General features: G+C 50.5%; 2 protein-coding genes, 1 long non-coding RNA gene and 1 pseudogene across 8 annotated transcripts; 3 read left to right on the plus strand and 1 right to left on the minus strand.

Annotated features, from left to right (window-relative positions):
• The first annotated feature begins 2789 nt into the window (after nucleotides 1-2789).
• Nucleotides 2790-30026, plus strand: ADGRG5 (adhesion G protein-coupled receptor G5). Of its 3 annotated transcripts, none has more exons than XM_061138601.1 (13): nucleotides 2790-2935; nucleotides 4874-4963; nucleotides 17432-17533; nucleotides 17764-17842; nucleotides 18479-18635; nucleotides 19672-19788; nucleotides 20476-20592; nucleotides 22229-22381; nucleotides 23072-23193; nucleotides 23474-23742; nucleotides 24507-24624; nucleotides 27530-27807; nucleotides 28182-30026. In XM_061138601.1, the coding sequence occupies exons 3-13, from the start codon at nucleotides 17470-17472 to the stop codon at nucleotides 28280-28282; spliced, it is 1575 nt and encodes a 524-aa protein (XP_060994584.1). In that variant the 5' UTR covers nucleotides 2790-2935; nucleotides 4874-4963; nucleotides 17432-17469; the 3' UTR covers nucleotides 28283-30026. The 3 variants fall into 3 exon arrangements, with proteins under 3 accessions (XP_060994584.1, XP_060994585.1, XP_060994582.1); XM_061138602.1 differs by lacking the exon at nucleotides 4874-4963 and having other exon boundaries at nucleotides 28182-28252; nucleotides 29356-30026; XM_061138599.1 differs by lacking the exon at nucleotides 4874-4963.
• A 4830-nt stretch (nucleotides 30027-34856) lies between these two features.
• Nucleotides 34857-35764, minus strand: LOC133050453 (nucleic acid dioxygenase ALKBH1-like; annotated as a pseudogene).
• A 19452-nt stretch (nucleotides 35765-55216) lies between these two features.
• LOC133050459 (uncharacterized) lies at nucleotides 55217-73176 on the plus strand. Its single transcript, XR_009691623.1, has 3 exons — nucleotides 55217-55701; nucleotides 72566-72733; nucleotides 73139-73176. It is a non-coding gene; the product is annotated as an uncharacterized LOC133050459 (long non-coding RNA).
• A 3264-nt stretch (nucleotides 73177-76440) lies between these two features.
• Nucleotides 76441-121442, plus strand: ADGRG1 (adhesion G protein-coupled receptor G1). 4 transcript variants are annotated; one of them, XM_061138603.1, is made up of 14 exons: nucleotides 76441-76888; nucleotides 107479-107572; nucleotides 108116-108538; nucleotides 110136-110268; nucleotides 110796-110943; nucleotides 111570-111701; nucleotides 112027-112143; nucleotides 112367-112412; nucleotides 112672-112775; nucleotides 113524-113642; nucleotides 115740-116008; nucleotides 117321-117429; nucleotides 118480-118748; nucleotides 120053-121442. In XM_061138603.1, the coding sequence occupies exons 1-14, from the start codon at nucleotides 76709-76711 to the stop codon at nucleotides 120181-120183; spliced, it is 2274 nt and encodes a 757-aa protein (XP_060994586.1). In that variant the 5' UTR covers nucleotides 76441-76708; the 3' UTR covers nucleotides 120184-121442. The 4 variants fall into 4 exon arrangements, with proteins under 4 accessions (XP_060994586.1, XP_060994588.1, XP_060994587.1 ...); XM_061138605.1 differs by having other exon boundaries at nucleotides 76442-76888; nucleotides 107479-107538; nucleotides 108451-108538; XM_061138604.1 differs by lacking the exon at nucleotides 76441-76888 and adding an exon at nucleotides 85514-85709.
• Nucleotides 121443-121896: the final 454 nt, after the last annotated feature.

Here is a 121896-nt window from a genome sequence, read left to right on the forward strand (position 1 = left end):
TACAACTTGTACACCCACGTTCGTAGCAGCATATTCACAATACCCAAAAGATAGAAGCAACCCAAGTGTCTGTTGGTGGATGAGTGGATAAACAATGTGGTGTATACATTCAAAAGAATATTATTCAGCCTTGAGAGGAGGCTAAAGGAAATTCTGACATGTTTAACAGCATAGATTGACCATAAAGACATCATGTTAGGTAAACAAGCTACATACAAAATGGGAAATATTGCTTGATTCCACTGATAGGCGGTTCCTAGAGCAGTCAAACAGAGACTGAAAGTAGACTGGTGGTTATTCCCGGCTGTAGGGGGTGGGGAATGGGGAATTAGTGTTTAATGGGTACAAAGTTACAGTTTCCAGAGACCTAAAAGCTTTGAGGGTGGTGATAGTAACAATATGAATGTACTTAATGCCACTGAACTGTACACTTAGAAATGTCTAATATGGTAAACTTCATGTATATATTTGCCACAATAAAAGAATCACTAAAAATCAGATATCCTGTTTTCTATGTCCAATAAAAGTTTGAAGAATGAAAATCAAAAGGACAGAAGGCGGTGGTAGAAAGGGGTTAGAGATAATTTAGTTCTAAACAGACACTTCCGGATGTCACTGGGGTTGAGAAAGACTGAAAAGTAAATTACTTTTTCCTGGTGTGACTCAGTTTATCTAATGTCCTGTCAGGGGTGCCACTTACTGCCCTCTTGCAGATCACCAGGGGGAGTAGCACCCATGGTGAGAGACACATTGCAAGGGCTGGGGATGGCTCTCTCAGGGTGGGGAGAGGGAGGTGGCTTGCCTTCCTCCCTGCCTGGGAGACTGAACAAGGGCCAGGCATGCCTCCCAAAGTAGAAGCATTTGGAATGTTCCATAGGGGAACTGGAAGCAGGGAAGGCTTCCTAGAGTAGGCAGGACTTGAGATGGGCCCTAATGGATGGAGAGGAGCTGGTATGCCCAGGTATGTGTGTGTCATAGCAGGATAAGAGCAGGGAGACGGGGATGAATGAGCTGAAGCTCCAATACTTTGGCCACCTGATGCGAAGAGCCAACTCATTGGAAAAGACCCTGATGCTGGGAAAGATTGAGAGCAGGAGAAGAAGCGGGCAGCAGAGGATGAGATGGTTGGATACCATCACTGACTCAATGGACATGAGTTCGAGCCAACTCCGGGAGATGGCAAGGATGGGGAAACCTGGTGTGCTGCAGTCCATGGGGTTGCAAAGAGTCGGACACGACTGAGCGACTAAATAACAACAACAATGGCAATCACATCCCGAACTGGGTGGAAGTAGTGACTGGACGGGGCTAGACCGTGAAGGCAATGGGAGCCACTGCTGGTTCCTTGAGCTGGGGGTGAGTCTTGGCAGTGAGTTCCAGAATCTGGAGTGCAGGGCTATGTAACCAGCACCCCCAAAAGGCAGGGATTAGTGAGGCAGGCCCAGATCCAGGATGAAAAATAGAGGGGCTTTTGGGGTGAACAGGGCTTCCTCCTGGGCCCTGAGAGCAGATGCTGGTGATGCAACCCTAGAGGTGGCCAGGAGACCTCAGAAAGGAAGGAAGAGCCTAGAGGTCAAGGGCTGGGTCATGGCCACAGAAAACCAAAGTGCGGAGGAGGGCAAGAATTTGTCCGAGTCACCCAGCAGGAATGTGGCCAAGGTGTCAAGCATATAGGTGTCCCTGCAAAGTCTCTGTACTGCAGCTGGGGTGGGAGCCTGCACATGTGGGCCTGCACCTCCCTGAAGCCTCCCTGTCTTGCAAGGAGCATCTCCCTTCCGTCCTGCAAGGAGCAGCTCCCTTCCTTCCTCCCACCAAGGCCACATGAAGTACCTGTGTGCTGTGCTTGGCGGAGGCCGCAGGGGCCCCCGCGTGGGGGCAGGGAGAAGGGAGACCATGTTGGGACCTGCCTGTTTCTCTCTGTTGCTGCATCCCTATCTTACCCCGAGGGTAGAAAAGCTCATTCCTGAGTCAGAATTTTCCCAGGGAGTCGGGCTGGACCCCTGGCAAGAGAGAGCACCCTGTCTTCCCTCTGACACACACCGACGCTTCCTCCTGTTGCTCAGGGTTCTGAGGAGGAAGCAGCAGATGTTGGACTGGCTTGTCCAGACCCCTAGCTTGAGGAGTAGCTGGCCACCTTTCCAGCCCCCCAGTTCTGGCCACGTCTTCTGAGCTGTACTCTCAGTGAGGCCTTTCTCCAGAGGGCTCTGGACTGGGAAACTCTGGGTCAGGCCTTTGTCTTCCCCCTGCACCCCCAGGCCCCAGGCATCCCTCCTATGTGAAACCAAAGGGCTTCACGAACACTTCCAGGGACTCTGCAGCACTACCCTTGATAAGCCCCACATGACCCCACAAAGCGGTACTATCACTGTCTCCATTGTGCAGAGGGGAAACTGAGGCGCAGAGAGTTTCCATCACTTGCGCCAAGTTACCCAGACAGGAAATGGTGGGCCTGGGGTTGGAACCCAGGCATCGTGACCCCATGCCTGCCTGAGGTCTTTACCATCATCCGCCTCATCGATCCTTGGCTCAGGCAGGGATCATTCTCCTTTTCCTACTCCTGGGGAAACAGGCCGAGAGAGCCCTCATCATCAAGGGTTCAGAGCCGAGTGGGTCTTAAACCCTGATGGGTGCCCCCAACATTGGCCTCCTCCCTCTCTCTCCACTGATGCCCAGCACCTCTGCAAATGTGAAACTGCCTCCAGGAAGTGCTGCAGGCTCTGGGGGGTTTGCTATCAAGGAGTGAGCTGGGCGTGGCTATCAGCTCGGATGAAACAAACAGCCCTCTTCTAGTGAAAGAAGAAGTGCAGGGAGCGTGTGCTGTGCCGGTGTGAGGTGAATGAGCAGAGGCCGCCTGCCCGCAGCACAGAGGTTCCCAACTTCCCCTTCTTCCTGCAGAAGGCAGCGGGCGGGCAGCGAGACAGCAGCAGCCGCACAGGTCAGCTCCTCTGTCTGTGTCTCTCCATGCCCCACTCCCCCTAGACTCTGTCCTGACCCTTGGGTCCCCAGTGGGCACTGGGCGCACCCCTGCCTGGGTGGTTGTTGGGCTGGTGACATCCCCGGAGCAGCAAGGTGGGGCTCAGCTGCCTTCCCTTCACCAGTTCCTGGGCCTCTGATGGCAACTCCTAATCTCAGGACTGTAGTGATCTATGTTTTTGGTTTTCTTTTGTCTTCCGGTGGTGGGGGGACATATTTCTGTTTTTTTTTTTTAACTTGAAGGATAGTTGGTTTACAATGTCGTGTTAACTTCTGTGGTACAGCAAAGTGATTCCGTTACAGGTATATATGCATTCTTTTTCAAATATTCTTTTCCATTATGGTTTTTAAAAGTTAATGAATGAATTAATTAGTTTTTGGCTGCGCGTGGGCTTGCTCTAGTTGAAGTGAGCAGGGGCTCCTCTTTAGTTGTGGTACGCGGGTTTCTCATCACCGTGGCTTCCCTTGTCCGAGAGCATGGGCTCTAGGACGCACAGGTTTCAGTAGTTGCGATACGCCAGCTTAGTTGACCCCGAGGCATGTGGGATCTTGCTGGGCCAGGAATCAAATCTGTGTCCCCTGCATTGGCAGGCAGATTCTTAACCAGCGGACCATCAGGGAAGTCCCCAAGATGGTTTGTCATAGGATTTTGAATATAGTTTCCTGTGTTATACATCTTGTTGTGTTATATATCTTGTTGTTGAGATCTATGTTTTTGAAAAAAAGAGGTTTCAGTGAAGGAGTAGTTAGGCTCTGGGTTCAAACCTTTACTCCTCTTACTCACTTTGTGGCCTGGGGCAAGTTATTGAACTTTGCTTTTCTCGACCTCAGTTTCCTCATCTGTAAAATGGGGCTAGTCCAGTAGCCTGCACCTCAGGTGATGGGGTGAGGGGCTGGCACAGAGTTGATGTTGGGCAGATCAGAGCAGGTGCAGTTCCTCTGAGTGCCCTGGACTGGAGCCTGGGGACAGAGTGTCCCAGGCAAAGGCTCTGGATCTGATTGGGTCGTAGACACCCCTGTTGGGCCCTTGTGGGACCTCCTGTTGGGAAATAATAGCACCTGTCAGGACTTCCCTGCAGAGATCACAGGTTCACTTTTACCCAGGCCACAGGGAGGCGGAGGTTGGAACTCCAGCCTGTGGTTGGCAGGAGCAGCTGTTGGGAGGAGCACGTGGGGCCTACCCAGGAGCAAGCTGGCTCAGTGGGCTCTGGCGCTCTTGGGGAGAGGGTGGGCTTTGGGGTACACAGCCAGCTCTGGAGAGGGAGAGGAAGGCAGGGGTTCTCTGGCTCAGTGTATTCCTGGCTGGGAATCTGGGTCAGAGTCTTAGATTCCCAGGAGTGTGGATCATGGATATGGTTGTTTGAGTCTCTCTTCCTGGGAAATGTGCTTCTCAGGATGTGCCAGAAGTAAAGAACATGCCTGCCAATGCAGGAGACGTAAGCGACGTGGGTTCAATCCCTGGGTCGGGAAGATCCCCTGGAGGAAGGCATAGGCAATCCACTCCGATATTCTTGCCTGGAGAATCCCGTGGACAGAGGAACCTGGCAGGCTACAGTCCACAGGGTCTCAAAGAGTCAGACAGGACTGAAGCAACTTAGCACACACACACGCCCTAGGAAATAGATGACCTTGGCCTCATTTTACAGTTGAGAAAACGCAGCAGCGAAAGGTGAAGTTTCCTTGCCTGACTTCACAGCTCAGGCGCTGAATACTGGAACTAGTTATAGAATTTACATCTCCCAGAGGCTCTGCTCTGCGTGCCACCTGTCCCCTCATGTTCTGTCGAGCTGATTAGGGTTTTGTTCTTCCCTGTAGCAACTCAGCCCCCCGGCCACCTTTCGGAAGCTGTAGCATATCTCGGGGGAGAGCACTTGACTTGGAGTCTGGGTTTGTGTTTCAGCTTGCCCACCGGCCTGCTGAAGAACGCCAGGCAAATTCTTGTGCGGTATTCAGTTTCGCCACGGTTAAGTGGAACCTCCTTGGGAGTCAGGTAAGGGATTCCTGTTTCCTGGGCTGTGTGCTAAGTCACTTCAGTCATGTTAAACTCTGTGCGACCTTATAGACTGTAGCCCAGCAGGCTCCTCTGTCCACGGGATTCTCCAGGCAGGGATACTGGAGTGGGTTGCCATGCCTTCCTCTAGGGTATCTTCCGCTCCCAGGGATCGAACCTGAGTCTTCTGCATTGGAGGTGTGTTCTTTACCACTAGCACCACCTGGGAAGCCCTCTCCTATTTCCTATAAGGCCTCAAATAGTGAATTGCACTATTTGAGATGGCTGAATGAGAAGGAGATGGCTGAGGGTGTGGGGTAATGGTGAGTGGTGGTCTCTCTGAAAGGATGGGGAGGGGGATGTTGAAGGTTGCAAGCAGAAGTGAAGATTGTGGTTTGCTCCTGGGAAAGGGGATGGAAACCACAGCTTCTATTTGGGTGCTTGGGGGGGGGATCACTTCTGCTTTGGCCTTAATTTCCCCAGCTGGGTGGGGGTATTAAGCTCTTCTTTGCCCTGTATCTGTCTGGCAGCAGCATGGCCAAGGGCCTGGGGACCCAGTCTTAGGGTCCAAACCCTGGAGATCAAGTCCACACCACTGGCTGAGCCTCAGTCTTCCCGTCTGTACCCCAAGGGAGTCTTTTCTGCATTCTTGGGTTCTCAGTTTTCTCAACAGAAATATTCCAGATGGCCTTATTCAGTGGTTTCCTTTGTCCCCCTAAATGATTTCTTTCAATCTCTGAGGCTCTGAGAGGGTAAGTGAATTGCCCAAATGAAAATAAAAAAAATGAAACATTAAAAATATTAGTATCAGAAGGAACTTAGGAGAATTCCTTTATAATGTTGGAATGGGGAAGGTCTTTCTACCTAAAACTCAAATATTAACCTAATAGCCAAACATACAAGAACCCAACACTCTGACTCCATAGTCTTTATTCTCTTTTAAAATAAAAATAAACATACATATTAATATATAGCATTATGGGAATTCCCCAGGGGTCCAGTGGTTAGGACTCTGTGCTTCCACTGCAGGGGCATAGGTTGGGAAATTAAGATCATGCAAGTCAAGTTGTGTGGTACAGCCAAAAAAATAATGCTAAGACAAATGGGTAACCACCAGGAAAACGTTTGAATCCCTATTGCATACTCTAGGATCAACACAAATGGACTGGAGATTCCAATATAAAAAAATGAAACCTTAAAAGTATTAGAAGAATCTTAGGAGCATTCCTTTATAATGTTGGATTGGGGAAGGTCTTTCTACCTAAAACTCAAAATCCAGAAGCCCAAAGAGAAAATATTGGTAATTTTTATTATAGAAAATTTTTATGTTAAATAAAGAAGGCTACCTGGCAAAAAAAAGACCATATATAATGTCAAAAGGCAAATGATGAATGAGGAAAGATATTTGCAACTCATATAATAGACAAAGAGCTAATTTTCCTATTATGTAAAGAGTTTCTAGAAGTTGATAAGGAAAAGTCTAACCCAATACAAAAATGGGCAGATAATGAAGTTGCACTTGCAGCAAACAAGGCAGGTGTTGATAACAAACACAGCCACGCTGTTTGTAAGAGCCAAAGACTGGGACCAACACAAATAGCTCTTAACAGGGGGCTGGTGGTCCAGTGGTTAAGAATCCGCCTTCCTATGCAGGGGACATGGGTTCCATCCCTGGTCTGGGAACCAAGATCCCATGTGCTGCAGGGCAACAAAGCCCGCCCATCCTGTAATGAAGACCCAGCGCAACCAAAAACAAACTCACAAAACAGGGCTGGTTAAGTAAATTATGGTTTGTCCCTAACATGAGACTGTGCAGATGTGAAAGAGAAAGTGGAGGCTGTAGGTACTGTTAGGGAAAGCTCTCCAAGATGTATTCTCACATGAAAAAAAAAGGGCAAAACCATATAGAGAGTATGCCACTCTTTTCTTTTAATGAGGGAACTCATATTTACTTATATTTGTATGAAGAAACTGGGAAAGACCCAGAAAACAGTAATAGCAGTGGTGAACTGAGGTGACTGGGAACTGAATGGTTAAGTGACCCAAGAATCAAGAATTCTTTGCCTTTTACATCACTTTGTATTGATTTATTGTTTATATTTGAAAGATATGTTTCTAAACCATTGAAAGAGTGAATAAAAATTCAGAAATGAATAGCTAGAATAAATAGGGTAACTTTATGAAACACAGATGAACAAAACAAATAGGCCAGCATCTTACCTCCCAGAAGTGACCTTGATGTGCTTCTTCCAGACTTTGTGTATATAAAAAGCATAATTTTTACAAGAATTGGATTACATTGTTTTACAACATTCTTTTGTTTCTCATAAACTATATGTCACTGTTATTTTTTCTATAATGGTAAATAGTCATTTGGAGTATTTGAAAAATCATAAGCATTGAAATATTTGCTTTTCTGTAATACATATTTGTTGTAGAAAATTCAAATAATACTGAAAACATGAAAAAAGAAAAAAAAAAAAACCCTCCCAGAACTTTATTAACATTTTGGTGACCATTCTTCTAGATACCCTCATAGATTTAAACATGCACATAAAGATAATTTTCCATAAATGTGATTATGTTCAGTTCAGGTCAGTTCAGTTGCTCAGCCGTGTCTGACTTTCTGAGACCCCATGGACCGCAGCACACCGGGCTTCCCTGTCCATCACCAACTCCCAGAGTTGACTCAGATTCACATCCATTGAGTTGGTGATGCCATCCAACCATCTCATCCTCTGTCGTCCCCTTCTCCTCCCACCTTCAAGCTTTCCCAGCATCAGGGTCTTTTCAAATGAGTCAGTTCTTCACATCAGGTGGCCAAAGTATTGGAGTTTCAGCATCAGCATCAGTCCTTCCAATGAATACTCAGGACTGATTTCCCTTAGGATGGACTGGTTGGATCTCCCTTTGGACAGGGAGATCCAAGGGACTCTCAAGAGTCTTCTCCAACACCACAGTTCAAACACCACAGTGGAGAAGTTCAAATACCACAGTGATTATGTTACACGAGTTATTTTTAACCTGCTCTTTCCATTCAATGGGCTTCCCAGGTGGCGCAGTGGTAAAGAATCTGCCTGCCAATGCAGGAGACACAGGAGTTGGGTATTCGATCCTTGGGTTGGGAAGATCCCCAGGAGAAGGAAATGGTAACCCTCTCCAGTATTCTTGCCTGGGGAATTCCATGGACAGAGGAGCCTGGTGGGCTACGGTTCATGGGATTGCAAATGAGTCAAATAAAATTGAGCAGCAGGCATGGCATTCCTCTCAATGATATTCCATGCTTCTCTTCTATGTGGCTGTTTACATCATAATTCTTCGTAATGAAATGGCAATCCGTAGTACTATATTTAACTTTTAATTTTGAAAAAGTGATAAATTAGCAAGAAGTTGCAAAAAATGTACACAAAAATTTTTGTGTACATTTCACCCAGTCGTATTCAATGGTAACATCATTCATACCTAAGGTACAACATCAGAGCCAGGAAATTGTTTTTGGTACAATTCACAACCTTTATTCAGATTTCATCAGTTTTTATACACTGACATGGGTGTGTATATGTACATGTGTGTTTAATTCTATGCAATTTTATAAAGTGTAGATTCTTGTACAACAATGAAGATACAAAACTTCCCATCACCACAAGGCTTCTTGCGCTCACTCTTTACAGAAACATCACCAGTCCCTAAACCACTGGCAACTACTAATCTGTCCTCCATCTCTGTAATTTTTTTATTTCAAGGATGTCAAATAAATCAAATCATAGACTATGCAGCATTTTTAGACTGGCTTCCCCGCCCCAGCATGATTCCCTAGAGACCCATCCAAGTTGTGTGTCAACATATTTTTCTAATTGCTGAGTTGTGGTTCATGGTACAGATGTACCTGAGCTTGTTTAACCATTCACTCATTGAAGGCACATTGGGATTGCTTTCAGTTTGAGGCTATGGAGAATAAGGCCTCCTATGCAGGGTTTGGTGCGAACATGAGTTTTAATTTCTCTGGGTTAAATGCCCAAAAGTGCGATCGCTGGGTCATATGGTACATGTTTAGTTTTATAAGATATTACCAAACTTTTCCAGAGTGGCATTGGACTGTAATTTTTATAACTATTCCTCTATTGAGGAATAACATTTACATAGTTTTTGCTTTTTTATGATTAGCAGTGGTATTATAAATACTTTTCTATGTATTTTACCTGGCTTGCCCTCTTATTTCCATAGGATAAATTCACAAAAATGAGTTTCCTGGATCAGAGGCTATTCAGAATGAAAAGTGTGTGTTGTCAAATGATTCTCTTGAAAAGGCTGAACTCTTGACACTCTCATGGGGAGTGGGGTGTGTTTGTCTTTCACTGGATGATACCATATTTGCAAATCCAATGGTAGAAAATTGAAAGGTCATGGGGACATCCCTGGCAGTCCAGTGGTTAAGACTGTACTTCCACCAGGGTGCACAGGTTTGATCCCTGGGGAACTGGGATCCCACAGGCCAAGTGGTACGGCCAAAAGATTTAAAAAAAAGAAAGAAAACAAAATTAAAGGTCATGCTCTTCACTACTTCTCTCTGCCATTGCCATCAAACAGGTGTTTGAGTTCTGTGGTTCTCCCTTCCTGGAACTCTTGTGGGGCTTTTCTGGTGACTTTCTCCCCCCGTGAAGGAGGAAGGTTAGCTTTCTTATCCTCTCCACGCCTTTCCACTTCCTCTTCCCTATTTTCTCACTATATTTTTGGCTTGACTCTCCAAAATTTGGTTTATAGACGGATGCTTCACCTACTACAGTTTTCTATTTATTTAGCTGATTTATTTTATTTATTAAACTCATACTTTTGGAGAGTAGTTTGATGAGTTTTGACAAATACATAGAGTCCCACATACATGTCTATCCCAATCCAGATATAGAGTATTTCCATCCCCACTTTTTAGGTAGCTCAGTGGTAAAGAATCTGCTTACCAAGGCAGGAGACGCAGGAGACTTGGGTTCAATCCCTGGGTCGGGAAGATCCTTTGGAGAAGAGAATGGCTGCCCACTCTAGTATTCTTGCCTAGAGAATTCCAGAGACAGAAGAGCCTGGTGGGTTATAGTCCACGGGGTCGCAAAGAGTTGGACACGACTGAGCCATTGAGTAGAGCACATCCCCCTGAAAAGGTGCTTTGGCTCCTTTTATAGTCAGTTACCTTTTCCCCACCCCATGGAAACTATGGAGGTGTTCTCTAACACCAAGCTTTTACTTTTCTGGAAGATCATATAAGTGGAATCATAAAATACATAATCCTTTTTGTCTGGCTTATTTCACTTATCATAATTACTTTGAGACTCAGCCAGTTGTTGCCTATGTCAGCAGCCCATTCTTTTTTTTTTGCTGAGTAATAGTCCACAGCATGGATATATCACAGTGCTTATCTTTCACCACTGGATGTAATTTTTTGGCCGTGCTGTGCAGCTTGTAGGATCTTAGTTTCCCAACCAGGACTGAACCCATGCCCTTGACTGTGAAAGCACTGAGTCCTAACCACTGGACCACCAGGGAATTCTCCTGATGGAAGTTGGTGTTGTTTTCAGATTTTTCAAAGTGCCTGCCTACCTGCCTGCTAAGTTGCTTCAGTCATGTCCAACCCTTTGTGACCCCATGGACTGTAGCCCGCCAAGCTCCTCTATCCATGGGATTTTCTAGCAAGAATACTGGAGTGGGTTGCCATGCCCTCCTCCAGGGGATCTTCCCAACCCAGGGACTGAACCCGTGTCTTCTGAGACTCCTACATTGCAGGCCTTCTTTACTGCTGAGCCACCAGGGAAGCCGTTTTTCAAAGTGGTGGTCCCATTCTACATTCCTTCCATCAATGCATGAGAATTCAGCTGTTGTATATTCTCAGTAACACAAGATATTACCAGTCGTTTTGATTTTAGCTACATCAGAAGGTATGTAGTGACTTCTCTTTGTGGTTTTATTTGCCTTTCCCTAATTACTAGTGATAACTGAATATCTTTTCATGTGCTTGTTTGCCATCTATGTATCTTCTTTGGCTGAGTGACTGTTTAAATCTTTTGCCATTTTTTATTGGGTTATTTGTCTTCTTGTTTAGTTTTATGAATTCTCAATATAGTCCAGATGCACTTTTTTTTTCCACATTTGTGTTTTCAAATATTTTCTCTCAGTCAATAATTTGTATTCTCACTCTCTTAGCAATGATCTTCAAAGATTAGGAGTTTTAATTTTTTATGAAATTCAAGCTATCCACTTTTTCCTTATATAGGTGATATTTTGGAGTTGTTTCTGCCCATAGTGCTATTTTTTTGGGCTAATTTCTGCATGTATTATGAGGCCTCACAGTATAGTGTCGCCATTTTTACATTAGACAGATGTTAAAATTGAGAAAATTCATTCTGTATTTGACATATTTTTTTTATCAGTTTCAACACTCTGCATTTCTTTGTGTAGGTCCGTGTTTTCATTTGGTATAAATTTTCTTCTGCCAAAAGAATTTCCTTTAATATTTCTTTTAGTGCAGGTCTGCTGGAAATGGGGCTTTTTGGTAGTTCATCTGGTTAAGAATTCGCCTGCAATGCAGGAGACCCCGGTTCAATTCCTGGGTTGGGAAGATCCCCTGGAAAAGGGAGAGGCTACCAACGCCAGTTTCTTGAGCTTCCCTAGTGGCTCAGATGGTAAAGAATCCACCCGCCGTGCAGGAGACCTGAATTTGACCCCTGGGTTGGGCATCCCCTGGAGGAGGGCGTGGCATTCCAGTCCAGTACTCTTGCCTGGAGAATTCCCATGGACAGAGGAGGCTGCTGGGCTACAGTCCATGGGGTTGCAAAGAGTCGGACACAACTGAGCGACTAAGCATAGCACGGCCGCTGGAAATAAATTTTTTAAGCCATTGCTCATCTGAAATGGTCTTTATTTGGTTTTCATTTTTGAAAGGTATCTCCACTGGACATCAAATTCTAGGTTGACACATTTTTCTTGAAATATCTAGTTGTGTTATCTTCTGGCTTGTATAGTTTCTTGAGAAGTCTCTTGTAGTTCTTATTTCTTATCTCCCGTATCTATTGTTTCTTTTTCTCTCTGCCTTCAAGATTTTTTTTAATCTTGGGTTTTGCGTCAGTTTGGCTATGATGTGTCTAGGTGTGGTTTCTTTATATTTATTCTGCTCAGTTTTGTAGAGCTTTTTAAATCTGTAGTGTGTTGTCTTTCACTAATTTTGGAAAAAATTTCAGCAATTATCTCTTCAAATATTTCTTCTATGTTCTTTCTCTTCCTTTTGGGACTCAAATCACATGTTTATTAGACCATCTGCTTTGTCCTACCATTTTGAGTTTTATTTTGACTCTTCTTACTGTTTGTGTTTCAATTCCGATTATTTATATTGTTCTATCTTCAAATTCACTGATTACTTTGCTGTGTCTGGTTTGCTGATAAATAGGCCTTTAATGGCTCGGATGGCAAAGAATCTTCCTGTAATGCAGGAGACCTGGGTTCCATCCCTGGGTCAGGAAGACCCCCTGCAAAAGGGAATGGCAGTCCACTCCAGAATTCTTGCCTGGAGAATTCCATGGACAGAGGACCCTGGCAGGTTATAGTCCATGAGGTCACAAAGAGTTGGACACAACTGAGCAACTAACACTTTCACTTTTTTTCACTCCACAATTGAAGAAATTCTTTATCAATGATATTGAGTATTTCATTTCTACCTGACTCTCCTTAATAGTTTCCATTGCCCTCCTGAAATATCCTGTCTGTCCTTAGGAGCATACCTTTCCACCACCTGCTTTCCCATACTCATGTATCTTTAAGTCCCTATCTGATAGTTTTAACATTTTGGTCATCTCTGGCTCTTCTTCTCTTGTCTCTTTTATCTTTTGACAAAAAGTATTTTCTTTTTTCTTGATTTTATGTGTGTGTTGTAAGCTTTGACTGAATACCAAGGCATTGTGTGAAAGCACAGTAGTGAGGTAAATGATAATTATGCCTAGAAGTGGGCGTCTTTCTTATGTCATGGCTTAAGTAGAGGGCATTCATTGAATCAGTCTAGTCTGTGGTCGATTTGGGTTACAGTTTTGTTGTTGTAGGTACCTTCTCTGCAGCATAAGCATCACATTTCTCCAGTGATGGATGGACAATACTCTGTGCTTAGTGTGAGCCCTTGAGTCCCACGTGGATTTTCTCAGTAATCCTACTCTCATCCTTGCATGCATGCAACACAGAGGGAATCTTTCTTTGTGTTCTGGCCCCTTTGCCAGTGGTAGACAGCTGTTGCTGATTACTTAGTAATCAAAATTTTGATGGTAATCAAAATTTTTGATGGGAGCAGTAGATTTCTTGTTCTCTTGCTCTGAGTTTCAGTCTTAGATAGCCTTGTGCCTGAGCCCCATGACTGGGGCTTTCTTAGCTTTCCTGTTTCTTGTTCAGTGACTGGCAACTTCTGCCTCTTACTGACTTCTTCTCCTTCACCCTCATGGAGCCCAAACCCTGCCATGCATTGGTGGAGGGGTCTTAGGTGTGAATGAAGTTCCTGCCTTTCTCGCAGCAGCAGCAGCCCCTTGTTTTATAACAGTGCAAAATCCTGGGCTCTAGTGGGTTTGGCCACTCCATGCCAGCGGCAGGTAGCTTTCGCCTAGCATCAGTGCAGGATCTGGGGTAGGTGGGCTTTATTTGGCTACACTGTGCTGCATGTGGAATCTTAGTTTCCTGACCAGGGGTCAAACTTGTGCCCCCTGCATTGAAAGTGTGGAGTCTTAACCAATGGACCACCAGAAAAGTCTCTTGTTGGGTTTTTTTTTTCACTTCTCCATTAGAGGCAGCAGATCTTTTCCTTATAACAAGTCAGGGACCTATGAATGAGGGTCTCATCACGGCAAGGCCAGGGCGCAGATGTTGGTCTCTCGCAGCAGCCAGTCACCATCATGTACTCACACATGGCCTGGAGCTCATCCAGGCTTCACCCTCAGACCTCAGCATGCCTGTGTCACCACAGGGGTTCTCTCAGATCCCTGCCCCACCCCTGGCCATTCTCATGAGCACCAGCAGAGGACTGGGGGAGAAATGGTCAAGTGGATACAGACTCCCCTTGTGTCTGGGGCTCTCAGGGGTTTTAAACGCTCATTCTCATTCATTCTCAGCCTTTAACAATCCACTAAGATCACATGATATCCCTTATATTCAGAATCTAGAAAGAAATTATACAAATGAACTTACTTACAAACCAGAAACAGACTCACAGGTTAGGGAACAAACTTGTGGTTACCAGCGGGGAAGGAAGGGGCGAAGGACTAGTTAGGGAGTTGGAGATGGACATGTACACACTGCTATATTTGAAATGGATACAGTGTGTTAACTGCTCAATTGTGTCCATCTTTTTGTGACCCCATGGACTGTAGCCTGCCAGACTCCTCTGTCCGTGGAATTCTCTAGGCAAGAATACTGGAGTGGGTTGCCATTCCCTTTTCCAGGGGATCTTCCTGACCCAAAGATCGAGCCTAGGTTTCCTGCATTGCAGGCAGATTCTTTACTGCCTGAGCCACCAGGAAACCCAAGTGACAATTCACCAAGATGCATGGTTTGTGAACTTTTCTGTAAGTTTTACTTTGATAAGACTATTATTAAACAATGTTTCTGAGTGATTAAAAAAATAAAATGGACAGCCAATAAGGACCTACTGTATAGCACATAACACTATACAGTGTTATGTGGCAGCCTGGATGGGAAGGAAGTTTAGGGGAGAATGGATACATGTATGTGTATAGCTGAGTCCCTTTGCTGTCCACCTGAATCTATCACAACACTGTTAACTTTTGGCGATACTCCAATGTAAAATAAAAAGTTAAAAAAAGAACCCATTACGGTATCAGTTGTTCTCATCTGCTTTTTTGGCAACCACACCTCATCCTTGAAGGGCTTATCAACCATTGGAAACCAGTTTATCTGATTGTTTTGTGACTTCAGTTCTCTAACAGGCTCAAAAAACCAGTTTTGTACATCATTTGGCTTTTTCCACTGTCAAGATGGGAGTGATGTTCTCTTGTGGCTCTCTACATCATAAATGGATGTCAAAATCATTTTTATATGGTTTTTATACAATTTTAAAAATATAGGGAATTCCCTGGCAGTTCCGTGGTTAAGACTTGGCACTTTCCCTGCCAGGGCCTGGGGTTCAATCCCTGGTCAGGGAACTAAGATCCGGCATGCAGAGTGACACAGCCAAAAAAAAAAGTTTTTATAATGCTTTAAACATCTTATACTTTATGTCAATTTGTGTAGCAAGATTACGTTTCCTTTCCTGTACAACTTAGTTTTCCTGAAGTTAATTCCTTCTTTTTATTTTTCATTTGCAAGCTTTCTGTAAGACATTTCTCAAAATAATTTTTCTATGTATTCAGACCTGTCAGACAATCTGTATATTCGCCTCTTTCTTTTACACATTGAGACCTCCCTCCTGGAAACTTACTGTCTTCTGCTTCCTTCTGGACAGGATGTGCCCTAGGCCAGCTGTCCAGCCATCAGCCTGGGCCTTCTTTTCATGCATTTTCTGGGGAGTAGCTTCACGTCTCTTCTGGTGGTTTTCCTTTACCCTATATGTTCTTTCATGATTTAGGCTCTCATTTTGTTGGAGCACATCCTCCAGCAGCTTCCTGAGAAAGGTGTATATTTAAAAATACCTAGGGATCCTTGGTTGAGCATGAAAAACTTAATTGCCTGGTAGGGCTTGGTGACTGGTGAAGCTTCACCTTAAGTTTGGTCTTGGCCGCTTTAGTAAGGAGCACCAAAATGTCAGTAACTAGAGGATAATTTTCTTGGCATGATTGGGTCTTCAGAGAAAAGTTTTCTCCTGCCTTGGAGCACCATTGCCTGGCTGCTGCAGTCTTCCGGAAGCTGACTGGAGGAGGCGGTGGAGAGGGGACATGGCTTCACTTTGCTGTACCAGAATGGCACCCACAGAACGGGACCTTTCCGCTTCTCTCTGGTGCACTGTCTCCCCGGAATGTACTTTGAGCTGTGACAGGGTTGGGGAGGGGAGGGTGGTGAGGAAGGCTCCTGGATGTTTCTGGTGACAGAGGAGGTATGGAGACACAGCCGGTCATTTTAAAGATTCACAACAACGAACCCCACCGCCCCCCATTTTTAGCCTCACCCTCCATCCTGCCTTCAGAGGTTCCAAAGCCTCTAGTTCCTAAGTGCCCCCATGGTTGTAAGGCTTGACCTCTCTGCCTTCTCCCTGCCCCTCACTGATCCCACACCCCCTGTACTGACTTCTCCCTGACGCAAGCACTCGGGTTCAACATGTCATGGTCTGCTTTTATTTTTTTAAAACCAGGTGGCCACCTGCTTTGAAACCGCCTAAGTTTTACTGATATTTCTCATCTGCTGTTGTCTTCTTTCCCACTGTTCTGTCTTTTGTGGCTTTGTGTCTGTTTTATTCATTCATTCTCATTTTATTTTTTTAGTTTTTAGAAATTTCTTTTCTTTTCTTAATTAAAAAAAATGTTTGGCCTCACTATACAACATGTGGGATCTTACTTCCCAACCAGGGATTGAACTCTTGTCCCCTGCATTGGAAGCACAGAGTCTCAACCACTGGACCACCAGGGATGTCCCATTCAGTCTCATTTTAGTGGAGTTTCAGGGGCAGACATAAATTTGCTATGTTTAAGCAGAAATTGGTCCATTCATTTTAAAACCAAGGGAGCTTATGGCAGAAAGGGGCAGGATCCTTTAAAAAAAAAACAACCAAAATCAAATCATTGGATTTATTTTCACAAATTTGAGCCTGACATCTTAATTCATAACTAGCAGCTGCTGTGGTTTCTGGCAGTCACAAAAATAGGTGAAAAGGAAGACGAGGTTTCAAAGCAAATGTTGAATACAATACTTAACAATATGTTTGAATCACATTCTACTTTAAAATGGGCATTGGGGGAATTCTTTGTGGACAAAGGCAGTGGTTTTCCTGTTGTCCTCCAGCTGTCACAGTTCTTGGTGGCCTCTGACCATCCATGATTATCATAAAAACTATCCTTCTCCCAAAACTCTTCATTCTTGTTTTTTCCCTTCTAACTTTCCAATTCCCCGCAGCAGCTGCTGCTGGCAGTTTCATCAGAGAGGGACAGATTCTTGCTCAAAGTCACATGGTGGGTGAATGACAGGGCTGAACGGGGTTAATGACAAGCAACTCCCAACTTTCCCATTGGTGAGGTCAGAGTTCTGGGGAGGCCCCCAGAGAGACCATTTTTTTGGGAGGAGGGAGTGACTCAGACAGAGCTGCAAATGGCAGGGTTTGGTAAAAATGGTCCAGGATTCGGGTTTCAGGGAGATCTGGCTTCAGGCAGCCTCACTCGAAGCAAGCCCCTTGCTCTGTGAGCTGTGGTTTCCGCGTCTGTGGAATGCAGGAGTGTGAGGATCAGGTAAGATGCTGCCCTATTAATCTAGGGACAGGCCAGATGCCTTCCCAGAGACATGCACATTTTCCAGGGTGGGAGCCAGTTCCTGGAGGAGATTTGATACACGACATGGATTACTGCTGGGCCCCTTTCCTCTGCCTGTGTCTCTTGGCGTCTCAGAGCAGGACAGAAGGTAAGAGGGCTTCCCTGAGCTGCAAGAGCCATCCTAGCCCGGACCCCTGACTTTGATGTGAAGCGGGGGTGGCCTCAAACCAAGGGAGATTGAAAAGAGGGCACTTCCGTCCTGGGGCAGCAGCCTGGGGCAGAAGAGCCAGAGGCCATGGGATGGCCAGGGGGTTGGGGAAGGTGCAGGGGACAGCTGCGGACAGAGACTGAGGCGGTTGTTGGATTCGCTCCTCGCAGAGGCGTCCCAGAAGATCCTGAAATGGATGCAGAAAATGGAGGCGATAACCAGGGGCAGGAGCAGCCCACCTCATGCTGAGTGAGTCAGGCGTCCCTCCTCGCCTGCCCAGAGTCCGCTGTGCCTCCACCCCCGGCCTGCATTTTGACTCGGTGGCCCAGGGTCTCTCCAGTGTAGACTGCTCATTCATTTATTCAACACTCATTTACTGAGTATCTACCGTGTGCCCGGCACCACACTCTGGAGATGTGGGATGGACGCACCCCTGTTCTCATTGAGTTTGCTGTCTGGTTGGGGGCCCTTAGCCGTGGGTGCCATGAAACCAGTGCAGAATCATGGGTCTCTGTGCATTTTTCTGGGAAGGGACTCCAAGAATGGTCTGGGCTCTCCCAGGTCCCAGGCTAAAAACCCTAGGTGCTCAGAGTGACAGGCCAATGCTGGTGACTTAACAGGGAAGTGTAGGGACTGCAGGGCACTTCAGCCAGTGGGGAGCAGCCAGGCAAGCCTTCCTGGAGGAGGTGCCAATAAACTGGGACCCAAGCAAGAGTTAATGGGAGAAGGAGATGGGTGGGGTGGGGAGGTAAGGGTGTGCCAGGAACACTGTGTGTGCAGATGTTTGGAGGTGGGAGTGACAGGGGTCTGGGATGGGGGAGGCTGTGGAGGGTTCCTCTTGCCCCCATCCTTATCCCGGGCTCCAGCTGTCTCTCTCACCTTCAGCCTTGTTCACGGCCTAGAGTCGGAGCTGCTCAATGCCAGCTTCAGCGGCTACAACCTCACCTTGCAGACGCACTCCATCCAGGCACTGGCCTTCAAGCTGAACTGCAACTTCGCTGGCCTCTCTCTGAGCAGTGCCGCTCTGGAGAAGGTCCCCCAGGTCAGAGATGCCCAGGGATTGAGGGTACCCAGAACCTCTACCCCAGAAATGCTCCAGGGGTTGAAGGTCTGGACTTTCCCCAGGGTCCATCACCCACCTTCCCACCAGTCTGGGCTCTGGACTCTGCCTTAATAGCTGTGAGTTGTTGTTCAGTCGCCCAGTCGTGTCCAACTCTTTGTGACCCCGTGGACTGCAGGACGCCAGGCTTCCCTGTCCTTCACTGTCTCCCGGAGTTTGCTCAAACTCATGTCCCTTGAGTCAGTGATGCCATCCAACCATCTCGTCCTCTGTTGTCCCCTTCTCTTCCTGCCTTCAATCTTTCCCAGCATTAGGGTCTTTTCCAATGAATCAGGTCTTCACACCAGGTGGCCAGAGTACTGGAACTTCAGCTTCAGCATCAGTCCTTCCAATGAATATTCAGGGTTGATTTCCTGCTTTTGCAGGTTCCTGGGGTGAGGTACTCGGAGAAGGCAATGGCACCCCACTCCAGTACTCTTGCCTGGAAAATCCCATGGATGGAGGAGCCTGGTAGGCTGCAGTCCATGGGGTCGTTAAGAGTCGGACACAACTGAGCGACTTCACTTTCACTTCTCACTTTCATGCATTGGAGAAGGAAATGGCAACCCACTCCAGTATTCTCGCCTGGAGAATCCCAGGGACGGGGGAGCCTGGTGGGCTGCCGTCTATGGGGTCGCACAGAGTCGGACACGACTGAAGCGACTTAGCAGCAGCAGCAGCAGCAGCAGGGTGAGGTAGCCCCGGGAGAGGCCAGGGGCACTGGACCCCTTTGAGGGCCCCGGTGTGATTCCTGCTGAATGCCTGGGTGTTGGGTGCTGACGTTGAAGGCCTAGGATCTCGGGACGTTTGGGTGGAGGTGCAGCCTGGCAGGAGAGGGTTCTGTGGGTGGAGGCTCCAAGATAGGAAGTGCTTGGGAGCAAGGCTGGGAGGGCTCCAAGGGAGTGGGGAGCGGTGAAGTGTTGTGGTGGGTCTGGAGGACTGTGGACACAGGGCCCAGCCTGTCTCTGGCCCTCTGCAGGCCCAGCCCCAACACGCCATGCAGTTCCCGGCCGAGCTGACCCGGAATGCCTGCAGGACCCGCTCTGGGGAGCTTCGTCTCATTTGTATCTACTTCTCCAGCAGCCGCTTTTTCCAGGTCAGCCCCTGCTGGTGGGCCATGCAGAGTGGGCACTGGCCCCTTCCTGGGGGCATTGCAGGCATCCATGTCTCCTCCTGGCCTTCTGTGCAACCTCAGCCAGTCAGCGCCCCTCTCTGGACCTCCGTTTGAACAGAATAGTAGGCAGCCACCATTATAATATGCAAACGAGACTTAAGAAATCTGCTGCGTGTGTGCCTGTCCCTAAACGGGAGGCAGACAAGGTCACAAGATCTTTGTCCTCAGAGAACTCACCATCTCAACAATTAGACCAGGACCTTAGAGACTTAATTTTAGCTCAAGGTTAAGTATAATCATAGAGATTCAAAGGGATGAATGAGTCAGGGTTGGGTCAGGATGGTTCCCAAAGAGCAATCCAAGAGGGCTTCCAGAGGAGGTGCCCTTTAAGCTTGACTTTGAAAGTGAGTTGGGATAGGGTGAGGTGGAGGGTACTAGGCTGGAATCCATTTAACAAATGGGAGGTGAGGGTGGAGGTGATGAGGAGACAGGGCTCCAGCTGGAAGGGGCAGCATGTGCAAAGCCTAGGAGGTTGGCACAGCTGTGCCCATGAAAGCCATGCTGCTTGTTCTCGTCCAGGGAGGAAAGGATGGAGAAGGGGGCTCTTGGACCTCATCCAGGGTCTCCTTGTGTTCCCGCCAGTCAGCCCTTCTTCTCTTGCCCTTCCAGAAAGACATCAACTCATCTCTGCTCAATAACTATGTTCTGGGGGCCCAGCTGAGCCATGGACACGTGAGCAACCTCAGTGAACCAGTGAACATCAGCTTCTGGCACAACCAAAGCCTGGTATTGTTGGGGGGGCACCCCCATTTCCACCCCATCCCTACCCTCTTGTAGCTATCCTGTTGAATATTGGTTTGAGCAAACCCAGCCTTGTGGAACTATCTTAGAAACAAACTGCTTTAAATTTTGAAGTGTTTTGAAAATTCCTGACAAAGAAACGAGAAAGAAGCTTTTAGTCACTGCATTGGTCAGGATTCTTTGAATCACAAAAGATAGAAAACCAGCTCAAGCCAGCTTGAACAGAAAAGGGAATTTATTGCCTCCTGTACATGAAATGTCCATGACTGCTTCAGGCACAGCTGGATCCAGGGGCTGATACGATGCCATAATGCCTCAGTCTCTGTTTCTCAACAGTGGTTTCCTGCCTTGGTTTTCCATCCTGTGGCAAGATGGTAGCTGAAGTGATGGACCTCCTTCCCTTCTTCTCATTGGGCTCTTTCTTGCCAGTGCAAATCAGGATCCCATAACAGATCCTAAAGGTCCAGTTGGATCATGTGTCCATCCCTGAACCATCACTGTTCCCAGGGGGATGGAACATGTGGACTGGCCAGGCTGTGGTCACATGGCCCAGGGACTGGGCTGGATTTATATGACCTGTCATTGGGAGAGGGTTGGGTCCTCAAGGAAAGTACAGATGTTGATGCCAAAAGAAGGAAGACAGGCTGCTGGGTGGGCGCAAGCTCTGATGGCATTCTTGAAAAGCCCAGAGCTTCTACACTCTGGCCCTATCTTTACTCAGTCTCATCAGAACTGCTCTGCACTCTCAATTTCTCCATCATCATTTCATTTCATTCTCTGAGCTTTAGCCCCTGCAGTTCCCTCCACCTGGTATGTCCTTGCTCCACTTAGAGAAAATCTGATGTGTGCTTGAAGGCCTCAGTCCCCCAGTTGTCTCTTCCCTTCTCAGGATTCCTCCACCCCTCTCTCTGCGGCTTTCCATGGCATGCCTGTTTCATTTCCCTCACCTCTCCAACCACACAGCTTGGCATCAGGGTTGTCTGTAGATGACTCTCTCCCTCACTGGGATGGGTCTGGACCATCATTGTTCCCCATGGGGAGGAGGGGAAATGGGACAGTTGATCATAGAGCACCTGCTGTATTGGCCAGAGCTGGGTACTCAGGATTCCTCATTGTCTTTGATGACTCCACCATCCATGTAACTTGAGTATGCATGCTAAGCTGCTTCAGTCACGTCCGACTCTTTGTGACTCTATGCACTGTAGCCTGCCAGGTTCCTCTGTCCATGGGATTTTCCAGGCAAGAATACTGGAGTGGGTTGCCATGCTCACTTCTAGGGGATCTTCCTGACCCAGAGTTTGAACCTGCAGCTTTTATGTCTCCTTTATTAGCCACTAATACCACCTGGGAAGCCCATATCTTGAGTATAAATGGTCCCATTTTGCAGATGAATAAACTGAGGCTCAGAGAACCTCTGTGATTTTCCCAGGTCTCTCTCAGGGTCCATGGTGGAAGTGGGGCTGGAATCTGGGTCTGTCTGATGCCAAAGCACAGCTGGTGCCTGGTAAAATGTTGACAAGGGTGCAGCTGAGTCATGTTTGGCTCCCACAATTTCCAGACCCTGATCCATGGCCTTCCCCTCCACCCCTTGGATGCACCCAACTCCAGCATTTCCCCTTAGGAAGGCTACACAGTGACCTGTGTCTTCTGGAAGGAGAGCGCCAAGGAGAGCTACTGGGGGGCCTGGAGCCCCGAGGGCTGTCACACACAGCAGCCCTCACCTTCCCAGGTGCTCTGTCACTGCAACCACCTCACCTACTTTGCTGTTCTTATGGTATGTATGCGTCCAGTCTGGGTGAGGGTGGTCAGAGCTGCAGAGGGCCCCATACCTAGGACAGAGCAGAAAGGTAAAAGTTGGTGCAAGGGACAGAAATCCAACTCAAAGGGACTTAAGGGGGGGTAAGAAAAAAGAAACTTATGAGTTCATGTTCCTAAAAGGTTGGATTAAGCTTCAGGCATGGCTTGATCCAGGGACTCAATATTACCGAGACATGTCTCTATCTCAGTCTCTCCACTGTGCTTGCTTTGTGCTAGCTTAGTTCTCAGATAGGCTCTCCCCACGGAATAATAATATGGCTGCTAGTGTTTCCTGTGGTAGGTCCTACTAGGCTTCAGGTTTCTTACCAATTCTGCCGGCCAAAATCTTGGGACTGAGTCCCAGAGGCCTAGAGTGTGTCACATGTCCAACCCTTAACCAATCACTGTGGGCAGAAGGAGGGAGGGCTCTGATAGGCCAGGCCTCCTGCGCCTGACTGCACACAGCAGGAGCAGGGGAGGGTCCACCCCAGTGCCTAGGAGAGTGAAGGTGGGGAGGAAGGAGAGATGGGAGTTGAGAGACAGAAAAGCCATGCTGATGCTGATGGCATTGTAGAGGACGGGGGCTTGGAGCTGAGATCTTGGCAGGTCTTTGATTCAGGCAGGGGAGGGTATTTCCATGCTTCTGCCCCTGCCTTTTCCCCCACAGCAACTCTCCCAGGCCCCTATCCCTGCAGAGTTGCTGGCGCCTCTCACCTACATCTCCCTGGTGGGTTGCAGCATCTCCATCGTGGCCTCGCTGCTCACTGTCTTGCTGCACCTCCAGGCCAGGTATTCCCCTGCCCTCATGCTGGGCCTGCCCACCCACTGCTGCCCAGAATGCCTCCTTCTTTTCTACTTGGCCCCGCGAGAGTCAGGTGGGCTTTCCCGGAAGGCAGAAGGCGGGGTGGGGGAGGAGTGGAGGCAGGAGACCAGCCTCATTGTGTGTGGCCGCTGTTGTGCAGGAACCGCCCCTCTTGACCTGTGTCCCGGTCACTCTGTGTCTATGAGCCCAGGGGGCGGCGCTGCCTGGTGACATCCAGGTCGCGGAAAGCCATGCTCCCACCTGCAGGAAGCAGAGTGACTCCGTAACACGCATCCACATGAACCTGCACGCCTCCGTGCTGCTCCTCAACATCGCCTTCCTGCTGAGCCCTGTGCTGGCCACGCCCCCAGTGCCCGGGGCAGCGTGCGTGATGCTGGCCGCCACCCTGCACTTCGCGCTGCTCAGCTGCCTCACCTGGATGGCCATTGAAGGCTTCAACCTCTACCTCCTACTCGGGCGCGTCTACAACATCTACATCCGCCGATACGTGCTCAAGCTCTGTGCCGTGGGCTGGGGTAAGCACGGTCTCCCTGCCCTTTTGCTTCCTGAGGCTTCCCGCGGGTCTTGGGTGTCTGTCCCCTCTGTCCTTTTCTTTTTCCTCCATTGCCATGACCACCATCACCATGGTCACCATCCCTGCCAACACCCACCACCACTTCCTACATGACTATTCTTATCACCACTTCCACCTCCAGAACGATTCTCATTACCATCTCCCGCACCATCATCAATCACCTCCACCTCCATCACCACCACCATCCTCATCCTTGTGGTCACCACCATCTCTGGTACCACCGTCATCAGCATCCCTAGCCTCTCTATTATGTTTCCTCACCAGTTCCCAAATCCTCTCTCCGATTACCTCCCAGCCACAGCCTCCCAGCAGGACCACTACCGCTACAGCTATAATCCCACCCTAGAGCCCTCACTCATATCAGCCTTCTCTAAGCGTGTGTGCGAGCATGGGAGCTCAGTTGTGTCTGACTCTTTTGTGACTCCGTGTACTATAGCCCACCAGGCTCCTCTGTCCATGGGATTTCCCAGGCAAGGATACTGGAGTGGGTTGCCATTTGCTTCTCCAGGGGATCTTCCCGACCCGGGGATCGAACCCACGTCGCCTGCATTGGCAGACAGATTCTTAACCACTGGACCACACTGACAGCGGCTGGGGGGTCAGAGCAGTCTCTTTCCTTCCCCACTACTTGCCCAGTAGAACTGTTGTAGCAGCTCATCTCTGGGATCTCCTGACAAGACTCTGAGCCTCTGTCCCACTCCTCAGGGGTCCCGGCCTTCCTAGTGCTGCTCCTTCTTGCCGTCAAGAGCTCTGTTTACGGACCCTTCAAGATCCAACTCTCCGACAGCCGGGGAAACAGCACGGTCTTCAAGACCACGTCCATGTGAGTGCGCCCAAGGCTGCGGCAGGCTCCCCGGCTCTGGCAGCAGGGTCACTAGGTCCTGGGGCTCTAGATGGGGCGTCCTGTGGGCGGGGCGCTGGCGGCGGGGCCGGGAGGGGCTTCCAGAGGGCGTGGTTTCCAGGCGGCTTTGCCACGCCCCTTCCGCTGGATCCACAAGGTCTCCCGCTGGGTGAGTTGTTACATCGCCGCACAGCCGGCTACCTTGAGGAAGCACCTGCCTCCTGGCAGCTGTCGGCCAGACCCGCTCCGGCTCTCAGGCTCTGCGGTGGAGCTCAGCTTGTGCCGACTCTCCTTTCTCCTCATCACCTTGCTTCGCTCACTCTCTTGGCTCGGCCCCCACCCCCGAGCTGTGCGTAGGATGGCACCGCCAGCCCTCAAACCTTCCTGGCCCGAGAAGAGAGTGTTGTGGGGGTTGGAACACCCCAGGGGCCGGGCACAGTGTGTGTGTGGGGGTGGTCTCTGGGGGGCTCTGAGGGACAGACTCTGCCCCTCCTTCCTGTGCCCTAGGACATTAATCTTTCCCTTGTGATGGAATGTTTCTAACAGGTGACACAGAAGGAACAGCTTAATAACCCCCTATAGACCCATCACCAGCAGATGGCCGTGTGGCCTTTTCCCCTCTCCTGACTGAGATCAGCTCAGGCCTGCTGAGGGCTGACTAATCCTCACAGCGGGAGCGGGTCCTAATGTCAGCCCTTGTTTACTGTCAGGGAAACCGAGGCACAGGCAGCTGAGGAGCCCTGCCCAAGGAGACCCAGTGGGGGCAGGCAGAGGTGGGACTTGGTCACAGGCAGGCTGACTCCCTGGTCCCCAACCTCTGCCCACCCTAGCCACTGGGAAGTGAGGGTTCTGGGCACCATGTGGGGCTGTTCAATTCAGTTCAGTCACTCAGTCGTGTCCGACTCTTTGTGGTCCCAGGGACTGCAGCACGCCAGGCCTCCCTGTCCATCACCAACTCCTGGAGTTGACTCAGACTCATGTCCATCATGTCGGTGATGCCATCCAACCATCTCATCCTCTGTTGTCCCTTCTCCTGCCTTCATTTGTTCCCAGCATCGGGTCTTTTCCAATGAGGCAGTTCTTCACATCAGGTGGCCAAAGTATTGGAGCTTCAGCATCAGTCCTTCCAATGAATATTCAGGACTGATTTCCTTTAGGATAGACTGGTTGGATCTCCTTGCAGTCCAAGGGACTCTCAAGAGTCTTCTCCAACACCACAGTTCAAAAAAAAAGAAAGCTGAGCGCCGAAGAATTGATGCTTTTGAACTGTGGTGTTGGAAATGACTTTTGAGAGTGGGGCTGAGTTAAGGTTAATTCTTCTCACTGTGAGGGTCGGGTGGTTTCTCTGAGGAAGTGTGACTTAGGACTCTTTGAATGTGTGTTTTTATCATATAATTTGCTGACACGGGCAAAATAACTGAAGTGACATTTCCATAGGACAGGAAGTGGGTCAATGCAGAGGTGTTAGTGAGCAGCCCACCTCCCCGCCCACTAAAAACTGGCTTCTCCTGAGTCTTCCTCACCTCTCCCTATCTCCTCTCACCCTGGATTTTGTGACTTTCATTCACTTGCCTTTAAAAAACCCTTACTACATATGTATGTATTCTTTACAAAATCTTTTTACATGTTTTATTTTTTTTCTTCTTTTTTCTCTTCTTTTTTTATTCAATGTTTTATTTTTTAAGTTGAAGTATGATTGACATATAGTGAAAGTGAAAGTCACTCAGTCGTGTCCAACTCTGCTACAACCATGGATTATAAAGTCCATGTAATTCTCCAGGCCAGAATACTGGAGTGGTTAGTCTTTCCCTTCTCCAGGGGATCTTCCCAACCCAGGGATTAAACCCAGGTCTCCTGCATTGCAGGTGGATTCTTTACCAGCTGAACTACAAGGGAAGCCCAAGAATACTGGAATAGGTAGCCTATCCCTTCTCCAGTGGATCTTCCTGACCCAGGAATTGAACCGAGGTCTCCTGAATTGCAGGCAGATTCTTTACCAACTGAGCTATCAGGGAAGCCCATATAACACTTGACATATAACACTATATTAATTATAGGTACACAGCATAATGATTTGATATTTATATATATATTGCAAAATGACCATTGCAATACATGTAGTTAACATCCGTCACCATATGTAGTTATAGAATTTATTTTTCTTGTGGTGAGAACTCTACTCTCTTAGCAACTTTCAAATATGCAAGGCAGTATTATTATTTATTTTTATTTTATTTTATTTTTAACTTTTTGGCCGCACTTCACAGCATGTGGGATCTTAGTTCACGGACCAGGGATTGAACCTGTGCTCCCTGCAGTGGAAGTGTGGCGTCTTATTGTGGTTATTGTTGTTCAGTTGCTCAGTCATGTCCGACTCTGCGACCCCATGGACTGTGGACGCCAGGCTTCCCTGTCCTTCACTATCTCTGGGAGTTTGCTCAGACTCATGTCCATTGAGTCAGTGATGCCACTCAACCATCTCATCCTTTGTCACACCCTTCTCCTTCTGCCCTCAATCTTTCCTAGCATCAGGGTCTTTTCCAAGAAAGACCATTAATGGCTGGACCGCCAGGGAATTCCCCTGCAATGAAGTATTATTAACGGTAGTCATCATACTGTACATTAGATCCCCAAGACTTACTTATTTTATAAATGGAAGTTTGTACCTTTGACCCACTTCACCCATTTTTACCCACTCCCCCACCCCCACCCCCACCCCCTGTGGCCTGGCTGGGAAGCCAGGTTCAGGATTTTGCCATATGTGTGGTCAGGCAAGAAATGATGGGGACAGGATTCAGGAGACAGTCCAGAGGCCTAGGAGACCGTGGCTTCCCCACCTCGGGCCTTGGGAGCCATACCCATCCCGGCACTTACCCCTCCTCTGCAGATGCTGGGTGCAGAACTCCTGGGTGCACCGTGTCCTGGTCATGGGCTATGGTGGCCTCACGTCCCTCTTCAACCTGGTGGTGCTGGCCTGGGCGCTGAGGGTCCTCAACAAACTGCGGGCACAGGAGAAGGTGCCGGGCTCCCGGGCCTGCCGGGACACCGTCACCGTGCTGGGCCTCACGGTGCTGCTGGGCACCACCTGGGCCTTGGCCTTCTTCTCCTTCAGCGTCTTCCTGCTGCCCCAGCTCTTTCTCTTCACCATCTTCAACTCGCTCTACGGTAGGGCCTGTGGATGGCATGGGGGAAACCCTTGGCGGGGTGGTGGATCGTGGACAGCAGGTACTGTCTACTGCTGAAGGGCTCCAGGTCGAGGGGGCTGAAATTTGGCCCCTGACAGTCTGGTTTGGGGCTACACCAGCCCACAGGAAGGGGGCGCCACCTTGTAATTTGCACAAAGGCAACCTATGGGCTTGTGCAGGCTGGTCCTCCAGCTCCTACGCTCCATCCCTTTTGACTTCCTACAGTGAGGGTTCTGAGAATTACTCCTGGGTGTCAGGGAGGCCCAACTAGCCCCGACCCAGAAGGTGCCTGGATTTGGAGGGAGGCCCCACGCTGCTCTGTGACGCTCCCACTGACCAGTCTTTTGCTTGCAGGTTTCTTCCTCTTCCTGTGGTTCTGTTCTCAGAGGTGCCGCTCAGAGGCAGAGGCCGAGGCAGAGATGGAGGTATTCACCTCCTCCCAGATGGTGCAGTAGTCTGGACTACCTGGACTTTCTGGCCCGGAGCTCCGAGACTCTCTGGGTGCCTGCAGAAGAGAAGATGGCAGGCCAGCTGCTGGAGGCCAGAGGTCACTGTCACCTCCTGGGGGCCTTTTCCACCTCCATGGCTTCCCCAGGCCCAGAGGGCAGGATGTTGCTCTACCTCCTCTGGCATTATGCTCCAAATGCCAGGTCAACCCCACCTGGGGGCAGCCAACTCGCCCCTGGTGCCTGGGCCCAGCTGGCCAAGCCTGTGACCAGAGCACTGGTCATGGAGTCAAAAGGTCATGTTTCAGCTTCTGGCTCTGAGTCTCCCTGTCTGACCTTGGACCTGTCATTTCTCACTGACCCTCACTGACCATCTGTGACATTGGGACAGATGGCTCTGGTCTTGCCCTGTCCCAGAGCTCTATGCAGATTGAATGAGACCAGGGAGGAAGAGGTCATAGTGGGGTGGGGCAGCTGGCTGAGGGCAGCTGGGGACAGGGTCTTGACCAGCCTGTCCTGGAAAGGCCTGCTGGGCCCTGCTTCCTTCCTTGGGGAGAGGGTCATCCCAGGCCAGGGGTCCCCAACCCAGTGCTTAGAGACCCACCTAGTGTCTGAGACCTCATCAGCCTGTGTCCAAAGTTTCTTTTCCTTTTGCTCCCAGATTATGAGGACTAACTCCAAGCCCACCTTTCCCAAAGATCAGAAAATCCTGTCCTTCCCAGAAGCTCCTCCTCCAGGGCTCCCCAGACCGCTATAGGCCATTTAGACTAGTGACTGAGGTCATAGGACTTCCTGGAGGTGGGAGGGGAGTGCCTCATTCCCCTCCATCTGAGCTCCAGTGGCCAGGCATTTTGATGACTGGGCGGGTTTGAATTTCCCCTGGTAAGGTGTGAGGATGTGTGTTCTAAATCTCAGATATTTTGGTCTGTTCTCTTGGAGCTGGGAGGCACCTACAGTATTTATAAATTGGTATAAATTATGCAAGTCTTTTGTCATGCTGCACATTCTTGTTTTCTTCTCATTTGCTATGTTAGCCGTCACTGTTGTAGAGAATCACCATTGCCCTTGACCTGTCCTAACAGATCGAGTAGACCACGCCTGAAGCCAGCGCATTTCCCAGACTTCCCACCAGGGGGCGATGTTGGCCCACAGCGGAAGCCATTGGGTCCAAAACCACGTCTGGAGATGCTGTGGTCGCCTGTCTGTGGACACAACACACCAGATGGAGAGGCCCTGCCTCCAGGACTGTGCGTGCTGAGTGACCAGCAGGGGGAATGCCACCTTGCCTAGATGGCCATTTCTCTTTCCCAACACAGCCGCCCGCTCTGGCTCTCAGTGTCTTGCGCTCTGGGCATCTTGCACTAGAGCAGTGGGCTGGGATAGTTCTCAGGGACTGGCTCCAGGCCATCAGACAGATTTTGATGACTTTGAACATCACAGGGCGGGAATTGGAGCCAGATCCCTTTTCTCCCGGGGGGACCCTCTGCCCTCTGTTCATTTCTTAAATGAATAGCCTTTCATGAGGTGGCGAGTGGTTTAATTCCAGGGCTAGACAGCCTGGGCTCAAGTGCCAGGCCTGTCACTTGTTGGCTGTGTGACCATGGACGGACCATTCCATCTGTCTGTGCCTGAGTTTTCCCTTCTGTAAGATAGGGGTAATAGTAATACCTACTTAGAAGGTTAAATAAAATGACCCATATAAAGAGGCTTAGCAGAGGGTAAGTAAGTGCTCAGTAAATGGTTACTGCCATCATTCATATTTTGTTATTATTGTTAACAGTGCCTCCTGAGTTTCAGAGGCCGATCCACCTAAGGTCCAGGTCTGCTCGTCCTCACAGATCCAGCTCCTCTCTGGGCACATCCTGTGTCCCTTGGCTTTGCCACTTTCCCCAGAGCTGCCTTTGCCCCAGCCTTGCTGGCCTTTGGTCATTTTAGGAGCATTCTCCATGTGGTACAGCCTCCAGGCCATTGCCACCGATCACCCTACCCCTCCGTTCCCCAATTCTCTGATCTAGTGAATTCTCAGCGGCTCAGTTATCGTGTCTCCCATGAAATCTCTCCAGTTTTCCCACAGAGAAGGTCTCTTTCCCACTCTGACTCCAGGCAGAGTGTCCCCCTGCCTCTCTTAGGGTGATGTGAGCCCCCATCCAAGCTCCCCTGGTTTGGCCAGCCCTGGCTTGTACCAGGCTCCCCAGGCCTTGGGATGGGCCCCCATTCCAATGAGGGTGCCGAGGATCATGGGAATCTCCGGCCCCTCTCTTGGGCAGCTCCAGGGAGCAGTGTCCCAGGCTGACTCCGCAGACCAGTAAAGCAGGGCCTTGCCTGGGAGCTCCCTCCCCCATCCCCACCCCAGCCCGGACCTGGCCTGTTAGATCCTACCAAGCCTGGGCTGCCCAACGGAGGATGTGGCCACAGTGACACAGAATGGGGCTAGTAATTCTAGGAAACAGCCCCAGGCATGTGGCCCTGAGCCTGGTTGGGGTTCAGGCTCTGGGTAGGGACCACTTCCCGGAAATGCCCCAGCTGGGTGTGGGGGCAGGGATGAGGGAGCCTCTGTGTCCGCCTCTCACTCCCAGCAGGGTCCTGGCCCTGCCTGTACTCCATACCGGGCCCAACTCTCAGGGGCTTCCAGACTTAGCAGGAAGATGGAGTGGGTGGTGTCTGGGCAGGGCTGCTGCTCAGGGCCAGAGACTCTGAGGAGGCACCTGGTGAGGGATGACAAGTCGATGCCAGGAAGGCCACAGACTAGCAGTTTCTGTGTTGCTTTGCTGCTGTTTTTTCAGAAAGGCATAGTGTGTACAAGGGGAGGAGTGTTGAATGAGGGTTGCCCAATAAAACCCAAGATGCTCGATTTGGGGGACAGATACAAAAAAAGTTCACTGTTTATCTGAAATTCAAATTTCATCCTATTGATCTCCATCTGCTTATTTTTTCTTTAGTTCTTTTGCTAAGCCTGGCAACATGCTTTTTTTTTTTAAATATAATTTTTGGCTGCTCTGGATCTTCGTTACTGTGCACACTATTTGCAATGCACTAGTACTAGTTGTGGTGCGTGGGCTTCTCACTGTGGTGACCTTTGCTGCGGAGCATGGGCTCTAGAGCTCTTGGGCTTCAGTAGTTAGTTGTTGCATGGGGGCTCAGCAGTGGGGCACACAGGCTTAGTTTATGTTGTTAGGAAGGAGCATTGGCGCGGGGGTCTGGGGCGTGCAGTCTTTACCCTTCACACCTATCCACTGTGTGCCAACTGGGGAACCCTCTGCCGCCTGGGTGAGTCCTGACCTCCACTCAGGGCTTCTCTTCCCGGGCTCCCCTTGTCAGTCAAGGTTGCCACCAGGATGCTCGAGGGCTCTGCCTTCTGGCGCCCCTCCCATCAACCATGGTCCAGACCTGGGCTCCATCCTCTTCTCCACAGCCCTCCCTGGCTTCCCACTCCCAGTCTGAGCTTTACTCCAAAGCAGAGGGAATTTTTTCATCCTGTAAGCTGCCCATGTTCTCTGCTGACACCCTTCCATACCCTTCCCCTCCTCATAGTCAAACTTCCCACTGGAGCTCGAAAGGCCCTGGGTGTCTGACTTGTGCTCACGTCTCCCACCCTTCTTCCACCATTTCCTCCTTGTCCTCCTTCTTCCTGCCATACTCAACCACTTCACGTTCTCTGACAGGTCCTTTCTCACCTCCAGGCCTTGTACAAGCTTCCAGGAACACTGTCCCTCAGGTCTTTCATTTGCAGAAAGATGACAACACACCCTAATGACCTCAGTCTGGCAGCCTCTCCTGATTTCTCTGTCTGGACCAGGAAGCTGCTCTTGACTGGTAAAGCTGATTTTGGAGAGAGAGCAGTGAGCGGTCCTGAAGAGAGATCTTAGTTCCCTGTCCAGGAATCAAACCTGGGTAACCCTGGATGAAAACCAGGAATCCTAGTCCCCAGGGGTGGAGCTAAGAAGCAAAGTGACCTGGCTCTTTCCTCCCATTTGAAAGCAAGAATGTTTCAAGGAGACAAAAACCGTAAAAACAGGTACAAAGTTTATTATTCAAGACACAGCATAAGGTGTGGGAATGCACACAGAAGCAGTTTGTTTATTTAAGACAGAAGCCAGGCAGAGATACATACCTGGAGAGGAGTGCTGGCGTCCTGAATGGGGCGTGGTAAAGAGGCAATTCAGATCACTTCTATAGGACAGTCCCTCCAGGTCTTTGCTTACATTTGGCCAGTTATCTCATTTTTTCTTTATACCTCACTGGTCCTAGCACCTCCCCAAGATGCATGTGCAACTATTTGCTAAGGTGGATCCTACAGCAGAGGCCTGTGGGTGCATTCCATGTTTATTATGGAGGGTGCCCCTTCCCTTTTTGACCCCCAAGGAGCCTTCCTGCTCCTTCCTGCTCCGCAGTGTCCTTCCTGGACATTACATACATGCACGTGTGCAGATAGGAAACTTTTCCTGACCTCAGGAGCAGGCGGCTTATCTCTTTACTTTAGCAGAGCTCAGCTTTTGCAACTAGCTTTGTCCTTGGAGTGTCTGGGCGAGAACAAAGCTTCAGTTTTACTCCACTTGACAAACACCAGCTGTCCAGCCCAGGGGCCCCATCTATCGCCTACCTCAAAAGCTAGGATGGGGCCTTCTCTTGGCTCCACAGCCTTTGCCCTTCCCTCATGACAGTAGCTGTGGATATCCATATCATGTAAAAAGTGAATTTTATCATCTGCAAGTTTACTTCAACCAATCTGACTTTTAAAAATTGATAAACTAGGGAGAAGCTGACAAATCCTCCAGCAACATGGGATGTTTCAAATGCCTCTGTCTCCCTTTTATTAAAAAAAATTATTATTTTATTTGGCTGTGTTGGGTCTTAGTTGGAGCATGTGGGATCTAATTCCCTAACCAGGGATCGAACTGGGATCTCCAGCATTGGGAACATGGAGTCTTAGCCACTGGACCATCAGGGAAGTCCCTCAGATGCTTCTCTTAATTACAGATGGCAAAGCTGAACAAACTAGCCAAGAAACAGAAGATTTGAATGATATAAGAAACAGATTTGATGTAATGGACATTAATTGAATTTTCTCTCCCATAATCAGAGTCTCCTTAAGCACTTAAGGGCTATTTTTAAAAACTGACAGTAGACTAGATTAGAAAGCAAGCTTCAAAATAAAATTTGCAAAGAATTGCTATTAGACCCTATTCTTTGAACTTGATGAAGTGGAGCTAGTAATAACAAAAAATGTAATTTAAAAATCCCCACGTGTTTGGAAATTTGTCACTGGGATAAACAAATTGACCAAAGGAATGGAAAAGAGAGCCTGGAAACAGGAGAAGGCATATGTGAGACTCTGGTACGTGACAGTGGAAGCTGGCAGACCAGGGAAGGGGAGGGACCGTGTGGAGCAGGTGACACACGTGAGAAGGAGTCCACTTGAATCTCTGCCTTACAGTGGACTCGAGAATCAGCTCTAGGGACTTCCCTGGTGGTCCAGTGGTTAAAACTCGGGGTTCCACTGCAGGGGACGCAGGTTCAATCTCCGATTGGGGAACTAAGATCCCACATGCCTTGCGGAGTGGCCAAAAATCTAAAAAACAAACAAACAAACAAACAAAAACCCAAAAAACAAGAATCAGCTCTAGATGAATTAAGTGTTTACACGTCAAAAGCACAACTTCAATACTGTTAGAAGAAAATATAGATTAACATCTTTCTGACTTCAAGGTGGGGAAAAGAACCTTTAAAGAAAACATCAAAAAAGTGTTAACCATGATGAAAAGATGGATGCAACTGACCAACATGCTCATTTGTGTTTGAGACGGAGTCACAGATGTAGAAAACAAACATGGTTACCAGGGGGGAGGCAGCAGAGGGATAAATTGGGAGACTGGGTTGACATACACATACTACTGTTTAGATTAAATATAACTAATAAGGATCTCCTGTAAAGCACAGGGAACTCTTCTCAATATTCTGTAATGACCTATATGGGGAAAGAATCTAAAAAAGGAGTGGGTGTATGTATATGTGGGCTTCCCAGGTCGTGCTAGTGGTAAAGAATCCACCTGCCAATGCAGGAGACACAAGAAACCTGGGTTTGATCCCTGGGTCGGGAAGATCCCCTGGAAGAGGACATGGCAGCATTCTTGCCTGGAGAGTCCCCATGGACAGAGGAGCCTGGCGGGCTACAGTCCATTGGGTCTCAAAGAGTCCGGCATGACTGAAGTGACTGAGCACGCACATGGATGTATATGTACAACTGATCACTTTGGTGTACCGCAGAAATTAGCACAACATTTTAAATCAACTATACTCCAATTAAAAAAAAATTCTATTTCCCAAAATATACCTGAAAGGAAGTGAAAAGACAAGCCATATTTGGGAAAAGATGTAAGCACAGAGTTAGTATCAAGATCCCCTATGGATCAGTAAGAAAAGATAAACAACTTAGGAGAAAAATGAGCAAAAACCATGAACTGGCATTTCCAAAAAATTGAAAGAGCTCTGGCCAGATAACATGCCATGGCTTCATCTCAAAAACCCTGCGAGACATATGCAGCGGCCACTTACTCTGAAAGGAAAGTCAGGTCATTAAAGTAATTTAGCCTAGGGTCACTTAATGCATTTCCTCTAATAGACTTTGAGATCTCCATTTACTCACTTCTTTATACCTTAGAAACTCTTTGCTATGTTCCCACATATCTTGGGTCTCTTCCTTAGTCATATGTTTGTCCAGGTTACATACATTAGGCTTCAGGGAATATAACTTAAGTAGGGGTCCCCAACCTCTGGGATCTAACATCTGATGATCTCAGGGCGGGGGGGCTGCTGATGTAATAATAATTGAAATATTGTGCACAATAAATGTATACCCTGGTGGCTCAGCGGTAAAGAATCCGCCTGCAATGCAGGAGACCGGGGTTCGATCCCTGGTTGGGATGATCCCCTGGAGAAGGGAATACTCCACTATTCTGGCCTGGAGAAGTCCATGGACAGAGGAGCCTGGTGGGCTATAGCCCATGGGGTCACAAAGAGTTGAACACGACTGAGTGACTAACACTTTCACTTTTTCACTCTTGAATCATCTCCAAACCATACCTCCCCACCCCGGTCTGTGGAAAATTTGTCCTCCATGAAAGCAGTCCCTGGTGCCAAATAGGCTGGGGACCGCTGACTTAAAGGCTGTGCTTTATGCAGTGCCACTGGTAACCTGAGAAGAAGGGGTGTGGGATAAAAAGAAATCCAAGATAGCCTTGCAGTCCAAAGGCTCGCCACTCGCTGACTGGCTGAGGTCTTGCACTGTGGTCTCTGACTGGGGACACATCTAGCTGAGATTTGACCACCTTGTGGGCACGAGGCCCTGCGCCGTGGGTGTGAGCCGGCGGGAAGTCGATGTCCCCTCCCAGGTCTGCGGTCCCCGGGGCTCTGTAGGCAGAAGCAGAAAGGCTTCTGGAAGATGTCCTCCACCGCTACCATCACCACAGAACCCACAGCCACCACCTTCCCCATTTTGCTGCCCAGCCTCGTCTCCATTTGTTTCTGAAAAACAATGAAAGTGAGCGTGGCATGGTTACACCTGGGAGTTTTCAGGCTTTTCTTCCTCTGAGCCCCTTTCTCTCGCTCATAATGGTGAGAGGGAACCCTTACTATGTACCCGATACTTCCTACATATATTAGCTCATTTAATTTTCCCCACAACCCTGTAACGTAAGTTTGATTGTCATCAGACTCATTCCACCCATGAGGAGACTGGTGCACAGAAAGTTTAAGTGACTTGCCCGAGGTCACACAGCTACTCAGAGCTGGAGCTGAGGTTCACATCAGCTTCTGACTCCTTATCAGAACCGTGAGGGGCTGGGCACAAGCCCACCAGAAGGCGAGTTCCGTGGAGCCAGGGGCCATGTGTATTTGCACTGTGGACCCACTGGGGATGCTCAGAAAGTCAGCCACAATTGTCATCCCAGCAGGATCTGTCAGGGAGGCAGGGAGCTAGCCTAGGAGAGAATTTGAGACAGTCTGAGTTCAAATCCTGGCTCTGCAACTCACTCACCATAGACCTTGGCAAGCCTCTCGAGGCCCCTCTGAGACTTAGGTTTCTCACCTGTAAAATGGAGGCCGTCCTAGTTGCTATTTCCAAGACTGCTCTGAGGGGTCAGGGAGAGATAAGTGTTGCTTGGTCAGGAGTAGGCCCTTCAGACTGTGAGTGAATGCCTGGTCCACCGCCTCACACACCATTGGTGCTGTGAACTGTCCAAGGACATTTAGATGGGAACCTCAGACTATGGGTCAGAAGGTCAGCGCCTGGAATTAGGGTGAAGTAGGCTCCTTAGCTGGCCAGGATGGCCAGAGCTGCCAAGCCAGATCCTGGGGCAGTCATTCCTTTCGTGACCACCAGGGGTCGCGGTTGACCACGCCTGCCTTTCTCCCTGGTCCCAGAGCCCAGAGGCAGCCTGCAGAGGACCTGGGGGACCCCGACATTCCTGCCAACTGCAAGGTGGGAACATTTCCAGCAAGAGTGCATCTGAGGTCCTGACCTGGCTTTCCCACCTCTGTTAAAGAAGTAGATTTTCCCATCCTCCTGTGGGAATGTCTGCTGTTCTTTTATCCACCCATCTGTCTCTGTTCTTTCACTCATCTGTCCATCCGTTCATCCTTCTGTCTGTCCATCTGCTCATTATTCCTTTATTTTCCATTTCATTTGCTCATGAATACACTTATCTGTCCTTTTATCCAGCCATCCACCTGACCATCCATCCATTCATCCTTCCATCCACCCAATACCCAACCTCTGTCTATCTGCCCTCTATCAATCCCACATGCACAGAGATTATGTTGAGGCAGACTTGCTCAGCCTGGGGTTCCCCATGAAGGGAGGAGGCCCAGGTGCTGCTCCCACCACCCCTCTCCCCCAGGCTCACCATATGCTGGGACCAGGGATATACCAGGCAATGATAACATATCATGATGTGTGTGGACAAAATTGGGGTAGCAAAAATGTCACATTTCATTATTAATTTTTTTTCCATTTATTTTTATTAGTTGGAAGCTATTACTTCACAACATTGCAGTGGGTTTTGTCATACATTGACATGAATCAGCCATGGAGTTACATGTATTCCCCATCCCGATCCCCCCTCCCACCTCCCTCTCCACCCAATTCCTCTGGGTCTTCCCAGTGCACCAGGCCGGAGCACTTGTCTCATGCATCCCACATGGGCTGGTGATCTGTTTCACTATAGATAATATACATGCTGTTCTCTAGAAACATCCCACCCTCGCCTTCTCCCATGGAGTCCAAAAGTCTGTTCTGTACATCTGTATCTCTTTTTCTGTTTTCCATATAGGGTTATCATTACCATCTTTCTAAATTCCATATATATGTGTTAGTATGCTGTAATGTTCTTTATCTTTCTGGCTTACTTCACTCTGTATAATGGGCTCCAGCTTCATCCATCTCATTAGGACTGGTTCAAATGAATTCTTTTTAATGGCTGAGTAATATTCCATGGTGTATATGTACCACAGCTTCCTTATCCATTCATCTACGGATGGGCATCTAGGTTGCTTCCATGTCCTGGCTATTATAAACAGTGCTGCGATGAACATTGGGGTGCACGTGTCTCTTTCAGATCTGGTTTCCTCAGTGTGTATGCCCAGAAGTGGGATTGCTGGGTCATATGGCAGTTCTATTTCCAGTTTTTTAAGGAATCTCCACACTGTTCTCCATAGTGGCTGTACTAGTTTGCATTCCCACCAACAGTGTAAGAGGGTTCCCTTTTCTCCACACCCTCTCCAGCATTTATTGCTTGTAGACTTTTGGATAGCAGCCATCCTGACTGGTGTGTAATGGTACCTCATTGTGGTTTTGATTTGCATTCTCTGATAATGAGTGATGTTGAGCATCTTTTCATGTGTTTGTTAGCCATCTGTATGTCTTCTTTGGAGAAATGTCTGTTTAGTTCTTTGGCCCATTTTTTGATTGGGTCATTTATTTTTCTGGAATTGAGTTGCAGGAGTTGCTTGTATATTTTTGAGATTAATCCTTTGTCTGTTGCTTCATTTGCTATTATTTTCTCCCAATCTGAGGGCTGTCTTTTCACCTTGCTTATAGTTTCCTTTGTTGTGCAAAAGCTTTTAAGTTTCATTAGGTCCCATTTGTTTATTTTTGCTTTTATTTCCAATATTCTGGGAGGTGGGTCATAGAGGATCCTGCTGTGATTCATGTCAGAGAGTGTTTTGCCTATGTTCTCCTCTAGGAGTTTTATAGTTTCTGGTCTTACATTTAGATCTTTAATCCATTTTGAGTTTGTTTTTGTGTATGGTGTTAGAAAGTGTTCTAGTTCCATTCTTTTACAAGTGGTTGACCAGTTTTCCCAGCACCACTTGTTAAAGAGGTTGTCTTTTTTCCATTGTATATCCTTGCCTCCTTTGTCGAAGATAAGGTGTCCATAGGTTTGTGGATTTATCTCTGGGCTTTCCATTCTGTTCCATTGATCTGTATTTCTGTCTTTGTGCCAGTACCATACTGTCTTGATGACTGTGGCTTTGTAGTAGAGTCTGAAGTCAGGCAGGTTGATTCCTCCAGTTCCATTCTTCTTTCTCAAGATTACTTTGGCTATTTGAGGTTTTTTGTATTTCCATACAAATTGTGAAATTATTTGTTCTAGTTCTGTGAAAAATACCGTTGGTAGCTTGATAGGGATTGCATTGAATCTATAGATTGCTTTGGGTAGAATAGCCATTTTGACAATATTGATTCTTCCAATCCATGAACACGGTATGTTTCTCCATCTGTTTGTGTCCTCTTTGATTTCTTTCATCAGTGTTTTATAGTTTTCTATGTATAGGTCTTTTGTTTCTTTAGGTAGATATACTCCTAAGTATTTTATTCTTTTTGTTGCAATGGTGAATGGTATTGTTTCCTTAATTTCTCTTTCTGTTTTCTCATTGTTAGTGTATAGGAATGCAAGGGATTTCTATGTGTTAATTTTATATCCTGCAACTTTACTATATTCATTGATTAGCTCTAGTAATTTTCTGGTAGAGTCTTTAGGGTTTTCTATGTAGAGGATCATGTCATCTGCAAACAGCAAGAGTTTCACTTCTTCTTTTCTTATCTGGATTCTTTTACTTCTTTTTCTGCTCTGATTGCTGTGGCCAAAACTTCCAACACTATGTTGAATAGTAGTGGTGAGAGTGGGCACCCTTGTCTTGTTCCTGATTTCAGGGGAAATGCTTTCAATTTTTCACCATTGAGGGTAATGCTTGCTGTGGCTTTGTCATATATAGCTTTTATTATGTTGAGGTATGTTCCTTCTATTCCTGCTTTTTGGAGAGTTTTAATCATAAATGGGTGTTGAATTTTGTCAAAGGCTTTCTCTGCATCTATTGAGATAATCATATGGTTTTTATCTTTCAATTTGTTAATGTGGTGTATTACATTGATTGATTTGCGAATATTAAAGAATCCTTGCATTCCTGGGATAAAGCCCACTTGGTCATGGTGTAGGATTTTTTTAATATGTTGTTGGATTCTGTTTGCTAGAATTTTGTTAAGGATTTTTGCATCTATGTTCATCAGTGATATTGGCCTGTAGTTTTCTTTTTTTGTGGCATCTTTGTCTGGTTTTGGAATTAGGGTGATGGTGGCCTCATAGAATGAGTTTGGAAGTTTACCTTCTACCGCAATTTTCTGGAAGAGTTTGAGTAAGATAGGTGTTAGCTCTTCTCTAAATTTTTGGTAGAATTCAGCTGTGAAGCCATCTGGTCCTGGGCTTTTGTTTGCTGGAAGATTTCTGATTACAGTTTCGATTTCCTTGCTTGTGATGGGTCTGTTAAGATCTTCTATTTCTTCCTGGTTCAGTTTTGGAAAGTTGTACTTTTCTAAGAATTTGTCCATTTCTTCCAAGTTGTCCATTTTATTGGCATAGAGCTGCTGGTAGTAGTCTCTTATGATCCTTTGTATGTCAGTGTTGTCTGTTGTGATCTGTCCATTTTCATTTCTAATTTTGTTAATTTGGTTCTTCTCTCTTTGTTTCTTAATGAGTCTTGCTAATGGTTTGTCAATTTTGTTTATTTTTTCAAAAAACCAGCTTTTAGCTTTGTTGATTTTTGCTATAGTCTCTTTAGTTTCTTTTGCATTTATTTCTGCCCTAATTTTTAAGATTTCTTTCCTTCTACTAACCCTGGGGTTCTTCATTTCTTCCTTCTCCAATTGCTTTCTTGTTTCTTGAGGTAAGCCTGTAATGCTATGAACCTTCCCCTTAGCACTGCTTTTACAGTGTCCCATAGGTTTTGGGTTGTTGTGTTTTCATTTTCATTCATTTCTATGCATATTTTGATTTCTTCTATGATTTGTTGGTTATTCAGAAGCATGTTATTTAGCCTCCATATGTTTGAATTTTTAACAATTTTTTTCCTGTAATTGAGATCTAATCTTACTGCACTGTGGTCAGAAAAGATGACTGGAATGATTTCAATTCTTTTTAATTTTCCAAGACCAGATTTATGGCCCAGGATGTGATCTATTCTGGAGAAGGTTCCGTGTGCACTTGAGAAAAAGGTGAAGTTGATTGTTTTGGGGTGAAATGTCCTATAGATATCAATTAGGTCTAGCTGGTCCATTGTGTCATTTAAGGTTTGTGTTTCCTTGTTAATTTTCTGTTTAGTTGATCTATCCATAGTTGTGAGTGGGGTATTAAAGTCTCCCACTATTATTGTGTTACTATTAATTTCCTCTTTCATACTCATTAGTGTTTGCCATACATATTGCGGTGCTCCTATGTTGGGTGCATATATATTTATAATTGTTATATCTTCTTCTTGGATTGATCCTTTGATCATTATGTAGTGTCCTTCTTTGTCTCTTTTCACATCCTTTATTTGAAAGTCTATTTTATCTGATATGAGTATCGTGACTCCTGCTTTCTTTTGGTCTCCGTTTGCGTGAAATATTTTTTTCCAGCCCTTCACTTTTAGTCTGTATGTGTCTCTTGTTTTGAGATGGGTCTCTTGTAGACAGCATATATAGGGGTCTTGTTTTTGTATCCATTCAGCCAATCTTTGTCTTTTGGTTGGGGCATTCAACCCATTTACATTTAAGGTAATTATTGATAGGTGTGGTCCCGTTGCCATTTACTTTGTTGTTTTGGGTTCACGTTTATACAACCTTTCTGCATTTCCTGTCTAGAGAAGATCCTTTAGCATTTGTTGAAGAGCTGGTTTGGTGGTGCTGAATTCTCTCAGCTTTTGCTTGTCTGTAAAGCTTTTGAATTCTCCTTCATGTCTGAATGAGATCCTTGCTGGGTACAGTAATCTAGGTTGTAGGTTATTCTCTTTCATTACTTTAAGTATGTCCTGCCATTGCCTTCTGGCCTGGAGGGTTTCTATTGATAGATCAGCTGTTATCCTTATGGGAATCCCTTTGTGTGTTATTTGTTGTTTCTCCCTTGCTGCTTTTAATATTTGTTCTTTGTGTTTGATCTTTGTTAATTTGATTAATATGTGTCTTGGGGTGTTTCGCCTTGGGTTTATCCTGTTTGGGACTCTCTGGGTTTCTTGGACTTGGGTGGCTATTTCCTTCCCCATTTTAGGGAAGTTTTCAGCTATTATCTCCTCGAGTATTTTCTCATGGCCTTTCTTTTTGTCTTCTTCTGGGATTTCTATGATTCGAATGTTGGGGCGTTTCACATTGTCCCAGAGGTCCCTGAGGTTGTCCTCATTTCTTTTGATTCTTTTTTCTTTTTTCCTCTCTGCTTCATTTATTTCCACCATTTTATCTTCTACCTCACTTATCCTATCTTCTGTCTCCATTATTCTACTCTTGGTTCCCTCCAGAGTGTTTTTGATGTCATTTATTGCATTATTCATTTTTAATTGACTCTTTTTTATTTCTTCTAGGTCTTTATTAAACATTTCGTGCATCTTCTCAATCTTTGTCTCCAGGCTATTTATCTGTAACTCCATTTTATTTTCAAGATTTTGGATCATTTTTATTATCATTATTCTAAATTCTTTTTAAGGTAGATTCCCTATCTCCTCCTCTTTTGTTTGACTTGGTGGGCATTTTTCATTTTCCTTTACCTGTTGGGTATTTCTCTCCCTTTTCATCTTGTTTAGATTGCTGTGTCTGGAATGGGCTTTCTGTATTCTGGAGGTCTGTGGTTCCTTTTTATTGTGGAGGTTTTACCCAGTGGGTGGGGTTGGACGATTGGCTTGTCAAGGTTTCCTGGTTAGGGAAGCTTGCGTCGGTGTTCTGGTGCGTGGAACTAGATTTCTTCTCTCTGGAGTGCAATGGAGTGCCCAGTAATGAGTTTTGAGATGGGTCTATGTGTTAGGTTTGACCTTGGGCAGCCTGTATGTTGACGTTCAGGGCTATGTTCCTGCGTTGCTGGAGAATTTGCGTGGTATGTCTTGCTCTAAATCTTATTGGCTCTTGGGTGGTGGTTGGTTTCAGTGTAGGTATGGAGACTTTTGGACGGTCTCTTATTACTTAAAGTTCCATGTAGTCAGGAGTTTTCTGGTGTTCTCAGGTTTTGGGCTTAAGTCTCCTGCCTCTGGATTTCAGTTTTATTCTTCCAGTAGTCTCAAGACTTCTCCAACTATACAGCACTGATAATAAAACTTCTAGGTTAATGGTGAAAAGATTCTCTCCCGTGAGGGACACCCAGAGAGGTTCACAGAGTTACAAGAAGAAGAGGAGAGGGAGGAGGGAGATAGAGATGAGCAGGAGGAGAAAAAGGGGGACTCAAGAGGAGAGAGACAGATCTACGCAGCTGTCTGTTCCCAGAGTGTTCTCTGTAGCCCAGACACCCACAAAGAGTCACAGAATTGGATTGGGAAGAGAAGGGGAAGGGAGGAAATAGAGGTGTTCTGAGGTAGAAAACAGAGAGTCAAGATTGGGAGAGAATAATAAACACACTCCTGAATAAAAATGGGAACTGAATATTGGATTCTTAAATGTCCACAATTTATATCATATACTGAAAAACAAAGATTAAAAATCTAGAGTAGAGGTTAGACTCTTAAAAATACAATATTAAAAACAAAAACCAAAACAAAAAAAATTTTAGAAATATATATGAAGTTCGGTTTAAAAATAGGGCTTCTCTCTTTTTTTTTTTGTAAGGTTATAGTGTAATGAAAATGAAAATTAAGGAATAGTAGAGGAGTAATAGAGGACTTTAAAAGGAAATAAGAGAAAAAGAAAAATAGAAAAAAGAAGAGAAAAAGGAAGAAAAATAACAAGAAAGAAAAAAAAAATTTCCTAATTAAAAAAATTATAAAAATCTATGAAAATGAAAGTTAAGGAGTAATGGGGGAGTTATAGGGAATTTTAAGAGAAAATAAAAGAAAAAAAAATAAAAAAGAAAAAAAATTTTTTTAACTTAAAAAAAAAAGTAAAAATATATCTAGGAATTTCTCTGGAGCTGTTGCTGTCAGTGTGGGTTCGGCTCAGTTTCAGATAGCTTCTCGTTCCAGCTTACACTTCTCGATGTCTACAGGCCCCTTCCGGTGTAGTCGGTGTTACCTACAGGGATTTTAATCTGTTGCACCGGTCCCTTCTGAAGCGGTTCCCTTTGTTTATTTGGCTTCAGTTTGCCCGTCTCTTCAGAGCCTCATTTCCGCCCTGACACAGGCAGGCGGAGGTGGACTCATTCAGGTAGCTAGTTCTGTCGCGCCGCGGGGACGGGCTGGCGCTGCCGGGAAGGGCTGATGCTGCTTTCTCCATCTGCGCTGCTCAGGCTCCTGGCTGTTCTATATGGAGCGCGCCCCGCGCTGCGCGCAGTTCCAGCCCTCAGGTGTTCCACAAAAGCGCGGAACAAAAAGCTGCGCCTGCTTTTTGTGCCTTCCCCGTCCAAGCGGCTCAGGCAGCCAGGAGCTTAACAGGCGCACTCTCCCCGGCTGCGGCGCGTCTTCTCCCCTCCGTGATCCCAGTCTCAGTTTCCGCCAGCGCCAGTCGGGTGCGTGCACCTTCTGTCCTCTGCGTCCCCAGCCCTAGTCCCCGACCGCGCCGGTCGGATGCCTGTGCCCTGTGTCTCGCCGCGACCTTCCCGGCGGATGCCGACCATCCAGAATCTCAGGAGGTCTTTGATTAGAAACTGGAGGCCTGTTTGCAGTGTGGTAGGGGATGCGGTCCTTGGGGCCGAGCCTGCCCCTTTCCCCTCCCTGCTGCCTCCTGCCTCCAACGGGGCTGGGCCGGTCCGCAGCTTGCGAGCTCTTCTCTGGACTTGCTCGGTCCCTTTGTTCTGCAAACGGCCAGCAGTGTGTTCGGCCCGGTTAATTATCTCTCTCTCTCTCTCTTGCTAGCCCGCAGTTTAAGTTGGTAACTCACAAAAGCTCCCTCCGATTGTCCTCAGGGCACTCAGGCCCGGTCCTTACCCTAAGCAATGCCGCCCGCTCCTTTCCATTCCGCCCCCACTTGCTGGTGGCAGATGCGGGCGTCTGGGGTACTTTTCTGCTGGGAGTTGCTTTTAGGCACGTAATCTGTGGGTTTTATTTATTCTTCCCCTCCCAGTCAGGTTGCCCTCCGAGATTCAAAAACTTCCCCCAGACCCACCAGTGCAAGGGTTTCCTGGTGTTTGGAAATTTCCTCTATTAAGACTCCCTTCCCGGGAGGGATCTCCATCCTTAGCTCTTTTGTCTCTCTTTTTATCTTTTATATTTTGTCCTACCTCCTTTCGAAGACAATGGGTTGCTTTTCTGGGCACCTGTTGACCTCAGCTAGCGATCAGAAGTTGTTTTGTGAAGTTTGCTCTGCGTTCAGTTATTCTTTTGATGAATTTGTAGGAGAGAAAGTGGTCTCCCCGTCCTATTCTTCTGCCATCTTGACTCCTCCCTCATTATTAATTTTTATATCACATTAGACTCCAAGGTTTTCCCACCTTCGGCATGGGGATTGACATTGGTGGAGAAGACCTATGAATTAAACAAAAATGAGAGCCTTATGTTGCTCCTGGAAGGAAAATGGGGAAAGGGCCTCTGGTTCAAACTTCAGCCTCATAGTCATTACTTTGATGTAGTTGTATTGGAGTCCATGGGGTCTCTTAGTCAGCTGGCTCCCTGCTCCTCCCCAGGGTTTGCTGGGATGCTTTGATGAGAAGTTACCTGTCGAAAGACATCCCAGACCTTCCTCACCAGCAGTGGGAGCCTCTGATCTCAGGCGGGTCCTGGCTTCACTCTATCACCCCAGGAACCTAGGCTGCAGGAACACAAACCAACCCAAAGCCTGGAGTCTGTGGGCTTGGCTGCTTCCTTTGGTGCGGTGTTAGGGGAGGGTGAGGAGTGTAACCCAGGGTGGCAGAAAGGTTTCTTTTTTAATACAATTTATTTTTATTTTTGGTTGCCCTGGGTCTTTGTTGCTGCATGTGGGCTTTTGCTAGTTGCAGTGAGCAGGCTCTAGGCGCACGGGCTTCAGTAGTTGTGGCCCATGGGCTTAGTTACTCTGCAGTGTGTGGAATCTTCCCAGACCAGAAACCAGACCCGTGTCCCCTGCATTGGCAGGTGGATTCTTAAGCACTGGACCCCCAGAGAAGTCCAGTAGGAAGGTTTCTCATGAGAGAGGGCTTCTAGTTGAGTAGAGTGGGACAGGGGAGAGGGGAGGGAGAGATTTGGGGGTAAAAGAAAGAGAGAGAGAGTGCAGACACGTAGGCTTGTAGGGGAAGATAGGAGAGGCAAGAGAGAAACCAGAGGGATCAGAAGGGGCCCCATCATGGAACTTGGGCAGTAGGGAGGCATTGAAGCTCTTTGACCAGGTGAGTTCCCCATCTGAGTGGTGTTTCCAAAGGGTCACTGGCAGTGAGTGGAGACAGGTTGGAAGGACATCTAGGTGGGGCATAGCCGTCTCTGGTTGTCCTTGGGTGGACCTGAAATGCATCCAGAGTTGTGCTGACAGCAGGAATGGAGGGAAGGGCGAGGCTCAGTGAGGCATCAGCAGGGGAACCCATAGGATGGAAAGCTTGACTGGCCACCAGGTGGGTGGGAGTCATCAAGTCTGATAGTTGGGTCCTGAATGGTGGGGTGGCCTGTCTGTAACTGCGGTGGAGAACTCACAAAGGGAGAATAGGTGGTGTGTGTGCATCAGTTTTGCTGATGTAATCCTTTATGGTGAACATTAATAAATTGTGAACTGTAGAGAGTTCACAGGATATACACACAATTTAGCCAAAATTATAGAGCAAATTGCCATATTTGCCCCTCCACCCCCCCCCCCCCAAAACCTCTATCCTTTCTCCACCCCACACCTTCCTGCACGGGGCAGGAAAACATCCTGATGTCTAGAGGCATCACTTCCTTACTTGCACGGACAGTTTTACCACCTGTATCTGCATCTCTGAACAACATAGTTTTGGTTTTTCTTATTTTGGAAGTTTATATAAACAAAATCCACATTTCTTCAACTTACCATTAAATTTGTGGGATTCATCTGTGTTGTTGTTTGTAAATACGTTTTATTCAAGTTCATTGCTATATGCTATTCCAGCACGGGACAACACTACAGCTCTGAACCCTTTCTCCTGTGGACGGATGTTTGGGATGTTTGCAGGTTGAGGTATTGTAAGCGATGAGTGTTCTTGTATGTAGACAGAGGTGCGTATTTATGTTTGTGTTGCTCCAAGCTAGGTATCTCAGAGTGAAATTTCTGGGCTACAGGTCATATGCGTTTTCAACTTTAGTCTTCGACTAGACTATGCCATTTTTCTGAAATGGTTGAACCAATTCTCAGTTCTACTCTGCTCGGATGAGTACTCCCGTGGCCCTCTGGTGCTGCACGTGCGTGCATGCTAAGTCACTTCAGTTGTGTCCTACTCTTTGTGATCCTATCTATGGATTCTAGCCCACCAGGCTCCTCTGTCCATGGGATTCTCTAGGCATGAAAGCTGGAGTGGGTTGCCACGCCCTCTTCCAGGGGATCTTCCTGATCCAGGGATTGAACCTGAATCTCTTAAGTCTCTTGCATTGGCAAGTGGTTTCTTTACCACTGGCACCTCCTGGGAAGCCCTTGCTTAATCTGCTGAGTGTGTAGTGGTATCTCATTGTTACTGTAAGTTACATTTCCAAGGCAATTTGATGAGGTAGAGCATCTCTTCATATATTTATTGGCTGGTTGGATTCCTTCCTTCCCCTTTTAAAAGCATCTGTTTAAAATTTGTGCCTATTTTCTATTGGGTTGTTTGTAACATATGCCCCTGGTGGCAGCATCACTCTAATTTTGGCCACTGTCCAGGGTACAAACATCCCACTGCCAGAGAGGCAGTCTGTCAATGTTCTATCCAGGGTCTTTTCCAACACTGGGGAAAAGACTGGAATGGGGGCATGATAGCTGATGGACGGGTGCCCCAGCTCCTGACCTTCACAGAGATAGCTCTAGAGTGCCTCAGAGGTCCTGGAGGTCCCACTGGCTACAGCAGTGACCTTGATAATGTCCTGCTATTGGGATGTCTACTTGCCGTGTCTCACTCTCTCAACCCTCACTCCTGCCTTGAGCACCATCTTCTAGACACCCAAGCCCTTGTCTCAGTCTCCCTTCTCCTCTTGTTATTGATTTTTAGGGGATATTTATATATTCTGGATATGACTTCATTGTCGGTTAATTTATTGCATTTATATTCTCCCACTCTGTGATCTTACTCACTTTTCTCCCCTACAGTCTTTTAAAAAAAAATAGTTATTTGTGGTTGTGCTGGGTCTTGATTGCTGCATGGGCTTTTCTCTAGTTGTGGAGAGTGGGGCGCTCTCTTGTTGTGGGGCACAGGGCTCTCACGGTGGCGACTTCTCTTGTTACGGCTCCTGGGCTCTGGAGCTTGGACTCAGTAGTTGTGGCACGTGGGCTTGGTTGCTCTGTGGCTTGTGGGATCAGGGATCAAACCTGTGTCTCCTGCATTGGCAGGAGGATTCCTTATCACTAAGCCACCAGGGGAGCCCCCCCACCCCACCCCATCGTCTTTTTATGAACAGAAATTCTTCATTTTTATTATGTTCTAGGTGATGAAATATTTCCCTGATGGCCAGTGCTTTTCATGTTAAATTCTTCCCTGACACAAAGTCAGGAAGACATCTTTCTATATCATTGCCAGGAAGTTTTGTAGCTTTTCACTGTTGGGTCTTTATATTTACCTGCAATTGATTTTTGTGGCTTGTATGTATTAGGGTTGAATTTTCTTTTCATTTTTTCCCTGTGTGAATACCCAGCTGTCTGAACACCACTTGTATAAACTCCAGCCTTTCCTCAATACTCAGAAACGCCAGCTCTGTTGTAAATCAGGCAGCCACTTATGTGTGGAACTGTTGGTGAGTGCTCCAGTCTATTTCTGCACGTCCCAATTAAATTTTAGAACTTTATCTGAATTGTGTGCATTTCTGGTTAGATTTATTTCTAGGCACTTGATCTATTTTTGAAGTATTGTAAATGGTGGTGGTTATATTAGTTTTCTATTAAGATGTAACAAATTATCCCTAAACTCGGTGGCAAAACCTCAAACATTTATCATCTCCAGTTTTTCTGGGTTATGCACCTAGCTGGTGGCTCTGCCTTAGGTCTTTTATGAGGTTGCAGTCACGTTGATGGCTAGGGCTGTGGTCTTACTTTTTTAAGTGTACAATTTCAATAGTTTCTAGTATTGGGTGGACCCAAAAGTTCATTTAGGTTTTTCCCATAAGATCTGGTTTTGCAGAACTGTGCCGCCATCACCACAGTCAATGTTAGAATATGTTTATTGCCCCAAAAAGAAACCTCATACCCATTACCTCACTTCTGTTTCACCCAAGCTTCCAGCATCAAGCAGCCATTAATCTACTTTCTGTCTGTATCAATTTGCCTATGCGGTACATTTCATAGAAATGGAATTATGCAATATGTGGCCTTATAACTGGTTTCTTTCACCTAGTACATTTTCAAGGTTTTTCCATGTTGTAGCATGTATTTCTTTTTATTGATGAATAATATGTCATTGTGTGGACATGCCACACTTTTATGTATTCTTTAATCTGTTGGTAAATATTTTGCTTTTCTTCCACATTTTTAATAATGCTGCTATGGATATTCATGTACAAGTTTTTGTGTGAATATACATTTTCAGTTCTTTTGAGTGTATACCTAGGATTGAAACTGCAAAGTCATATTATAGCTCCATGTACCAGGGCTGTGGTCTTATCTAAAGGCTTTGATTCCCATGACGAAAAGCTGGTAGAAGAGGCTCGGTTCTTGCCTTCTTTGGAGAAAGAATTCAGCAAAGAGACCAATATTGTGAAAAAGTTAAAAGCATTGTTTGTGTGGAAGAAGTATGTGTGGAAAAAACAATACACGTGTGCAAAGTTACAGAGGTAACCTTGAGATGAGTAGCCCAATAGAGGCAGCTTAGGTTGCTTATATAGAGGCAGTTTCTGTTTGTTTTGCTTTGTTTTCCTGGTCAATCATCTCCATATTTGGTCCTGATGTGGGCATGCATCTCTCAGCCAGATGGATTCCAGCAGGTGTCTTCTTCATCCTTTCATCCTTCCCCTAGACTGAAGGCCTTCTCTGTGCATGCGTCAGGCTGGGAAATCCACAAGAATGCATCCAATCAAGACCCAATACTCCCACTGGTATCCCATTTTGAAATGTCAGCAGGAGACCAGCTGCAGCTGCCAATCTACCTCCTACCTCGGCTTGACTTGTGAAGGGGACCTGTAGGGCTGCTTCATGACATGACAGCTAGTTTCCCCAGGAGGGAAGTAATTTGAGAGGGAGAGGGAACACCCAAGATGGGAGTCATAGCCTTTTAATAACCTAATATCAGAAATGACATGTCATGATTTCTGCTATGTTCTATTCATTAGAATATAGATCATAAAGAAAGATGAGCACTGAAGAATTGATGCTTTTGAATTGTGATGTTGGAGAAAACTCTTGAGAGTCCCTTGGACAGCAAGGAGATCAAACCAGTTGATCTTAAAAAAAAAAAAAAATCAACCCTGAATACTCATTGGAAGGACTGATGCTGAAGCTGAAGCTCCAATACTTTGGCCACCTGATGCGAAGAGCTGACTCATTGGAAAAGATCCTGATGTTGGGAAAAATTGAAGGCAGGAGAAGAAGGGGATGACAGACAATGAGATGGTTGGATGGCATCACTGACTCAATGGACATAATTCTGAGCAAATTTCAGGAGATGGTGAAGGACAGGGGAGCCTGGCATGATGTAGTCCATGGGGTCACCAAGAGTCGGACACAACTGAGCAACTGAACTGAGGTTACTAAATGCAGCCCACACAAGAGGAGGGGATTACATAGAGGCATGACTAGCAGGAAGCCAGAATCATTTTGGACCATCATATAATGAATAGAACCTGTTACTGTGACCTTTTAAAAATTTTATTTTCTAATTGTGGCTACTATATAGTATTACACAATGATGTTTTAACACTGGTTTTTGTATCCTGCAAATTTGCTGAACTCTCTTGTTAATTCTAATAGACTGTCAATTTTTTAAAATAGTTTTTCAATTTTTAAAAGTATACTCATCATCACATCTATGAATGGTGAGGTTTGTTTTCTTTTCGATGCTTGTCTGTCTTATCTCACTTCCTTTTCTTATTGCACAGGCTAGGTCTTCACAGAACAATACAGAACTGGTATAGTAATAGCAAGCTTCCTTATCTTGCTACCAAACACAAAGGGAAAGTTTATGACAGTTTCACTCTGAAGTATAATATTTGCTGTAAGGTTTTTTTCAGTATGTACCCTTTATCAGATTTAGGAAGTTCCTTATATTTCTAGTTTACTAAGATTTTTTTTTAAACCATGAATGGATATTGAATGTTGTCAAACATCTCTTTTTCATACTTTGCAATGATCATTAGAACTTCTGCTGTTATTCAGTCGCTAAGTCATGTCCTGCAGCATGCCAAGCTTCCCTGTCCTTCACTATTTCCCGGACTTTGCTCAAACTCATGTTCATTGAGTCAGTGAAATAAAGTTTTATTATTATCCTTACCACTAATAATGCATTTTGCCTTAAAGTCTACTTTGTCTTTTACAAATAAAGTTATACTAGCTTTTTGAAACCTAGTATTTTTATTTAATTGCCTTAAAATGTTCTCTATTCTTATGCTTTAGATGTGTTCATTCATTTTTAAACAACATAAACTCCCCCGCATCCAGTCTGAAATTTTTGCCTTTTAACTGGAGCATTTAGTCCATTTATAATTAATGACTGTGTATAGGTAAATGTAAATGTAATGTACATCTACTGTAAACATTTAGAATTAAATCTACTATCTTATTTTGTGGTACTTATCTTACTCATCCTATTTTTTTCTTTTCTTTCGGGCCTTGAAAGAATTTTTTCTTTTATCATTTATATGTTTATCATTTATATCATGTATATGTTTTATCATTTAACTCATATCATTTATATACTCTGTTAATAAGTTTGAAATGATATACTCTTTTTCTATTCCTTTAGTGCAGGAGCTGGTAACTTTTTTCTGTAAAAAGCCTGATGGTAAATATTTTAGGCCTTGCATGCCACTGATAGTCTGCCATAGATTCTTCTTTGATTGGATTTTTATAGCCCTTTTCATATGTGGAAACCATTCTTACTTGGCAGGTCATACCAAAAGTAAGCTGGATCTGATCCATGAAACAGTGTCCTGATCCTTGTTATAGTGTTTACCCTAGATATTGTAACATGCACACTTAATTTATTAAAGCCTGAAATTAATCAAGCCTTTATCGTTCACCTGAATACCCCATTGATACTATAACATTTTGATACTATTTGTTTCCCACTCCCAATTTATGTTAGATTGTTTGGTACTTTCATTTCATTTTAAATTCCATTAGACTTTATGATTATTATTCCATACAACATTTTATACATTTGTCCGTATTTAATTTATTTATTTATGGCCGCTCTGGGCCTTCGTAGCTGCGTGGGCTTTCTCTAGGTGAGGCGAGTGGGGGCTACTCTCTAGTTGCGGTGTGCGGGATTCTCGTTGCCGCGGCTTCTCTTGTTGCGGAGCATAGGCTCTAGGGCACATGGGCTTCAGTAGTTGTGGTGCATGGGCTTAGTTGCCCCGCAGCATGTGGGATCTTCCTGGACCAGGGGTCGAACCCATGATCCTAGCATTGGCAGCCAGCCTGTCAACCACTGGACCACCAGGGATGTCCTTTGTCTGTGTTCTTTTAGCCACTTTCTTTAGTCCCTATTCTTTTTTTTATATCCCCTACCCTCCCATCTAGATAATTTTCCTTCTGCCTCAAGTGCATGTTTTAAATTTTTCTTTAGTGAGGGTTTGTTGGTGATGAATCTCAGTTTTTGTTTGAAAGAAAATATCTTTATTTGGCCTTTATTGTTGAAAGATATTTTAGCTGAGTATAGAGTCTAGGTTGGCAGTTATTCTGCTTCATTACATTAAGGATTTCATTCATTCCACTTTTCTATGGTTTCCATCATTGCTGTTGAGAATGATTTGTAAGTCTAATGGCTGTTGCTTTGAAAGTAAATGGTCTTTTCTCTCTGGCTAGGTTTTAATATTTTTTCCTTATTTTTCTATTTATGTTAAATATCAATTTTTTGTATTTGTTCTGTTTGAGATTTTCTGGGCCACTTGTACCTTGCATCAATTCTGAAAAAATACTCAAAATATTCAACCACCATCTCTTTAAATATTTTCTCCTCTCTCCTTGGAATTCTGCAGAAATATACATTAGATTTTTCTCTCACTATATCCTCCATGTGTCTTATCCTCTTATCAGTATCCTGCATCTTTTTGTCTTTATGCAGTACATTCTCAATAATTTCTTCTGATCCATCTTCAAGTTTCTAGGAGTTTCCTTTGGCTCTTTAAAAAATGTGCTATGCCACTTACTATAGTTTACTATCCCCTGAAGCTATTTTCAGCTTGTTGTTCATTTTTGTAGAATGTAGTAAGAATAGTTGTTTAATCTTCTTTATCCGATCATTACAATATCTGCAGTAACCATGGATCTCTTTCTGCTGATTCTGACTTGTCTTTGTGTAGTTTGTCATCTTTGACCTGCTTATGGCCGTTGGCTTTGAAAAATTATTGTGGGACTTCCCCCAAGGAATGGATGTGTTCCCCTCCAGCCTTGTATTTATTTCTTTTTTTAATTATTAATATTTTTTTAAAATTTGAATTATAGTTTGTAAGGAGAGTGCAGAGACAAAGAAAGAGAGCTGGGAAGTCAGGCAAGAAAAGGGAAATTTATTAGAGGAAAATGAGAGGGTGACTGGCTCTTAAGGAGACCCAGCGTCCTCCCTTTCTGACGGGGTGGGTCCTTCTTATACCCCACCAATGAAAAATTCTCTGAAGGGATGGTCATGGAGCCGGAGGTCTGGAATCTGGTGATCTTGCAGCTTTGAGAAGATAGGTGCCAGTGAGAAAACAGCATGCCATTTGGGCAGTTTGGTCAGTCAAGCAGATCACTGTGATTTTACTCTTTGCCAGGTTGACATAATGAGCCATCTTATCAGTGAGGCCCCATGTGGGCCCTGTCATAGTTGATTTACGTTGCATTAATTTCTGCTGTGCAGCAAAGTGATCCAGTTATACATATGTATACATCCTTTTTAAAAATTCTTTTCCATTATCGTTTATCATAGGGTCTTGAATACAGTTCTCTGCACTATACAGTAGGACCGTGTTGTTTTTCCATTCTACATTTAATAGCTTACATCTGCTAACCCCAACCTCCCACTCCATCCCTTCCCAACTACCTTCCCCTTCTTGTATTTGTCTCTGATAGGCAGCTGGGACACTTACAGATGGAAAAATGTAGATGAGTTCACAGCTTGAGGCCCCCTGTCTGCCCCTGTCTGTACCTGGGGTGACAAAGTGCCCGTGCACCAGCCTACAGCTGTAGCTCTCAGAGTGGGCCTCTTCCCTTCCTTCTGCTCTTCTCAATCCCAAATTGCTTTCTGGGGCCAAGGGGAGGGGCATGATTTAGTTCTGGTTTACCTTTTTCTTGAGGAGGGGGTCCCAACCTACACGGGAAGGGTCTGCTTTACGTCTTCCCTCCCTGGACTGGTCTTTGGACTTGACTTCTGTCCTGCTTACTCCGAAGGCCCCCAGACTGAAGCCCAAGTGGGTGGCACCTGCCAATAGCCTTCGTACGGAAGTGGCTTTGGTGTTTCTGTCATGCTGGTTACATCTGTGGGGTGATATTTTCTCCTCACATTTAAGCTGCTGCTTCCCCATGATCTTTCTAGCTCTTCAATTAAATTTTTTTTTAGCTCAGCATTTTAAGCTGTGTTCAGAGGTAAAAGGAAGTCTGCCGTCGCTGAAAACAAAAATCTCAAGATCAGTTTTAGATCTACTGTGTTGGAGGGTCTGAGGGGACGTTTTGTGTTGGGTCGCATCAAAGAAAATCTTCTCTTTATAATAATGCCAGTGTCTGCACACATCCAGCCTACAGCTTGTTTGCACTGTCATGTACCATTGCCAGGGTGCTGGCATCCTCTGAGTTGGAGTGAGCAGAAGTGAGTCAGATATAGCCGGCAGAACTCAGAGAAAGGTCAGATGCCTCACGGAGGCAGGAAAGTGGAGCCTGACTCCTCAGTTCCTGGCACATCTCTCAGTGACCTCACGTCTGTCCACTTCTCCCCAGACTGCCACTGTAAGGACCTCCTGCTGCCTCCTCCGTGGATGGCTGGTGAAATAAGCGCAGCGCTGTGGCCGATGTCACTACTGACTGTGCAGAAGTGGCAGCTCCCTCCCATACGAGTTATACAACCCAGGAAGCTACCTAACCTCTCCTGGCCTGTGTTGACAGATCTGCAATATGGGATGGTCATAATAGCAACCAGCTTTGAGTTGATAGGAGAGTTAACTAGCCAATAATTGCAGTGCCCTTGAGAGAGTGCCTACAGCATAGTAGGCTCTGTAAAATCTTTTTAAAATGGGATGAGGTCTCACGCACCTCTCCAGGTCAACTGTAATAACAAACACAATATTACTGTCACATTTGCTCTTTTACTCTGTTGACACCCTTCAGTTTAGAGGTGAGAAACCGAGACCCAGAGAGGGCAGTGATTCCACAAAGCAGCTCAGCAGGCCACCATCTCCGTTAGGGAGGGCCACTCAGGGTCCCAGCCACACCTCTGCCACCTCGGACTGGCTGTGAGACTGTGGCCTGGTCTGTCCCCTCTCTGGGCTTCGGTTTCCCCCTTGGTGAACCAGGAAGAAAGGCCAGTCATCCCTCTGCCTCCAGCTCCATCTGACCGGTGAAAGGTGTTCTGACCAAGCCCCATGGTTTGTTCTGGGAGATTTTTGGGGGTTGCAATTGCCGAGGTGATTCAAGGATCTAAGCAGGCTGGGAAGATGTGCAATGGGTCATGAGAACTGCCTTCCAGGAACCCAGAAGCTTGAGAACTTGCAGCCTCAAAGCAGCCACATCTACCACTTATAGCACTTAGGAAGGTGTTACCCAGATGCTAACTTGGGTAAGTAGCTTCCCACGGGTCAGGGGGTGGGGGTGGGGGAGAGGGGTGTAGGGGACGGGACGGACAGCAGTGAGGGGTGAGAATTCACAGCAGCTCTCTGGCTGGGGGGCCCCAGGCAGGCACAGAGGCCTACTCAGTCTTGTCTTCCCTGAGCTGGGGTAGGACATCTAGGCTCTGGCTTCTGACTCTGGTCCCAGCCAGTCCCTCTCCCTCTCTGGGGCTCAGTCCCTCATCAGTGAAATGGGACCAGAGCCAGCACAGATAAGTCTCCAAGGCCCCACAGGACCTGGCATCAGGCAAAGGTCCTTGAGGTCAGACTTGTCCCTCCTAGTGTGTGGACGCTAGGACCGCCACCTGGCCCCACCACAGGGGAAAGGCAGCGCTGAGTGCCCTGACCGCCTACTGTCTGACCTCTCTGAGCCTCGGGGCTCCTCACTGGTGCATGAGGAGAATGGCAACACCAACAGGACAGGGCTGGGAGGATTCCCTGAGACAATCACCCAGGGCCTGATGCAGCTCTCAGTGCAAAAAGTAATTCCCACTCACCAACATCCCCTCCCGCCGGGCCTCAGGGGCTAGAGGCAGCTCCCCAGCCCTCGCAGGCCTCCACGCCCAGAGGGAGCCAGACCTGAAAAGAGGCCTTGGCTGTGGTGATTTCGAAGCAGGTGCTACAATCGCCACTCCTGAGGCCTGGGCTCCCCCACACCCATATCCTGCCTCCAGGCCAACCCCCAAATTGGTTATCATTTAGTTAGGGCCACCAGCCTGCAGGCAGTTAATTGTGCCTGTCAGCAAAACAGGAAGAACTTTAGTGAGCAATTCATTAATAAAGCTGGTGACTCCCAGAGTCGCTTCTTTCAGGGAGGACTGATTTCATTAACCACTTCATCACTCAGGCAAAGGCTGATGATATCAGTGGTTTGCATCTTCCAAGATCCTTGGAGGGAGGGGGATATAGAATAACTGCTTCTCATTTGTAGAGAGCCTGCTCTGTGCCAAGCGGTGTGCTTTGCAAATCCCACCAGATTCGGTCCTCACAGTATGAAAGTGTTAGTCGTTCAGTCGTGTCTGACTCTTTGTAACACCATGGACTATAGCCTGCCAGGCTCCTCTGTCTTTAGGATTCTCTAGGCAAGAATACTGAAGTGGGTTGCTGTGCCTTCCTCCAGGGGATCTTCCTGGCTCAGGAATCTAACCTGTGTCTCATATCTTCTGCATTAGCGGGTGGGTTCTTTTTTTTTTTTTTTTTTAAATTATTATTATTTTTTTTTTCCAGTGGGTTTTGTCATACATTGATATGAATCAGCCATGGATTTACATGTATTCCCAATCCCGATCCCCCCTCCCACCTCCCTCTCCACCCGATTCCTCTGGGTCTTCCCAGTGCGCCAGGCCGGAGCACTTGTCTCGTGCATCCCACCTGGGCTGGTGATCTGTTTCACCATAGATAGTATACATGCTGTTCTTTTGAAATATCCCACCCTCACATTCTCCCACAAAGTTCAAAAGTCTGTTCTGTATTTCTGTGTCTCTTAGCGGGTGGGTTCTTTACCACTAGCGCCACCTGAGAAAGGTACTATTATTATGCCCATTTTATAGGTGGGAATATTGAGGCTCTGAAAGATGATTCTCTTCTCCAAGGACATGTTAACTATTAATAAGTACAAATGGATCCCAGTCTGTCTGATTCCAATTCACGTGGGCTTTCTCTAGCATGGTGAATGGGGGCTCCTCTTCACTGTGTACATGGGCTTCTCTCGGCAGTGGCTTCTCTCATGGATCGCAGACTCTAGGCATGAGGCTTTGGTAGTTGTGGTGTGTGGGATCACTAGTTGTAGCTCGCATATTCTAGAGCATAGGTTCAGTAGTTGGGGTACAAGGTTTAGTTGCCTCATGGCACACGCGATCCTCCCGGACTAGGGATCAAACCCATATCCCTTGCATTGGCAGGAGAATTTTTAACTGGACCACCAGGAAAGTCCCAAGCGAGATTAATTTTTAATATTAGTCTAATGAATAGCTTTTCATTAATTATGGCATGTGACCCTGGTCATTTAACACAGGATATTGTGTTTTCTTTTAAAAGCAATCATTTGAATTAAGTTGTAAAAGATCTATAGATTTAAAATATTAAGTAAAAATTTGGCAGATTTAATTTCTGGACTTGGGAAAAACTGTGAGAACAAACTTGCCTTCCTGAGTTGGGGATACATAGCCTGGGTTACCCCTGCCCCCTTCTTAACCAAACAGGTCCAGGGAGGTGTCTGTCAGTTTCAAGAGGGTAGTCCTTTCCCGGAGGGGAAGTTGGTCTTCTTCCTCAGCCAACAGACTCACGCTGCAGCCAGGTTATTTATTTCTCTGAAAATCTTATCAATGTACTACACACACATTCAGTTTAGCATCATGGTTGCCTGGGGTGGAAGTGGTGGGGAGGTTGACTGCAAAGGGAGCACGAAGGAAGTTTCTAGAAAGATGAAAATGCTCTGTATCTTGATTGAGGTGTTTGCTACACAAGTGGGCACACTTGTCAAGTAATTGACTTGTACACTTAAAATGTGGAGATTTTTTGCAGGGAGATAAAGCTGATTTGAAAACAATAAAAACCAAAGCCACAAGTATTCACTTATATTGGGAGCTCCTTGTATTCACTGCTAGCTCTAAATTCTGAGACCTGTGCTTTGCTACGTGATAGAATATGCTGGTCTCATTTAGCTGTTGTCTGGGTCGCTCCCCCAAATCAGCGTTTACAGAGTTCTGCCATGTGCTGATCACAACAGGGGTGTTTAGACGGTCAGAGAGTTACATTTGGCAAAGGGACATCACAAGTGACTGTTGGGACAATTGGCTCTCCATTTAGAAGGAAATAAAATTAGATCCCTACCTCACACCATATGCACACACATACAAACACTCCAGATAGATTAAAGATGAAAGGATTAAATGGTATTTGAAAACTATAGAAGTATTAAAATAAAATACAGATTATTTTTTTTTATAATTTTATTTATTTTTGGCTGTGCTGAGTCTTTGTTGCTTGCTGCATGGGCTTTTTTCAAGTTGTGGTGAGTGGGAGCTACTCTCTAGCTGTGGTGCTTCGGGCTTAGTTGCTCTGCAGCATGCGGGATCTTCCCAGATCAGGGATCAAACCCATGTCTTCTGCACTGGCAGGTGGATTCTTTACCACTCACTGAGCCACCTGGGAAGCCCTAGAATGTTTTTAATAAGGTCTGGCCAATAGGAGCTAAGACATGAGGGCCAAAATTCATAAAAGGACATTATGTTTGACTATCTGTTCAGTGGTTTCAGTCATGTCCGACTCTTTGTGACCCCACGGACTGCAGCCCACCAGACTCCTCTGTCCTTGGGATTTTCCAGGCAAGAATACTGGAGTGGGTTGCCGTTTTCTCCTCCAGGGGATCTTCCCAACCCAGGGATTGAATCCACATCTCCTGAGTCACCTGCATTGCAGGCAGATTCTTTACGGCTGAGCAACCAGGGAAGCCCCATGTTTGACTGTATAATAATGTAAAACATCCTGTGACCAAAGATACTGAGAATTTAGCTAAAAGGCATGCAGTGAAAGTGAAAGTGAAGTCGCTCAGTCCTGTCCGACTCTTCGTGACCCCGTGGACTGTAGCCTACCAGGCTCCTCCGTCCATGGGATTTTCCAGGCAAGAATACTGAAGTAGGCATGCAGTAGACCACAGGAAAATATTGCCTCACATGTTTTAAAGAATTAAAATTTCTAGCATGAAAAGGGGTCCTGTAAATTAGTAAGAAAATAAATTAGTGGCAAAAAAAAAAACCATTAAAAATGGGTGAAGGATATATGCATTTGCTTCACATAAGAAGAAATAAAAATGAAAAATGAAATTATGAAAAGATGTTCAAACTCCTTCACAATTATAGTTAGGCACATTAAAGCAATGGCATCAGGACTTCCCTGGTGGCTCAGTGGTTAAGAGTTCCCTGCCAATGCAGGAGACATGAGTTCAATCCCTGGCCCAGAAAGATTCCACATGCCACAGAGCAAATAAGCTCATGTGCCACAACAATTGAAGCCCACAAGCCCTAGAGCCTGTGCTCCACAACTAGAGAAAGCCTGCTCACAGCAATGAAGAACCAGTGCAGCAAAAAAATAAATAAAAATAAATAAAATTAAACAAACAAACCCTCTCCCCCCAAACCCAATGGCATCAGGCCCCTCCAGACTGGCATAAAAAAGTGGTAAGAGTATGGGAAAACGGACACTTTCACAGAGTTCTGGAAATCTAAATTGGTACTACTTTTTAAGGAAGGCAATTTAGCAGTATCTAGAAAAGTTTTAACTGCACAAACTCTGACCCAGCAATTCCCCTCTTGGGAATCTATTCTTCAGAAATAGCCACACATGTGCCCAAAATATATGTTCATTGCTGCTAAGCATATTATACTAAAACTTGGAAACTGCTTAAATTTCCTTCAAGAGGGGGTTATGGCTAAATCCATTTTATATTGTATGCAATAGAATTCTTGCATCAGTTAGAAAGAATGAAATAGAACTGTAGGTACTGGTCTGGAATAATGTCCGTTATGTCTTGGCAAGAGGAAAGAAAGCAAGTTACAAAAAACTATGTGTAGCATATAACCCTATTTTTATAGACCAGTTGGATTTATGAATCATAGATGATGTTGTTCATTCGCCAAGTCATGTCTGACTCTTTGCGATCCCATGGACTGCAGCACATCAGGCTTCCCTGTTCATCACCAATTCCTGGAGTTTGCTCAGACTCATGTCCATTGAGCTGGTGATGCTATCCAACCATCTCATCCTCTGTCATCTCCTTCTCCTCCTGCCTTCAGTCTTTCCCAGCTTTAGGGTCTTTTCTAATAAGTCAGCTCTTCACATCAGGTGGTCAAAGTACTGGAGCTTCAACTTCAGCATCAGTCCTTCCAATGAGGTTTCAGGATTGATTTCTTTTGAGATTGACTGGTTTGATCTTCTTGCTGTCCAAAGGACTCTCAAGAGTCTTCTCCAGCACCACAGTTCAAAAGCATCAATTCTTCGGCTCTCTGCCTACTTTAATAATAATAAAGACTCACAATTATATGCCAGCAGCATGGAATTATTATTATTCCTATTCAATAGATGAGGAAACTGAGATACAGAGTGGTTAAATAACTTGCCCAAAGTGGCACAGCTAGCCAGTTGCAAAGCAAGGATTTGAATCTTAGCAACCTGATTCCATAACTTGAATACTTGACATTATTTTGGCTTCATAGGCCCCAAAAGCTTTTGTTAAGAGTTGTGTGTGTGTGTGTGCTCAGTCGCTCAGTTGTGTCCAGCTCTTTGCAATCCCTGCGGATTGCAGCCTGCCAGGGTCCTCTGTCCATGGGATTCTTCAGGCAAGAAAACTGGAGCGAGTAGCCATTTTCTCCTCCAGGAGATCTTCCCCATCCAGGGATCGAACCCAGGTCTCCTGCATCTCCTTCATTGGCATGGGGATTCTTTACCACTGAGCCATCTGTTAAAGAGTTATGACCTCCCAAAACAACACTGGAAGGGCTGAGTCCCTTTTTGACAAATACTTTTAAGAGATAGATATTTTCAAACATGAACTGGTAAATAGTACTTATCAAAAGGCCTGATTTCCTGCCAACCCCCTCCTCAGAGTCCACCACTTAACAGTTTTAATTTATGTCGTGGTTACCTCCAGGGCAATAAATAGCATGCTTATATGGCTGTTTTTTGATTTATTAACCTTGGACATTTTTTTATTGACTTCCGTAAGCACTGGAAAAAAGAAAATTCAGTTTATCTTTTTTTCCCCCTCTTCCTGTTATGGTGCGGTTTTCTGCTCTAACTCTAGGCTGGATCCTGGGCTGGGCACTTCATTTACCGTATTGTTGCTAGGATTAGGCCCACTGAGGCTCAGAGTTGAAAGGGCTGTGCCCAAAGTCAGTGTGAGTCAGTGATGGCGGGGGGACAGGACCCCTGGTCTGCATGTCTCCAGGACTGGGCTGTTTCTGTGACGTCCTGTGGCCCACCCCATGGGTGACTGTGGTGTATTTCTGGCCCGTAGCAGCCCCTTTTGCTCTGGTAGAGGCTCAGACAGCTGGGGTAGGGTGGCCCTGGCCATGTGCCCGCGGGAGGCTGGCCTCAGGCCTCCTGCTGCTCGGAGGCGTGTTTGCCGAGCAGCAGGTGCAGCCTCTGGGTGTTTGGCCAGCAAGGGTTTCATTCTCTACTTCTGACGGGCGCAGACTTTGACCTTCTGGGGCCTCTACCTTTCAGATCCTTATCCCCATGTACCCTATATCTTCCGGGGAAAGGCCGAGCCAGTGAGAAATGGTAACCTGATACCCAAAACTCTCAGGAAGAAAACACCGTCCTCCCCCTTAGCTGATATGAAGTCACTCGGTAGGAGAGGGTTGAAAATAAATGACTAATGTTGGGCATTATCCAGGGTTTGCCCAGTGGCTCAGTAGTAAAGAATCCGTCTGCAATGCAGGAGTCACAGGCGATGCAGGTTCAATCCCTGGGTCAGGATCTCCTGAAGGAGGAAATGGCAACCCACTCCAGCATTCTTGCCTGGAGAATCCCATGGATTGAAGGGCCTGGAGGGCTACAGTCCATAGGGTCGCAAAGAGTCGGACATGACTGAAGCGATTTAGCATGCACAGGCATTATACAAAATCAAATAATTCAGAATCTGTGGCAGGAGGCCTTGAGTCTGGATGGACAGGAGCCCAGAGAGGGCAGTGATTGGCCAGAGGCCACACAGCTGCTGCGGGATGAGTACATAGGAGTCCAGTCTTGAAGGCTGCTTCAGCCTGGAGAGAAGCTGGCTGAGTGGGGCCATTGAGGAAATGCAGGGCTGGGGCAGAGGGGGAGGTAGCCACCCGGAAGGGCAGGTGAAAGAGCGGGCAGGGCTGTGGCCGGTATGGAGTCCTGCCCCAAGGCCACAGAAGTGGAGTCCCAGAACCGAGGTCACCTCCGGAACTGAGTCCCTTTGTGTGTGGGTGTGCACTCAGTTGCTCAGTCCTGTCTGACTCTTTGTGACCCTCCAGGGGATCTTCCCGGGGATCGAACCTGCATCTCTTGTGTCTCCTGCATTGGCAAGTGAGTTCTTTACCATTATCACCACCCGAGAAGCCCCTTTGTAACCATTGCCAAAAGCCCCTGGTCTTTACAGGCCAGCTCCCTGACCCCAAATTAGGCAAAAATGCCCACCCAGGTGCTCAGCCTATAGCGCCCTAACCAATCACCTAATGCCACCCTTCCAGCCGCAATTTTCTTTCTCTTGAGGATATAAAAATTGGCTACTAACCCACAGAAAGCCTCAACTCTCCCTCGAGTCGGCCTGCTGTCCTAACAGTGTCCAGCTGACTTTCCCTGGTTTGTCAGTATGTCGGCCCGCTGTGCTCGCAGTGTCCACATTATTTTCGCTCTTTGTTCTTAATAAACTCACTCTTTTCTGCGATACTCTGTTCAGACTGCCACGACAGCTGGGTCTGTGTGCAGTGTGGGTGGCCTTCCTAGCCGGGTCCGGCATGACAGAGACGGGAGAGGCAGGGCAGGGACAGCCATGAAGGGGCTCCATGGACGGCGATCCCGCCGAACTGAGCCCCAGGTCACCTCATCCTCAGCAGGAGCTGTGTGCGGATGGAGGGCGGTGGGGCTGCACCCCTCTCAGGGATGCCACTGGGCTTCTCTACACGGCAGGGATCTGAGAGAGAGCACGGAGGAGGCAGTGGGATTTTCGGGGTGCAGCTTGGGGGATGGGAGAAATGTGGCCCCCCAGTCCCAAACCCCAGTGCCTCCTCCTCCTCTTGAACTGTAGGGTCAGCACCCCCGACCCTGACCCTGGGGTGGCTCTGTGACTCTGTGTTCTGACTCACAGCAGCTGGGGCATCACGTGAGCAAACCCAGCAGCTGGGGGGCAGGGAGCAGAACCCCAGGGGCCAGGCAGATGGCAAGTGGGGGTAGGGCAGGGCAGGGCTGGTACTGAGGGGCCTCTCGAGCGAGGTGGGGTCCTGGCTGGGACTCAGCCTCCCCAGGCTTACCCTTTGCCAGTTTGGTCCTCTCACCCATCAGGAGTTTCTTGGGGCCCCCGGGGAGCCCTGCAGATTTGGGGGTCAGGTTGGGGCTGCTGGAGGAAGGAGCATGAGATACACATTTTCTGACCCCTGCTGGGTGCCTGCTCTGGCACAGGTGGGCTGAGATATCCACACACCCTGCAGGCCCCTCAAGCCCCAAACTCTCTCTGGTTCCCTGGGGGCTTAGCTGGACTAGAACAATCCTGGATCCTCACTGTCCTCAGACTCTGCAGGGCCCTGGGCTCAGCACTTTGCACGTACCTTTATTCCCACCAGTCATAAGCTCCTGATGTGCCCATTTTAGAGATGCGGACACTGAGACACAGGAGGCTTATCCAGGAGTGACCTCTTATCGTGAGGGCTCCAAGTGGACTTTTGTCCATTGTGCTCTTCTGCTCCCCTCCATGGAGAGGGGACCCCTCAGCCAGGCCAGACTCCGTGCTGGGAGCCAGAGGACATGTGCCCTTGTCTTGAACCCCATCCCTGCCACTGCCATCCCTACACTCTTCTGGGGCGACAAGACCCACAGAGATAGCAAGGCTGCTTGTCTGGGGAGAATCCTGGGTTTGTTCCTCTTGGGTTGTGTGAACTTGGGCATCTGCACCTCAGTTTCCTCACCTGGAAAAAGTGGATAAAATAGTATCTGCTGTGGGGCTGCTGTGAGCATGAAGGGGTTAACGGAGCACGTGTTGACAACCGCACGTGGCCCATATCAGTGTTAGCCTTTGGGATCTCTGGGTAGGGCAGATGGGTGTACTCGGTCACGTGGCCATGTTTAACTACAAGGGAAACTCGGAAGTAATTGTTCTGGAGAACTGTAAGCCCTGATAAAAGTGTGAGGTTCCATTCCACTTAAAGGGGCACATGGACATCAGGGAACACCCCAAGGCTCTGACATGGGGTCTAAAGGCTGCCAATGAGAGGCCCATGGCGGTGTCTGGCCATATATATAGGCTTTGACTCTCAAAGGGCTCTAAATTCATTTGACAACCTTTTTTTAAAGAATTTTTTAAAATGTGGACCGGTTTTAAAGTCTTTATTGAATTTGCTACAGTACTGCTTCTGCTTTTTTATATTTTGGTGTTTTGGCTGTGAGGCATGTGAATCTCATCTCTCAGACCAGGGACCGAACCTGCACCCTCTGCACTGGAAGGCAAAGTCTGAACTAAAAGTTCTAGCTTTTCTCAAAAGAGCTGAAGGATCAGGCCACACGGGGCCCCAACCCTTTCAAGTGACATTTGGTTGGAGCTGGGCAGTGCTCCCCAAGATGGCCCCTACTCTCCAGTTCACCCTGGGCTCCCCCACCCATTCTCCTCTCCCTCCTGCTCTCGTCAGCTTTGCCTGCCCGGCCCTTGGCGGCTTCTGCAGTCTGTACCTCCTGCTCCAGTAACTTCTGCAGACAGTGCAGCTGAGACACAGAGAAATGCAGGGACTCGATCAAGGGTCACCGGGTGGGCCTGGACAGGGTCGCGCCCCCAGCTCCAGCCTGCAAACGCAGCTTGGGCTTGTTCCTGCCATGCCTGAGGTCCAGGCAGGTGTCCGCATGCCAGGGGAGGTTTGGGGGTGGAGGGAGCGGGGAGAATGGCTCAGTGGTTAAGCCAGTGGACACCGGAGCCTTGCAAGCTTCCAGGGTGATTCACTTTGTGCTGTCTGTGGCTTGTACTTTTTGTTTTGTTTTGACTTAGAGATGAGATAATAAGAGAGCCTGCCTCACAGAGTCCGAGGCAGATTCGAGTGAGGTGCAGAGTCCGGGGCTCCTGGCAGCAAGCACCTCTTTACCTTTTGTACCCGAACTGCCCCTTCCTACCCCTACTCCCTGCCCCACCCTGCACTAGCAAATCTAATATTAGGACAGGAGCTCAGAGACGAGGGAGAAAGAAGATTGGGAGGAGAGATAGCTGCCCCTTCTATGAATGGGGTGAGGGTGGGGGGCAGACTTTCCTGCCTGGGTGGCCAGGCTGGCTCCCCAAGTTGCCGAGGCTGATCTCTGCAAGGCGCGGTGAGTGCTGAGGGAAATGGAATCTGTGTCAGCTGTGGAGGTGGGCCCGAGATGAGCCCATGCTGGGCTTTCCCAGCAACAACAGACACCCTCTCTGACTCAGGAGCTGCGCCTGCCCGCCACCGATTTCCTCAGTCTGCTCAGGTTTTTAGCCCTGGCTTGGGTTAGCATAACCTCAGAGAGAAACCAGCCAGCTGCATCTCAGCTGTTCTAAAGATACACCTCCAGGAATGTCACGCTTTGGGGCCAGCCGCGGTGTCCGGGGAGCAGCCCCCCATCATATTCCCTCACCACAGTGCAACATTTGGTTTCAGGCTCTATTTATATCCACCCAGGTACATAGATACCTCCGGTTTTTGTTCTACTTTGACTGTGTTGCACAAAGCAATTTTAGAACAGCCATAATGAAAATAATTCTAAAACGGAAAGAAACACCCACAATCCTTCCAACTGGCTTTGCTTCCTGGTAGCATTGTTTCTGGCTCCCCTGGTAGCTCAGACAGTAAAGAATCCGCCTGCAATGCAGGAGACCAGGGTTTGATCCCTGGGCTGGGAAGATTCCCTGGAGAAAAGAATGGCAATCCACTCCAGTATTCTGGCCTGGAGAGTCCCATGGACAGAGGAGCCTGGTGGACTCAGTCCGTGGGATTGCAAAGAGTCGGACACGACTGAGCAACTACCGTACACACAGCATTGTTTAAGTGCCGGCTGCATGCCAGGCACTATGCTTTCTGTGATCGATCTCACTGAAACTGCACAACCACCCACGGTGGTAGGAACAACTTACAGAAGGAGACACTGAGGCACAGAACTGTCAGGTCACCTCCCCAAGGTCACCCAGCAAGTGTGTGGTAGAGCTGGGATGGAATGGGCTCCAGGGTCCCACACTTAGCCACCCCTCAGGGTTGGTTCTCCTTTCCCCACATCTCTGCTATTGGAAGCCGGACCCAGGGACACCGATATGATACCACCGGCTTTGCAGAGCATTTCTGAGTAGACTCTGGGTATCAACCTCACCTCAGAGCAGACAAACAGGTCCTTGGGATGGGTAGAGATGCCCCATTTGTTTTCTGCTTATTTTCACTGAATTTATTTTATTAAAAAAATTTTTTTATTTTATTATTTATTTTTGGCTACACTTTTGTTGCTGCACTTGGGCTAGTCTCTAGTTGTGGTGACTCAGATGGGCTTCCCTGGTGGCTCAGATGGTAAAGCGTCTACCTGCAATGCCGGAGACTTGGGTTTGATCCCTGGGTCAGGAAGATCCCCTGGAGAAGGAAATGGCAATCCACTCTAGTACTCTTGCCTGGAAAATCCCACGGACTGAAGAGCCTGGTAGGTGACAGTCCATGGGGTCACAAGGAGTCAGACACGACTGAGCAAGTTCACTTTCTTCCTTTCTTTCTTCTAGTTGCAGTGCACGGTTTTCCTATCGTGGTTGGCCTCTCTTGTTGTGGCTCACTGGCTCTAGGGTGCAAGCTCAGTAGTTGTGACAAATGGGTCCAGCTGTCCTGTGGCATGTGGGATCCTCCTGGACCAGGGATCAAACCTGTGTCCCCTGCATTAGCAGGCAGACTCTCCACCAATGGACCACCAGGGAAGCCCTATTTTCACTGAATTTAGTATTTATACGCAGTTTGGGGGAGGTTGACCATAAGGTGGGGATGGTCAGCTGTCCCGATTTGCCCAGTCCTCAGGCATTTCCTGGAACCCAGAACATTCAGGGCTGAGAGCAGGGACAGTCCGGGGCAAATAGAGATGGTTGGTCACCCTAGTGTCGCAAGCTGGGCTGCGCTTTCTGAGCCACTTCCTGGCGCTGAGCACTTGGACTGTTTCCAGCTCTTGGCTGGTCAGGTCGGGAAGCCCTGTGACCACAGCTTGTCACTAGAGCATCCTTCCCTCAGGACCCTTTCCTGGTAAGAAGAGGCTGGGCTCTCAGGGTTCCTCAGAGGAGATGTTCAGGACTTGCCCCCAGCTTTTCTGACCTGTCCCTCATCTGAGCCCGCAGGGTGGTCAGTCTGGGACTTGGGACAGGGCTGAGAGAGGTGAGGGCCTCCGATGTGTTGGAGCCTGTTCATACCAGCCTGCAAGCTCCAGTTGTTGGTTATGAAACAGTCCTTGTTAAGCATTAAATCACATAAACTTATAATTAAACTATAATCAGAATGGTAATAAATCCTCAGAAGATATTACTTTCTAATTATTATGTCATATTTTGCAATTATCTATGGTTAATGGCTGAATTGTATCTTTCCCCTTGATTCATATGTGGGATTCCTCACCTTCAGTACTTCAGATGTGACCTTATTTATAGATGGGGGTCTTTAGGGAGGGAAACAAGTTAATATGAGGTCGTTAGGGTGGGCCCTAACCCAGTATGACTGGTGCTTTTATAAAAGGGAGACATTTGGATGCAGACACACACAGAGAGAATGTCATAAAAAGATGAAGGCAGAAATCAGGGTGATGCTTCGACAGACCAAGAAATGCCAGAGATAGCCAGTGAACCACCAGAAGCAAGGAGAAAGGTTTAGAATGGGCCCTTCCTCACAGCCAGCAGAAGGGACCAGCCCTGTGGACACCTTGATCTCGGACTCCCAGCTTCCAGAATTGTGAGACAACCCGTTTCTGTCATCTCAGCTGTTCAGCCTGTGGTACTTAGTCACGGCAGCCTTAGCAAACGAGTCATCTACGTGCTTGTGGTTTTTGACATCCATTGCACTGTTAAGATAGAAATGTTAGAGAATAGTGAGCCATGGCACAGCTTTCCTCCAATTCCACATTCAAGGCATGATACATCTTATGGAAAAACGCCCGGACGAACTTTTTGGTCAGTCCAATACCTTGAAATGGTCCGTGGTGGGAGTATGTATACCACAGACATCTATGTACACTGCAATACAGATCAGGCCTTGATTTCTCGCTTTGTTGATCGTCTCGCTAGACTTAAGGAAGTGGTGGAGAAAATGGTGGTAGGGCACATTCAATGAGTGTGTCACGCCTGTGGCCGTTATGTCGTGAATAGCACAAAACAACAGAAAACTGTTATCCCATTCAACTGTGTATTCAAAAGCTATTATTCGAGTCAACAAGAATTCCAGGCTTTGAGGACTGTGATCCAATTCAGTAAAAAAAAAAAAAAAAAAAAAACAACGCTCATGTCACTGATGAACAAGAAAAGTTCCAACACATCTTTGTCATTTCACTCTTGTCTTAGATGTTGATGCAAATTAAAATCTCAGTATTTGGGACTTCCTGGGCAATTCAGTGGTTAAGACTCTGAACTTCCACTTCAGGGGCCACAAGTTTGATCCCTGGTCAGGGAACTAAAATCCTGCATGCCACACAGTGTGGCAAAAAAGAAAGAAGAAAAAAAGAAAATATCACCGATTATGTCTGAACAATACACAGAGAGCCAGGTGTTACTGTTTAGCTGCTCACTGTTGGTGAGGGTCAGGGGAGGCCAGCCCTGGACCCAAGACTGCAGAGGGCTGTTGGGCAGATAGACAGAGAGACTACCTGATGGATGAACAGGTGCCAGCCTTCCAGCTCTGGGGGAACTAGCTACTGTGGATGGACCAGCCTCAGTGTCTCCCTCCTGGATGGGGTGGGAGGCTGCCCTGCCCTCTGCCCTGGGGGACTTCTGCACAGCTCCTGCTTGACCCTGAAGGACACTTGATCCTTGATCCAGCCTTGATCAACAGCCTTGACCTAGTCAGGGCAGAGACTAGTTCTTCAGCCACCCTCCTTAAAATGTAAATGGATGCCCTCACTCCTTGCCTAAGTCCACCCACAGCTTCCTCCTACTCTGGGATCAAGATTGCACCTCCCTCCCTGTCTCCACGGCCCTCCTCTCTGGCCTCATCTCTCTTGCCCCTGTGCCTCAGACACATTTACTAGCTGCCTGTTTGCCCAACGCTCTGGTTCTTCTCCCACTCTGAGCCTGTGTGCACAAGCAGTTCCTTCTGCCTGGTTCTCTGTGCCCTAGGCTCATTCTTCCCAAGACTGGCTCTTCCTCGCCCACCAGGACTTTATTACAAGTGTCACCTTCACCAAGAATCCTTCCGTGCTTACCCGGCTAAAAGCAGGTTCCCTGTTGCATGTCATCTCTGCCCTTATGTTTTTTTTTCTTTCCTTTTTTTGCCTTCTGCATTGCCCTTACATTATATAGAATTATTTTTACTTACTGAATTACTTGATTTATGAATTACTTCACTGAATCTTTTTTAATCCTTCAGCCCATCTGGCTATAAATTCCATGAGGGCAGAGGTGATGTCTGTCTCATGTCCACAGAGCCCAAGGGTGAGGTCTGGCATTTAGTGGGCCCTTGTAAAAATGTTTGTTGAATGAACGAATGAAATACACTTACTGAGAAGCTACGTAAAAGAGACAAGTTATGCTCCAACACAGATATGGGTTCAAATGCTAGTTTGGGCACTCACAGGTGATGTGTTCTGAGGTAGGTGACTCAATTTCTTTGGGGCTCCATCGCCTCACCTGTAATAATAGCATCCTTCCATAGGATTGTTTCCTGTGGAGCATCCCATGGAGCATCCCTCCATAGCTTCCCTGGTGGCTCAGCTGGTAAAGAATCTGCCTGCAGTGCAGGAGACCTGGGTTCAATCCCTGGGTTGGAAGATCCCCTCAAGAAGGGAAAGGCTACCCACTCCTGTGTTCTGGCCTGGAGAATTCCATGGACAGTCTAGTCCATGGGGTTGCAAAGAGTCAGACATGACTGAGCAACTTTCACTTTTTTTTTTTTCACTTTTGATGTTTCAATAGGACTGTTATGGGGATTAAATGAATCTGTCCATGCAGAGTTTAGGCTTCCCTGGTAGCTCAGATAGTAAAGAAACTGCCTGTAATTCAGGAGACTCAGGTTTGATCCCTGGGTTGGGAAGATCTCCTGGAGAAGGGAATGGCTACCCATTCCAGTATTCTTGCCTACAGAATCCCATGGACAGAGGAGTCCATGGGATTGCAAAGGGTCGGACGTGACTAAGGGACTAATATACACTTTAAAGCTTTATAAAGGAAAGGGCCTGGCATAGAGATGCCTAGAAGAGTTGGATGGTAGTATTCTTGTAGGTAAAGTGCTGAGGACTTTTGAGATGGTGGGACTCAGGGCAGGCTGCACCCAGTGGGCCACATTGGTGTACTGATTATTTTGAATTGAAGTTATTCAAGGAGCAGCCGATGCAAGAAGGAAGCTCTGACCCTCCTCTGTCTCCTTGAAAAGCAGGAAGCAATTTTCTGATGTGAAAGGTACCCTTCCTGTGTATGGAGGAGGAAGGACACCCTTATCGCCAGAGAGCGGGAATTTGGGCCGAGAAACTGCATAAACAAACCTTGTTAGTTGTTTCCTTATTGACCGCCCCAAGTCCAAACTCTTGTTTTATTTCTGGCTGCGCTGGGTCTTCGCTGCTGTGTGGGCTTTCTCTAGCTGTGGTGAGTGGGGCCTACTCTCTAGCTGCGGTGAGTGGGGGCGTCTCATTGAGGTGACTTCTCTTGTTACAGAGCACAGGCTCTAGGGTGCATGGGCTTCAGCAGTTGCAGTTTGCAGGCTCTAGCGCACAGGCTCAAAAAGCTCCGTAGCTTGTGATATCTTTCTGGATCAGGCATGGAAACTCTGTCTCCTGCACAGACAGGTGGATTCTTTACCACAGAGCCACCAGGGAAGCCCCCCAAACTCTGTTTAGATTCTTCACTAATTAAGTGATAAGTTTCTTTGTCTTGTTAATTCCTCACAAAGTTATTGTTTCTCTGTCTAAAAAGTATAAAAGCTGCCAGCTTGGGCCACTTCTTGGGTTCCTTTTTTTTTTTTTTTTTCTTTTCTTTCTTGGCTGCACTGCACAGCTTGTGGGATCTTAGTTCCCTAACCAGGGATCGAACCTGTGCTCCTTGCAGTGGAAGCACACAGTCCTAACTCCTGGACCAGGGAAGTCCCTTGGATCCCAGTTCTGAGACCTCCCTGCACACGAATTAAAATTTGTTTCTTTATCTCCTGTTAATCTGTCTTGTGTCAATCTGATTATAAGTCCAGCCACAAGAAGTCAAGCGAAATAGGGGTGAGATGTACCCCTTTCCAACAGAGGTTCAGAGGCTGACTTCTCCTAGGGAAGAATGGGATAACTCCAAGAGGACTATTTGGAAGAGGAGACATTTGAATCAGGCTATAAGGGCGGAGGGTGGGATTTGTCTGGGCAGACACGGGATGGAAGATCAGGAGGGGTGAGGGACACTTGTCCCAATAAGAGACCCGTGGGCAGGTCAGGGCCACGCTGGGACTGTGATGAGAGGTTCTCTAAGCTTTTCCCAGACATAGCCCCGGCAAGAGCTGTCGTGTTCTAGGCCCACAGCTCCTGCCCCCACAGTCTTGACAGCTGGTTTGTAACCCATTTCCTGTGTTTAGTTGCAACGTGGGGAGTGCTGACTTCAAGGAGACATGGGTGGGGGGACCCAGCAGAAAATGTGACTCAGTTTTCTAGAACTCAGTGAACTCGACAGAGGACCCCGGGACTACACAAGGACAGCCTCTGCAGCGTCACAAAACGCCAGGGATGTGGCCTGCTGCCACAAACACACATAGGTGATGAGCAAGGTTTTCTCTCTGGATTGCCTTCCGTCTCAGACACTTGGGTACAGGCACTTGACAGAGTTGTTGGGATGGGGAAATGAGTTTTTTGGTTGGCAGAGTGGTTTCAGAGTGGTTCCCTGCCCCAAGTCTCCTCCTGTGATTCATTTGAAAACACTGTGGCATGGGTCATCTTATTATCCCCATTTCACAGATGGGGAACATTGAGGCTCAGAGGAGGGCCCTGACCTGTTCAGCATCACAGAGCCAGTGAGAGGCAGACCCAGGACTGGAACCAGTTTCTCCTGATCCTCAGACTGGGTGCAGACGAAGGAGCAGGTACAGACAGAACCTGGAACACGTGTGTCCAAGGATGCAGAAGGTGGGGAATGAACTCCTCGTGGGAAGCAGGGTAATTCCCTTGGCTATCTCTCTGCCCATCCCAGCACAGTGAGAGCTGTGGGTTTGTACACCCACATCTGGCTGGGGAGGTCACTTTCTTCCAAATGTGGCCAAAAAGGAGGAAGAGGCCAGCTCTATTCAATACGGAGACAGCAGTAAAGACTATGACCGGCTTTGAAAGTGAAAGTCACTCAGTCTTGTCCGACTCTTTGCGACCCCATGGACTATACAGTCTTTACAAGGTCCATAATTTCATTTTCCCTCTGCATGTGGGTATGGCAAATACTGACTGAGTCCTTACCACATGCCAGCCACTGTTGGAAGCACTTAGCATTTTCTCATTTAATTCTCATCGATTGCTACTGATATCACTCCCATTTTGCAGATAAGCAAACCAAGGCTAAGGGAGGCAAACTGACTGGCAAGAGGAGCTGGGATGTTCCACCCAGGCAGTCTGCTCTAGAGCCCCACACATCACAGCGCTGCTGCCTGCCCTGTGGGCAGTTTGCTTTTGAAAACGTAAGGAAAGTCCTGGCACTCAGGAGTCATTCGGCAAGTATCAGTTTAGTGAATGAATAAATGAATTAGTGAAAAATGACCCATGTGAATTAACCTGTGATTAGAAAATTATTTTAGAGATCATTGAGGAGAATTCCTTCACAGTCCAGTGGTTAAGACTCTGTGCTTCCATTATAGGGGACACAGGTTTGATCCCCGGCTTGGGAACTAAGATGCCACATGACATGGCCAAAAAAAAAAGTAGAGACCATTGAGTCCTCCTCACAGATGTGGCAAGTGTCTTTTCTGCAACACTTCAGCTGAGCACTCCTTGGTTTCCCCTGTGTATGGGGAGCTCACTCCCTGACTGTGGGTAGGACTAGCTCTCAGAGGGAGCTTGAAGACTGAGCCTGAGGTCCTGCTGAGTGTGCGATATCACAGCTGGGCACCCTTTACACCGCTCCACACTTCCCACTTACCCCAGCAATGAAGGGGTCTGCATTTCCTGAGATTCCCCTCTGAGTGGGGGTGGGGTTGAGCAGAGGGAGGCGGGGTTCACCTAGGGTCAGATAAAGGGCCCCAGTCCTGAGTCAGACTGCCTGGGTATGACCTCAGATGTGTTACTTAACACTCCCCCCACCCAACCCCACCTGTATCTGTAAAGCCCACATGAAAAAGCGGGCGTAGAGGGGAGTTGAGGGGATAATCTGCAGGTCCTGGATGGGAGTTCCTAGAGACCCAGCCCCCAGCCCCACAAGTGCTTCTCAGACACCTGCTCTGACAGGGCACTTTCCCATCCATCCCCTCTCCTCCTCCTTTTGCCACTGGAAGAGAGGCAGGGCGAAGGCATGTGCTTTCATTCCGCAGATGGCCCGAGGCACAGGCGTTAGGCAACCTCCCCCAGGTGCACCCAGCGAATGAGGGCTCCAGCCCCTCCGGTTCACCTGAAGAGCCTGCGGATGACGTCACCAGCCAGGGCCCTGAGGGCACAGTGGGGCAGCGTGGGGGTTGGAATTGAGAGAGTCATTTCCTAGGCAGGTTGATAAGAAGCCTAGGGGTCCCCAAGGAGAGAGGGGTTTGGAATTCTCAAGCGTCGTCTCTGGCCCCGGATTGAATTCTCCTCCGGAGGCCAAGAATCCTGACGTCTTTGCGTGGTTCAGCAGCGGGGCAGTCACCGGCAGGTATGCAGGAAGTCACAGGGGCTCCCCTGGTGTCCTTATCGGGGTGGGTGGCATCTCTGGGGCCATGGGTGCCGCTCTCAGAGCCCCAGGGACACTCCGTGGTTTTAGGGGTCAGGCTGTCTTCCTGCAGGCCTGTTTCTCCCTGACACCCCACCGCTCTCCTGGTGCCCCCATCTGTGTTCAACTGTGGGCACATCTTGCTGCTGAGCAGAGAAGCCACCCAGGCTCGTGGGCAGAGCAGCGGTCATATCAGCAGTTAGAAATTTCCCTGGGGTGAAGATGGGAAGGTGATCTGGGGACCACAAACCACAGTGGGGTATGGGCAAGCCTCCAGGAAAGGGGCTGAGCTGTGGCCAAGAGGCAGACCCTCCCTCAGGGAGTTGGATCTCTCCCACACTTCACCAGACCCGCATCCCTCCCTTGTTCCCATCTGTCCATCTGTGCATCCATCCTTCCTTCATCTCCCTGGGCTCATCTCTACTTCCACCCCTTTATTCAGCAAAGCTCAGCTCCTCCTTATTCCTTAAATGCACCAAGGAGCCACTCACCACAGGGCCTTTGCACGTGCTATTCCTGCCCCCAGAATGCTCTTGCTCCAGACATCGCAAAGTCTACCTCCCTCATCACATTCAGTCTGTCATGTCATATTCTTAGAGAAGATTAAAACCAACCCTTCCTCCTCCATCCTTCTCTGCCTCCCTTGCTTTATTTTGCTCCATAGCTCTTATCACTGGATATATTTCATATTAATTTCCTAATCCGTTTATTATCTGTCTCTCTCGGCTCTAGGAAGGCAGAGGTTTTCTGGCTGTGCTGGGTCTTCGTGGCTGCACGTGGGTATTCTCTAGCTGCAGTGAGCAGGGGTTTACTCTCAAGTTGCAGTGCATGGGCTTCTCATTGCAGCAGCTTCTCTTGTTGTGGAGTACAGGTTCTAGGGCAGGGGCTTCAGCAGTCATGATACATGGGTTAGTTGCCCCATGGCATGTGGAATCTTCCCGGAGCAGGGATCAAACCCATTTCTCCTGCACAGGTGGGTGGACTCCCAGCCACTGGACCACCAGGGAATTCTGGGCAGAGATTTTTATATTTTGTTTGCTGCTGTATCCCCAGTGCCTAGAACAGTATCTGGTACACTGTAGACCCTCGAGAAGCACTCACTAAATACGTGGCTGAGTCTATCCACCTGTCCATCCTTCTGTCCATCCACCATCCACTGCTTCTCCCCACAGTTTCTCCTTCACCCACCAGTCACCCAGAATTTCTCCACACCAGGCCCTGTGCTGGGGTGCGGGTTTGGTTATCTGGCTGGGTTCACAGACAAGGAAGGGAATGACTCTGACCCTGGGGGATAGGCCCCAGGCGAGGGGAACCCAGGGGCTGTGGGAGACACTGTGTTGGGTGGCGGTGGCGGCGGGGAGGTGAGGGAAGGCGTCAAGGTGTATTTATGTGGCTCAATGCCTCACCTCAGTGCCTCACCTCCACAGTGGCTCCTGGAAGAGACTTTGCCAAATGAATCAACAACTGCCTGGATGGCTTCTTGAAAAAAGTGGTGGTTCAGTTCTCAATACTATAGACACTGGGGTGGGGCGGGGCAGGGAAACAAGCCACCTGGGGAAGTGGGGCCAGGAGAACTGCTGGCCTCAGGCAAAGCCTCAAGGGTGATGCAGGGGCCAGGCAGGTAGCACTGGGCAGGGGAGGCGGGAGTGGGCACGAATGGTCCACAGAGGCCCAGGCCTCTGTGGGGACCTCACAGATGGATGGAGCAGAGCCTGCCTGGACCACTCCCCCACTGTACCCCGGGAAAGCTGGGGCAGCTGCCACAATCCCTCCCATTCTTGCCCCCCATCCTTCTTCTGTGTCCGCTCCCCTTTGTGCCCCACACGAGGCTGAACATTCTGACAGCAGGGACCACACCCCCAGTCCCCACGCCCCAGAGCCCCACCCTCGCCTCCTGTCTCCAGCCAGCTGTAGGCTGTTGGCTTGTTCCTATTGCAGGCAGGTGAGTCTGGGCCCAGGATTCAGGTGGGGTCTGAGCTCAGAGAGGAGGCAGGCAGGAGCTTGCAGAGCTGGTCATTACATACGGTGATGGGGGCAGTGATGCCCACCAGCCCTGGGGAAGGGGGCGCTGAGACTCAGAGACATTCAGGGACCCCTGGAGGGCCACAACCCAGGAGGCCCCGGATAGAGGTGCTGAAAGCCCATTAAGGGCTGAGGTGAGGGCCGGGGAGCCTTCAGCACCCAAGAGTCCAAGTCAGCCCCTGCAGGAAAACCCAGGAATGAGAGAGGGAGGCAGGAGCCGTGGGGCCACCGGAAATGGGAAGAGACACGCACGCGGGCGGAGCCATACCTGGGCCCGCCTGCCCAGACAAGCTCCGGCTGGGTGCCTGGGCGCCCTGGGAGAAGGTGGACGGGAGGAAGTTGCACAGAGTCCGGCCAGGGGCCTGCCCAGACCCGAGGTAAGAAGCGGCTGCTTGGGGCGGAGGGGCTGGGGGAGCATGCCTTCCAGCCCGGCTCACTTGACCTTGGCCGACTCCAGGTCTAGCTCCACGCCTGAAGGCAGGTGTGCGGCCCGACAAGGACTCAGGATTCCAGGCTGACGTGAAAGTCCTGGCGGTCCCAGAGTCGCCCCTCGGGGCTCTGAAGGGGGTTTGGCCGTGCTCGCGTGCTGGTCATCGGGGAAGCTGGCAGGCGCGGTGTGCTCCCTGGGCTCAGCTGGGGAGATTGCGGGAAGTGGGGGGGCCAAGGGGAGGCTGCAAACCTCAGTGCTTGGATGGGGAGGCAGGAGGCAGGCACCCAGCACCCAGAGCCTACTTCCACCAGGGATCTCATGGGAAACCGGTTTGGGAGCTGGTTGGCCCAGGTTGTCTGACTTTTCACAAGGCGGGGTAAGGCAGTCTCCCTGGGTGAGACGGGACAGGGTGCAGGCCTGGGGGTGTGCCTGCCCCTCTGGCCAGCACAGGGTCCTTCCCGCCGCTCCCCAGACCCCTCACCTGGCAGTGTGTCCCGTCCCACCTTGGCTGTCAGAGACAGGAGGCAAAAGGCAAAATGTTCCCCAAATGACCTTGGACTCGCCCTGGCCCAGGCCTCTGTGATGAGCCCATAGACAGTGGCCCAGGACGGGGGAGCCAGCTTGGAGCAAAGGGCTGGTCCCACCAGTGCCTCCTGTGGAAACTATGGCAGCCTGCCATCTCTGGGCTGGTTCCCTATCTACCTCTAGGGAGGTGGCAGGAGCAGAGATCTGAAAACAAAGACGGGAGCAGACGTCTCCAGCCCCACCTCCACCCACACACACCCAGTCTCCTGGCCCCACACTGCAGCCAGACGGAGGTGGGGGGCTGGAGCCAGGAGGGGCCCGGCGCCCAGCCAGCTCTGCCCCCACGAGCTTGGCTCCCTGGGACGTGTGGGAAGCAGAAGGGGCTCCCCATGTTCCCTCTGTTAATTAGGCCACCCCTGCTATTGAGAGTCTGTCATCATCGCCCCATTACGCCTCCTGAACCATCTGCGCCCCAGCACTTATGGGGAGGCCCTGGGGGTGCCCTGGCTGCCAGGGCAGAGGCGCAGGCGGGAAGTGGTGCTTCTGGGAGGTGCTGGGGGCCTCTCCCGGGGTGAGGATGGCCTTTCCGCAAAGTACACCTGCCTCTTTATTTATCAAAAGAGGAGTGACGGTAGCCCCGGGGTCCAGGTAAGGACTCTGAGGCACCCTCTTTATGGCTCCCGGGTGCGTCTCCTGCAGCCAACACCTCCCACACAGCTCTGTGTGGGTCTGTGCATGCCCACTCAGTCGTGTCCGACTCTTTGTGGCCCCATGGACTCTAGCCCGCTAGACTCCTCTCTCCAAGGGTTTTTCTAGACAAGAATACTGGAGTGGGTTGCCATTTCCTACCTCAGGGGATCTTCCTGACCCAGGGAGCCAACCTGTGATTCCTGGGTCTCCTGCACTGGAAAGCAGATTCTTTACCACTAGCACCACCTGGGAAGCCTACGCTGGTGCGTGTGTGTGTGTGTGTGCGTGTGCGTGTGTGTGTGTGCGTCTTGCCGGCGGTGTGGCACTGGCTGCATGGGGAGATCAAAGTTGAGAGCCTGAGCCCTGGGGAGCCTGTGGCAGTCAAGCAAGATGACACCTTGTTACCCCACGATGAAGCAAGATCTGCTGTCTTTGCCCACTGCTGTGCCACCTGGCGGGTAGCCGCTCAACCTCTCTGGGCCTGTTTTGCCTCCTGTGACTCAGGAGTGGCAATGCCTCATCCCTGACCAGAGACACCTGGCCCAAGTCTTGGGTGTCTGAGCAGCTGCCACCCAAACCTCCCAGGCCAGGGCTGGGGGTGAGCACTGATCAAAGAAGCACAACCATCGAGACATCAGTGGCAGCTAGGGTGGCTGGCCTGGGTCTCTTGTCCAGGAAGGGAGGCTCCTATGGAGGAGGGAGAAGCCTCTTTCGCTCCTCCTGAAGGGCAAATTTTCTTTGAAAAGAGAGCCTGGAATAGTGAGAGCAACTGTGACTGCGTTCCCTGGAAGCCCTGGCCTCAGACAAGCCTGCGCAGACCCATTTTACACCTGTGAACACTGAGGCTCAGAAGCTCAGATCTGGACAGTTGGATGCCAGGTCCCAGGCTGTGCTGACTGGAGGACTTCGGGAGCAGTGCTGGGAGGAATTTAGGTGGGAGAGGGGCAGTAGGGAGCCTCCTAATCAGCAGGCGAAGAGTTCACTCATTGGAAAAGACCCTGATGATGGGGAAGATTGAAGGAAAATGGAGAAAGCGGTGACAGAGGATGAGGTGGCTGAATGGTATCACTGACTCAATGGACACGAATCTGAACAAACTCTGGGAGATAGTGGAGGACAGGGGAGCCTGGCATCCTGCAGTCCGTGGGGTTGCAAAGAATCAGACACGACTTAGGGACTGAACAGCAGCAACCACTGGGTCTCCCCCAGGCAAGCCTGCCTCAGAGCAGAGCACCAGAGGTCCCCTTGGGAAGAGCAGTTCTCCCAGATGTCAGCCCCGCCAACCCCGGAGGAAGGCTGCACCCAGCTCACCAGCTCCAAAACCCTGGGCTGCAAAGGGGTGCCTGATACGTAAAGACAGCATAGGGTCTTACCTGCGGACCCCAGGCCCCTGGGTGCCCCGCCCTGCACCTACTTCCTGCAGCAAGGGAGGTTCAGGCTGGTGGCCTGGGAGTGGGGTGGTGGAGAGGGCTTGCGGCCCCTGTTTGCTGGGCCTGCCCTTGCCCTGGCTTCAGGGGCTTCTGGAGGCAGGAATGTGGTCAGAATGGCCTTCCAGGCCTGCTCTGGCTGGATCCAACCTTCCTGCCACGTGTACTTGGGGGGCTGGGCTGAGGTCAGACATTCCGTCATGCCCAGGGAGACGGGGTGGCCGCCCTGTCTACCTTCCGTCTTAGGTAGCTGGTCACCCAGGCGTGCCTGCCTCCGGGGAAGGTCAGCAGGGTGGTCCGGGGAGGCCCAGTCAACCTGAACTTTGTCTAAGGCCCTGCATAATGTGTCTAGGCAGGAATAGGGCAACTGTGGGAGATGGCGGGTCGGGGAGAGGGGTGGTGGTATCTGTCTGTTTGTCTGACTGGGGCAGGTCCAAGGACACTTCTTGTTGGCATATGGTCAAGATGCCACTGGAAACAGGAAGAGGGTATTGAAGGAAGACGCCGGCCTTGAAGTTGGATCCTATGTGACCTTGGGCTGGGTGCCCTCCCTCTCTGAGCCTCCATCTCTCCCTTCAGCAAAAGGGGCAAGACTTCCTTGGCAGGACTGTGGGAAAAAACACAAGTCCCTTGCTTGGTACACAGGGAGCGCTCAATAGGGGCACATGGGCTCTGAGTCTGAAGCCTTCAGGGGGCAAGGGGTGGTGAGAGGTCAGGGCTGGGGACACAGCTGTGGACACAGGAGCCCAGCGGCTGGTATCCAGGGAGTGTCTTTTTCCCCAGACCACAAGCCCCAGTGCTTTTGAAACCTGATGCAGGTAAACATGGGTAGGGCACCTGCCTGGTGCCCCAGGAGGAGCCAATGGGGTTGAGTCTGTCCTTGGCCCTCCAAATAAGGCCTCAGAAAGCCAGCTTGGACCTGGGTGGCCTCTGCCCTTCATTCCAGCGCTGGAGCTGGCACCAGCCTCTTGCACCCCAAGTCTGGACTTGAATCCCATTAAACTTGTCCCATTGGCTGAAGGTGCCTCTAGCTCTCCTGCATCTTGGATTTGTCAGGCTCCCTGCTCCTCCTCCGGCTGGGGGATGGGTGGCGGAGGCAGCCCTAAAGCACCAGGCACACAGCTCCCTTTGTGAGGGCGGCTGAGTCACATGGCCAGTGCCAACCCCCTGCGCCCTGGGGTGGCTGTGATGGTGTTATCATGGGACTGTGGCTGCCCCCACGCCTGTGGCCAGGAAGCTTTCCCACGGGAATGAACAGGGAGGTGGCTGGGAGCATCAGCCACCACGTACGTAGTCTGAGTCAGGATCAGGGTTCGAATCCTGTCTCTCATGCGGATGCGCTGTGAGTCTTTGGGAAAATTCTCTCTCCGAGCCTCAGTCTTCATCTCTGTTAAGTGGGAACAGTCGTCACTGTTTGTAGAGGAGACACTGGACATGAAACGGCTTTGCGAACGTTGGAGTGTGGGCCTGTGGCATTTGCATTGACTTGATGATAATCATGACATTGGCCAACATTTGTTGAGCACCTACTGTGTGCCAGGCATGGTGCTCAGTTATCTTCAAGGACCCTCAACTTGCAAGGGGGAGAAGCCTGAACTTGAACAATTCTTATCCAATAAGAACCCACCCATACACAGGCAGTGGTGACCTTCCTGACGGTGGGCACAGTGCTCCACTGTTGCAAGGCTGCCCAGGCTGAAGGGTTAGCGTTGGGAAAGGGTGAGGCCTCCAGGCAGAAGCCCCGCCGTACCCTCCTACTTGCCCAAGCCTCTGCCACTGTGACCACTATGAATGTCCCGTCCTCCCTCCTGTACTGGGGACCACCCATCCTCCCACCACCCTGACAGCCCCACCTCTGTCTCCTGGGCAGGCTTCTCTGAACGGCAAAGCCCTTGCAAATATATCAGAGTACGCGTTTGTGCCAGGCTGGGCCAGGAGCTTGACGTGTGTGGCCTCATTTATTACTATTGGTGGTGCTGTTACTATCTGCACAGATGGTGGATGGCTAGGGAGATGCTGCCTGGGTCCCTAGGCTGCCAGAGCTGGGAGCAGAAGCCCGTTGCTCTGAGCCCAGAGTCTGAGTCCAGCCTCTCGGCAGTAGCATTACCACCTCTCCTCCGTCCCTTAAAGTGAAGCCCTTTTCTGCAACTTTCTGCACTCTCTACCCCATCTCTGGCCACTATCACCAGCTAGTAATGTTCATGACCTTCCCTGGCCCTGGGAGACTCCAGCCTTCAACCCTGAGCCCTAGCTATGTGTTTTCAGTGACCTTTTGGAAGGTTCCCCCACTATATCACAAGGATACCCCCATTCTGCTGTGCCCATAGGCAGCCTCTTCCCTGTCACCCAGATCTGCAGTCCGTCCCATGCCCCCTGCATTTCAGGGCAGTCTACAACACCATATCCCCTCTCACATGTGGAGTGGGGGTCCCAGCCTCTGCTTCTCATTTCTTGGACCAAAGTCCCTAGCCTCCCCTAGCCTCCCACCCGCTTCTATCTCTAAAGCCCCAGCGGAGCTCTGGCCTCCCTTCCATATCCCATCCCCTCACTGCTGGTGCAGCTCCTAGAGCAGACCAAGGTTTCTCCTGCTTGAATAAATGCTGGAACCACCTGGGATTTTGTTCAAATACATATTCTGATTCGGCAGATCTGGGGCACACCTGAGATGCTGGATTTCTAACGTCTTCTCTGGTTATGCTATAGGTCTATGGACCGCCTTTTGAGTGCTGGTCACAAGAAATTCCTTCCCTGGCTTCTCAGCACCTTTGATGAAACCCCTTCAGAAGCAAACTCCCTGCTTTCAGAATCTTCCAGAACTTGCCCTCACCCACTAATTAGATCCTACTTCTTTCCAAGGATGCCTCCCATGTCCCGCTTCTCCCCTCTCTGTAGATGCTGTCCCCTCTGCCCAGAAAGTCCTTCCTGATGGTCTCTGTTCATTGAAACGGATTCTTGGAGACCCAGCTGGTCTCAAGGGCCGACAACCCTGGTTCAGACCCTGGCTGTGACCCTCACTTTCTCTGAGCCTTGTGCCTCTTCAATGGAGCAGGATAACAACTGTCCTGAGACACAAGGGAGATAATGAATGTGATGAACCTAGCAGGAGCCTGGTGCCTGGCAGGTGCTTGGTTGGAGCCCATGGGTCTGGAGACCTAGACACAGACCATTTGTGTCTCTGAAATACCAGCATGACCAGCCCACAGGGTGGAGGATACAACAAGAACTCAGATAGAGCTGAGCATTTTACACAGAGCCTATGGACACAGCCTTGGTAATTAGTCCCGATAGTAGTACTAATAAGAGGTAGCATGCGTGCTAAGTCGCCTTAGTCGTGTCTGACTCTTTGCGACCCTATAGACTGTAGCCCACCAGGTTCCTCTGTCCATAGGGATTTTCCAGACAAGAATACAGGAGTGGGCTGCTGTTTCCTCCTCCAGGGAATCTTCCCTACCCAGGGATTGAACCTGTGTCTGTTGTGTCTCCTGCATTGGCAGGCAGGTTCTTTCCTGCTAGCGCCACCTGGGAAGCCCAGTAAGAGGTAGTGCTGTGATTAATAATAATTTATTTGGTTTCTCTTCTCCGACTCCCAGAGCCCCCTGGGGCTCTGTGGCTGATAACTGACTCCCCAGTGTTGCTACAATGTGAGCCAGGCTTGTCCCCCAACCCCTGGAGCCTGGCACAGTACCCAGCACATAGTAGGTCTCTGAGCAGGAGAGAGCAGGCAGAGCCTGGTGAGCAGACCCTGCCCGTCCAGGCCACTGTCTAGGGCCTTTCCTATGTGGCCAGGGTGGCAGTTAGCTCCAGGCTTCTGCGTCCCTTGCCTGGACATCCAGCTCAGCAAGTCCCGGCCAACTGCAGTGGCGCCGCTGACCCTTCATCTGTGCCCTGCTAGCCGGCACCCTCTGTGGCATGTGCATGTGTGTGCGTGTGTGTGTGTGTGTGTGTGTCTGGTTGCTGTCTGGCTGGCCTGGATCCCAGAGAGCAGCTGAGGCTGCTCCAGTGACCATCTGGCCTGGCCCTGAAGGACAGACCTTGGGGGAACTGAACCTTAGCAGTGATGATTTGCCCAAAGACATGAATTTAAGGAATCCTTGATCCTTTTCCTGGGTCCTTGCCTCCCTGTTGTTTTTCTGATGAGGAAGAACATCTTCACCCCTTGTTTCTTGGTCTCCAATGTGGACTGGCCCCTCCTGCCCTGGCCATGAGGCAGTACTCACTGCAGCCCTGGGAGGGAGCAGCTGACTGGACGTAGACCCAGTGCCCACCTCTCCAGGGCAGGGGCACAGCCTGATCAGAGGTCTGACCGCTTGGAGAGCACAGCGCTGCTTTCCAGAAGCTCAGGCCTGGGGGCTTCCTTGTACCCCGCTATGTAGCTTTATTGCCCTTCCTCTTCCCTGCAGCTTGATTTATACAAGCAGGTGAGGGATGGACTTCACCAGCAGCAGCCCCTGGCGTCCTGGGCTGCCTGAAAAGCTTCCATTCATGCTGCAGCAGGTGACTTTTCCAGGCCCTTCTGCAGATCCCTGCGAGAGAGAAGGGACCTTAGGGCCCTGGGCATCCGTGGTATCCAGGGTTCGCTCCAGAGGCCTGGGGAGTCTATGTTCGTGAGCAGTTAGGACAGCTGGCTGTGGAGCCAGACTATCTGGGGTCCTGTCCCACCTCTGCCACTTCCCAGCTGTGTGATCTTGTGCAAGTTAATTCCCTTCTCTGGGCTTCCTAGCTCTTCCTTCTGATTCAGCATATTCATGGCGAATACTGACTGAGGGCTCGTCAAGTGTCAGGCGCTGGTCTGAGCAACGAGTTTTCCCATGGTGCCATGGCTATGGCGCCAGGGAAGAGTCTGGAATGTAGTAAATGGTCAGTACATATAATTCTTATTCTTAATTATTATTATTACTGTTGTTATTGTTGCTGTCATCACTTGCCCTCATTAGGCTATGAAATCCTTCCAGCATCTGTGACTCGGAAATCATCGGTTCACATTGGAGCGACGAGGGAAGATGAGGGATTCCCTGCCCTCCACAGTGGGGGAGCATGGGCCATCTGAAGTTTCCTGACTCCCAGGGTGGCCGTGAAGGTTAACCGTGAGAGGAAACTGCTGACAGAGGCCAGTGGCCAGAAAGGGAAAGGGGGCATCAGCGCATTTCCAAATTTCTCTCTCTGAGCTTTGGGAGCCACCAGGAAGGGTTCCTCCCCTGGGCCTCAGTTTCCCCCTTTGACCCAGCAGACAAACTGGAAGGCCATTTCAAGAAGCCCTTGGGGTCTCAGAGTCCAGGACGCGAGTCTGCTGAATGTTGTGAGTGCTTGGGGAGCATGAGGTGGTTCCCTCTGCTGGGAGGAGGAACTGAGGCTCAGGGAAGAGTCAAGGTCAAGTGGCCAGTTGTGTGTGGCCTGGCTGGCCGCACGCCAGGTGGCTTGACCACCCCCCCCACCCCACCCCACCCCGTCCCCGGAGTCCCTTCCGCTCTGCTGGTCAGCACCAGCTCACCGGCTCCTGCCTGCTGCCAAGGAGGCCGGCCTTTCTTTCAGGAGGGGGTGAACAGTTGCCGGGCCCTGGGTGGAGGGGGCGGCATCGGGGCAGACTGTTGCCATAGTAACCCTGGCCTCTCTGCGGGAACTTGGGGAGAACAGCCTTGGGGAAGTAACAGATGGAGGGCGAGGAGGCAGTTATCTCTGACCAGCATCCGTCCACAAAGCCTGGCACCTGGATGGGGGGCGGGGGGGGGAGGTGAGGCCGAGGTGCCCCCTTGCCCAGCGCTGAGTCACGGGCATCCCCCATGTCCCCGCCTCGGTGCTCTCGGCCCTGCCCCCTCCCGGCCTCCCTCTGAGAAATCCGTGTGACTCACGTATGGTCCCGTCATCCCCGGCCGAGCTTGGAGGAGGGAGGAGCCCAGCTGGGGCAGGAGGGGGGTGTCCCCCCCACCCCCCACAAACACACCGCGGCGCCTCCCCCCGGCTGCACACTGGCTGCCTGCCTTGCCCTGCCTCAGGAGAGGGAGTCTCCACGCGCACCAGCTCCCGCGGCCACCGCGGGACCACGGCGGGCAGGTTCAGCCTCAGAGGTGGATCTTGAAAGGTTGTTACGCTGCCTGGCCCCACGCGCGCCCTTCTCCTGCTCATCACCAGGTACCGGATCAAGGGCTCCACGGCAGGAGGGAGGCGGGACGGGGGTGTGTGCGGCTGAGGGTGGGGTGGCGGTGGAGCGGGGCTCTAGCCCACACATGAGCAGGGCTGTGCCGGGCTGGAGAGTTGCGGGTAGATGGACAGCCAGACGCCGCGGAAGGGGGTGGAGCCGGAGAGGGTGGAACCTCTCAGAGCCATTTGTTAGCTGGGGAAACTGAGGCTGGGAATGGTAGGGTCCCTGAGTCCGGCAAGCCTGAGGCTGCTCCGTGGACGGGAAGGTACTGTTGTCTCCTGCCCCCACCGTTCAGATGGGAGAAGCAAGGTTGTGAGAGATGACAGAACAAGTCTGGGGAGGGAGAGCCAGCCTCTGGCCGCGGGGAGGAGAGGATAGTGCAAGGCGTCTGGGCACGGGCCCTTGAGGGGCAGCCTGGCCTGCAGCTGCCCTGGGTCTGCGTCCGGGGACCCCCCGCCGCCCACGGAGCCAGGGGTACCGTGGCTCTTCATGGCCCAGGCCCTGCTTTGGGAGGAGATAAACCGGGCAGGGGGGTCTGAACACGGGGGACCCAGGATGAGACAGAACATCCTGGGAACCAGCGGCCGACGATGGGGAAGTGCTCCCCGCTTGCTAACTGCCAGGCCCCAGGCCCCCATCTGCTAAGAGCTGATAGGGCCTCCCCACCTGCGGGACGGCTGGTTCCTCTCCCCACCTCCTTCCCAACCGGCCTCCTTCCTGTGGTGCCATTTCATGGGAGTTGGGGTCTCCCATGGCCCCCACAGAGGTGGCTGGTGCTCATTTTACTGAGGAGGGTTGGGGGGGCATGAGTTGAGGCAGGGGACCCCTCACCACAGTGCCACCACTGCCATCCTGCTTGGAGCAGCTCTGGCCTGGGCGAAGTGGGGTGGGGAAGAATAGCCTGTGTGGCTGTAGAGGGCCCAAGAAGTTAATTATATAAATAATAATTGAGTGCCTACTGTGTGCCTGGTGCTGTTCTAGGGGTGGGGACTCATTTGAATGAGACAAATGGGGTGTGGGAGGTCCAGAGCCAAGCCCCTGCCCTACCCACCCCACGCCACCCCCAGTGGGGATACGCTGAGGGCAGAGTGTTGATTCCTCAGGATTGAGTGGGGGAGAAGGGTCTGGAGTCAGTGAGAACCATCAGGGGTTGAGTTGGTCCCCCAGATCCCAGGACAGGTGTCCTGCGGGGTCTTCCCTGCCAATGACCAGGGCAGGACTAGTTCTTGGGACCAGACCTGAGCCCTTTTGCTGCGGGGACCCCAGGGGCCTGAGATGCACCGCCACCTTGGTCTTAGCATCACCGCGGCCACCTTGCCTTGCCTCTCTCTCTCTGGGCACAGTGGCCCTGCTGATAAGTGGAAGTGTGTGTTGGGGTGGTGGGTTGTAGCTGCCCTGCCCGTCCTGGACTTGGCTCCGAGAGGGTCAGGTTGTGAAGGACACCACTCTGGGCGGGCGTGGCTCTGAGGGAGGCAGAGGCTCTGCTAGAGAGCCTGCTCCGTTGTTGCCAGCCTCGGTGTTTCCCTGGGCCACTGGGCAGGACACCCTCAACTTGTCAGGGACACAAACAAACAAGACAATTAGGATCCGAGGCCAAGGAAGGAGATAAGCTTGCTGACGGAGGAGGAGAGAATTTCCTGACCTAGGAGAATGGGAGGCTCCGCAGAGGGCATAGAGGCTGGCCTTGGAGGCTGGTGGGGAGAGGGGGAGGGCTGATGGGGTGGCGGGGGTGGCATTCCTGGCTGAGAAACTGCAGTGGGAAAAGGTTTGGGAATGATGACAACTGGGGGGACTGGGGCAGGCGATGGTACTGGAGAGCTGGCATGTGTCATTTTGGTAGCCAGGCCGGCAGGTTGCAATCTGCTCGCAGGGGAAGGGAGCTGCCACCCAAGCTGGATGAGGAGGGCAGGATTGTTAAGGGGGGAGGGGAGGGTCTGGCTACCCCAGGCCCAAGGCTCCTGCTTGGAGGGAGCAGCTTCATGGCTGAGGGGACAGAGGGGGATGGTGGTCGCCCAGTCCAGGAGAAGGACAGGTAAAAGAGGTGGCAGAGCTGTGGCCAGGTCCGTGTGCAGTGGGGGGTGGGCTTCCTAGCAAGGTCCAGCATGACAGATGCAAGATGGGCAGGGCAGAATCTGCCATGAAGGAGGCCACGTACGTGGACGGTGCTCTGGTTAAGTCCAGCCCCAGGTCACTTCATCCTCAGCAAGACCATGGTGGGTGGCGGGGGCTGGAGTGAAGAGTCAGGGGCAAGGCTGCTGGGGGGTGGGGGAAATGTGACCACACAGCCCCAAATCTCACTGCTGCCGCCCCACCTAGAACCAGAGCAGGTTCAGCACCCCCAAGCCTGATCCTGGGGCAGCTCTGTGACTCTGTGTTCTGACTCACAGCAGCTGGGGCATCACGTGAGCAAACCCAGCAGCTGGGGGGACCGGGACCCCAGGGATCAGGCAGATGGCAAGTGGGGGTAGGGCAGGGCTGGTACCGAGGGGCCTCTCAAGTGGGGTGGGGTCCTGGCTGGGCCCCAGCCTCCCCAGGCTTGCCCTCTGCCAGTCTGGTTCTCTCACCCATCAGGAGTTTCTTGGGGTCCCTGGGGAGCCCTGCAGATTTGGGGGTCATGTTGGAGCTGCTGGAGGAAGGAGCACAAGACACACATTTTCTGACCCCTGCTGGGTGCCTGCTCTGGCACAGGTGGGCTGAGATATCCACACACCCTGCAGGCCCCTCAAGCCCCAAACTCTCTCTGGTTCCCTGGGGGCTTAGCTGGACTAGAATGGTCCTGGATCCTCGCTGCCCTCAGACTCTGCCAGGCCCTAGGCTCAGCGTTTTGAAGACACCTTTATTCCTACTCTACGAGCTCCTGGTGTGCCCATTTTAGAGATGAGAGCACTGAGGCACAGGAGACTCCTCCAGGGCTGACCTCTTATCCTGGGGGCTCCAGAGTCTGGGTTCTTGTCCACGGTGCTCTTCTGCCCCTCTCCGTGGTAAGGGGACTCCTTAGCCAGGCCGGACTCCCTGCTGGGGGCCAGAGGACATGTGCCCGTGACCTGAACCCCATCCTTGCCACTGTTAAGCCCATGTGCTTTTAGGGCAACAGAACCCATGGAGAAGGCAAGGCCACTTATCTGGGGAAAGCTTTGTTCCTTTCGGGTTGTATGAACTTGGGTGTCTGCGCCTCATTTTCCTTATCTGGAGAAAGTAGATAAAACATAACAGTATCTACTTCAGGGGCTGTTTTGAGCCTGAAGGACTAATGCAGTGAAGTGCTGACCCCAGTGCTTGTCCCACATGTTGGCCTTTACTATTATGGTATTCCCCTTGGGCAGATGGGTGCACGGAGGCCCAGAGATACATGTAATAGCTTGAGGGGGGACATCTTCATGCCTCCCAGCCCGCAAGAGACCGAGAGCTACCTGGGCATCAGCAGGAGCCCACCCCCACCCCCGCACCACAGCCTGACTTGTGTTTTGGTGGGGAGGCCAGGGTGGTGGGAGTTGGGCTCTTGGGCTGGCGCTGGCTCAGGCTCAGGCAGTTTGTGGCGCACTTGGCAGTTCCAGGCAGGCTGAGATAAAAGCTGAGCCCTGGAGGAGCTGGCAGGTCTTCCGGGCACCAGTGGACAGGCGTCTGCATTAGAGAGAGATGGCCTGGGGGTGGGGGCCTCTCTGTCCGAGAGCCAGCCCAGCTCTGGTCCCCTGAAAGGCTGGTGGTTAGACAGCTGATGGCTCCAGCCTGGCTCCCGGGGCTCAGGGCCACTCATACTACCTCCAAGATGAGCAGCAGTAAAAGATCAGGGCCACCTCTGACTTCCCTCCAGTCCCCGGGTCTCTGCCTTCCTCCTCCCAGAAGCCCTGCTCTTAGCTCTCTGGGCCCACGGGTGAGCGCAGAGGACTTTCGGGCTCGTATCCTGCTGCCTAAGGTCACAACCTCCCCAGACCTCAGTGTTCGCACCTGTGCATGGAGGTGACACCACCACCCCCGCAGGGTTGTTGCTGGAATTTGGGGGAGATGGCTGCAAAGCATGTACTCGGCACAGTGGGCAGCTTTGATGGGTCTTCCCTAAACCTCTGCTGAAAGTTTGGGCTTCAGGTTCGGTCACACGGTAGTTCAGTTAGAACTGAGTTCACATCCTCGAAAAGTGACCTTGACCAGGTGGCTTAATTTCTCTAAGCCTCATTCCTTAGGCTGTCAAACGGGAAGAGGGATACCTGAATCCCTAATTGAGACCCTGTGGGAATCATCTGAATCAGCCCCAGGCTGTACGGGCCCTTGAACAGTAGACCCCCATTCCCAGCTATCCTGGACCTTTGCTTCCCCATCACCCAGCTCAGCTGTCCCCCTGGGGGAGGCAGCACAAGATGGGTGGCTGTAGGGTTGCCCCATTCTGGGCCAGCTGTGTGAACTTGGACAGGTGTATTAGCCTCTCTGTGCCTATTTTTGTCATCTTCAAAATGAAGCTAGTAATGGCACCTTGGGGCTCCTGGTGACTCAGTGGTAAAGAATGCACCTGCCAATGCAGGAGACGCAGGTTCGATCCCTGAGTTGGAAAGATCCCCTGGATAAGGGCATGGCAACCCACTTCAGTATTCTTGCCTGGGAAATCCCATGGATGGAGGAGCCTGGTGGGCTATAGTCTATAGGGTTGTGAAAGAGTCGGACACCACTTAATGATTCAACAACAATAAATAACAGCAATGGCACCTTGAGAGGGTTAAGTGAGCCAAGAAATCTCAAACACTGGGTATAGAGCCTGGCACACCATGAGCGATGTCATCGAAACTCTTCTGGGCCATCACCAAGCCCTTCTCTGAGGGAGCAGCAGTGAGCTTATCGCAAGCATTAGCCCTGTCTTCCCGTGAGTCACTGGGAAAGGACCCAGGCCCCAGAGAGCCACCCCCGCCCCAGACACCCTCATCCAATGGCCTCTTGATCTGCTGGCCTGAGGAGCTGTCCGAGAATGAGGGTCCCTTCTGCCCCTGGAGACCCAAGGCCTGCCTGACTTGACCACCGTCCCAGACTTGCAGGGGAGACCTGGGTTTGAGCTGGGCTGATCTCCTGGGGTAGCTGAGTCCCCTTGGCCACTGGGCAGTGAAGGCGGAGGTCACTGGCTCAGTCTGGCCCTCAGGGCTGTGGCTCTGTGGCTGGCATCCTGGTTTCTGACCCTGTGGCAGGGGCACAACTGCCCAGACCCACCTGCCTTAATGGTGACAAATGTGAGGGGTGAACCCCAGGGGGCAGCTGAGTCATGCTTGGCCTGGCGCCCTCTGCCCACTGCTCCCCTGCTTTGTCACCAGTTGAGTGTGTGTCAACCCCCCTGGGCGACTCCTAACCAACCCCCACCCCTGGTGCGTACAGCTCCACCGCCTACAAAGACCTTCATTCAGTCGTGGGTGCAGTTGCCCTTGGAGTTTTGAATCTGTACATTTCACAGATGAGGAAGCAGGCCAAGGTCCCCTGGCTGGTCAGAAGTAGTCTCCTGATTCCGAACCTGGATCTTTGCCCGTGGCCCTGCAGACAATGTTCCCAACTGAGGTAGTGAGTTCCCCGCCCCTGCTGGTATTTAAGTCTGACAGGGAAGTTGTAGGGGGACCTCAGGTACCACGTGGGGTTCTTCACAGCTCTTTCCCATCGTGAGCTTTTCCGACTCTGCACATTCTGGCATCAGGCGATGTTGGTGGGCAAGTGGCGCCTCCATATAAAAGCCCCCTCCATAGTCTTGCCAGTACACCCACCATTAGAACCATCCATTACATCTTCAGAGGCTCCTCAGTTCAGTTCAGTTCAGTTGCTCAGTCGTGTCCAACTCTTTGAGACCCCATGGGCTGCAGTATGCCAGGCTTCCCTCCCTGTCCATCACCAACTCCTGGAGCTTAGTCAAACTCATGTCCATTGAGTTGGTGATGCCATCCAACCATCTCATCCTTTGTCATCCCCTTCTCCTGCCTTCAATCATTCCCAGCATCAGGGTCTTTTCAAATGAGTCAAATCTTCGCATCAGGTGGCCAAAGTATTGGAGTTTCAGCATCAGTCCTTTCAATGACTATTCAAGACTGATCTCCTTTAGGATGGACTGGTTTGATATCCTTGCAGTCCAAGGGACTCTCAAGAGTCTTCCCTACCACCACAGTTCAAAAGCATCAATTCTTCAGCATGTTAACAGCTCAGTGAGCTGGATTGAGGCACAGAGGGCAAGAGGGCCTCAGGGGACAGGATGGGCGTGAGGAAGGAAGGGCTGATGGAGGAGTTGGGAAGGGTGGACACCCTTCTAAATTATCAGGTACCCCTTGCTCTCCCTCATCCAGCAGACCTGCACCTGGTAGGTGTGTGCCTGGCCTCGTGGCACTCCCCCACCCCCACCCCTGCATGTGACATCACCCGGTGAGAGCTGTGGGCAGTAGGCAAGGCCGGAAGGAATCCTCGTGCAGTTTCCTCAAAGCTGTACTTATCCTTTGTCCACACCTGCCTGGGGCTCTGCCACCTAGGTACACACCCCAGACCAAATGAGCAGAGTCTATTATTCGGCTCCTTGGCTAGAAGCCCAGAGGAGTCCCAGTACCAGGGCCGGGTCTGGGGGCAGTGCACATTGCCATTTGTGGTGGAAAGGACAGCCAGTGTCTCCCCAAGGAGACCCTGCAGCGGGTGTCAGTGCATCTGGGAGTCTGGCCCCTCCCCCGCCCCCCAGGTTTAGGGAACCAGAGTTGGGAGCTGCAGTAACTAATGACCTGGAAGGATGGGAGTGCTTGCAAACCCCATGAGCCTATGGGTGAGGGTCTGGCTTCCGGCCTGGAATGCTTTGGACCCATTGTGCAGCCTCTTGGGCCCCACATCCACTTCCCTGGAGTGGATGGCAACTCCTCTCCATGTCCTGGAGATTCCAGGGCTGGGGGTGGGACAGTGGGGGCATCACAGGTGAAGAAGTGCATAGAACTACCTGTGGGTTCAGCTTTAGCAGCCATGTGACCCCAGGAAAGAAGCTTCTCCTCTCTGAGCCTCAGTTTTCCCGGTTGTAAAATGGGCTTAATAATACCTACTCCTCTCAGGGCATCTGTGTATGTTGCGGAAGGTCAGGTGCACATTGTGTGGTTCATGCTCCCTCATGGTTCCTGTCTCTGCCCCAGCTCCATCACGAGTCTGCCGGCTGATCCTGGAGATACACCTGCTTCCAGGTGCCTAGACCCCAGGATCCTCCCCAGCCACGGGCATATACCATTTCCCCTGCTTGCTTCACTTTGGGGAGCCCACGGGGAGTCCAGATGGGAGATCTGGCATTTGCAGCAGCGGGTGCATGACCTACCTTCATTGATAAATCCCATGTCTGGGCCCCCTCTATCCCGGGGCCATGGGAACAGGTGGTGGAAGGTGTGGCAGTGTTTACTTTGTCTCCATGTAGAGGAAAAACTCAAATTTTGATCACAGTTCAGACAGGATCTCAAACATCAAATAATCTGGCACCTGGGAAAGTATGTCTGTGGTCCCACTCGTCTAGGAAAGCCTTGGGCTTCCGGGCTTGTGCACTGCAGTTCAGTTCAGTTCAGTTGCTCAGTCGTTTCTGACTCTTTGTGATCCCATGGACTGCAGCACGCCAGGCCTCCCTGTCCATCACCAACTCCTGGAGTTTACTCAAACTCATGTCCATTGAGTCAGTGATGCCATCCAACCGTCTCATCCTCTGTCATCCCCTTCTCCTCCCATCTTCAATCTTTCCCAGCATTAGGGTCTTTTCAAATGAGTCAGTTCTTCACATCAGGTGGCCGAAGTATTGGAGTTTCAGCTTTAACATCAGTCCTTCCAATGAACACTCAGGACTTATCGCCTTTAGGATAGACTGGTTGGATCTCCTTGCAGTCCAAGGGACTCTCAAGAGTCTTCTCCAACAGTTCAAAAGCATCAATTATTCGGCGCTCAGCTTGCTTTATAGTCCAACTCTCACATCCATACATGGCTATTGGAAAAACCATAGCCTTGACTAGACGGACCTTTGTTGGCAAAGTAATGTCTCTGCTTTTTAATATGTTGTCTAGGTTGGTCATAACTTTCCTTCCAAGGAGTAAGCGTCTTTTAATTTCATGGCTGCAGTCACCATCTGCAGTGATTTTGGAGCCCAAAAAAATAAAGTCTGCCACTGCCATTGTGCACTACAGGACTTCTTAAAAGCCTTCATCAGGTGGCTCTGGATGGGCGGTGAAGTTTCAGGTCCTGTCCTGGCTCGCAGGCTGTGCACAGTCTTGGAAGCCTCTCTCTGGCCAAGCACCTGGCAGCAGTGTGTATGCCCCTAACTCAGATAGAAACTGGGGAGCGGAGGCGGCTTGGTGCTGGAATCCCCCGCCCTAAGCATCAGGATCTGGCTCCTATTGGAAACAGGCTCGGAGCCAGCCTGGCCTGGTCAGAGTCCCAGCTCTGTCTCATTCACTCATCCGTTTATTAACTAGCTGTCACTGAGCATCTACTGCGGACCAAGCTCTGTAGCACTAGGTACTAGAGATACAAGTGATGAGCAAGATAGACAAGAAAGAGCAAACACAGAGGAATGGACGACAAGCAAATCACAGGGTCATCTCAGACAATGTTAAGTGCTTTCAAGCTTATTACATGAGGTGCCATGGGAGAGGAGATGAATGGGGAGGTTAGTTTTGGTTGGGTGGACATGGAAGGCTTTTTAGGCGAGGGGAGACTTGGATTAAGACTTGAGAAGGGGGACTTCCTGATAGTCCAGTGGCTAAGACTCCATGCTCCCAATGCAGGGGGCCTGGGTTCAATCCCTGGCTGGGGAACTAGATCTCATAAGCTGCACCTAAGAGTTTGCAGGCCACAGCTAAAGATCCCACATGCCGCAGCTAAGACTGGGCACAGTTAAATAAATAAGTATTAAAAGAAAAATGAAGAAAAAAGTCTTGAGATGGAACCAGTCAGGGAAAGAACCCAGAAAGAATGTCCTATGCTGTGGGGAAAGCATGTGCAAAGGCCCTGATGTGTGTCTGGGGATAGAAAGAAGACTAGTGCACTGGCGTTGGTGTAACCAAGGAAGGGTGGGGGTGACACAAGGTGGAGGAAATGGAGCGGGGTCACTAGCTTGTTATTTTGGCAGTCATGCTGCTCTCAGAGCATCAGTTATCTGATTTATGAGGCTTATCACTTTGTCCCCGACCTCCACCCTGGTCGGGAGTGTTGTGGGTGTTAAGTGAGAATCTTTCTGGCAGAGACTTGGTTATGGCCAGCTATGTGCTACTGTAGGGTTTTTTTTTTTTGTTTTTATTGTTATTACAAGTGCTTAGTGACTATGGGTGGGACCGGGGATCCTGGACCTCTTTCTCTGCATGTGGCTGCAGTTAGCGAGCACCAAGTGTGTGTACAAGGCCAGGGGTGCCCCATCTGTGGCCCTCGCTCTGGCTCCCCTGAACCACAGCCCCCCCGCCAGCTCCTTTCAAGCCTAGGATCTTTTGATCCACAGCGACCGCCTTCTCTGGCCCAGCAGGCCCTGGAATCCTTTCCGGGCGAAGGTTCCACCGAGAACAGCAACTCCTTTCTTTGCTTTCTTTTCCTTTTCCTCTGGGCGCCAAAAATAGTGCTTGAATAGGACACAGCTCTGGGCCGCCAGTGAGACAATAGCCGCCTCCTGGCTCTGGTCCATCAGTGGGGGAGGGGACGATGGGGATGCAGGGGCACACCATCCCAGGGACCCCAGCCCCTGCTGCCTTTCCCATGGCCTCGGCCAGAAACCATCCCAGAGCCCCTTGGAGAGTGATTGCCAAGGGGATCCTTGCTCATTCTGGGGAAGGGCTCTGAAACCCTGGGCTTCTCAGCCATCTGAGCAGCCTCATCCTGGCTCTTGATCAGCTGCTGGTCTGGAGCCGAAGGCCCCAATGGGGGCGCCCACGGCCCTGGTCCTCTTCTGGGCTCTGTACGGCACACAGAGGCCATCCCATGGCATTGATGTCCTCTTCCTGTTGACTCAATGGCTACGAAAGACTTTTCAGAGGTCAAAGAGATGTGTCCTCTCGAAATGAAGTGAGCCCCCTGTCAATGGACGTAATCAAATAAAGTCTGGATGTACATTGGATGGGGGTGGGATTAGTCAAGCATCAGATGGACATTGGGTCTTGATGTCTTCATGCCTCAGAGGAGATCATGGTTTGAATTCCATACACCTCACTTACCAGTTAGGTGGCCTTGAACAGGTCACATCATGTGCCGGAGCCTCTGTCATTCCATCTGTAAGATGGGTTCAACAGGGCCAACCTTTAGAGTGGTGGAAATGGTTTCCAAAATGCCCAGTGGAGTGCCTGGCACACATGCAGGCTTTCAGAAGCTTTGCCTCTGTTCTCCTCCCTCCCCAGACTGGTACTTACTCTAGGGTACAGAAAGGACCCACTCTTGGCCCCTAGGGAGCTCTGGAGGAAAGCCAGGGGGAAGCTCTGACCCCGGGGCTAATTCAGGAGAAAGATTCCTGCTGGGCTGTGGCTATCTGGGAAGGCTTCCTGGAGGAGGCACTCCTCTAAGACATTTCCAGGGAAGTATTGGGCACATGCTGTGTTCTTTTAATCCAGTGGTGGGGATTAGATGGGTATCCAGGGGGATCAAGCCCTAGGCCACAGGCTGGCAGCCTCATGGGCAAATGTAGCTGATAGCAGACATTTTTGTCACAAGGGTAGACCTCACTAGTGTTCTAAAAAGATTTGGATTTAAAGTAAATCTTGACAAACTTAGGCAGGTGTTCCCCATAACTTAGTGTACTAAACTCTGCCCTTCCTCCTGCCAGCTCCATGCCTGGCCAGCATCTGAGTAAGGGGACATGGGCATAGGACAAGTTAGGGGAAATGCGCTGTGCTGGGTTGGAGCTGGGTGGTGACGTAGTAGTCACTGCAGCTGCCAACGGTTGCCAGGGCAACGGTTGCCAGGGGTTGCTGTCACCTGCGCCCCTTTTCCCGGGCTGGCGGCTGGGGCTTGCCGCCCATCTTCCCAGGCTGCCGCTTTGTTTGAGGCTCTGGTGAGGGGGCAGGAGCCGGGGCTGGGGTAGTTCAGCTTCAAAGTGCCCCTCTGGCCTCTTGGACTAGGGAGAAGCTGACCCGCCGCCCCAGCAGGCTGTAGCCTGCAAACAAGGCTAGCCCTTAGCCCACTTATTCACGCGCTTTATGTATTGATAATCCATTTGACGGCACGAAGGAGGAATCCAGGTATGATTCTTGCCCTCTCTCTCCATCCCTCTGACTCCCACTCCCCAAACCCCACCCCCACTTCTCATCCCCTCTCCCCTTTTCCTTGTCCACCTTCCCCTCCATCCCTCTCCCCCTGTATCACCTTCTACTCCCTCTGCCTCTCCCTTCCATTTCCCCAACTGACCTTCCTCCCTAAACTGAAAGCTTAGCTGATAGGTAGGGTGGGGTTGGGGCTGGCTGACTGACACTAGGAGCTCAGATGCAACTCCGAAGGGAACTGGTCAGGGAATCAGACAGCAGCCCAAAGCGACGAGGAAGTGGTTGGGGGTAAGGGCCTCACACCCCACACTCCTTCCCTCAGCCTCACTTCAGCAAAAATTCAATTTCAGTTTATGGGCTGTACCCCCGTTATCGAAGACAAGCCTCTGCCAGTGCTGGGAGTGGGTGTCCAGAGCCTGCAGAAGACAGAGAGCAAGAGTGTTGCTGGGAGGGGGTCCTGAGAGCCCCCAGGACCAGGGTTTCTTCAGAGGAAGGAAATCAACTAATCCCAAGGAAACACATTTCTGGAAGCATCTTTTACTGGGAATTTTAAAGAGAAGCCCTTTCTAACAGGTAATGTCAAGCAGAAATGGACTGCAAAATCGAGAGCCTGTGTTCTGGAGCCAGGCCCCCAGGCTGCACCTCAAGCCGCGTGATCTCCAGCAGCCAACCTGATCTTCTAGGGCCTCTGTTTCCTTATTTGTTAAATGGGCAGAATGGTATTTGTCTCGGAAGATTTGGGGGAGGATTAAATGTGTTCCCTTGGGTAGAGAGCTTAGAATCAAGCCTTGCATCTTCAGAGAGCTTCATTTAATGCTAGCTGTGTGGCTGGAGGTGGTGAGCACCCTGCCCGTGGGGGTATGCAAGCAGTAGTGGAGGACCAGGTGAGGCGGTGCTGAGCGCTCAGTGAGCTGGGATGGGACCCTAGTCTGTGCCTCCACCGACCTTCCCCGGAGGGAGCTGGAACCTCAGGCTCACCCTGGCCCCCAGCCCCTGTGGGGGAGGATGCCTGGCTGTGTGTCCAGTCTGCCCCTCAGCCAGGGATCTGGGACCCAGAGGAGGAGAAAAGAAAGGGAGGGCTGGTGGCTGACCTTGGGAATGCTACGGGGACCTATGCTCCAAAGGCGGGCGTTCTGCCAAGGCCCCGGAGAACTGAAACGCAGCCCCCCAAAAATGAACAGGGAGGTAACTGGGCTGACCTTGTATGCCTGGCCTTGACCAGTTTGGGAACACAGATGCAGAAGGGAAACTGCAGCCAGACGGCTGAGGTCCGTCTGTGGTTTGAGAGGGAAGACAGGCTGGCCAGGAGGATGAGATGGCCAGCACCTTTTTCCTCCCCACTCGCTGTCAGCCAGGAGGTAAGCCCTTCCCTTCCCTAGAAGCAACCTGGGGCTCTGGGCTATGGAGAAGACAGACAGGGGGACAGGGATCTTGTCACCTCCTCAGTAGAGGAGGAAGCTGAGGCCCAAAGAGGGGACTGGCTGCTACAAAGGTACTAGGACCAGTTAGGTGTGGGGCTACTTTAGGACCCTATGGGCTTCCCTGATGTCTCAGGTGGTAAAGAATCTGCCTGCAGTGCAGGATACCCAGGTTCAATCCCTGGGTTAGGAAGATCCCCTGGAGAAGGGAATGGCAACCCACTCCAGTATTCTTGCCTAGGAAATCCTGTGGACAGAGGAGCCAGGCGGGCTACAGTCCATGGTGTCCCAAAGAGTGGGATACGACTGAGCGATTAACACACATGTGTCTAACTCCTGCCACCCCTGCTCTGGGAGTGTGCATTCCCTGGGCAGGTGCTGACTGGTGAGGGCCCTGAGGCCCAGCTTCAGCTGCTCTTTGTGGGGAGGGCTGTGGGGAGCCCTGGCTGTGGGCTGCAGGCTGCCGCAGGGCCATGGAGCTGGGCAGGGCTGGCGCCACTGTCCCAGGACTGCTCATGACAGGTCTGTTGTCTGAACACCACCCCTAAACTGGGCCAGACCCAGACTTTCCTAATCCCTCCCCTTCCCTGAGGTTCAAGATCTTTTCCATTCACACTCAGATTCTAAAAAGGTTGTGATTCTCAGCTTCTAAAAGCTCTTGCCTCCCCATCACTCTATCTTTCTTTCTCTCTCTCTCCTCCTCCCTCATTCCCTTTCAGTCCTAGCATTCTAAATGTCTCTGCTGCTTGAGATGACTGCGGTTGACTTTAATGGCACAGCCAATCCAGAAACATGGCTGGTACTGTCCCTTTCCCCAAGAGCTGGTGCTGCCGGCCAAAGGGAGGTGGGATGGGGCTGTCTTTACCCTAGGTTCCCCCAGGACCTCTGGCCTGGAAGTGTCAAAGATGGTGATGAGTTGCCCTGGGGAACATCACAGCCTAAATGGCTCCTGTAGCCCATCTCCCGCTAGTTAATGGCCTTTGGGACAGCTCAGAGGGGAGGGGAGGCGGCTGGAGGCTGGGAGGAGGAATGCTGACAGTTTTCTTATCTGCGAGTTGTCAAGATTTCTGAGACCTCCTTTTTTTCACAGTGGTAATAGGTATTCTGTAAAAAAAAAAAAAAAGCATGCACCATCATATTGGGCTGGGAAACTAAGCCCAACCAAGCTCTGTGGACTTTCTTTCTGCAGAACTTATCAGAGCCTTTGATATGTTAATTCATACGACCAAGTAGGACCAGCAGTATTTCTCTAGCTTGGGAACTAGTGCTTCTTAGGGAGGAATTTCCCTGTCGCTCATACAGTAAAGAATCGCTTGCAGTTCAGGAGACCTGGGTTTGATCCCTGGGTCAGGAAGATCCTCTGGAGAAAGGAATGGCAACCCAGTCCAGTGTTCTTGCCTGAAAAATCCCTCGGACAGAAGAGCCTGGTGGGCTACAGTCCATGGGCTTGCAAAGAGTCAGACATGACTAAGTGACTAAGTACACAGCTTCTTAGGAAGTGCTTGGCAAAGTTACCTCATGGTAAAGTCAGGGAGATAGTTCCAGAGAAGGGAAGGAAGGGGCTCTGGTGACCGACCGTAATGGCTGAAATCATGGGCTTTGAGGTTTGGTAGACTAAAGTCTGGATCCTGGCTTGTCTACTTACTTGCCTGGGCATCACTTAGCCTCTTTGGATTTCCATTTCCTTTTTACATGGGGGCAATAACAGTATTTGCTTTATAGAGTTAAGGTGATGATTGAACAACCATTTGTGAAAAGTGCCTTGCACAGTTTTGGGCACCAAGTGCGTGCTCGCTGAATGGGAACTCACCCCCCACTCCCCTTCTTGGATTCCAGCTCCTGTTTGCTGTGCCGGCTAGACCTCTGTTTATTCCCACCGTCTGCCGTTCTGCCAGGCACTGCGAGGCTGGAGTGCAGGGCAGTCGGGGGAGGATGTGGAGGCCGAAGGCCAGTGTATGGTCCGGGATCCCACTGGGGTCTGGTGGGGGTACCTCCTTTGTTTGTTGGGTACATGGTGTTTCTAAGTTAGACCTTTAGAGATACGTCACAAGGCTGGCATCCAGTGGGGAGGACCGGTGTGTGCAGAGGTTTGGAGGAGGGCACACTCAAGCCCAGGCTCATCTCTGGTGATGGTGTGTTGGCCTCTCTGAGGCCTCTTAAGCAAACACTCTGGTTGCAGATAAAGCAGGTGGCAGGGTGGGCGGCTCTGGACGACTGGCTCTCGGGGGAACCTGGCGTCCTTCACCTGGGCAGGTGCCCCTCTCCTCCCCTTCATCGCTCTCCCCACAGGGCCAGGCCCTTCTGAGCACGCGGAGGGAGCCGTGGCCCGGGGACCTGCTGGACGGAAGCCGTGGGGCGGCAGGGCCCGTGCTGGGGGGGCAGCGCTCTGGAATGTGGGACTCATCCTGGGCAGTGAGCCGGCAAGGCCTTGGCACCCGCCGGCCTCTGGGAGGCAGGCAGCTAGCTTAATTTTTATTCTCTTTAATTGTAGAAAAATTCCTGGAACCTGAAGTCACTCTGTTTTCCCCGGCCAGGCCAGAACACCCTTCCTGGGGGGAGTTCTGTGCTGTCACCTCGCTTGGGCCTCGGTCACCCGGCCTGTGACTGATGGGGGTGGGGGGGAGACAGGCTCCATGTATGCAAGCGGTGCCCCCTGGAGCCCCGGGCTCTGCTGAGGGGCTGGGGGCCCGGGTGAGAGTGAGGTGCGGTCGGGGGTCCCACCGGGGTCTGGTGGGAGCACTGCCTTTGTTTGTTGGGTACATGGAGTTTCTAGGTTAGACTGCTTTTATGAGAGTTTGGAAATGGCTGGTGGAGGGTCCTCTCAGCTCCCCACCCCACCCCCGTGGGGGAAACACCTGCTGCAGAGCCTCCGCTCTGTTCTAACGTCCCTCCTCACTCCCCTACACACCCGCACACATGAGCACACACACACGTGCATGCACACCTCATGTGCGTGTGTTCTAACGTCCCTCCTCACTCCCCTACACACCCGCACACATGAGCGCACACACACGTGCATGCACACCTCATGTGCGTGTGTTCTACCCTCAAGGACTTCACACTCACCCACCCCTCTCTTGGCCAAATCCTTCTCCCCTAAGGCCCTCTGTCCAGGGCTGGGAGCGGGGAGCCAGCATCTCCATGTTGTCCCCCCTCCGTTGTGCCCACCGCCCCCCACACTGACCAGCAGCTGAAGATGAGGCTGGAGCTGGGAACCTGGGCTGGGTCCTCCCGCTGCTGGCCCTCCCCACACGAGGGCAAGACCAGGCTCATACCTGGAGACCCGCTGGGGCAGGGGCTCCCGACCCACGCCCCCCTGATCCCGGCTGTGCTTGGGGAGGCCCCTTCCAGGTTCCAGGCACCCTGCTAAATGCTAGGTGAGCCACCCAGGACTGTGATTCATCTTCACCACCACTGAGGTGGAGACGAGACACCACGGGGGAGGCAGGCTGCCCTGGCTCCCGTCCAGAGCTAACCATTTACCACCTGAGTGATCTGGGGCCGGGCCCCACCCGCCTCTGACTCCATAAGACAGGGCTCCTGGTGTCATCCCAGCCTTGTAAGCCAGTGGTCCTGTGCCCGCGGAGTGTTGGTCAACGGGATGCCTGGTCAAGCTGGACTCCCAAGCCCCGCACCAGACCTGAGTATCTGCCCCTCACACGTTGTCATTGTTTAGTCACTCAGCCCAACTCTTTTGCAACCCTGTGGACTGTGGCCCATCAAGCTCCTCTGTCCATGGGATTTCCCAGGGAAGAATACTGGAGTGGGCTGCCATTTCCTTCTCCAGGGAATCTTCCCAATTCAGGGATCCAACCCGAGGTTCCTGTCACATCTTCTGCATGGCAGGTGGATTCTTTACTGCTAAGCCCTTCACACATACTCTATCACAAAACGTTTATGTATCCCTGACAGTACCCTGTATGTATGTGTGCAAGTGTTTTCATCCTAATGTTACTACTCTCCTGGCAAAAAAAAAAAGGAAAAAAAATTGGAAAAAAACCCCATCAGACTCAGCAGCTACTGGGTAAAATTTCCCCCCTACTTCTGATTTGCTGAATGAAGAAAAAAATATTTTGTGCTATTTTCAGAGATACTGAATGTCAGTGTGGAGGGATCTGTGATAATGCATTTCAGTGAACTTCTAGGGGTGGTTCTGACCCATCGTGGGTTTTGGCACCTCTGATGTGAACTTGTGGCAAAGGTGGGCATATAGGGTTGAGTGTAGGCTGTGGACTGCCCCCTTCCCCACCACACCAGGAACGCAGAAGTTAATTCTGATGGCAGTTAGGGAAAGCTTCAGGGGGAGGGTGTATCTTCACTGAGTTTCGAAAGCTGAGTTGGGTCATGGAAAGAGGGAGGCACTCCAGGCAAAGAGGCTGGTCAGGGGATGGATAAGTCTGCGGTCCACGGTGTATGTTACTGGCAGGAGAAGGCCAGGGGGCCTAGGTCATCTTCCTGGGGAGGCGCCTGCCCGGGAAGGGTTAACCCCAGAGCCACTCAGGTCCTGTCCACTCAACTTCCACCTCCGTCCTCCGAGGAAATGGGTTTTCCAGGGGCCTGGACTGGGCCAGCGGTGACTCGCGGCCCTATATGGATGGCAGAGGAAGTGAGTCAGGCCTCGGGGGAGAAAGTGACCATTGGTCCCCTGCTCGTTACCCTCTCCCCCACCATGAGGATGGGCAGGGCTGGGCCCGCACTGGAACTGGGGTTATCTCCTCCTGGGCCCAGCCATCCTGGGGGATGGGCAGCCAGGAGTCTTAGCTTAGATGAGACCCGCCCCCCCCCGCCCCCCCCACCCCCGGCTCTGCCTGGATCCTTGGGGACTCTGTGATGGTGGCCCCCATTGTGTCAAACTGGGCCGGATTGTTCTGTTCTCTATGTGTGTTTACGGAAGGCCTGAGGTCAAGAGCAGCTGCTGTAGAAGGAACGGGGTGGGGGATGTAGGGGCCTCTCTTGGGGGCTCGGCCCCCTAAATTCTCTCTCGCGGCTGGAGTTGCCTGCACAGCTTGTGGTCTTGGCGGTCACCCACCCACCATTTCTCTCTCCTTTTGTTTGGGGGTCTCCCCAAACCAGAGGAGCAAGCATCTCTAGAAACTATTGGCTCCAGCTCTCCAAGGAGTTCTCTAGAATAACACTGAGGTCCATGTCTTAGCTCCACCAGTGGGGAATCTTAGGACAGAGAGCCCTGCCCTAGTCTCTGTTTTCTGATCTGTAAAATGGCAAAGCAGCAGGACCCGCCTCACAGGATGGCTCTGAGGATTTCATGAGAGCGTAGATGGTGCCCCTGTCCAGCCCTCCTGTCTCTCAGAGGCCTCTGGGGACAGGCTCAGGTCCGTGCTGTGAGGTGGGAAGTTTTCTGGGTGGGGTTTCAGGCTTCCCAGAAAGGAAATTTCATGCTCGAAGAATTTCCGGTCAAGGCACTTTGGAAGTTGAGCTGGCTGTGGGGGCCACGAGGGGGTGACGTGGAGGGTGGGAGGGAAGGTGTAGGAGTCGGGACCTGTGATGGGCCCAGGGGGTTGGGTGAGGGGCAGGCGTGAGCTGGCCAGGAAGGATGCAGAGGTATTTGGCCGACATCAATGGCACCTGCCGTGTGCATGCTCCTGCTCTAAATCCTCTATGGATATCAATTCATTTAATTCTCACAATGACCCTTGCGACAGTCTTGATTTTTATTCCTATTTACAGATGACAAAAGTGGGGCCCAGAGAAGGTGAGTAACTAGTCCAGAGACACACAGCCATTGAGTAGAGGAACTGAGATTTAAACCCAGACAGTCTGGCTCCAGAGTCAACTCTACTAAGGATGGGTTAAAGGAAGCCAGGAAGCCCCTCCCCCTCAAATTCCAAGAAAGTCTATGAGGCTAGAGTTGTTCACCTTGGAGTGGCTATTCAAGCAGCCAGGGTAGAGTGGGGATGACCCAGGAATGTCAGAGCATGCCATTGATCCCTATCTGTTGGAATCATGGCATTTCACAAGTGCAGCCTCACTTGTATCCTTCTGGTGATGGGAAGCTCATTCCCTCTTTCTGCTTTTTCATTCTCAAAGAGATCAGTCCAGGAAGATAAATGAAAACAGATGACTCTGCCCTGTCCTGGGCACTGTTTACTGATAGTGGTAACTCACTTTGAAAGTCAGTGGGCCGGAGAGATACTTGGATTCTGGTCAGCTCCATCCTTGCTTGCTGTGTGAGGTCAGGGAATCACTGGCCCTTTCTGGGCCTTGAATGCAAATGCCATAATGAAAAACTGGGGCCATATTTGCAAAGTGATCTGTGAACTCTGAGTTCACAAGTATAGAGCAGAAGTCAAAATAGGGGTTGGGGAGTTGCCTAGAGGAGATGTCATTTGTACTGAGGATCAGGTATAGACAGTGACAGGGACTGGCAGAAAGGAAAAGGAAAGAGAAGGGGTCCAGGAGACATACTTCTGTCCTCAGATGCTGGGTTTCCTTCTACTGTTCTAGGGTGACAGTTTCAAAAGGAGCCAAAACGGGAGACACTGCTTTAGAAAGATCCTTGGCGTTCTCCTTACTTCAAGTAATAAATCCTTCATTCCCCCTAAAAATAAAAACAAAAACACCAAAACCCAAAATGAACCAAAATGCTCAGAGAGGATGTAGAGTGAAACCTTAAAGATCACAATTTAGGAAATAGCAGCCATTCCCCCAAAGACTTTCACTTCCTTCTTCTCTGGGGTCTTGTGATGTCACCAGGGCAGGGTGATGAACCCGGTTGACCAACAATTTGACCGACCAGACCCAAGAAATTAGGGTTCTGTTGTATATGTTGGGATCCTGGAGACTGGCTTGAGGGGGCCAGGTTTGTTCAGTGAATTCCTGCCTGGGCCACCCCTTCACTTAATGCTGCCCTCAAATAGTCCATCCAAAAGTCACTTCCTCCTGGAAGCCCTCCTGGGTTCCCCCAAATCAAACTCCTCACATGCCCCACGGATGCCAGGCTTCCTTTTGTCTGGCTTGTGGCAAATGACTGCATCTGTCACCACAGACATATGCAGCTCCCCACAGGATGAGGGTGTCTGTTCGTGATTCCCAGCACCCAGCTCAGTCACTGGGCCAGATGGCCGTGGGGTGGGCCAAGCCACCCGGCATCTCTCTGTAAGTACCAGGCACGCAGGTTCCCTGCCAGGCACTACAGTGCTGATCAGGCAGGGAAAGCCCTTGGCCTCTGGAACAATTAAATGGGCAAGTCGTTTAATTCCTTGGATCTCAGGTTCCCTATCTGTGAAATGGGTCAAATGGTAGGGCCTATTTCACAGGGTTGGAATGAAGATTAGCATAGGTGTAGGGGTGAGGAAGCTGGGTCAGCACAGGCTGGCAGATAGTGGGTACTCAGCTAACAGATGCTGGAGGAGTGACCCATTCTACTCCAGGAGAGGGCTGAGGGGAGCTGGATCCTCCCCAGCTTGGACCATACTGTTTCTCTCTGCCAGACTGGGACGTCCCTCTGCCTTTCCGGTTGCCTTGGGAACTGGCTCCCCCTGGTGGCCATACCAGGAAGTGCCTTTCTCCTCCATCCCCTGTAGAGGGCGCTGTGACCGCACTGATCCTTCACTCCAATTCCCCCTGCGGCCTGGCTGCCCAGTAACCTCTGTGAACACCAGGGCCTGTGCACAGCGATGGATCAGGAGCTCCGTGTGGAGGAGGGATGCATCGTCCTGTACCTCCCAGAGCTGGCTAACAGGAGACCCTGGCTGGAGGCGGGAACCAAAGGAGTCCAGGACTGACTGTAGAGGGCGTTGAGGAAGTCTTCCGTAAGGAGATGTCCTCTGAGCTGGGTCTTAGGGGTGATCATGGTGAGATTCCTGGAGGAGAACCCTGAGAGCACCCTTTTTCTTGTGTCTTCTGAAGGCCCGGAGGGGGCAGGGTGGGGTGGTTCCTGGTGATGCTATGGAGCTTCCCCCCCACTAATTCTACCCTGATTACCCCATCACTGCTGGGTTCGGAAGAGAGGTACTATTATTAGTCCTGTTTTCCCTGACTTACACAGGGTTATGCAGCAAGCGAGAGTTGGAGCTGGGACTTGAATTCAGTCACTGCCTTTTCTTTTAATTAAAAAAATTTTATTTTAAAAATTATTTTATTGAAGAATAGTTGATTTACAACATTGTGTTAATTACTGCTTATAGCAAAGTGATTCAGTTATAGAATACATATATATTCTTTTTCATGTTCTTTTCCATTATGGTTGATCACAGGATATTGAATATAGTTCCCCATGCTATACACTAGGACCTTGTTTTTTATCAATTCTGTATGCAATAGTTTCTATCTTCTAACCCCAAACTCCCAATCTATCCCTCCCCCACCCCCCTACCTCTTGGCCATCACAAGTCTGTTCTCTATGTCTGTGAGTCTGTTTCTGTCTTGTAGATGTGTTCATTGGTGTCATATTTTAGCTTTCACATGTAACTGATATCATACTATATTTGACTTTCTGTGGCTTGCTTCATGTAGTGTGATAATCTTTAGATCCATTCATGTTGCTGCAAGTAGCATTATTTCATCCTTTTTTATGGCCAAGTAGGATTTCATTGCATGTATGTACACACCTTTATTCATTCTTCTGTTGATGGACTTGTTGGTTGTTTCCATGTTTTGGCTATTGTGAATGGTGCTGCTATGAACCTACGGGTGCGTGTATCTTTTTGAATTATAGTTTTGTCCAGGTATATGCCCAGGAATGGGATTACTGGATAATATGACAACTCTATTTTTAATTTTCTCAGGAACTTCCATGCTGTTCTTCATAGTGGCTGCACCATTTTACATTGCCCCCAACAGTGTAGGAGGGTTCCCTTTTCTTCATCCCTTCTCCAGCATTTGCTATTTGTAGGCTTCTTAATGATGGCCATTCTGACCAGTGAGAGATGATACCTCATTGTAGTTTTGATTTCCATTTCTCTAGTAATTAGTGATGCAGAACATCTTTTCACATGCCTATTGGTCATCTGCGTGTCTTCTTTCGGCCACTGCCTCCTGATTCTCCACTCCTGGCAGCTCTGGGGGAGGTCCACAGGCTGTTGCCAACGTGCCTCCCTGCCTCGCATCCCTTGACCATACTACCCTGGTTTGTCCCTCTGTGGGACTGGTAGTCACCCTGGGGGTCAGGACCTCAGCTAACTGCTGGCTTCTTTCAGGCGGTGATGTCTCGGGTGCCTTGGGGGAGGAAGATGACTGCCCAAGTGCTGCTGCAGATGCCGCTGTTCCTGCTGGGTCTCCTCCTGCTTCCAGGTAGGTTTTCCTGGAGGTGCCCTGGGACTTCTGTTAAAATGCCATCCTTGTGTTAAGGACCAGCACATCCACTAACCGCTTTGGGCAGGCACAGGCCTGCAAATACAGCTTAGCAAGTAGGTGGTACCTTGGAGAAAAGATTAAGGCTCCTCTTCTTTCTGTCAAATGCAGCCCCCCAGTACACAGCTTGGGGTGCATTTTGGCCCCACTCATCTCTGCAGCCAGAGCACCCTTGTGCAGTGCACAGCCTGCACCACTGTCTGTAGCAGGCATGGCCTTGTGAAGTATTTTATTGCTATTTAAAATGTTATTTTGCCTTTGAAATTTTTTCTTTCTTTCTTTTTTTTTGTCTTCTGATTTTGAGTTTGTTCTTTTCCTATTTTGAAGCCAACCATCTTGGAGCAGGGTAGATTCATATTTTTTGAGACCCTTTGAAGTATAGGTCCTTGGAATGTGTGTGGGTCCCAGGCACTGGGCTCCTGTGTTCTGGGCCCAGGGCCTGCCTCCAGCCCAGAGTCCCATCTGCAGTCTCTGCCCCCTCAGGTGCCCGTGGCGGGGGCCCCCGGGAAGACTTCCGCTTCTGCGGCCAGCGGAACCAGACGCATAACAGCAGCCTCCATTATAAGCAGGCGTCCCAGCTCCACATCTCCATCAGGAACTCTGAGGAGGCCCTCATCATCCATGCCCCCTTCCCTGAAGTCCACCTGGCTTCTTGGCCATTCCCTCAGCCCAGGGGCCTCTACCACTTCTGCCTCTACTGGAACCGCCACGCGGGGAAATTGCATCTTCGCTACGGCAAGAATGACTTCGTGCTGAGTGACCAAGCCCCTGACCTCCTGTGCTTCCGGCATCAGGAGGAGACCCTGGCCCCGGGGCCCCCGCTGTTTGCCACCTCTGTCAGCTCCTGGTGGAGCCCCCAGAACACGAGTCTGCCCAGCGCAGCCAGCTTCATCTTCTCCTTCCACAGTAAGGCGACTTCCAGGCAGAAGGAAGGGCTTGGCCCAAGGCCTGGAAATGGGGAAGGCAAAATGCACTGGGGCTGGGAAGGGGGGCTTAAGGCAGTCTGGGCTGCATGTCAGGTCTTGGAGTTGGGGGGCTCTGTTCACAGGCAGTGGGGACTCAGGGAAGGTGTCTGAGGAGCGGAAGGAGTGTCAGGCAAGGTGTGTTTGTGGGAAGACAGGGGTGAGGGAGGAGGGTGAAGTCCCATCCCGCGGCTGCAGTGTAGGTCCAGGTAAAGCAAGACGAGAGATGAACAGGGTGGGAGCAGAGAGAATGGAGAGATGGGACTAGAGGTCTGGAGCCGGAGGAAAAATTCTGCTTAATCAGCCTCATCTAGACTGCTTATCCCCATTTCACAGAGGAGAAACTGAGGCTCAGAGAGGCCCAAAATTGCAAGAGTAACGAGTAAGAGAGGGAGCCAGATTTGAACCCAGGAGCTGATTGGCTTGGGGCCGCAGGACAGGAAGAGAGGTCAAAGGTCAGGAAGCGGCAAAGCTGGAGGCCGACACTGAGGTCCGCAGACTGAGTCTTCTGGCTGAGATGTGACAGGTGTGGCCGGACCACTGCCTTCTATTCAGTGCGGGGTGGAGGCAGGGAGCAGGGGCTGGCCAGAAGGAGCTGGAGGCTTTACTTCTGGTCCAGGATTTCCCTGATTCTGGTTCCTTTCAGGCAGCTCCAGTTTGGGGCAAGGCTCCCAAGGGAGGGGGCACAGGGCTTTGAATATGTTAGCATCTCCAGGCCCATGGAAATGCTACGGGGTCGGGGGGGGGGGGGGCGGTGGGCGTGGGGAGAAGGATGGAGGGGGCAGAGCTGGGGCAGGTGGGGCGGGTGGATGGGGATCCCTGTCCCCAGGCCCGGATTCTGCCCCAACCTGGGAGGGTTTAGGGCAAAGTCAGGAACAGCTGTAAATTGGCCTCCTGAAGAGGAGATCTGGTCTGGTCTTACTTGGTCTGTAGAGAGTTTTTGGAAAACATGAGCCAGGGTTTTCAAATGACTGAAAAATCAGGCTTTCTGCCTTAAAAATTCAGATGTGACCACAGGGCCTGCCTTATTTGATGGCATAGGGCCTGTTCCCTCCCCTTATGTCCCTATTTCCATCTGCCTACTTCATCAGAGTTCCATCTAACCCCTGGAGATGCCTGAGTCTGTGGCCCTTGGGGGCAGGGTAGCCCGGGGAAGGCCCTGGAGCCATCACAGAAGCCCCCCACCCCCCAGCTCCTCCTGAAGGAGGCCTGGCTGGTCCTGAGGAACTGGCCCTCCCAGCCGCCTCTGTGTGGTCAGAAGGATGCCTGGAGTAGGGGTAGGGGTGGTCTAGCCCACCCTGCTGGGGCTGGAGTTGCTGCGGGCTCTGTATGACAGAGCCCCATCTGGCTGGCTACATCTCTGAGTGACCTGGGGAGTCTACCCTACTCCTTGGAGCCTCAGTTTCCTGTTCTGTAAAATGGGGACAGAAGCTGTCAGAGTCACAGGGGGAGTAATTGAGAGTGTGATGAGTGTGGCCTGAGTTGAGTGAGTAGAACCCCGTTCAACAGCCTTTGGTGGGTCTGTCCGTCCCTCTCCCCAGATCCCCCTCACAAGGCCTCCCACAATGCCTCGGTGAACATATGTGAGCTGAAAAGGGACCTCCAGCGGCTCAGCCAGTTTCTGAAGCATCCCGGGAAGACCTCAAGGAGGCCCCCCTTCACCCCCATGGGCCAGTAAGTGTGGGTCCGCAGCATGTGAGGGGTGAGGAGGAGGCTCCCCCAGACCCAGGCCTGGCAGGGATTTGGAATGAAAGACCATGGAGACCTCCCCTTGGTCTCCATCTCGATTCAGTCCCACTGGCCAAGACCCCTCACCTGCCTGTATCAGAAAAAAGAAAAGTCTCTCTTATTAGCACCCAAGCCCTCCTCTCCACCAATAAGGGAAAAGGATTGACCCATTTTACAGCTCAGCTACCCCAGAGAGGGGTAGGGCTGCCCGGCGGTGCAAAGTAGGTCGGTCCAGGCAGAACTGGGCCCAGAACCTGGTGGCTGAGTCTGAGGCCCACTCCTTTCCTGTTTGCGCTGAGGCCCCGGTTTCCTCCGCATCACCCCCGCAGGTCATTCTGTCAGGCCCCACATTCTTTCCTGTGTATCAGCCTGAGTTGCCTCTCTGCTCACTCTGTCTTCCTGCCGGCTGGCCTACCTGGATCCCCCCTTCACTCCCAGCAAGTCATCCCCTCCTCTCTCCCCCCTGCTTCCAGGCAGCTGCAGAGCCTGGAGTCGAAGCTGGCCTCTGTGAACTTCACAGGGGACGCCGTGTCCTTCGAGGAGGAGCGGGTCAATGCCACAGTGTGGAAGCTCCAGTCTGACTTCAATCCACGGGACCTGCACATCCACTCCCGGCGGGAGGTCAGGGGTCAGGATGGGTAGCCAGGGCAGGAAGCAGATGTGGAGGCTGCGAGCGCTCCCTCCCCCCACCCCTCACACGGCCCACCCCCACCCCCACCCCTGGCCTCTGGGAGCCAGATGTGTGCTGATGAGGAAGGCCTCAGGCCCAGAGAGTCAGGCCCAGACCTGGTAGCATTGAGGACCCTTCAGGTCACAGCAGTGGGGACAGAACAGTCAGGGACCTGGGCCCTGCACCAGGGGCTCCTGGGACACATCCCTGTGGACCGACAACCAATGCCAAAAGGCCTGTGCCTTGATGGACCTGGTTGCGGGGAGGGGCGGCCACCCCCCCACCCTCCATATCCCCCAGCACACCAGGGGGCCATAGGCAGGGTCAGTGTCTGACACCCAGACACCAGAATACCACATGATCCTCCCAGGCCCTTATCCCCTGGGAGGGGGATAAGGCTCCCTAGCCAGCCCCGGTGCCAAGGAAAGGAGGAGTGAGCGGGGTTGTTGTGAGTCTGGCTTCGTGAAGGAGGTGGGCTTAGAGATGGCAGCATGCAGGAAGGCGTGTGCTGGGGGGACATGGCAGGGTCCTGGAAGCCCACTTCTGGCTGAGCCCCAGCGGGTCCTCTGGTCTGCAGGAGGAGCAGAGCGAGATCCTGGAGTACTCGGTGGTGCTGCCCAGTGTGCTCTTCCAGAAGAGCAAGGGCAGGAGGCAGGAAGCTGAGAAGAGACTCCTCTTGGTGGACTTCAGCAGCCAAGCTCTGTTCCAGGTAGGGGTGGTGGTCCTTGTGGCCTCCCTTGGGGAAAGTAGCTTCTGTCTGACAGAGAGAGGGAAGGTAGGCATGGAAGGTAGCCCTCTCCTCCAAGAGTCCTTGTAAAGTCAGAAATCAGATGGCAACGTGCATGAGCTTTAGAGCTGGGAAAGGCCTAAATGCTGTCATTCTTACTATGGTGTAAATGACTACCTACGCAAGAATTGTTTCCAGAGGGAGACTCAAAATCTGGGAGCAATGTACTGGGCAGAGACAAGAATGTACTCTTCTTCTCAGTCCTGAGCCCCCTCCCTCCCCTCTCCTCCATACCCCATTTATCTAGGACAAGAATTCCAGCCAGGTCTTGGGAGAGAAGGTCTTGGGTATTGTTGTGCAGAACACCAAAGTAGCCAACCTCTCGAAGCCTGTGGTGCTCACCTTCCAGCACCAGCCACAGCCGGTGAGTGTGAGCCAAGCAACCCAGGGAAAAAGGGTCCCTGTTTGCCCATGTCCTCCTGTCCCTCCTCTTTTCTGAACTACTCGCCTTTAACAAACTGATGGACTCGCTGAGGGCATTGGCCAGTCAGGTCAAAATAGGGTGGGGCCCTGGCACTGGCTCCCTCGGCCTGGCTGGAAAAGAGTAGACTGTCACAGGGCCCACCCCTTCTTTCTTGTCCCTACAGAAGAATGTGACTCTGCAATGTGTATTCTGGGTTGAAGACCTGACATGTGAGTGTGGAGGGGACTCTGAGCTGGGCAGGTACCTGGAGGCAGGTAGTTGGGGTCCTAGAGGGTGGGGTAGATGGAGTTAATCAAAGAGGGCTTCCTGGAGGAAGGTGGCTTTGAAGAGGGAGTGATGGCAAGTTAGGGGCCTGATGAAGGAAGCAAAAGCTCAGAAGGGGGATGCAGTCATGCATTTGTGGGGTACCGGGGGCGACAGTGGGGGTGCTGAGCTTGATCTCAGAGCCTCATGCTGGCCTTTCCTCAGCGAGCAGTCCGGGGAGCTGGAGTGATGCGGGGTGTGAGACCATCAGGAAAGAGACACAGACATCCTGCCACTGCAACCACCTGACCTACTTTGCAGTTCTGATGGTACGTGACCTCCTCCTGCCCCACTGCCGCCACTTCTCACATATATGTTGTTCATTCCTCACAACAAGCCTCAAGATGACTCCTGCTTTTGTCCCGTTTTATCGATAAGGAAACTGAGGCTCAGAGAGGTTAGGCAATTTACCCAAGGTCACACAGCTAGTAGTAAGTAAAAGGTCTTTGAAGTCCTTGCTCTGTATCCCCAAATTTGGGTGCCTGATACAAACACAGGTTCCTGGTCCTAACCTAGGATTCTGATTCTACAGGGCTGGGGTGGGGGCAGGACTGTGTTTCTATAGAACCTTCCAGGGGATGCTGAGGCCCAGTGCAGAGGCCCTTGTGGTGGACTTCGGTGCCCACCCCCCGCCAAGATCTCTTTGTGTCCTACATTCATTCTCCCAGAATTTTAGGACCCAGCATCCGAGGGACCAGAGTGGTCCTCTGGTGCTCTCTGGGTGTTGGGCGCTCACTCGCTCCCAGGAGACTTATTTCTGGGTTGAGTGTTCTAGAAACATATTTAGTGTCAGGACAGAAAAGGGGTTCTCTGGTGGAGTCCGCTGGACCTTGGTGGGGACAGGGATCCATATGAGAATGTGGTGAAAAAAAATGTACTCATGGGACCACACTTTGCTCCGCTGGGGGGCAAGAGTGGCTCATAGATGCCCAAGGTCCTCCAGGGACCACGGGTTAGCCCTCCCTCTGGGCAAACCCTCAGCACAGAGGCCAACCCTGACCTGCCCTGTGGCCCCAGGTCGCCTCCGTGGAGGTGGACACCGTCCACAAGCACTATCTGACCCTCCTCTCCTACGTGGGCTGCGTCATCTCCGCTCTGGCCTGCGTCCTCACCATGGCCGCCTACCTCTGCTCCAGGTAGGGCCTGGGGCTGGGAGGGAAAGGGGAAGGGACAGCCTCCATGCCCAGCCCCTGAGCTAGGACCCCACAATCAGGGAGACCCACCCTGGAGACTGACCTGACTGACCCTGACGTGTGTGTGTGTGTGGTTTGTGGGAGCCCAGGAGGTTCTGTCCGCTGACCTTTCTCTTTGGATCTGTGATGTTTGGATAACATCGCACTGACAGTTTATATTAGCTGCCAATATTTAAAATTGGGCGAGTTGACATAAGAATCTAGATTCCTGTCTTTGAAGAACCAGATATGATTCCACTGGGGGCATATAGTAATATGATGATGCTGGTGATGATAATGGTGAACAATTACATCAAGCTTCCCACATGCCACACCCTGTTCTTTTTTTTTTGAGCATATAGAATACATTCCTTTATTTTAAATATCCCATTGTTTCCCTCTATTTTAAATGCATTTCAATACTTTATTTGCTTAAAGGCTACTCAAAGATTTGCAATTTTTTTTAGTGCAATTTTTTCTTTTTTAAAAAAAATTTATTTATTTTAATTGGAGGCTAATTACTTTACAATATTGTAGTGGTTTTTGCCATACATTGACATGAATCAGCCATGGGCACACCCTGTTCTAAGTGCTTTATAGACGTGAACTGGGTTCATCCTCACAAGGGTCCTATGAAAGAGTGCTCAGAGAGGGTAAATGACCTGACTAAGATCACACAGCATGGAAGTGGCAGAAGCAGGCTTGAACCGAAGCAGGCAGGCTCCTGGTCCACAGGGCCCCAGTTACTGAGCTGTCTGGCAGTGGCCTCTGTGGACAGGCAGAGCCTCCAGGGTTCTCCCCAGCCCCCATTCCCTGGTGTCTGTTTTGAGGCCCGGCCTCCTAGCTCCATTGAGGAACCTGTCTCCCTAGTCATTTGGGTGCCTGAGGAGAGAAGAGGTCACCTTTGGCAGAGTGAAGAAATACCTCCCCCACCCTCAGACAGGCTTGTGTGTGGGGTCTGGATTGTCAGAGCTGGGCTTTGCCTAGACTGAATCTACCTGCAGTTGGGGCCTGCAGCCACTGGGGCAGAGGGGAGACAGCCTTAGCTCTGGAGTGACACTTGGAGTGAGCTCACTGTCCTCCTGGGGAGAAGGGGAGGGTGGAGCCATGTGCAGGACGGTCACAGATGCACACCTGGTGGGCTGCAGTTGGTGACGAAGAGAGACGGCTGGCAGGCTTAGTGGAGGGCCAGGAGTGGGGGCACAAGCCCCCCAGCCCACTGATCACAAAAGTGCCCCAGGACACAGGGACGGGAACCCTTCGGGACTGAGCAGCTTATCTGTGTGGGGTGCTTTATATCACTGTAACCCTCACCCCACCCTTGAGGGGGGCCAGTTCTCCCACTTCACAGATGAGTAAACTGGGGGTGAGGGGGTGGGGCCAGCCAATAGTGGTGCCTTGTGTTAGGGGCAGGGCAGGTGTGGAAATCCAGGATGGCAGATGTTCTTCTGCGCCCTCTGGGACAGGCAGTGGATGGTGCCAGGCAGGGCACATTGGGGGCAGAAAGGCTGATGGTGCCCTGGACCACATAGTATCTCGGGAAGGGGGCAGGGCATGCACACACAGGCTTGCAGACTCAAGGACCCTGGCACACACAGCCTGTGCTCACAGATGTACAGTTGTGCAGACAGACACAGACATGGAACATGGGTGGCATGGATTCTCCAAAACAGCAAAAATTCCAGTCTTTCCCTTCTGACTTTGGGAGCATCTGGTTGATGGTCGCATCTGTGTTGATTGGAGCATCTGTGCCTAGCTGAGACTGCTGTTAAATGCACACATGGTGCCCAAGCCTATGGGTGCTGGGTACAGGGTAGATGCAGAGGGACAGGTGGGCAAGAGCCTGGTTGCAGCCACAAGAGTAGGATAGGAAGAGTGTGTGTGTGTGTGTGTGTGTGTGTGTGTGTGTGTGTGTGTGTGTGTGTGTGTAGTCTGGGAAGGCTGCCTGGAGGAGGAGGGGTGGGCGGGCCCTCCCTCCCACCTCCCACCTCCCTCCCACCTCCCTGCTTTCCCACACTGGCCACCAGAGTGACCCTGTCTGCCCACCCCCGACTTGTGCAGGAGGAAATCTAGGGACTACACCATCAAGGTACACATGAACCTGCTGCTGGCCATCTTCCTGCTGGACGTGAGCTTCCTGCTCAGCGAGCCGGTGGCCTTGTCAGGCTCTGAGGCTGCCTGCCGTGCCAGCGCCATCTTCCTGCACTTCTCTCTGCTCGCCTGCCTCTCCTGGATGGGCCTCGAGGGCTACAACCTCTACCGACTTGTGGTCGAGGTCTTTGGCACCTATGTTCCAGGCTACCTGCTCAAGCTGAGCATCGTGGGCTGGGGTAAGTTAGTGGAGGGGGTTTGTGGGTTCCCCCCAGACCTGCCTCTTCCTCTTGGCTTTTGACAAAAGGTGGGCACTTCGGTCTACTTCTCCACCTACCCTTCTGATTATTCCCTCACTGCTTTCCTTCACTCACCCATCCTCAGGGGTTCTTTACCTTGGCTGGATCAAGGTCCTCTTTAGGAGGATGAGGTGATGAGCCCTGTCTCCAATAAAAGCTTACATACTCTCTTCATCTCTGTTTTACGAGTTGGGTTTGCAGACAGAGCCACCGTGTACAGATGTGCAGGCTGTGCACTGCTCAAAGGCACCCCGTTGTGGATGCGTGGGGCTGTAATCCAGTCCTCACATGACTCGCCTAGGCTGGCGGTGGCCTAGTCTGTGGACCCTGATGAACCTCAGATAACAGATTCCCAATGGCTCTGGCATTTGTTCTTAGCCAATAGCAACCCAAGTCACCTATGGCCTGACCTCTCTTTTGTCAGACCCGAGGCCTAAGGGCACACACCACAAGTCCTTTTGATCACTGCGTGGGCCCATCAACCTCCACATGACCCTGATCCCAACTTGCTGCTGCTCCCATATTTTTCATTTGGTTCCTTCTTGGTTCATATCATTGATTTATATGAAATTCCCTCAGAATTGGCTGTTTGTCAAAATCCAGGTGTTTAATGGTGGGCAACCCCTTCCAGGGAGCTCTCAGTCTCCACCTCACGGACAGAGTTAAGGCCCAAAATAGACATCCCTTTGGGGCTTAACTCTAGGTGTCCCCCACTGAACTGTCCTCCACCCCACCCCACCAATGTCTGCTTCTCTCATTTCTCCTGTGACATCCAGCCCCCCAGCAGGGACCTGTTGGCCCTTACCCAGGGCCTCCCAGGATGCTGAGGGGGCAGGGGTTAGGTTAGGGGAGTTAGGCCCCCCTTTGGGAAACCAGGAGCTTCCTTCATAGCTCAGTTGGTAAAAAATCTGCCTGCAATGCAGAAGACCCAGGTTCAATCCCTGGGCCAGGAAGATCCCTGGAGAAGGAAATGACAATCCACTCCAGTATTCTTGCCTGGAGAATCCCATGGACAGAGGAGCCTGGTGGGCTACAGTCCATGGGGTCGCAAGAGTTGGACATGACTTGGGAAACCAGAACTGGAATAGAGAAGGGAGGGTCCAAGCTTGGAGGACTTTCCCCAGGAGGAGCTGGCTGGGCTCTGGGAGCACAGGTCCTGGAGGGAACGTGAGAGGAGGCGGGCTCACCAGAGGGAAGGGGAGGGCAGACCTGGGAAGGTGGGAGACAGAGCTCCCTGCTTCATTGCCCACAGGCTTCCCCGTTTTCCTGGTGATGCTCGTGGCACTGGTGGACGTGAACAACTATGGTCACATCATCCTTGCGGTGCACAAGACCCCTGAGAGTGTCATCTACCCTTCCATGTGAGTGGCTTGTGCAGTGGAGGCAGGAGTGTGGGCCTCCTGGTGCAGAAGTTAGAGCAGCCTGGGCCCAGGTCACACTTAGCAGGAGACTCTTGGGTGCCGGGTGCTGGAAGTACTGGCCTGGCCTTGGCTGGATCTCCGGGCTAAGGGTGATGCTTCTCTCAGGGAGGGTGAGAACAGGCCTGGATCTGCCACTCACTTGCCAGATAACCTTGCACAGGTCCTGGCCCCTCTCTGGGCCTCAGTTTCCCCATGTGTGTGTGGGAGTCTGGGCTGGAGCAGATGAACCTTTAGGATGTTCCTTTGCTGCACACTTCTATCTTCCTCCCCATGGAAAGATAGAAAGACTGAGTCCCAGAGAAGGCAGGGATCCACACCACCCTGCTCAAAGGTACCCAACCAGGAGATGAATGGGGCTGAAATCCAGTCCTACATTCAGCTAATTCACCCAGGCTGGTGGTGTCCTGGCCTGTGAGTCTCTCTGAACCTAGAGTAGAATCCAGAGCTCCTGAGCCCTAGGCTAGGAAGGAATCCTTTCCATTCCTTCAGTGTTTTACAAATTTCAGTTTTTTGCACCATAATCTTGTGATTTTTGCCTTACTTTGTATCATCTGTATTATTATTGCTTAATTTTTTTCTTTAAATCTTCTGGCTTGTTAAATGTATTTTTTTAAGTCATATTACACATAAATGGGAAATAAGCATTACTTGTCATAAACAGTGAATAGTCATGAAAGCAAACCCAGGAACAAGAAAATCCTGCTACTAAATTCTTGATGAAAGCAGTGAGCCTAAGTCTGGCACTTTTTGAAAAGGGAGACTAGCAAGTGTTAAAAGTGTTAAAAACGTATTGGCACCAAACTGAGCCTTTCTCTTGACTATAGAGGAGGAGTATAGGATAGTTGAAAGAAGAGTGACTTTTTGGCCCTTGGATTGGTGGTGTCTAAAGTAACTGCCCTGTAACTGGGGCTCACCATGGTACTTGCCCACAGCCCAGGAAGCACCACATGAGCCCGGCCTTGCCCTGAGCCTTCGTATGCTTGCCCACAGGTGCTGGATCCGGGACTCCTTGATCAGCCATGTCACCAACCTGGGCCTATTCAGCCTGGTGTTTCTGTTCAACATGGCCATGCTGGGCACCATGGTGGTGCAGATCCTGCGGCTGCGCCCACATGCCCAGAAGTGGCCCCACGTGCTCACCCTGCTGGGCCTCAGTCTGGTCCTCGGCCTGCCCTGGGCCGTGGTCTTCTTCTCCTTTGCTTCTGGCACCTTCCAGCTTGTCGCCCTCTACTTCTTCAGCATCGTCACCTCCTTGCAAGGTAGGTGTGGAGAAGACCCTAGACCCCGGCCCAGGAAGGGTGCCCAGGCCTAGAGAACAGGCCACGGACGAGATGACCCTTCTCTGGGCCTCAACCTGCCCGTTCATAAAGTGGGGGCCTCTGGGCCACAGTGGATAAGTCTCTGTACAATAGGTACTGATGAGTACCTACTCTGTGTAGATTCTGTGTTAAGCCCTGGTGCTCCAGTTGTGAACTAGCCGGGCAAGAGCCTTGCTTCGCAGAGCTCATCTCTAGTGGGGAAGACCAAGTGTGGCCCTGAAGACCAAGGTGGTCAAGGTGATAGATGGTCTGAGCCTCCTGGAGGACATTCAGGGGAGGGAGGCCCCTCTGTTTAGGAGACATCCAAAGACAACAGAAGGATCCAGCCATGGATCCAGGGTGCTGTCCACTTCGCCTCCCTCACGCCCCACCCCCGTTGCACGGGGACCCCATGGAGGCCTCGCCTTCCCTGTTATCCTGCCCAAGTCCTCCTACCCAGCACGGTGAAAAACAAAGGTGGGTCTCTCTACCCATGGAGAGATCAAGGGTCCCATTACTCCAAGGGTGTTTCTTGGACCAGCAGCATCAGGAGCTTGTTGCAGACGCCACCTCTGGGCCGCCCCACACCTGCTGAGTCAGAGTCCTCCTTGTTACAGACGCCCAGGTGCAGCTTACAGGCTGAGGAGGCTTGGTCTAGGACTGGAGTGCTCCAGGCAGAGGGAGAAGCGTGAGCAAAGGTCCTGAGGCTAGAAGTAGGGTGTGTGTTGGAGGAACCCTGAGGAGGAGCTGCGTAAGGGACAGTGAGCTTGGGGGGAGATGGGGAGGAGGTGAGGGGCTGGATCGTGGGGGCCTGGCTTGATGCCATGAGGATCTGTTCCTGGTCTACCTGCACCCTGCTTCCCCCACACCCCCAACATCACACACACACACACCTTCGTTTTTTACCGTGTTGGGTAGGGAGGAAGGCCTGGGCAGGAAAACAGGGAAAGCAAGATGGCTCCAGGGCCGGACCACTGCTGCTGGGCTCCTGGCTCAGCCAAGCCCCTATGCCCTGGGCCTCAGTCTCCCTGTTTGTAAAACAGAATGATAATAACGAGGCCTGGTCTCAAGGGACCTGGAGAGAATAAAGTGAGATGATACATAGAGCGTTGTCCAGTGCCTGGCGTAGTCAGTACTCCTGGGATCGAGTCAGTGTGGGGAGCCTGTGAAGGGGGGTGTGGGCAGACATGGGTCAAAATGGAAGGGAGTGGTGTTGGGGGGGCTGCCCCCAGCCTCTGAGCCCTGTACCCCCTTGCCGCCCACAGGCTTCCTCATTTTCCTCTGGTACTGGTCCATGCGCCTGCAGGCCCGGGGTGGGCCTTCCCCTCTGAAGAGCAACTCGGACAGTGCCAGGCTCCCCATCAGCTCGGGCAGCACCTCATCCAGCCGCATCTAGGCCGCCAGCGCCCCCCGCCGGTGTGAAGAAGCAGAGTCACCTGTCTCTCTTCACTGCTGCCTGCAGCCTCTGCAGCCAGGCCCGGCCCTGGGTGGGCCAGCTGAAGACTTGAGAAGGCCCGAGGATCATGGAGGGATGGGGCTGTTGCCATGGCAGCCAGAAATTCCCAGGCTGGGCCTTCTGACTACTTGCCTCTTGGGTCCATCTCAGGAGGACCAGGAGTGGAACTGAAGGCTGGTCTTAATGCACCACCACTGGACCAGCCCTTGTAGCTGGGGGTTGGGAGTCTGCAGGACTTGAACCTTGGAGGCTGGCGGCACCCTTGGTCCTGGGCTCCCGCCCAGGACAAAAATGTGCCATGGCTGCTCTGTCTCTGGTGATCACCACAAGGGTACTCTGTAGCTCCGATCATTTTAACCTAAGGATGGCACGCAGGGAAAATGGGTTGAGGCAGAGCTTTGAGCCAGAAACCTGGAGAAGCACAGCTTCCCTACCTCTGAGCCCAGGACCCTCCCCTTTTGTCAGCCTCCTCAGCCTTCCCTCTCCCCTTCCTGCGCCTCCCTTCCTCTCCTAGGACCTCCCTAGCCTTCCACTCACAGCCCCAGGGTCCCTGATTCCAACCCTGGACTTTGGGCAGTGGTTCCCAAGAGCCACCTGGTGCCTGCTGTAAACCTTTATTTACCGTGTGGGCCTTTGACTGCCCCTGACTCAGGCTTAGTAGAAACATTTCTGGGCTGGGCTAGGTCCATCTTTCCATCCGGGCCTCTCCAACGCTGCATCACCCTTACTCACCACTGCCAAGCCCACACCTCACAGGGGCCCACAGCTTCTCCCAAAGCCCTCTTGCCTCACAAACTATGGGACATCGCAGTCCAAAATCGTTTCCACCGCAGCCCTCTAAAGACTGAGACTCGCCTCCCCTGATAATGCTGGTAGAGCCGGACATGCCCCTTAGCGCCCCCTGCAGGCAGTTTTTATCACACCACAGCCAGTCACGGTTAATTCTGTTGGACACGAATGGCCAGACCTGGACATTCCCCTCTGGGAGTTCTCAGTCTAGTGTGGAAACTATGCACAAACACAAGAACTCTTAGAGCTGCAGGCACAGGATTGGGGGAACCATCACTCCTAGCTGGGATTCCAGGACGACTTCGTGCAGGAGAGCAACATTTGATCTGGCTCTCAGACTTAAAGATGGGGAGGATTTCCTTTGTAATTACCAGTGCATTTGTCTTTTATTAAAAAGAAGTATGTGTTCATCGTAGAGAATTTGGAAGCTGTAGAAGGGTACACAGAAGAAAATAAAAGTTGTTGTCACCTAACCAACAAATGCAAACATTTGGGGGGGGGGGGCATTTCCTCCTGAACTTTGCTTTGTGCTTCTGTTAAGAGTCACCGATGGGGGTGGGGCAGGGGGCACAACAGAGAAACACGAACAAGAGAAGACGGCCATGTATAAAAGAAATCTACTGGAAATGCTATCAGGGCATGGGGCAGGAGAAATGGCAACTGGGTGTCAGCAGTGGGGAGGCAGTGGCAAGTGGTGGGGTCAGTGGGGGACTGAAGGTTACAAGCCTCACGCTGAGGGTGCAGTTGCTACTCAGCTCGAGCCGATCACCACCTTGCAGGAATGAGGGCCCATATAGCCAGACCCCACCTGCCTTTTACAAGGAGAAATCCAGATTGTGCTGGTGTAAAATCCCCTGATTTAAA

This window comes from Dama dama, chromosome 4 (genome assembly GCF_033118175.1).
Source record: "Dama dama isolate Ldn47 chromosome 4, ASM3311817v1, whole genome shotgun sequence".
Classification (NCBI taxonomy): domain Eukaryota; kingdom Metazoa; phylum Chordata; class Mammalia; order Artiodactyla; family Cervidae; genus Dama; species Dama dama.

What these genes read in the sequence shown, in the direction of transcription:
- ADGRG5 (XM_061138601.1), top strand. Translation starts at nt 17,470, where the DNA reads ATGGATTACTGCTGGGCCCCTTTCCTCTGCCTGTGTCTCTTGGCGTCT. An exon ending in GTCTTCAAGACCACGTCCAT is followed by an intron (nt 24,625 to 27,529) that starts GTGAGTGCGCCC and finishes CCTCCTCTGCAG; the next exon opens with ATGCTGGGTGCAGAACTCCT. An exon ending in CATCTTCAACTCGCTCTACG is followed by an intron (nt 27,808 to 28,181) that starts GTAGGGCCTGTG and finishes TTTTGCTTGCAG; the next exon opens with GTTTCTTCCTCTTCCTGTGG.
- ADGRG1 (XM_061138603.1), top strand. Translation starts at nt 76,709, where the DNA reads ATGAGAGAGGGAGGCAGGAGCCGTGGGGCCACCGGAAATGGGAAGAGA. An exon ending in GGGGCCTGCCCAGACCCGAG is followed by an intron (nt 76,889 to 107,478) that starts GTAAGAAGCGGC and finishes GGCTTCTTTCAG; the next exon opens with GCGGTGATGTCTCGGGTGCC. An exon ending in CTTCATCTTCTCCTTCCACA is followed by an intron (nt 108,539 to 110,135) that starts GTAAGGCGACTT and finishes CCCTCTCCCCAG; the next exon opens with ATCCCCCTCACAAGGCCTCC.